General features: G+C 41.6%; 5 protein-coding genes across 11 annotated transcripts in view; 3 read left to right on the top strand and 2 right to left on the bottom strand.

The window, feature by feature from the left end:
- Positions 1 to 16477: 16477 nt before the first annotated feature.
- Positions 16478 to 16902, bottom strand: NHLH1 (nescient helix-loop-helix 1; the record flags this gene model as incomplete). The annotated part of the gene is made up of 1 exon (XM_081309025.1): positions 16478 to 16902. One exon carries the CDS (start codon positions 16900 to 16902, stop codon positions 16501 to 16503), a length of 402 nt encoding a protein of 133 aa, XP_081165151.1. The 3' UTR covers positions 16478 to 16500.
- Positions 16903 to 27802: 10900 nt separating this feature from the next.
- Positions 27803 to 43720, bottom strand: NCSTN (nicastrin). Its single transcript, XM_081306531.1, has 17 exons — positions 43503 to 43720; positions 42172 to 42276; positions 37877 to 38000; positions 37353 to 37474; positions 36790 to 36935; positions 35671 to 35821; positions 35242 to 35351; positions 34363 to 34515; positions 33663 to 33767; positions 33437 to 33514; positions 32269 to 32441; positions 30616 to 30718; positions 30404 to 30499; positions 30025 to 30112; positions 29615 to 29769; positions 29136 to 29348; positions 27803 to 28595 (listed from the first exon to the last, which is right to left on the bottom strand). Exons 1-17 carry the CDS (start codon positions 43585 to 43587, stop codon positions 28473 to 28475), a joined length of 2130 nt encoding a protein of 709 aa, XP_081162657.1. The 5' UTR covers positions 43588 to 43720; the 3' UTR covers positions 27803 to 28472.
- Positions 43669 to 89672, top strand: COPA (COPI coat complex subunit alpha). Its single transcript, XM_081306519.1, has 33 exons — positions 43669 to 43853; positions 47436 to 47549; positions 48951 to 49024; positions 52581 to 52661; positions 54666 to 54742; positions 55451 to 55560; positions 60746 to 60855; positions 62736 to 62835; positions 63747 to 63882; positions 65054 to 65136; positions 67606 to 67756; positions 69381 to 69447; positions 70841 to 70916; positions 72828 to 72910; positions 73708 to 73847; positions 74379 to 74464; positions 74580 to 74718; positions 78098 to 78260; positions 78363 to 78509; positions 79444 to 79633; positions 79735 to 79830; positions 82373 to 82461; positions 82639 to 82762; positions 83802 to 83891; positions 84255 to 84364; positions 84857 to 84934; positions 85344 to 85412; positions 86182 to 86318; positions 86595 to 86781; positions 86869 to 86979; positions 87286 to 87447; positions 88587 to 88781; positions 89039 to 89672. The coding sequence occupies exons 1-33, from the start codon at positions 43814 to 43816 to the stop codon at positions 89096 to 89098; spliced, it is 3675 nt and encodes a 1224-aa protein (XP_081162645.1). The 5' UTR covers positions 43669 to 43813; the 3' UTR covers positions 89099 to 89672.
- Positions 89673 to 93158: 3486 nt separating this feature from the next.
- PEX19 (peroxisomal biogenesis factor 19) lies at positions 93159 to 99786 on the top strand. Its single transcript, XM_081305002.1, has 8 exons — positions 93159 to 93286; positions 94674 to 94783; positions 95204 to 95369; positions 95801 to 95886; positions 96097 to 96258; positions 97287 to 97463; positions 97697 to 97741; positions 97895 to 99786. The coding sequence occupies exons 1-8, from the start codon at positions 93217 to 93219 to the stop codon at positions 97976 to 97978; spliced, it is 900 nt and encodes a 299-aa protein (XP_081161128.1). The 5' UTR covers positions 93159 to 93216; the 3' UTR covers positions 97979 to 99786.
- Positions 99787 to 110954: 11168 nt separating this feature from the next.
- DCAF8 (DDB1 and CUL4 associated factor 8) overlaps positions 110955 to 137329 on the top strand; it is a 48147-nt gene continuing 21772 nt past the window's right edge. The window contains exons 1-6 of one of the 7 annotated variants that reach the window (XM_081306537.1): positions 110983 to 111102; positions 112190 to 112263; positions 130732 to 130806; positions 133129 to 133799; positions 135299 to 135439; positions 137007 to 137101. In XM_081306537.1, the coding sequence (XP_081162663.1) occupies positions 130758 to 130806; positions 133129 to 133799; positions 135299 to 135439; positions 137007 to 137101 (956 nt within the window). In that variant the 5' untranslated portion in view covers positions 110983 to 111102; positions 112190 to 112263; positions 130732 to 130757. Of the gene's footprint in view, positions 111273 to 112189; positions 112264 to 118789; positions 118814 to 130731; positions 130807 to 133128; positions 133800 to 135298; positions 135440 to 137006; positions 137102 to 137329 lie in introns of those variants that run through there. The other 6 variants (XM_081306536.1, XM_081306534.1, XM_081306533.1 and 3 more) reach the window with 6 other exon arrangements.

Here is a 137329-nt window from a genome sequence, read left to right as displayed (position 1 = left end):
CTGCATGCATAAGGCATAAATTCTATGGGCCATTCACCTGTGCCCATCATGTGTCAGGCAACCGGCTGTATTCAGAGTGCATACCACAACCAGGTATACATAGAACATAAGGCAGGAACATTGAGGAAGAGTAAAGGGACACAGGAGAGTGTCCTCAGCCCTTCCCACAGCACACCTGCAGTGCTGGGCAATAAATGTGTAATTCCACACAGTCTTGGGGCTGTGGTGGTGCCATATGACTCTCTAGTAGATTTAGTGAGTGTGAATATTATTCGCATACTGATAGCCTATTTCTTTCTTTCTTTCTTTTTTTTTTTTTTCAGAGCTGAGGACCGAACTCAGGGCCTTGTACGTGCTAGGCAAGTGCTCTGCCACTGAGCTAAATCCCCTGGAAGCCTATTTCAAAGACATCAGAAGGGCCCACAGATTTTGAAAAGGTCTTCTAATATCAGAACTAGAGATAATTCTGTAGACCACCCCCAAACTTGATGGTGAGCATCTTGACTCAGGATGTCAAGAGATGAGACTTCAGGATTAACAGATATCAGGCATCAGACTGGAGAGCTTGGTCTTTTCCCGTCTCTTTTCTGAGAGTAAGATTGGAGGGCTTTTAGTTACATCTCTGCAGTGAGAACATTGGATCACAGAGAATATGTCCGACATTGAGTCTAATGGTTGTAGTGCGTCTTACGCAGCAATTCTTGGTTGGAACTACCCTCCACCCTCATCCTTAGGATGGAAACCTATCTAGATTTTACACATCCCCAATTCACAGAATGAGGAAACAAAAGTCACAAAGAGAAAGCCCATGTGCCCTGGGGTCCAAGTGACCTAGTTTAATCCTTTAGGAAGGAAGGGAACACTGAGGGAGGTGACATCCAACCAAGATTTTCCGGAGAAGACCAAGCCACTAATAACAGAAGAAGGTCAGAAACCCAGTGAAATAGATTGGACTTGGAATTCATAACCCTTAGCCTTGAAGATATAGGAAAATTTCTTTCTGTCTTTGAACCTTCATTCCATTTATATAAAAGGTATCAAAAGGAACCTCCTCTAGGTACCCATAGTGCCCCAGTCAATTCTCAGTCAAGGCCCCCCTCCCTATTATGTACCTTAGGGAATTCCTAGTTTTTTCAGGAGTCTTGCTCAGGGAAAAATTCTCTTAGCCAAAAGCCAGGACCCTCTGTCGAGTCGGAAGGGCCCCTGGCATTTTTCCAGAAGTAATAGTTGCGAGGGGAGCCATTAAGATGATGCTGGATTGATTCAATTGTATATTAGACCTTTACACCAGTAATAGGGAAGCTCTTGCTGCCTCAGGTGGCTGGTACTTTGGAGTTCCCGTTGAGTTCTCCGGGGTTCCGAGAGTGATGAATGGGCATGCAGCCCAGTGGAGGGAGTTCCGGTGGGTGTGTGGTGTTCCTGGGGGCCACGTGGGTGGCATTCGGGAGAGTTCCCGGGGAGTGTGCGTGGAGTGCTGGTGGAGTTCGGCAATAAAGAGTGGCTGTTTTGAACCTACAAGTGCTTCGTGGTGGCTCGGTTATTTGTGCCCAGCCAGACTGCGGCAACCCTCAGTTAAAACTCTTTCTACTCCTCAACTAGCTCATGGGCCTAAGGTAGCAGGAATGGGACCAGCAGACCAAAGGCCATTAAAATATATATATATATATATATATATATATATATATATATATATATATATATATATATATATATATATATATATCCCAGGCTACAGAGAAATGCCTGCTTCCTATATAGATAATGCTGTTCCTGGAGATCTGTCCCAGTCCACAGTGGCACAGATGGACTCTCCGACTCTGAGAAAGGGAATCCTTAGTACATAGAAACTTTAAAAAGTATTTCGGTGTGAGTGACTAGCAAGTTCAGTCTCCTCCCAGGTGCAAATGACCGCAGCCCACGTGCCAGGGCACACCCACCATCTTCTTGCAGCCCGGTGGATGAACTGGGGGGCACACTTCCATCCCCCATGATAATCAGAGCTCTTTCCTCAGAATCCACCTTACTAGAAGGACCATTCTCAAGGCTTTTGACAGTATTTCCAGACCCAGTCTAGACTGTTCCCTTGCTGGGGTGTTGTTGTTGGTTTGTTTTTTCTTTTTTCTTTTTATAAATTAAATATGTGGTTTTTAAAATAGAATTATACCCCAAAAACTGTTAAAATACAAAATAACTGGTGAGAGATGGATTCATTTTTGGTGTGATTTCTAAATCAATTTTTTTTATTATTTTTATTCTAATTCTACATATGAGAGCAGAATGCATTATAATTTATATTATACATATAGAGCACAATTTTTCATATCTCTGGTTGTATACAAAGTAGAGTCACATTGTTTGTTTGTTTGTTTTTCTTTTTTAGTGAAAAAGGAAGAAAAGTGTTAAGTAAACAAAAACTATCAACTGGTCAAGAACTCTGCTCTGTTGTAGAGATGTTGTAAAGTGCCTCTCTATCACACAAGATCATTTTTTTGTTGTTGTTTTTTGTTTTTTTCCTGGATGCTGGGGATTGAACCCAGGGGCGCTTTACCACTGATTTGTATCCCGCCCAGGATCCTGATCTCTTTGCGAATAAGAACTGAGCCTCATTCATTTCAGTATCTTTGACTCATGAAAGTCACTAAGTTGGTTAGTTCCCTTCACTTCTAACTTCTTCCTCTTTCTCCTCCTGGATCCCAAGTCTTTACTACTCTCTCTCCATCCAACCTTCGTTAAGTGAGTGTCCTTCAGTCCAATTACGTTATCACCAATCTGAAAACTTACCTACAAATTAAACCAGTGATTCCCAACCTAGATTGCACATTCTAATCCTTGAGAAGCTTGGAAAACCCACCCGTGCCCCAGACCCATCCCAAACTAATTAAACCGGAAACTTCTAGGTGTCTCCCGACAATTGGCTTATTTCTAAAATTTTCTTAGTTATTCTTAGGTTAAAATTTATGATTTCCTTCTGCCTTTCTGGGAAAAAATAAATGTCTCCCTCTTTTCCCTTGCCTAACACTAATCCTTCCAGGTGGGCATCCCATCTGTCCTCTCTCACTTCCACCCATCATCCCACCTTCTGTCTCTAACACTGACTGACCCCTTGGCTCAACCCTTGCCCAGCACACATTCGGAAATCAAATATCTCCCTCTTTCCGGCAGCCTCCTCTTGCTTCAACTCTTTTCTGTTTTTCTTCTCATCCCACCTTCTCTCTCTCTCTCTCTCTCTCTCTCTCTCTCTCTCTCTCACAGTGGATGGAATCCAAGAATGCTCTACCACTGAGCTACTGTTTTGGGGTTTTTTTGGGTTTTGTTTTTGTTTTCGTTTTTGAGACAGGATCTAATCTGTCTACGCTGGTCTTGAACTTACAGTCCTCCTGCCTCTGCTTCCCAAGTTGCTGAGGTGACAGGCATGTGCCACAGCATCCAACTCATCCCACTTTCTTACAGGAGAAGATTCATCACCATCATGCTTGCTCCTTTAACTTGACTATGCCTTGGGTGCCTTAAATGTAATAGATTCCAAAGGAACACGTTCTCTTTCCTGCACCCCCATCCCCTTGGCTAATTTAGACCTTTATCACTTGGGAACTTGTCTCATTCCCTTCCACACCATCCTCATTTCTGTTGCCAATGCAATTATTCCGAAGGAAGAATCAGCCTGTCACTTCCTTGCCTGAAGGAGGCCAAGGGCTGTCTACAGGATGAAGTAAAACCTGGCACTGTATGGAAGGACCTTGCCTCTCTGACTCACTGTTCCCCTACAGCTTGTTCTATTGCTGATGCTCTTTCATCCAAGAACCAAACATTCAACAGACATGCATTCAAACTACTCATCCACTCATTGTTCTATCAATATGGGGCTCTGTGACATCCCAGTCTTCCCACAGTGCTTCACTTGCCCAAAGGTGTGAAGACCTTTCTGCCTGGAAAGTTCTCTGCATCCTCCAAGACTCAGCTATGGCCTCCTCTGCAATTCCTCTCCAACTCCCCCAAGCAAAATTAGACACTCCATCACCCAGAGAGCCTCCTTTGAGCTCTGCATATCTCTGTCTCAGCATTTATGATACTGGAGTTTCCTATTTAAATATCTGTCTGCCCTGCTAGTCTACAAACTTCTAAAGTTGCACAAAACAATGCCTTATTTTATCTTTTTATACCCGAAACTTAACTCAGTGAAGGACCCACAATGGTGAACATTTGTCTAATGAAATGAAAGGCAAGAGAAGAGACTGAGAAAAGATGAATTGTGGAATATGTGATCTTATTTATTTTATTTTTATTATTTCATTAATTTATTTATTTGGTACCAGGGATTGAACCCAGGGAGCTTAAGCACTGATCCACAGCCCACAGCCCTTTTTGAACTTTATCTAGGGTCTTGCTGAGTTGCTTAGGGCTTCATCGTTGCTGAGGCTGGCTTTGAACTCACGATCTTCTTGCCTCAGCTTCCCAAGCGGCTGGCATTACAGGCATGCAACACCACACTTGACAGAATATGTGATTTTAAAGGAATCTGCTTGCAGATAATAGAAGTATGCCATTTGGAGGTTGGGAGAAATCTTTCTGTATTTTATAGATGAAAAAACGGGTACCCAGAATCATACAGCCAATTAGTGGCAATACCAGCACTAGAATGTAGGTCTCCTGACTTCTTGTCCAGTGTTCTATCAACTGCACTATATTTAACTAAACATCCATTGTTTGATTTGACATAAAGATATAGGGCAGGGGTCAGGTCTACACAGGGAAGTTTTAAGAACTATTCAAAGGTCAGCTGCAGAAGATCAGAGGAATGAGGAAGAGGGAGCAGGTTTAGGAAAACTAGGTATGTGGGTATGAATGTACTGAGGATTGAACCCAGAGACGCTTTACAACTGAGCTACATCCCCCGTCCTTTTTATGTTTTATTTTGAGACAAGGTCTCACTAAGTTACCCAGGCTGGCCTCGAACTTCTGATCCTCCTGCCTCAGTCTCTGGAGCCAGCAGGATTTCAGATTGCAGGAGTGCACCACCACACCCAGCTCTGTGCCTTCATTCCCACGCTATCTTTACCTGTACTTCACCTGAGCATGCCTGTGTGGTGTACTTCACCTGTCAGGGGCTTTTCTTTTTCTTTCCTTCTGGGCATGGAAACCAGAGGTGCTGAACTACTGAGTCACATCCCAAATCCTTTTTTCTTTTTTTTTTTTATTTTGAGACAGGGTCTCCCTGAGTTGCTGAGGCTGGCCTTGAGCTTGAGTCCTCCTGCCTCAGCCTCCTAGGTCACTGGGATGACAGGCATGTGCCACTGCACCTGGCTGTATCCAGATTATAAAAATAACTCTCAAAACTAACAAAGGATGGGGCTGGTGTTGTGGCTCAGTGATAGAGTGCTCGCTTAGCATATATGAGGCACCACATAAATGTAAAATGAAGATATTGTGTCCACCTAAAACTTAAGAATAAATTTTTTTTCTTTTTTTTTCTTCTTGGAGGAAAAAAAGAAGAAAAAAAAAGAAAGAAAGAAGGGGCTGGGGATGTGGCTCAAGCGGTAGCGCGCTCGCCTGGCATGCGTGCGGCCCGGGTTCGATCCTCAGCACCACATACCAACAAAGATGTTGTGTCTGCCGAGAACTAAAAAAAATTAAATATTAAAAAAAATAAAAAAAAGAAAGAAAGAAAAAAGAATAAATATTTTTTTAAAAAACTAACAAAGGAGTTAGTATATATATTGCAAAGGAAGAAATATAACTGTTTTTTCTATAAAGAAAAGATAGATTGTTCATTAAATGATATCAGGACAATCAGGTAGCCATTTGGAAATAATAAAATTGAATGCCTACCCCAATTTTATATCTAATGAAATACAGATATAGGGGATAGGGGGTATAGCTCAGTAGTTAAGTATGTACTCAGCCTGCAAGGGACCCAGGTTCAAACCCAGCACCAAAGAAATAAAATAGAGATAGAATAAAGAGGTAAAAAATAAAAACAACAACAGTAATAATATAATTATTAGAAGGAGTGATGGAAGTTTTTGTTTTTATTATTCATTACTGGGGATTGAACTCAGGACACTATCACTGACCTACTTACCCATCCCTTTTTATTTATTTATAAATAAAAACAAATGTGTACAGACCTGACCCCTGCTGTCACTCTTCAGAATTGCCCTTACCCTTTTATTTATTTAGAGACAGGATCTTAGGCTGACCTTCAACTTGTGATCTTCCTGTCTCAGCTTCCCAAGTCCCTGGGATTATACATGTATACCACCAAGTTAAGCTTTTTATTTTTAATTTTTTTTCTTTTAATGTCTTAGAGTAGAGGAAGGCAAGAGGGTAAGAAAAGGGAAAACTATATTGGCCAAATTATATTGTTATATTGTGTGCATGTACGGATATGTAACAACAAATCCCACCTTATGTACAACTATAACGTGCCAATAAAAATGTGGGGGAAAAAAAGATACAAAATAAAACACACAAGCAATAAATAAAACAGGCTGGGGATATAGCCCAGTGGTAGAATACCCCTGGGTTCAATCCACAGTACCAAAACAAAACAAACAAACAAACAAACAAAAAAAGCAAACAAAAAAAAAACACTCTACATACTTGAGTATTTATTTAGTAATTTTATTTAAAAAAAAATAAGTAGTCCTACAGCTTCCAGGGAATTGAAAGTGTAAGACACAGCTCTGGAGGAAATAGTCTACAGGAACCATGTCTGAAATGTCAAATGGATTGAAATAGATGAACAAATCCATATTCTCAAGGTGAATGCTAATAGGCAGATGTTGGAACTACTCAGCGATTTGAAGTAGCAGATAATAAAAGCATTAATTATCCTAACATAGCCACTGTTTATGGAGCTTTGTTATGCACTAGCGTTGGACTAAGGGCTTTGCGAATTATCTCTAATGAGGAAACAGATGCTCAAAGATTTTCAGTAACTCTCCAGTTCACACCGAAAATCATATGCTAATAAATAGGTGATTTCAGTCAAATTCAACATGGTAACTGCAATAGTAGAGCTATATCTACATACCTGTAGACAGATAGGGGAACAAAGTGAGAAGGAAGTGGACAAGCTTTGAGCCATAGGAGGGACACATCATATCAGAGGGGTTTTCCGGAAGTGAGGACAGCTGTATTGTCATGAAAGATGAGTGAGAGCTAGACAGGTGCAGTGTACAACACAGGAGGACTCAGGTGGAGTACAGGTGGAGATCCCCAGTACAGTCATACATACCTAGCTTTTCTAAACCTGCTCCCTTTTCCCCAGTCTCCTTACCTTGTGGCAGCTGACCTTTCAGTAGCTCCTGAACTGTTCCCTTTACAGACCTGACCCCTACTGTCTTTTTTCAGAATTGCCCATTAAATACCAAGTTTTCAATTCTGCAAATGTTTCAACGTAATTGACAAAGGTGCCTAAATAGGTTGGAATTTTTAGTCTAGACTTTATTTTTTAATTTTTAAGTTGTATCTGGACACAATACTTTTATTTTATTTATTTATGTGGTGCTGAGAATCAAACCCAGTGCCCCACGCATGCAAGGCAAGCAGGCTACCACTGAGCCACAACCCCAACCCTTAAATTAGACTTTAAATGTGTAATTATGTTAATTAAGATTTTGTGGTATTGGGGATAGAACCCAAGGGCATTCTATCACTGAACCACATCTCCAGCCCTTTTTCTGTTTTATTTTGAGACGGGGTCTCACTAAGTTGCTTAGGACTTCACTAAGCTGCTGAGGCTGGCTTTGAACTTGAAAACCTCCTTCCTGCCTCAGACTCCAGAGTCACTAGGATTACAGGCATGTATCACCATGCCCTGGCTAGGAAACGGATTCTTTAATTCTGACACTGCATGCAGGAGAATTCACTCAAGAGTGTCCTTAAGTGTGAGGGAAGTTGGATTAAGCAGAGAGAGAAACTGAAATGCAATTGCTGCAGAGGTCCTCAAACTGGGAGAGCCCTTCGAGGTTGTCCCTGCATTGGGACTTTGTAACCCATACCAACCAGTCATTGCATGCAGACTGCACCAGGGAGGGATCTCTGTTCCTCCAAAGACAAGGGGAGTCTCAGCAACACTTACTAGAATTCACTGGGAGCACTTTGCAGAACCTGGCAAACCCTACTTGGCCTCCAAAACCCAACTCGGGGGGCTCAGTTGGTAGAGTGCTTGCCTTGCATGCACAAGGCCCTGAGTTCAATCCCCAGCACCACAAAAAGAAAAAAGAAAAAGAAAAGAAATGGGCTGGGGCTCTAGCTCACTGGCAGAGTGCTTGTCTAGTGTGCATGAGGCACTGGGTTTGATCCTCAGCACCACATAAAATAAACAAATAAAATAAAGGCACTCTGTCCATCGACAACTACAAAAAAAAATTTTAAAAACCCAATTCATATTTTACTTGCTCCCTCCCTCATCAACACCATCTAAATTGGTCTCTGTCTTCCTTTTAGCCCCTTATTCCTTGCACGTTTTCATGGTAGGAAAAATGATGTGTTTACATGTCTATCACCCCACACTGCCTTCCCAAGTATATGGAGTAGAGGAGCCCGAGTCTGCATATCAGAATCCCGAACAGTGCCTGGTACACACTGGTTATTCAATAAATGTATTTTGCACTAAATAAAATTGAATCCACCAATGAAGGAGGAGGTGATAAGTTTACAAGAGGAAAGGCTGGACTTCAATGCCAGGAAGGATAAAAAGGAGGGAGGTGACAGACAGGTTGTGATCTCAGGGCTCTCCCTCTCCCCTCATCTCACTTGGGAAGCAGAAAGGTCAGAGAGGAGGAGCAAGTCTCTGAACTTGGCATTCCTAAAGTGGGGCAGAAAAACTACGGAACCGGTCTAGGTGTCCATCAGTGGCTGAATAGATAAAGAAAATGTAGTGTATATATATACACAGTGGGGTTTTATTCAATCATAAAGAATGAAATTATATGATTTGCAGGAAAATGGATGGATCTTAAGAACATTTCTTAAGCAAATAAGCCAAACTCAGAAAGTCAAGGATGATCTGTTTTCTTTCATGTGTAGAGGCTAGAGATGAAAATGGAAAAGAAAGGTGGAAAGATCTCATGAAAATCAAAGGGAGATCAGTAGGGCAGAGGAAAGGGACCTGGGGAAGGGGGCCGGGAGAGAAAGGAGAAATACTAGGGCACGATACTGACCAAATTATGTTGCTGTAGTGTGTGCATGTATGAATAGGTAACAACACATCCCACCACTATGTGTAATTATAATGCACCAATAAAATATGTTTCCAAATAAAGTGAAGCAGAAATTGGGAAGCAAAAACTACAATCTGTAAACAGTCATGCTGGGACTGAAAGGCAGACGTAAAAAAACCCAGAGGGAGGGGAAGGAAAGGTCCTCTAGGGAAATTAAACATCTTCCTGCCCTCCCTCCCTACTGACAGCTGTCACCCAGATTTTAAAAAGGCACAGAAAACAAGCTCACAGATGCAGGCATGAACAAAACCTCACACACACACATACACACGGGATTGCGTTCCAAGATACAGAACACAAAAACACAGTCACACAACGAAAGAAAAATGAAATAGGTTATTATATAAATGAAACACCTACAAATTCCTTTTTTCCTTTCTTTCTTTTTGCATGTGTGTGTGTGTGTGTGTGTGTGTGTGTGTGTGTTACTGAGATTGAACCCAGGGACACTCTACCACTGAGCTACATCCTCAGTCCTTTTAATTATTTTGAGACAGGGTCTTTCTAGGTTGCTGAGGCTCTCCATAAGTTGCTGAGGGGGACCTCGAGTTTTTGATTCTTCTGCCTCCTGATTTACTCAGATTACAGGAATGTGCCACCTGTGCCCAGCAATGCCTATGAATTTGAGTCTCTATCACTAGTCAGCAGTCAACCCTCTCCCACCTTCCAGATCCTATGCCTAGAAAATAAAACTGGATTTCAGGTCCCACAACATCCCCTTTGCTTTAGTCCCGGGTCTGGTGGTTTCTTTTCCGGTTTCTTAGCACCTTAACAGGGAAGAGTGAAAAAAAAAAAGCCTCTGCTAGTGGCCAGCAGGGGGCAGTGTTTAATAACCAATTGTTAGGACTTAGCGGGAAGGAATACAGATCAGAGAAATGTCCTTAGATCAACACCTCTCTTTGACCCTCCGGGACCAAATCTTGCTTCTGTTCTATTATTAAACCCCTCTCTCTTCTGAGCTGCAGTTTCTCCATCCTCAGTTTAGGTTTTCTAGCTTACCCATTCCCAACTTTCCAAAGACTGAACACGGGGGTCTCCCTCTCAGATGACCCCATATCCTCTTGTGCCTTCTCATTCTACCTTGCTTCCTAAGGTGGTCAGGGCTCCTGCCTTACGTTTGATCTGATGGAAGGGGCATTGGATGTCAGGCCCTTTCACTGCCCTGGACTGGTGTCTTGTACAGTGCACAAACTGTATAACAGTACATGTTGACCCTGCTACTAACTACCCTTGATGAATTATTTTAATGAGCACCTTCATGATGATCTCATTTAATTCTTATAACATGGCAGATCTTATTATTGTCCCATTTTGCAGATGAGGAAATTGACACACAGAAAGGGCATGTAGTTTGTTCATAGTGGCACAAAGATAAAGATGAATATGGAGCTGGGATGCAGATTCCCTGGCTGCCAGGTATGAGCTTTCTCTCCCTCGGCCACAGTCTTGCTGCCAGTGCCTCTGCCTCTTTCTGCCCCACTCCCTCTCAGCCTTACAGACAGATGGTTGTGATCCTGCTGAAGTAGGAGGATTGCAAGTTAGAGGCAAACCAGGGCAACTGTATGAGACTTTGTCTCAAAATAAAAAAAAAAAAAATTAAAAGATGGGTGGGGTGTAGCTCAGTGGCAGAGCACCCCTGGATTCAACCCCCAGAACTCAAAACAAAAGAAAACAAGACAGATGGCATCTCGGCTGGCCTCCTCCTTGTTTCCCTGCACTCACATCCCGGACTGTGACCCTCCTGTGAGTTCCTTTCTTCTGTCCACGGTCCTTACTGGGTCAGATTCAAGAACATAGCAAAGGATAGGAGAAAGAGGAGGAAGGATAAAGCACAGGGTGGTATGAGGAGCCCGGGGCATAAAAAAAGGAGAAGAGAAGGTGAATTAGGCAGGCGCTGCATTGGGGACGGAGGAGGAAGGGGGGTGGGTGAAGGGAGAGCAGCCCAGCCTGCACCATGCCCACCCTGGGAAGGGGGCACAGACAGGGCCTTCATTGTGTGGGCACAAAGGGGCCATATGCCTGGCAGCCTACACAGTGAGTGTGTGTGTGTGAAGGGAAGGAAGGAGTGGCTTAGAGACCCCCCACTCTCAAACCCCTGGGGCCCGGCCTTCTGCTCTGTCCCCGGGAATGAGGGTTGCTGAGATGGAGGGCAGAGGGGAGCCATTATGACAGGCAGGATTGGAAGGTCAGGGGCCTGTGGGTAACTGGGGCTGGGAGAGAGCCCGGACAGCTGGAAGGGGCCCTGTTGCAGATGGGATCCTTGGGAAGAAGACAAAGGAGGAAGGAAGGGGTGAGAGGTGCCAGAGTCTTGCTCACCTGGGCCCCCACGCTGCCCCCTCCACCCCCCCACCCCCCACCCCCCCACCCCGCCCACCACCTGGGTTTTGGAGGGAAGTGAAAGGAGGCCACGGAACTCTCTTCTTCTAGCAATCTCTTTCCTCCCTCCCCCTTGTCTGTTAGTCCAGAAGCTCTCACTCTCCCTTCAGCCCAGGGACTCCTGTCTCCCTGACCACCCTCTTCTACCACCCATTCCCTGTTCCCCCCTCCTCCTCCTTCTCCTCCTCCTCCTCCTCCTCCTCCTCCTCCTCCTCCTCCTTCCCCCATCCTGCCGAGTGGAGCGGCAGCCGAGGCCAATCGATTATCTGAAGAAATTCGGAGCTAGCAGTAGAACAGCTGCAGCTGCCCCCTCCTACCACCCCCAGGCCCTGAGGGACCCCTGAGGGGAGGGGCCCCTAACCCCTCTGCTCTCCAGCCTGGGAGGGAGGCAGGGAGCTCAGAGCACCGAGAGTGGCTGCTGAGCAAGGAGAGACCCAGAGCACTGGGGGGTGCCAGGAGCAGAAGAGTGGGGTTATAATCCCAGTCGGTCATCATGGATGAGTCACATCACCTTTCTGGACAGGGGTTTATCTACCTTTAAAGCAAAGGTGTTGAGCTGGGCATGGTCCTGCCTGCTCATGATCCCAGCTTCCCTGGAGGTTGAAGCAGGAGGATTACAAGTTCAAGGCCAGCCTCAGCAACTTGGTGAGAACCTGTCCCAAACGAAAAAATAAAAGGGCTGGGGGTATAGCTCAGTGGTAAAGTGCCCCTGGGTTCTTTAATCCCCAGTACCACAAGCAAAAAAAAAAAAAAAGGTGTTGGATTCAATGATTTCTATACTCCCTTCTAACTCTCATCCTTTGCTGCCCCCTCATCTCAGTCCAGCCCTCCCTCTTGCCAGTCTCTGGGGTTAGCTTCCTCCCACTGTTTGCCTACAGCATTCTCATGGACCTCCGATTTGGAAAGGATCTTCAAATGGACCTAACCAGGATTCCATCTGAGGGAGGAACGACAGTATCTCTGCATGTGATTGATTCTTCAGCCTCTCCACTTGGATTCCTCTTCCTTGAGGCAAGTGCTTTCCTTTCTGGAGGGCTCCAGGTTTTGCAAATCTTTTTTTTTTTTTTTTTTTTTTAAAGAGAGAGTGAGAGAGGAGAGAGAGAGAGAGAGAGAGAGAGAGAGAGAGAATTTTTAATATTTATTTTTTAGTTCTCGGCGGACACAACATCTTTGTTGGTATGTGGTGCTGAGGATCGAACCCGGGCCACACGCATGCCAGGCGAGCGCGCTACCACTTGAGCCACATCCCCAGCCCCTGCAAATCTTTTCTTGGAATTAAAATCTGCCCTCCTATAATCTCTACTCACCGGTCACTAATCTGGGTTCTGCCTCCTGGGGGCCACCAGAATGTGTTTTTGCAGTAGTGAAAATAAAACCCAGGGGCACTCTACCACTGAGCTACATCCCCAGACCTTCTTAATTTTTATTTTGAGACACAGTCTTGAGCTAGTTTGCCCAGGTTGGCCTCAAACTTTTGATCCTCCTGCCTCAGCCTCCTGAGTCACTGGAATTTGGGGGGTCCCACCTCTGTACCCACTTTAGATCTACTCTTATCAAGACACATAGCCTCCATTTTCTACCATCTCTTCCATGAAATATCTCTAGACCTTTTGCTTTCTTGACCACGCAACTCTGAATCTTCTCTAGTTTATCAATTTGGTGATAATGTGGAGTTCAAAAGAGCACCACCCATCTGTATGGATCATTTCAAGGAGGCAGAGGAGAGTTGACAGCAGAGGGCATCAAGAACATGGCTTTAGGGGCTGGAGGTGTGGCTCTGTGATAGAGCACTTATTTCACATGCTTGAGGCTCAGGGTTCAAATCTCAGCACTGAAGAAAAGAAAAATGTGAGTCTAGTCCTAGTTGTATGACCTTGGGCAAGTCCTGTACCCTCTGAAGACTTTAGTTTTGTTTTTTGTTGTTGTTGTTGTTGTTGTTGTTTTTATTTTTTTTTAGTTGTAGTTGGACAATACCTTTATTTATTTGTATGTGGCTCTGAGGATCAACTTCAGAGCCTGGCGCCTGCTAGGCGAGCACGCTACCACTGAGCCACAACTCCAGCCCAGGACTTTAGTATTTTTATTATTTTTGGATCACATCCAGGATAACTTTGATGTCTGATCACCACTCTTTTTTATCCCTTTCCTCATTTTTTTCTCAGTCCCAGGTCCTGCATCGTGTTCTCCCCAGTATCTTAAAGCTGAGGAACACAGATGGGCTGTGGTGCACGCCTGTAATCCCAGGATTGGGGAGGCTAAGGCAGGAGGATCACAAGTCTGAAGCTGGCCTCAGCAACTCAGCAAGGCTCTAAGCAACTTAGTGAGACCCTGGCTCAAAATTTTTAAAATTAAAAAGAAAGGGGGGGAGGCTGCGGATATATCTTAGTTGGCAGACTGCCTGCCTCGAATGCACAAATCCCTGGGTTCAATCTCCAGCACCACCACCACAAAAAAAAAAAAATTAATTAAAAAAGGGCTGGGGGTGTAGCTCAGTGGTTAAGCACCCATGGTTTCATGGTTTCAATACCCAGTACCAATAAATAAGTAAATAAAGCTGGGGAACACAAAATAGACCAAAAACTGAAACTTCAAGGAAGTTTGACCTAGTCTAGAGACAATAAAGGAGAAAGCAATGTCTGGATTCCATGCCATGGGTTTCCACAGGACATATGTTTAACTTGGATTTCACTGGGACACTCAGGCCCATAAGAAGTAGGAGCTAGAGCACATCAGAGATGTTAGCAAGTGCCACCTGATAAGCACCAATTTAGGAGTACATGGAGCTTAAGTGAGGAGATCTGGAAACTGTTAGACCCTCCCCTGACCTCTCTACCCTGTGGCCCCTTCTTTCCATTTTCATGCACCCACCACACTGAGCTTTCATGACCACCCACCTCCCAGAAGAACCTTCAAAGCCTAGGACCCTCAAGGAGTATTCATAGTTATTATTCATAACCTATGGGCCAATTTCCCAGCCCAATTGAATAAACCATAGCCATATATGGCGCTAGAACGAGGTCACTTTAATTTTTTTTTCTTTCTTTTTTTTTAATAATATTTCTTTTTAAGAGTGAGAGAGAGGAGAGAGAGAGAGAGAGAGAGAGAGAGAGAGAGAGAGAGAGAGAGGAGAGAGAGTATTTTAACATTTTATTTTTTAGTTTTTCGGCGGACACAACATCTTTGTTGGTATGTGGTGCTGAGGATTGAACCCGGGCCGCACGCATGCCAGGCGAGCGCGCTACCACTTGAGCCACATCCCCAGCCCTAATTTTTTTTTTTCTGTATGAAATTGGAAATGCAACAGGAAGGAATCGGACACAGGACGCACGACACAGACCCTGGGGGCCTGCTCTTGGTGGTATTAAGAAGAAGAGTGGGTCATGGGGAAGGCTGGAGAGAGGAAAGATGTGGCTGGGACTGGGTGGGATCGTCAGGGGATAGAGGGTGTTGACAAAGGACATCCAGGAACCCAGCAGTTGGGGAGGGGCACTGCCCCAGAGGACCAGGAGTTCAGGACAGGTGATCTGAGGAAGGGATATGGGTGTGGTGAGTAAGGGGGCAGGGTTCCCACACACACCTGGAGTTGGAGAAGGGGCAAGAAAAGGAGAGGAGTGACCAGGAAGGGAGCCAGAGAGACCCAGCTATTACAGCTGGGAGCCCCCCTCCATCTACCCCAAAGTGCACAACTCGGCAATAAATAGTAATATTTATAAATAAATAAATAAATAGATAAATAAATAAATACATAAATAAATATCCTTGTAGAGCTAGGAGTTTGGTATGAGGGTGGAGAGATCATAGAAATGCAATAAGTTCATTTCTTCTAGACGGGTTCTAAGGTCCTTCCTTCTGCTGGCCCGGGGCTGTGATGAGTGAGTGGGGCTCAGCACCATGGGGTGGGGGAGCCGTGAGGTGGGGTGGGGGTGTCTCTTCTTTTGCAATGGCAGCTTAAAGAAACAGGAAAAAAAAATGTAGTAAATAGGCCCTAAGACCAGGAGCAGCCCTGGAGGGCAATAATAGGGCATCCCCTAGCATCTAAATGAGGAGACAGCATGGGTTCTGTCCATCCTCAGGGTGGGCTGGGGATGAAGGAGAATGGCTGTCAGGGCTTCCCCACCCACCCATGGCCTGGGCCTTCTATAGGTACCTCATGCTATTTGGAGATGTCACCCCCATCCCAGGATTGAGGTTTTTCCTTTTTTTTTTTTTTTTCCTTCAGTGGCACATAGGGAGAAAATTGGAATAGTAGGGGTCAGGGAGACAGCCAAATAACTCAGCGAGGGCAAGGCACTCACTACTGAGCTGAGGTCTGTATGTGCTGAGCCTCAGGAATGAGATGGACAAAAGAAAAGCAAAAAAGTTTTCTATTATTCCTGGCTACTGAGATTTCCCCTTTCATGTGTTATTTCACTCACCTCCTATCTCCCAAGAGCCCTCCTCTCCCCCAAGCAAACTGAAGAAGCCCCTTCCTGACTCCAGCCCCAGCCGTACACCCTTCCAGTGCTGATGCGACATCCACACCATGGGCTAGAAGAGATGGAAGAGAGTCCGGGTCTGGAGCCTGAAAATCTGGTCATAGGGGTAGAAAAAGCAGCACCCAGAGACGGCTGGGTTTAGGAAATCCAACAGGGCCCTGTTCTGATCACTCTAGCGAATGATTCTGACCAGATTCTGACCCTAACAGCAACAGCAACTCCCTGAAGGGACCCATGAGAAAAGCCATCAGGGTGCCCAGGTCAGTAAAAGAAAGTGGCCTTCAGGACCAGCGGTGGGCACTGTCTGGGCCTGGTGCCTTTGGGATGGGGAGGAGAAGGCCACTCTAAGCAATGAGCAGTAGAAGGGACTCTAGAGAGGCCCCAGCAGGAGGGGAGAGTCCGGGGCTGGAGGCAGGCTGAGTTCAGACGTCCAGCACGTGGTTCAGGTAGGAGATGTAGCAGATGGCGAGGCGCAGGATCTCAATCTTGGAGAGCTTCTTGTCCGGAGGCAGCGTGGGCAGCAGCTTCCGCAGCTCAGCAAAGGCCAAGTTGAAGGCCTCCACGCGGATGCGCTCCCGCGTGGCATGCGCCGTGCGGTACTTGGCTGTGGCCCTGCGCCGACGCCTGCGCTCTTCGCGGCTGAGGTGCTGCAGGTCTTTCCGGCCAGGCTCTCCCGGCTCTGACCCCCGGGCCTGGCCCCCGCCCGGACAGCCCGGCCCAGCACTCTCGGGGCCTGCCCCACCCCCACAGTCGCTGAAGCCGGACTCGGCCTCAGAGTGAGTGGGAGGCAGGTCCAACTCCATGGTGTCTGAGTTGAGCATCATGATGGTAGCCCCCGGTCCCGTGAGATGGTGATCCCCTCCCCACCCCTCCCTCTTAGAGCTTGAAAGCTGGCGGTGGGAGGGGCAGGAAGGGCCTGGGGTGTTGGGGTCTGCCACTGAGCTCTGGAAATCAGAGCCACTTCAGGGTTCCATGGTCAGGGTTCCAGAATGGAGCCTGAAACAGAAAGGTCAGAGTCAGGGAAGTGGGGGTGGAGATGGCCGAGGGGCGAGAAGGAACTGTCCTGTGAGGGAAGAACCGCAGAACCCGGCAGGGCCAGAGAGAGACAGACGCGTGGACACGGTGGAAAGTGGCAGAGAAGGAAAATAGGAAGAAGGAAAGAGGATCCAATATGGAACTGGAAGAGAAAAGTCAAAATGACGGAAAGCAAACCTAAGGAGGGCTAAAAGTGAGCAAGAAGATTTAAGACCTAAAACTGCAGAACTGCTAGACGAAAATGTAAGAGTAAAGTTTCATGACATTGGACTTGACAATGATTTCTCGGATAGGATACCAAAAGCCTAGACAATCAGAGCACAAAAAGATAAATGGGATTACATCAAACTTAACCTGGTACATTAAAGTACACAGTCAACAGAGTGTAATCTGTGGAATGAGAGAAAATATTAGCACATCATACCGGTGACCAAGAGTTAAATCCAGAACATATGTCCTGCATCTCAACAACAAAACTATCAAATAACCTCATTAAAAAAATGGGCAAAGAGGGCTGGGATTGTAGCTCAGTGGTAGAGCGCTTGCCTTGCCTGTGTGAGGCACCGGGTTCAGTCCTCAGCACCACATAAAAATAAATAAATAAAATACAGATATTGGGTCCATCTACAATTAAAAAAGATTTTTTACCAAAAAAATAGGCAAAAAAAATAACTAGACAATTTCTCCAAAGATGATATATAAATAACCATGCATGTGAAAAGATACCGAACATCTTTAATTACTAGAAATGCAAATCAAAACCACCATGAGACATCAACTCACACCCACTAGGGATGGCTACTATATAAATAGAATAAAAAGGACTGGGGATGTGGCTCAGTCACAGTGCACTTGCCTAATATGCAGGAGGCCCTACAAAAAAAGAAAAAGAAAAAAAGAAAAGAAACCCAGGAAACAACTCTAAAACAAAATTGGTCTTGGCAAGAATGGGAAAAATGGGAAGCTTCCTGCCCTGTTGGTGAGACTGTAAAATGACACAACTGCTATGGCAAACAGAATGAATGTTCCTCAAAAAGTGAAAAATGAAACCACTGTATAATTCGTCACTTCCATTTCTGGGGATATATATATATGCCTATTATTCTTAGAAAGGAAGTAATTCCTGTCATATGCTATAACAGATGAACCTTGAAGACCTATTAAGTCAGTCAGTTGAAAGTGGACAAATTACTGTAAGTCCACTTACATAAAGTTATCTAAAGTGGTCTAATTCATAAAAACAGAAAGTAGAGTGGCGGCTGGCGTGTGGAGGAAGGAGTGGCCTAGTGAGTCCAGAGCTTCGTATTTGCAAGATGAAAAAGTTCTGGAGATTATTTCACTATACGTTGAATATACTTAATGCTACTGAGCTGAATACTTTTCTTTCATTCAGTATTGGGATCTGAACCCACTGCTACTAAGCAACACCCCTATCTCTTTTTATTTATTTTATTTTATTTAGGGTCTCACTAAGTGGCCGAGGCTGGCCTTGAACTTTCGGACCTCCTGCCTCACTATCCTGAGTAGCTATGATTACAGGCATGTGCCACCATGCCCAAATTAACTGTACACTTAAAAATGGTTTAGGTGGCAATTTTTGTTACTTTTTTACCATAATAATAAATAAAAGGTAAAAACTGAGCAAGACTGGAGCTATAGCTCCAAGAGAGGTTGGCTATGGCTCTAGACCTTTCCCAATTGTGGCAGGGGAGGGGGTGTGATTGAAAATCTTCGCCTTGTAATCTTTTTCCTCCCACCCCTTGCTTCTTGGGGTGGGGGTTAAAACACATGGATTGTCCATTGTATGGTAGGCTAGGACAAATGGAGCTTAGCACAGCTGCCCTAGCTTAGTCCCTCCAGTCCCCAAAACCTCCTTGACTTGACCACCGTGGACATTGGATCCTACCACCATTCGAACCAGGGGAAGATATCTCTTCTCATGACGATCCCCCTGCCCAGGACCACCTTTCTTCCATCTCTGTCCTCAGCACATTCAGCCCTTGCCATTCCCTGGCCCTTTTGGAGACTCCGCAAGGAAGTTTGGGGAAAGGGAACATAATCACTCTCCCATATTCCAAGGTAGTTCAGGCATGGCCTGAAGAGGAAGGCGTAGACATTTTCTTGGGGCTACCCTTGTGAAGCTTGGCTGAGATTTGCTTGTCTCAGGTCCAGAGGAGATCAGTGGATGACAGCAGGAACGTGGCAGGGGAAGGGGCTTTGGTTGGGAGGAGTGTTGGTAGAAACAGTGAGCTCAGCCTGACTTAAGTAAGAAACAAGTACTGAGGCTCCTTTACAGTCACCATCTCCCCTTCTTCTCAACCCTGGCTTTCTTGCCTGACAGACACTCTCCCAGGGGCCAGGATGCCCCACACCACAGAAGACAGGCTCAAGTCAAGTAGACAGTTAATAAGCTCTAGGGGATGCAAGGTTGTCCACATCTGATTGCGGGGAAGACAAGCACACACACACAACCATGACACAAAACAGATGAAGGTTCATGCTGAAAGTAAGAGCATGCTCCATATTCTAGGATCCGAAGGAAGGAGAGAGATGGCACTCATGGAGGATAGTGAAGGAGAATCACGGAGTGCATGATGAGTGCCCCAGCTCCTCACTGCCATACTTGGGTTGGAACTAGAAGATTGTTGTAGCATTCCCAGTACATCTATCATAACCAGATTCTGCCTTTGCTGGTCCCCTTGTCCCTTCCATCCTGATCACTATCACATGCCCTCTCTGTGCTCCTCATTTGGCCTCGGCCTGTCTCCATCTGTCGCCACTGTCCTCAGCTCCAGTCTGGGCAGCAGCTTCTATTTCCCTATTAAGTTCTCACCCCCAAATCCACATCTGGTCTCAAAGTTCCAGGATCCAAGGATCAGAGATGCTGCAATCCCAGACATCCAGGATAGGACTTTCCACCGTACTTCTGTCAACCGCAATTCGATTGAGGATAGACAGGCACAAAGAGTCAAAAAGAAGTGGGGGAAGAGGCAGAGATGGAGAGACACGAACCGGAAGGAGGCTCTGGGAAGGGGCTTAAGCCAGAGAATTGGAAGAACACACCCACCCCTTCCCAGCATCCTGTTTCCCTTTTTACCTAAGAGGACCCAAGGGATCCAAGCCGGCAGGACAGAGGGGCAGCGTTGAGAGCCCCAGTCTCCTCTGGCTGCTCGGGGTTCATCCGTCTGCAAAGTTAGTGACCAGCTTTCTAGAGCTCTCGGAGGGAGCTTGGCGTGGCTGTACAGGCTCCACAACAGATGAAAGGGGCACACATGGTGACGATACAGGGCTCAGGTGGAGGGAGTGGGCTTGGGCAGGTTCTGGGTCCACCCACACTCACAGACACAGACACACACCTGAGGTGGCCCAGCCCTATGTATATATATGGAGATACACATACACACCCCCAGCTCTCCATTGGCTTATCCATGCCCCCCCTCATCAATATTAACTAGCCAGGCCAGGCAGCCATTGGCAGAGGGATCTGGGAACCCCCCGGGATCTGGGGGCGGAGGCTGGCCCTGGGGGGGGGGGCGGGGAGTGGGGGAGCAGGGACATCTGTTCTCCATGCATATTTCATAAGCAAGAAATGGAGAGCTGGGGAAGGGGTGGGGCTGGGGCCAGAGCCAGGGCAGGACCACAGATGAACCCCTCAGCCTCCCATGCCAGAGGCAGTGGGGCAGAGGGCCCTAGCAAGCTAGATTTAAGTGCTATAGTTCCATTCGGAGTCCCAGCATGACTTTGAGGGCCCCTTCCCCATATCTCTTTTTTCCTAAGAAAAAGGATCTCCAAGGTACTAACAGGAAACTGAAAAGAGAGCAAGTGGACATCACTAAAATGGGACAAAAGGACCCGGGAGTCCTGGCTCTAACTATGTGCTCATTTTCATAAAGTTGGTATCCACCCCTCGCCAGACTGCTTCTGGCTACTGTGCAGGCCCTCACCCTTATCACCCTGAGAATTACTCACCCTGTCCCCTCTTATCCAGCCCCCATCTTCCTACCTACTCCATCACTGGGCCATGAGTGGGGTCAGAGTCTGGACACAGACCCCATAAGTAATTATTTGAAGCTGGTCAGCCCAACTGCACTCACTGGAAATTAGGGACTCTTAGGAGGAGAGAGGTAGGGGATAAAGGTGAGGAGGGAGGAGTGCCAAGAGAGGAAGAGCCAGGATTGGAGAGGACGCTGGGAGAGGAGGGCAGAGTTTGGAGTGTATGAGGCAGGAAATCAGCAACAAGAAAAGTGATACAAAACTATGTGCAAATGAGCACTGATTAAATTCACATGAATAGCTCAGTAGCCTCCATTGTGTGTGTGTGTGTGTGTGTGTGTGTATTGCAAGGTGATAGGAGTGGGGAGGGGCACCCAGTGAAGGGAAGCACTGAGACAGGGGCTGGGTTTCAGTATCCAAGTCTCTTTCCCTACCCAGCTGTTGAAAGTCTTCATTGAACCTTTGTGACTAAAAACCATGGATGGAGAGGACTCCAGAGACAGCTGTGTGACCTTGGACAAGTAACAACCTCCTGAACCTCAATGGCTTTTTTCTGCTTCTTGGGTCTCCATGGAGATTAAGGCTGACAGTGTTTGCTGTGGGCCTAGACTTTAGCAGGAGCACAGCCAGCCTTCAGACTAGGAGTTTGCCACTTCTCTGTGACTGATCAATCTTTTCTGGGCTTTCTCCAGTTGAGGCATTCCCTAAGGAGAGTTCCATAATTCCTCCCCAACTCCCCCTGCTCTCCCTACCCCCAGGTCTGGGAGGTGCCAACTCCCACCTGGGCAGGCCTCGACAGGTGCCCAGGCTCCAGCAGATGGGCTGAGCTAGAGGGGAAAGAAGGCTTGGGTGGGGGGGGGCAGGGGATCAGGTGGCATCTCAATTCTTGCATCATCATTGCCATGGTGCTGATTAAAAACCAATCTCCACCTAATGAGCCCCCAGCAACAACAGTTCTACCTCCCCCACCCTCCTGCCCTCCAACCCATCCAAGGAATTGGGAGACCAAACAACACGGGAGAGAGAGCCAGAGGGGAGAGGAGAAATAAATAAAGCGGGGGGGGGGGGGGGGGGTGCAGAGGGAAATGAAGAGGGAGACACAGGGAGAGAGAGAGAAAAAAGATGAGAAACCAGAGAGTTATTGGTAACAGACATGGGGGAGACAGAGAAATGGGGGAGGCAGAGAAAGGGGAGAGACAGATAACTGGGGAGACAGAGAAAGGGGGGAGACAGAGAAATGGGGTTACACAGTTGGGGAGAGACAGACACAGGGGAGACAAAGATAAAAAATGGGAGGGTGGGGCAGAATTGCAAGGTCTCCAAGGCTTCGTAGAAGACTCAGAGATGCAAGGTATGGTAGAGAGAGAGAGAGGTGGGGAGAGATCTGAAAATTGGAGGCGTTCAGGAGACCCAGGTGAATGCAAACATGGAGAAAACGTTGCTCTTCAACAATGGAGAGATGCTGATCCTGGGAGACAGTCTGAGGGAAACCTCAAGACAGAAAGGAGACATAGACATGGGGGAAGCAGAGAGCAGACAATTGAGAGGAAACAGGAAAAGTATAGGAGACAAGTTTGGAAGGCAGAGAAATAGGATGTAAGCGAGGGATTTTTGCTGAAATGAGGGCCTCAGAGCCTTACATGTAAGATGTTGAGGAAAACAGAATCAGAACTGGGAGAGACTCTTAGAGTGGAAAGGGGAGCTGGGGATGTGGCTCAGTGGTTAATTGCTCCTGGGTTCAATCCCTGGTACCAAATGAATAAAGAAATAGAGTCAAAGGATGGATGGAAAGGAAAGAAGGAGCCAACCCCCAGTGCCAGCCTCCCCCATTGTAGGATGTTTAGCTCAGATACTTCAGTCCCACAAACTCCATGTTTATAGCACCCGGCTGGAGCTATCTCTAGTGCAAGTGAGAACATGCTCTGGGGACCACTTCCTCCTCCTCTGCATCTGTCAAACTAGGATCCATGATTTTGGGGCCCCCAGCCCCAGGCTTCACTCAGGGATTCAGTCTTGGCTCCTTAGGGTAGTAGCTAAAAAGAACATTCATGTGTAATAAAGAGAAGCTAAAACATGGAATGGTGGAAAGGAACTGAACCTGGGGTCCAAGTCCTGGTGACCTTGGATAAGTCACTTAACCTTGAGCCTTATTTTGCCATCTGCGAAATGGGGATAATGTTACCTTTTCCATCGAACTGTGTGACATCCAGGTATAACGAGTGGAAAAGTGCTGGGTCAACTGTAAAGTGCCCAACCCCTTACATTCGCATGGTGATTTAAAGGCAGCAAGAAGTTTCATATGCACATGTATCTAAGGCATCATGATGCAAAAAAGCTGGAGAGAGCTGAGGTCAGCCCCACGCCCCAAGGGGCAAGGAGAACCCTTGGAGTTTTGTGGGGGCCTTTGCTCTAAGGAGGGCAGGAGGAGCAGGGCTTGGGGATGGGGAGGAGAGTTATGTCTTTGTGTTTTATTGTAGTTATTTTGCATTTTATAGACATTCACTTTTTCAGATGGTGATTCACAAATCTCTTTCTGTCCCCTGACAGCCTGTAGGTAGATTGTTGGGGGAGGGAGTTGGTGGGTAGGGAAGACACAGGGGCCTGGGCCCATCCTTGAGGGTGGGGGAGGGCCTGGAGGAGCTGAGAAGCAGTGGGTTTGGCAGGAGAGGGGGTGACATATGTGGGGAGCCCTAGGGACCCAACCAGGCAAGCGGCTGGCAGGGAGAGCAGACGGTGTTAACCCTTGCTGTGCCATACTGCCTGACCCTACCCCAGGAGTGGCCCATGGCAGGGTGTTATTTGGTAAGAGGCTGGTGGTGTTTGGGGGTCACAGGAGCAAAGCAGGCAGGAGGAGGAGCCTGGGCAGGAGCTGTTGCGTTTGTGGAGCAATCTTCATCTTCAGAGTTTCCTTGTCCATTTCCACATGGTCTCTGTCGGTCTGTCCTCCTCTGTCTCTACCTATCCGTGCCTCTAGAAGGTGACAGCGGGTCTCCACTCTGGCTAACTACACAATCTGTCACCCTCTCTGCTGCCAGCCCCTTGGAAGCCCCCCTTCTCAGGGCCCAGCCCAGAGCCCTCTCGCCCCTGGCCCCCTGGACCTTACTGCCTTTGTCTCCTAAGTCGGCCTCGCCTTTCTTCTTCCTCTCCACTCACCTCTCCTCAGCTCCAATCTCATTAGGGCCTCCAACCACTGCACCGCCCCCGCCCCCAGCCTCTTCTCTTCCCTCCCCCATCCATCTGTCTTCCCCGAAGCTCTCCTCTTTGTGTCCATCCATCTGTCACCACCAGTGCTGGGCCTACTCCCCTCCTGGCCACGCCCTCCTGGCCTTTCTCCCCCCAGGCTGGGTTCCCTCTCCAGCTATCCCTCCCCTTCCTCCTTCCGCCCAGCTGGGAATTCCACTTCCTCAGTTGCCTTTCTTATCTCAGGTTTTGCTCCTTCTCCCGAGGTTCTGTAACCCCTCCTCAGCTGAGAGTTGGGGGAGAGAGAAAGGGGGACTCCAGGGTCCTAGCCTCCAGCTCCTGAGCCAGAGGCTGGTAACATTTGCTAACAGTTGCATCATCTCAGAGGGATGGCTGCTCCGTAGGCCTCTTGAGATGACCTCCACTCCTGCCCGGTGTTTCTCCCGACTGGACATGGAGTCCTTCTCTACAGAGGGTGGAACTCCCGGACCTTCTGGGTTTGAATTCAGGAAAGGATAAAAACCTCTCTCGAAGCCTGCTGGAACCCCAACCTTTCAGGAACCTCTCTTTTCTTTCCTAGTTCAACTACAGCCAGCCCAGCCAAGCTTTCTTTTTCTTCCTAGCTTTTGGAGAATGGAATGCTGAAAGGACAGGGTTCCTGTTTAGTCTTCTGCCACAATTTCCCAAATTTCCTACTGTTCCTGGGTTAGGGGGCAACGGTGTCCCTGAGGCCTCTTCCTAGGATTGATCCTAGTGCCTAGTGCTGCCTTTCAGAATTCAAGAATTAATCAGCCTCTTGTTTGTGTTGTCGTTGTTGGAAGTACTGAGGACTTGGGGGATTGAACCCAGGAGCTTTACCTCTGATCTGCCGTCCCAGCCCTTTTTTTTTATTTTGAGACAGGGCCTCACTAACTTTCCCAAGCTGGCCTCCAACTTGTGATCTTTCTGCCTCCTGAGTCACTGGGATTACAGGCGTGCACTACTGCACCACAAAACTTGACCAACCTTTTAAATGGTCCCTGACCCAGGGACATAGATAAAAGGGAGGTGAGAGAGGAGGCTACACCTCCAGCTGTCCCTACACAGAACCAGACAGACAGACGGAGCTAGTGTGGACCTGAGAGAACAGTCCCTTGTCTAAATCCACACTTTACAGATGAGAACACAGGAGCCCAGGGAAGGGGAATGCCCCTCCCAAGGTCACACAGCATTGTGGCAGACCAGAAAATCTGGTTTAGAGCACTTCCCACAAGAGGCTCCTCCTTACTTGCCCTGTGCCCAAACCAAATCCTCCATCCTCGGAACTTATTTAGGGCACTAATCTTGCACGAAGCATACATAGCCACACCTGGTTATTTATCTGCCACCTAGACTCTGGATCCAGCATCTCAAAGGGAAGGCACTGTATCTCTTACCCTTTCACAATGCTGGGGAAGAGGGCTTTACCCATAGCCATGCTCAACAAAATGTTTATTACTGCTGTGGCTGCCAGTGTAGGTATAAAACATTCTAATCCTAACTTGCTCATTTACTGTGTGACCCTGGGCAAGCTACATCAGTCCTCTGGGCTAGTTTTGCCACATCTACCAAATGATTTCAAGTACACACACAATCTCCTGGGTCTTCTTAGGAATAAGTTCCCTCAAAGAAACCAAGTCCTACTGAATACAGTGGGATCGTGGTATAGAACATCAGCATTTAGATGAGAAAAAAATCAGCTGGGTGTGGTGGTGCACACCTGTAATTCCAGCTCTTCTGGAGGCTGAAACAGGATTGCAAATTCAAGGTTAGCACGGGCAATTTAGTGAGACTGTCTCAAAATAAAAAAAATAAAAAGGTGTGAGATGTATGTAGTTTAGTGGTAGAGCACCCCTGGGTTCAATCCCTAGCACTGAGAAAAAAAAAAAAACTCCTAAGATGTGCATTTGGAAGCAGTAACCCAGAAGCTGAAAAGAGAAGAGTAAACGCTTTTAATCAAAACAGGCTGAAGAAAACCTGGTGGGAAAGCCTTTGGTGTTAGCCCGAGGAACGAGGTATCACATAGGTAGAGAGGCTGGGTCCTGGGGAGGGCGCGTGTCATTTATTCAAACTTCCGCATGGGTCAGAAGTGGCAATGAGCAGGAGGAAAGCAAGCTCCCTGAGAAAGGAAAGAGGCTAGAAAATGAAGCATTGAAGAAGGCACAGGGTGAACAAGGCCTAGATGGAAGAGGGAGAAGGAGGCTAAGAAATCGAGAGGTGCATGGCGTCTAAGATGCTCCAGGCAGTCACACAGTCTTCAGGGCACAAGAGACATCTGGTAAGATTTCAGCATCATGACTGCAGAGAGAATGTGTCTGGGAGCCCCAGTAAGTCATCTGGGTGGCTGTGCTCCTCCCTCAGCCCGTGGGCAGAAGGGATCTTCACTGGTTAAAGAGTTAAGAAAGCATGGGGGATAGAAAACAAGCTTGTGTTCAGGGTTCTTTCTTAGGATCTGAGGAGACTGCGTATCAAAGATCCTGTATCTTATACCCTTCTTTCTTACCCACCCTGATTCCTCAATTCTGCTTGAGCCTCTGCTTCCCAGTTCAACCCCCTTCCTGGTACCCAGCCATGTCCCCGCTTCCCGAAGCTGCCAGCAGGATGAGGGAGTTTACTGCTCTGCCCACTGGGAGACCTGTTGGCCGAGGGAGGCATGGAGCCGGCCCAGGCGATGGTGGCAGCTGTGCTCGGCTCCCGCCAGCACCGCATACAGCCTCTCCAACTCCAACTAGGGGGAGCAGCAGGGCGTATTTCCTATCTCAGAACCCCAAACATGCCCCCAACTTGGAAAGAAACCCGGAGAAAAATCACCTCTTCTTAGCAAATTTGAAAAGGTAAATCGCCCAATCAAGGAACTTAAGGGTAATGCTTGGGACCTGTGCAAATGGCCAGTTTTCTATTGCTGTTGGTCTTCAGGCCTGAAGGTTGTCAGAAACCTCTTGGCCAGTGACAGGGAGAGAAGGTTGGGCCATGGCTCCCTCCCCCGCTGGTTCCCATTCCCCTCTGGCTGACTCAGTCACCAGCCACAAACACTTATCTACTCCAGAATTTTGCCTCCATGAAGACTCAGTGTGTCTCCACAGAGCTGTGGTCCTCTTTCTGAAATATCCCAAACAACTTGTTTTAGTCTACAAAAACCCCACCATCAGCTGTGCGTGGTGGTGCACACCTATCATCCCAGCAACCTGGGAGCTGAGGCAGGAAGGAGGATCCCAATTTCAAGACCAGCCCCAGCAACTACTTAACAAGACCCTGTCTCAAAATAAAAAATCAAAAGGGCTGGGGATATGGCTCAGTGGGTTCAATCCCCAGTACCCCCCTCCAAAAAAAGTGTCTATTACAAATTGAGAAGAAATTATGCTAACATTGTTCATACAAGAGGGTGCTCCAAGGCCTTCCTCCTTGGGTCTTCTGGAGACCAATGTGGTAGCATGCAGAGTCACTGACTTCCAGTTCAGGTGGTCTGGGAAGAATAACAGCTGATAGTACATGTTGTGTAGGATTATCTATTTTAATGAAACTATTTATATATTTACAAAAAAAAAAGGAAAAAACAAAAATAGATATTACAGCTTAATAAAAAGTACAGCTGAGCACTGTGGGCTGGAAGTGGGATACCCACCTGGCAGCAAGCCCACTCTAACGTGCCATCTGAGGACCTAGGAAGGGCAGTGGGAAGGAGACAGCAGGCTCAGCCCAGAAAACCCCATCCTCCTCCTTGGGGTTCACTGTAGTTTGATCCTGATGTTCAACCTTTCACGTTCCCCTTCCTGGTCCAGAAGGTGGTCAGGAGCAGTAGTTGGGAGTGGGGGGTCAGGGCAAGAGAGGGAACCAGGGAGGTACAGGGAAGGCTGGGAAGGGAAGAGTCATCCCGAGGAAGGGTAAATTAGAGTTGGTGACTCTGGAGTTAAACAGAAACAGGAAGGCTCTATTGTAATCCCAGAATCTTGCAGGGAAGGGAAGGAGGAGGTATTGGGGAAGGGGGAGATGAGGAGGGGAGGCTACTTGTTTATTTCTTCCTGTCTCTTCTGGACAGTTCTATTCCTTTGTTAATCCCAATCTGAGAAAGGCCCAGAGAGGTTCCAGTGACAAACTAGTGGTTTGTTCCCAGTGGGACAAATGATGTAGAAGTGAAATGCAGAGCTGGCAGGGTAAGCTGGAGTTCTCCTTAGTAAGACACAGATCCTGGCTCTCGGGGAACAATGAAAAGGACGTCAGCTTTGGCATTGATGCAGTAGGTGACGATGAGAGAGAAGAGGAGGATGCCGAATCCCACCATCAGGGTGATAAGCTGCAGGTGAGGGAAGGAGAAATGGTTTATCAGAACTCAGTGCAACTATGGAAAACTGGGAACACAGGCCGGCTGAATTCTAGTGCTGGTATCAAGCACCTACTATGGAACAAGCACGGGCAACATCTTACCAATCTGCACTTAACTTTCCTCATTTGAAGGAAGAAGTATCTCTGTTCTTGCTTCCATCTTGCATTACTTAGATTTTAAGTATCTGGAAGGCAGGACTCATGCCTTTGATTCTCTCCTGGTGCTTATATTAATGATTTACTAATGACACAGGCTCAATATGTTAGACTGACTCATCCCAGCTGTGCCAGATGGGGAACGCCAGGTGGGAGTGGGGGCTATGAGAGAACTTATGGGATACATGGGGCTTTCTCTAATGGTGAAGGAATAACCGCCTCTCAACAGGACAGATTTACAATAGGTATTTGCCACAAATCTAGGGTAAATGGGAGATGGAAGGGGGTACAAGACAAGAGACAACAGAAAGAAGTCAAATAGACCTCTGCCATTTCCCTTCTGGTCCCATCTCACCTCAAGCTCTTTGCTGGCAATGAGGAATATCCGAGCATGGATATCTTTCCAGCGGCTCTCAGTCCACGTGGAATATTCAGTGGAGCTCCACTGACTCAGTTCAAAGGCAGGAGACAAGGCCCTGGCCAGTCGAGCTGTGGAACGCACGCACCGGGGGAGCCGATCCGTCTCATTGGAATTCAAAGGGCCCTGAACCCATGAGTACTCATATAGCTGCACAGGAAGATGGGCCACGACACAGGGTGATCCTCCTACTCCCTCCCCATCAGCACCACTCAACCCACTAACTGGCTGCAGTCCCTTTCCCTTTAAGTAGTCCAATTTTATCCAGGCTACTGCCTCTTCAACACTTAAGTTCACAGGGCTGTGTCCCTCCACCCCTCCCTCCCAATCCCCTGGGTCCATCTGGGCTTAGGAGATCCTCCAACTTTCCCAAGGCAAGGAGTCCCGAGGCACCTCCGACACCCACCACCACTCACATCCTTGTTTTCATTTGGAACTTTACTTGGATCCTGGCACTGCTCTCGGGTGAGGCCGACCACCTTGCCGGTCAAATTTGCCAAGACGTACTGCACAACGTAAGTGGTGTTGGTGGGGCTGGAGACGGCGATGTAATGTTGGAGAGGCCCATCGCCTGATTGCAGGCCAAAGGGAAGGGAGGATTTGATGGGTGGAAGATGGGGTGAGGGTAGACAGAAATAAGAAGAGCCCCCAATTGGCAGAAGCCAGAAAAGAAAGTTAAGAGAAAAGGATCCAACAAACAACAGGTGAAAGAAAGAAACAGGGGGGAAAGAAAAAGAGAAAAAGAGTAAAAATTAAACCCAAATGATGCCTTTTTTTCTATACTTTTCCTCAGCTAAGGGTCCCCCTTCTCATATCAGATGCTTACCCAAGTAGGACCTGAGGTCCTGTCTGAGGACAGACTGGAACCATGAGTTGTTGGCTCTAACCAGGAACCCATACAGCAGGCGAGTGACCTAAGATTAGAACAGAGAAAAGGGAGGGGGACCCTATGACTTGGAGCAAGCCCAGGGAAAGAATTAAAGATCAATCAGGAGCAGGAACCAGACGGGAGCCGGGAGACAGCCGCAGGCCCGCAAGGTGACAGGTGAAACCCACCCAAGAGTTCTCTGGGGCATCACCCTTCCTGGCACCAACAGGCATGCTGAACTCGAAAACTTAGGAGGCTCTAGGCAAGGGACATAAGGATAAGTGTGGCCTGCTGTGTAAACAGAGACACAAAGAAGCGGGGGCCCATTTGCTCTCACCGTTTGGGGATCAGCCTGAATTGTGTCGCCAAAGTTGGTGCCCCCTGCAAGTTCGTACAGTGCACGTGCCAGCACCGTGGCCACATTCGCCAGGGCCTGCAGTGGGTGAGGGAAGTGGCTGAACGGCTTACCTCTTCTACCCTCAAGTGGCAACATTTAAACATATTCATTTGCTGTTTCCCATGTTTCCACCCAACTTGGGTAAGGGCTACCTTAGCAGTGTCTGTCACAAAGTTCAGGTCCTCTTCAGGGCTCTGCCAGTCAGGATAGCTCACGTTGATGTTCTCAGCAGTGTCATAAATGCTCTGGTAGTAGCTGTCAGAAGAGCCAGCATAAGCCTTGGCTATATCAACCAGGGCCTTGCCCCTTCCCTATTTCCTAGCGAGGCATTCACACTTTATCTTTCATTATTGAGGAAGGGAGAAAATTAGGATCCATGGTTAAAGAAGGCATGGAGAATGGGGAGGTAGGAGTGAAGGTGAGAGTGGTAAAATACAGCGACAAGGTAAAAAAGGTAAATAAACAGATCTTTTTTGGGGGGAGTGGGGTATCAGGGGCACTCAACTATTGAGCCACATCCCCAGCCCTATTTTTGTACTTTATTTAGAGACAGGGTCTCACTGAGTTGCTTAGTGCCTTGCTTTTGCTGAGGCTGGCTTTGAACTTGTGATCCTCTTGCCTCCACCTCCTGAGCCACTGGGATTACAGGCGTGCGCCCTGTTTAAACTGAGATCTTTAACCACAGGAGACTCCTAATATCATTTAGGCTAGAGACATAGGAGGATGGCTAAGAAGATTTCCAGATATTTCTGCCACACATCATCAGAGCAATTGTGTGATTTTCCAATAAACATTTCTATTGTCAGTGGCTGGAGTGGAGGGGGAATTAGCAGGTACTAGGATCAGGTATAGCCCAGATATGTATAAACACACTAATATATAACATGGCAAAATAAATAATCACCATGATGGTCCTTGGGAAGCTCCAAGGAATTAGCTTTTAAAAGAGGGCAAGAAGAAGAGAGCTCCCAGCCTTTACCACTAATAAATCCCTGCTCTAGTCAAGCCAGCCACATAACCAAATCCAAGATGTGTTCAAATGATGAACCATACTTTAATCCAAATTGATGCCAAGGAAAGACATGAAGAAGATAGCTGACAACAGAACTGTCACTCTCCTGATTAAATGTGAGAAGGGGCTACTTTGCTAGCTCGGAGAACCTGGGCCAAAGCGTTTTTACTGAGAAACTCATGTAGCCCCCCAAAAGGCTGGTAAGTTAGCAATCAGCCTATGAGAAGTTTCCTGTTATCCCTGGCCTCATGCTAGGGGCAGTTTGAGGATACCCGTAACCAAGAAATAGGAAACAAACAGCATCTCACTTCTTATCTCTGGAGCCCCCTCAGCACAAGGAATCATGTGCACCTACCAATCTGGCATGGACATGTTCTATTTCATAGAGTACAAGTACTATCTATGGTGCCCTTGGGCTGGCCCCACACAGGGACAGCTCTCTGTTCTCCACCGGAGGAACCCTCCTCCCATCCTTTCCATGCTCTTGTTAGAGATGATGCCCTCTGCTGGCTGCCCTGGGGAACTCAGGCCCCAGGAGAACCTGGAGAAGGAACCATAACAGGAGGATGGCTGCTAGGAAAGGGCAAGGTTGAGGTTGTTTATCTAAGACAGACATCAAGTCAATGAGGGTGCTAGGTCTGATGTGAACAGGACACTGAGCAAAGAACACAAACTGCCTGGAGGTTTGGGAGCAGGTGTTATGGGGGGAGAGAGGAGATGGTGCCCTTTCTCCCAGACTACAGAAGAGACTCCTATTCAGAAGGAAGAGGATGTGGGATCAGGTGACTCTTACTGGTTATGAAAGGAATGAGAGTGGTCAGCCAGAACAACACCAGAGATGTTTCGAGCTCGAAGAAATCGCTGCAGAGAAGAGGGTGGCAGGGCTTGGGATTGATTCAGCCTTCTGAGGATGATGTCAGGGACGCCAGTACCACTCTTCTCCAGTGTGGTCAGGAGGTCCTCCACCTGAGGAGCAAGGATTACTGATTGAGGGGACGAAGGGATGGGAAGTGGGAGGTCCCTCTCAGGTCTGGGGCATTCTACATTTTGGGTTTCTTGTGTAGGGAGCTGCTCCATGCTCTCCTAGATCCACAGCCCTTAAACCTTTTGGAACTAAGGGTCTCTGACTTTCTTACAGTTCTTAACTTTTTTTTTTTAATAGTACTAGGGATGGAACACAGGAACATTCTACCTCTGACCCACATTCCAGCTCTTTCTTTTCTTTTTGGAGACAGGGTCTCACTAAGTTGCCTGGGCTGGCCTTGAACTTGTGATCATCCTGCTCAGCCTCCCAAGTCACTGGGATTACAGGTGTGTGCCACCATGCCTAGGCTCTGCCAATTTTTTCTTACAGTTAGGAAACTGGGGAAGAAAGAAGGTACCTATATTTTCCCATATTTACAGGTAAACCTAGTGTCCTTAGGACTCTGCCTTATCCTCAGTGAATGTTTCACTTATTATTTGTTGTGCAGAATTGGAGGGGGCAAATCGTAAAAAAGTCTCCAAGTGCCACAGGAGGCCAGAGAAGGAATGATATCAAGCCTGGAGTGGCAGGAACAGGACTGCATGGTAAAAAGCAGGTTTAAAGCTGGACCTGCTAGAGAGAAGTGTCTAGAACAAGTAGGGAGGAAAGTGGAGGACAATCTGGGTGGGAATGTGACAGAAATAGGTGGCCTGGTCAACGGGATACACAAGGGGCAAAGAGAGAAGGAAGCTAGTGTTCTACTTGTCCTTAGTGGGCAGTGGTAGTTTGCTAGGCACCAAATGATCAGAGAACTACCCATTCCAAGAAGCCAACCAGATGTCACTGAGACTGCCATTTTTCCCAGCGAGCCGTACGAGCTGTGTTGTTCATCCTTTATACACATCCAGGCTAACTCTTTTTCTTAATTTGATTCACAGGCACCAGGGTTAATGGGGACAGAGCAGAGGCTGGGATGTAGGGTCCATATTTGGGTTACCTGGTTCCGCACAGACTCATTTTTCTGAGACATGGGGTCTGTGTGCATCCAGAGCTCTGCTGAAGTCCTTAAGGCCACCTGGAAGAAGGGTGAAGGAGCAACATTTACAGGCAGCCTCCAGTTTTGACCCCCGCCTGAGAGAAAGGAGTCAGAGGAAGGGGAGGGTAGTGTCTGTAGCAAGGACAAAAGAGGAGGAAGGACAGGAGTGAAAGAATGAGATGCACACCTGTCCCAGCTCCACGAATGAGTCAATGTTCTCTAAGTGCACAGGAAACTTGCCCTTCTCCATATCGTAGACCATTCTTGAGCTACCAATATAGTCAAACGTTTCCTGAGGGTTGGAGATGGGTGGAAAAGGAAAGAGAAATTTAAAAGGGTTAGGGTAGTCTCGAGAAAAGCTAGAATGTCAAAGCTATAGGCTGGAAGGCTCCTCCATCTCCCAGCTATGACCGTCCCTCCCATGTGTGTATCAGAGGACTTCTCAAGTCCAGAAGCGGGAAAACAGCCTTCCCAATGACTTTAAACAACAACAACAATAAAAACATTAGCTGTTAGGAGTCTGCTTCTTGACTCTACTTCTACTAACTCAGCCTCAGCTGCCATTCTCTTATGCCAAGGTCAGGCTGTGGTGCCAGAAGGGACCGGCAGGATGCCACAATGGGGTCCAGACAATAAGAGTAAAAGGAAGCCTCAAATAGATCCTATCAGTGGGAAACTAAAGGGGCTGGTAACACATCAAATTCAGGACACAGAGGCTTCCTAAAATAGAGATCCTCAAAGGAGAGACACAAAGAAACATTCAAAAGCTCTGGGCTGATTAACAGAAGGGTCAAATGCTGAGGCTCTTCTCCCCAACTAATAGTCACTCCCATCTTTGCCATCTACTTCCTTCCCTGCCACGCCACCCCAGGGAAAAAAAGCCTCACCCCTTGGAAGAAGACAAACATGACATTGCGGGGCAAGATGGTCACATCCGGAGCCTTTTGCAAAGCTTCAGCTGCAGCCAGCTGGGTGACGAAGGAGGCAACAGCACTTTCAGCCCCTGGAGCCACATTCCAGAAAAAGGAACGGCTGTCCAGCTGAGTTCAGAAGAAGACACAGGGAGGTACACTTTTAAACTGGAAATGAGGACCAGAGCCTATCCCTCTCCTGTCCAACCAAGAGAATATGCATGTGTGCATGTGTTGTGGCAATGGACAGAACCCAGTAGTCCCTCGACCCACATCGCTCTCCATTTGAGATTTCCCAATGTAGCAACTCAGAAGTTGGAAAATGCCCAATAAAGGCTCGAAGACTGACCCCAGGGGAACTCTACCACTGAGCTATATCCTCAGCGCCTCACCCCCGCTTTTTGTTAATTTTTTTTTAGTTTTAATTGGACACAGTACCTTTATTTATTTATTTTTAAAATATTGTTTTAGTTGTGGATGGTCCTTTATTTGCTTATTTATATGTGGTGCTGGGAATCAAACGCAGTACCTCACATGCACAAGCCAAGTGTTCCGCCACTGAGCTACAACTTCAGCCCCATAATACCTTTATTTTATTTATTTATAAGTGGTGCTGAGGATTAAACCCACTGCCTCACACATGCTAGGTGAGCATTCTACTGCTGAGCCACAACCCCAGCCCTCTTCTTTATTTATTTTGAGATAGGGTCTTGCTGAATTTCTGTGGCTGGCCTCAAATGATTCTTCTGCCTTAGCCTCCCATGTTGCTGGAATTACAGGTGTGCGTCACTACACCAGGCCCTGCCACTCTTTTTGTGCCAGCCCTGCTCGTGCTGATCAGAGGCCAACACTTACCCGGGTAGCAGCAACCACAACCCTGTCATCAGGATCTAAGGCCCCAGATGTATTTATAGGCTTAAGCATGCTCCAGACGTTGTAGTCAGACAGGGGGTCACAGACGATTTCTGAGCAAGACACAAACAACGTGAGATCAATTGGACTAAGGGAGACAGAAGCTATAAAGAAGATCTGCAAGACCTTTCTGACCAGAGCCCTGTGGACTCTGTGGATTATTATCTCTGCCTCCAACTATTCCAGGTTAGCTTCTTTGCTGTCTTCTCCTTTAGGTACAAGCTGCCTAAAATGTTCAAATTGTTGCTGCTTCTCCTACCCAGCACTTGCTGCCTGTGCCTACTCCTCCCTGCCGTGGTCTTGCCAACATTCCCAGGCCAGGCCCTTGTGCCTCCACTGCAGTACACCCAACAGAACGTGGACCTGCTTTACCTGGGTTGATACTGAAGGTGCTCTGGATGAAGCTGCGCCGCATGCAGGTGGCAGTGCTGATGACAGCGTGCATGTGTGAGAAGAGCTGCATGGCACACAGTGGGAAGGTTGGTGCCGAGCCATTCTGACCCAGGTTGTGATCCTGATAGCACTGGAAGGACAGATGGACCCAATTCAGCAGCTGTGGAATCCCTCCCTAACTTCCCAGCTTCATCCTTAAGTCACTCCCTTTTGGGAGACATCTGTCCCTGAGCTATAGGTGTCCTGGTACAACCAAAGGATCTATAGATAAAGAAAAAAAACTCCTTAATAGATGCAAAATGACACAGATTCAGTGACCTCAATAGAGCAGATGAACTTATCCCATCCTAAGTGGCCTGGCCCAATCTGGAGCTTCAGCCACTATTCTGTGTGTGGGGGTGTGTGTGCACGTGTCAGAGGGTACTGAGGTCTGAGTCTAGGGGCACTTTACCATTGAGTTATATCCCCAACCCTTTTTATTCTGAGATAGCATCTTACTAAGTTGCTGAGGGTCTTAATAAATTGCAGAGTCTGGTCTTAAACTTGTGATCCTCCTGCCTCAGCCTCCTAGAGTAGCTGGGATTACAGGCATACACTGCTGTGCCTGGCTATTCAGCTAGTTTGTTTTGTTTTGTTTTGGTAACAGGGATTGAACCTAGGGGGTTAACCACTGAGCCACATCCCCAGCCCTTTTTATATTTTATTTAGAGATAGGGTCTCACTAAATTGCTTAGGGCCTCATTCAATTGCTGAGACTGGCTTTAAACTCATGATCCTCCTGCCTCAGCCTCCCAAGTCACTGGGGTTACAAGTGTGAACCCAGCTCATCTGGTACTTAATTAGGGCCCCATATCATATTATTCTTTCAAATATTCTTTATATATATATTTTTAGTCTAAAAGTTGTTAATGCTGTGATATCAGAGAGGAGAGAAATAGAAGAGAAAAATATAAGGAAAATAAACTTCTTGGTTCTTGTTTGTAGCAACTGTTTTTCAAAGTGTATACCAATATTAAAATGAACCTCCATCTAAAGAGAAGAGCCTGAAAAATAATCCTCTTTCTCATTAGAATTGCTAGGAGCTGGTAGAGTCTTTACCTGCTTGATGACCTTCGTTTCATTTTCATCTTCAAGAAGAAAGATAGGAAAACTAAAGTCTTCATAAGCCAAGCCATTGCCCAGACTGTTCCATAGCACTTCTTTGCAATGGGCAAACTCTGACCCATAGGAGTTGGAGTAAATGCCTGAAGGGAGGAAGAGGGGTTGGGAGAAATGGGGGTTTAGAACCAGGTTAGGGAGGAGGGTTAGGACATCAGAGTTGAGATTAAGAGTTCAAAAAGAGGCAGCAACTCACAGAAACAACGAATCTATCACTGCCCACACTAAAATAGACACACTGGTATCAGGGGACCTTAGGCTGGCAGATGAGGGATCTAAGCATGTGACAAGAAAGGGTGATGGAAGGTAAGTGGAAGTAGGGGAAGGAGGAGAGGGAAGGGATGAGTGGCAAAGACAAAGAAACACTATTTTCCATTTGGGAGTCAGATGCTCATGACGCACACAGATGGAGACCAGATACCCTCTCCTGGTGCTGCCACAGACACTTGAGACTGAAGCAACAATGAGCCTTGGATGACAGTGGGCTCTCCTGAGGCTCTTACCAAACCCATCATTCGGGCACTGCACACTAGGAGAGAAGTCCGGGGTGGGACTGGGCTTGGCCAAGGTCACTGCAAGACCAGCAATTCGGCTGGTTCTCCCCTTTAGTTTCTCCATTACATCCCTGGAATAGAGAAGAAATGCCACGAGAGGAAACAGGAAGGTAGCAGACATTCTAGTACCCTAGTCCTTGGGATGGAAATGAATGGAGAACAAAGGAATCAAAACCCTTAACTGCTTCTTCCCTTTTTGGCCTTGAATTTCTCAGTCTAGACTGTGGCCCAATCTGACTTTCGGGACTAATCTCACCTACCTTGGGCAATTCTCTCTCTCTGAAATCCTTACCCACCAGAGTACTATTTTAAGGTCACCAGGATGATTCCCTTTGCTAGTATCTCTTCCCTTCTGAAGACCAACTCTGCCCCTTCCCCAACCAGGTCAGGGAAACCTCACAAATATGAGGACTGTTTACTGTTCTTTTTCTTTCTCTGAATCTATTTTCCCAGTAGTCAGATCCAGTTCTTACCTGGTAAAGAGCTTGCCCTCTAGCAGAACCATGTAAGGGGGGTTAGGGCCATCTGTCAACACCCACTGCAGGTCCTCTTCTTTCTCTACTACATGGATAACCCCTGTGTCTCCACTAATTGAAGCTGCCAGGAGAGAATGGATTGAATTAAAACTCACATATTTGACTATTCCGACTTTACCTTACTGATTTTGCAGATCTTTTAACCCTAAAGATATTAAAAACATGTTTGAGTGAATATAGCCACTTTTGGACTTCAATTGAAGAAATGAATTGCTCCAGGTTCATCTGAAGGAAGGAATGGAAGACAAAAAAACCCAAAAGGCCTCACTAGCAGTCTTATTTATTAAACAGAAAGACTCTGTGATCATTTTTTGCCTAATTCCAACAACTTAACTTAGCCATATACATAAGATTCTGGAACAGCAGACATTCAAGTTTTTACATGTGTCTCCAGGAAATGCCAGATTCTAGATCAGTAGCTCAGACTTCTGGTTTTGAAGGATTTTTTTTTTTTCCCCATTTGGACTGGGGACTGATCCCATGGTGTTTTAAAACTGAGCTACATCCTTAGTCTTAATTTTATTTTTAGACAGGGTCTCGATAATTGCTGAGAGTCTTGCTAAATTGCTGAGGCTGGCCTTGAACTTACAATTCTCTTCCCTCAACCTTCCAATTTGCTGACATTACAGGCGTAAACCACCACGTCTGGCTTTTTTCTTTTTCCTGGTGGTGCTGAGAATCAAACTCAGGCCTCATGCACAGTACACAAGCATTCTATCACTGAGCTGTACCCCCAGTACAGATCTCTAGCTCTGAATCTTTCTTTGTGAAAATGTGTAGATTTCGGCTGCAGGAGCCTTCCTGGATCACCATTTCCTTGCTACTATTTTGGAGATGACTTTTACTTGCTCCCGGCCAGTTTTAAGCAAGGTTTTTGTTTCTGGGTAGTGATTATTGAACCCAAGGGTGCTTGAACTCACTTCCCCACTGCTAGAGACAGGGTCTCACTGAGTTGCTTAGGGACTCCCTAAGTTGCTGAGGCTGGCTTTGAACTTTTGATCCTCCTGCCTCAGCCTCCCAAGCTGCTAGGATTATATTAGGTGAGATTCATTAAGAACTCTGAGGTCTCTAGAATAGAACTTCTCAATTAATAAGTCTTGAATGGATTAGAAATGTGCCGATATTGAGCTAGGTGTGGTGATGCGTGCCTGTAATCTTAGCAGGTTCAAACCCTGGTATCAAAAAAAATTTGTTTTAAATGTGCTGATATTGATTGGCTTCCTTCCTGGGAATCCAGGGTTTCCAAAGTCCCTAGGCTGGTCACCTATAGCCAAAAGCTAACTGTTTACTCCAGGATGTTCTACACATATAGACAAAAGAAGCCACACCAATAACATTTCTGTGCATCTCATGATGTGACAAATATTGGGAAGCACTGCGCCAGAGGAAGGATGGTCCACAGTCCAGAATGTAGAATTATGGAATTCTTCATAATTCAAGGCACTTGGAAATACCCTTCAAATCTCTAGGGATCCATGTAGAGACATCCTAGGGTCTCCTTGTCAGTCTTCTCCCCCACTGAAGTTGGATGTGTTATTCATAAATTATTTGCAGTAGTTCTTAGCTCTGACTGTATAACAAAATCATTTTGGAAGTTCTGTTTTTTCTTTTTTGTTTTGGCAGTGCTAGGGACTGATCCCAGGGCCTCATGCATGCTGAGTAAGCACACAATCTACCAATGAGCAATATAACTCAATACCTGGGGTTTTAAAAAATATAGATGCTTACCTCAGATCTTCTAAATTAAAATTGCTAATGGTAAGGCCCAGATACATGTATTTTTCAAAACATAACACATGTAGTTATTTATTATTCACAGCCCAGCACCAGAACTATGCTTCCAGACAAAGGTACAAAAATACTTACTAGCATCTGATAGGAGACAAAAACCTTAAGCACTTCCCCAATGCTACCAAAGTAGGATTTTTCTCCCATGAGATCTGACAAAATCTAAACATGAAGGCAGAGTCCCCAGAAATCAACTATGGCTTATATATAATACATATGTAACAAGTTCATGTTAATGGTGATAATAGTAAAATAGGGAGGAATATAAGAGTTTGGAACCACTTCAATTAGTATTCAGATACCAATGGAAGTTCTAAGTAAAACAAAACTAAAATCAAAACAAATAAACAAAAATAGTTCTTGCCATAGCACTTAAAACATGGGAGAAGGAAAATCTGGTATAAATTTAAAAATATGTAACTTCAGATCCAGGGAGGACAGGAATGAGAAGAGCCATAATACTGGACTAAAGAAACCTAGAGTCTAATCTGGGCTCCAGCTATGTAGTCTTAAGTAACTTGCTTACTCTCTCTGGACCTTCAGCAAGGAACAACTTTTCTACCCCTACTCATCTCACAAAGTGGGGATAGAGGAGGGGAGGGAAGGGAAAGAAACTTACACATAGCTTCCTTTGAGTGCTTTAAGGATCCAATAGAAGCAGGTCATAATAACCAGAAAATCAAATCTGGATCTCACTTTTTCTCCTTAGTTTTATTATGCTAGCAAAGCTAATTAAAGAAGGAATAGCCTGCTAAGAATGCACAGACACTGTGAAATAAGACTTAGAAATAACTAGGTTGAAAAGGAAACAAGATCTTAATGAGGAAGTGGCCAGAGTCCAGCCTCTCCCTTTGTTTCAGTGTCGGTGTCAGTCCTGGTTCTTACCTTTGCCTCTAGAGGCTACTGCTATGCTTCCCACAGAGCTGCTTGAAGAACATGCAGAACGACTCACTTCCAAAGGAGATTTCTTAGCATCCAACTCCAGGACAATGAGGTCCTGGCCCTTTGCACTTACAATGGAGGTTCTAGCAAGTTCATCAGTCTGATCCCAGCCCATTATGAACTTGACTGTCTTTCATCCACAAACTCAGTTTAGAAACTAGATCCAACAAAAACTTTATTTGGGACTCTTTGGAACCAATCAACCCATTCTCAGAATTTCCTGTAGCAGGGTCATGGTACAATTAACTGTGTTAAGTTTAGCTCAGGGAAAGACAGGTAGAAAAATATAACTGCCTCCCTGAACAAGTCCCTTTCTTCCTAGTACTGTTTCCTTTTACCAAATTGGAAGGTTTCAGGCAATCACACAGCACTGTTGAGAACATGCTATTTATTAAGCATCATCAATAAGCATCTACAAGACTGCTTGACTTTCAGTTTTGTGCAAGACAGAAATAAACTGAAATTCAGAGGTAAGCAATTTGATGTTGAAGAAACAAAGATCAGACCATAAGCTTCTTGCCAACCTGCTAAACTATATTGTTTTAAAAAAATTTTTAGTTGTAGATGGACACAATACCTATATTTATTTATTTTTTCTATGGTACTGAGAATTGAACCCAGTGCATCACACGTGCTGGGAGAGTACTCCACCACTGAGCCACAATCCAGCCCCTGTAAAATTACATTCCAACAGAGCTACTGAAAGACCAAAATCTATAGTGGCTCAAGCAGCAGATAAAGGGATTCAGCCTTTGGAACATAACTTTGTTTCCATGTGATTTTTATAGCTTTTAGAACTATGGTGTCATAATTTAGAACACATTTACAAGGAAGAAAGATAAATCTGAATGCTAGGGCTGGGAATGTAGCTCAGTGGTAGAACACTTGCCTAGCACACATGAGGTGCTGGGTTTAATTCCAGAAACACCAACAACAAAAACTCCAAATGCTTCACTAATTCCACTTACAACTATTTGGCATTTTCAGTGCTTTCTCTTCAGCTAGTTCACTGAATTTCAGCAGCCCATTTTGGTTTCAAAATGATCATTCAAAGTACATATAATGAATGAACGCCATACAATATGAAATATCTTTCTCCTTAGAAAACAGTACAATGTACCATGTGAGGGGGCACATGTCTATAATGCCAGTAACTCAGGAGGCTGAGACAGGAGGACTATAAATCTGAGGCAACTTAGCAAGACCTTGTCTAATTATTCAATTTCTCTAAATCTCAGTTTTATCATTTGTAAAATGGCAATAACAGAGTTTTTGGAGGTTAAATGAGATGCATGTGTAAAATGCTTGGCATGTAGCACTTACTGAATTTTAGCTCTTATTAACCATCTCGACTGGTTTGACAGATGGCTCTCTATCACCTTCTACTCACATAATCTAATCCGAGTACCAAGACTCTTAAGCATGACATGGATCTTTCTTAGTATCCAGGGCACAAACTGGAATATCAGTGACCACAAACACAAATCCCAATCTCAACTCACATTGGCAGCCAATCTGATGAGTGGCATTGAGCAGACGGACACAGGGAGCTGTTTTATTTAAGGGGATGTAGATCTTCCTTTCCACTGAATTTCCCTTGCATAAACCTAATCAAAAGATAAAAAGATTTTTAAAAAGTGTTAGAAGAAATCAAGAGACACAAGAACTACACTCTATCATGTCATTAGCTTGATTTGTGACTTGGATAAATCATTCAATATCATACTTTCAAAAAATGGGACTAATGCCCATTCTTTTCAATACTTAGGAACATTGATGGGACAGATAAATGCTCAGTCAAGTAGCTGCTATGTACCTTAGAAGATTATTATGAACTTTGTAAAGAAAAACTGACAGTGAAGGCTAAAGAAATTTGATTTGTCAAAGGAAAGGTGTTTGACATTAGACGTGTCAGATTCTGGTTTCATGGGTGACTTCTTTACTGCTTTTCTATACTGTATTTATATTACTAGCTAGTGAGTAAAAGAGTGCTGGTCTAAGAATGCAAATTATGAACAACAAGAAAACAAAAACACCTTTCTGAGATTTTTTCCAGGAGTCTGAACAAAACTGGGAGAAATCTTATGCTACACACCTGTTCAGTTAATCTAACACCAGTAGGTCATTTGTGTATTCCTACAGTGTGGGGCAGCTACAGTTTCTTCTTTGGGAATCTTTAAATCTACGTGAATTTCTGAAAAGGCACAATCATGATTTTACACAGACAGGTCTATATTTGGGGGCTCAACCAAGTTGAAAGTCATATTCCAGAAAATAAATGCATGTACGTTAACATTTATGCAAATTATAAAACATAAATGTCCTTAAATCATTACTTCACGGTCCTAACAGAAGAGTATCCATCACCTTCCTTAGTTTCTCTTTACTGATGAGAGGAAACTGAGGCAAGACACAGGGACACAAGTTTATGGTGGAATCCAGAGAGGAAGAAATGAGAGCTGCACCTTTTAAGAAGGCTCTTTTGGTCTCACAAAGTCTAAAGGCTGGGAAGGAAACTGAACTTTCAAACCTGTCCCTTTGGCTGGAGCTGTGGAGGAAATAAGGCATCGGGACGAAGTGAGAGACAAGTAGGCTGAAAACCCAGGAAGAGGCCTGGAAAAGGGACTGAAGCGACACAACGTGCCTCAAGGGACAGGGATAAAGGTCCTAGTAAAGGGGGAACTTCTGTTGCGGGAACGAAAGAGAAAGAGGATTTACAGAGTGGGGGGACAGAGGGGCAGCCGGGACCAAAAGGGAAACCCCGGCACTTGTAGTTGGGCGGAACCGGAGGGTTACCCTTAGAAAGCCAAGTTCACGGGCGGGGACACCTCACCTGGCAGTAGGACGGAGAAAGACAGAAGGCGAAAAAGAGTCAGGCTTCTCAGGTCAACCCCAGAGTGGCCCCCAGCCGTGGCCATCTTGTTTATCAGCTGAGCGGAAGCCTCGGCGTCCCTTCAATCGAGTAGCGGCCTGTCTAGGCAGCCACTGGCACCGTCTCTGTGGTCCGGAGTTCTAGAGACCGGAAGTTCGTGTCTTGTGGGGCTTCCGGGAGCTGAGGAGGAGGGAGCTGACGTGGAGCGGTCCGAAGGGCAGCAGGGAGTGGAGGGTCCCAGTAATCCGGCGTAGTGGCCGGAGGCCTGAAGGATGCTAACCAAATTCGAAACCAAGAGCGCGCGGGTCAAAGGTAGTAGAAAAGTAAAGGGGGAACAAAGAGGCGGGATGTCGGGGGCGTCGCCGCCACGGGAAAAAGAGAAAAATGGGTGGACTTGCAGGCCGAATTAGGCCTACCGGGCGAACCCCGGAGAGGTTGGGAGAAGTTGGTTCTGGCGGGCGGCTTTGCAGTCTTCTCTACTTTGTGCGTTCGGGGCTCTGATTTACCTATGAATGCTTCCCTCACCGCAGCGGATTTCTTATTACCCACTCTCTATTCTTTGTCTTCCCCTTCTCTCCTGAGGGCTGTGCTCCCTACTTGTTCTGCTCCCAAGGCTCTGTGACCCGAAGGCCCTTTGATGACCGAATTATACAGGGAGGCCCAGGGAACTGACCTCTGTCACAGTAGCTTTTTCGAAGATGAGTACTGAGTTACTTCACGTCGGAGGCTTGTCTGCACCATCCCAACATCTTGTACTTCCATTGAACTTCTTTGCCTAGTTGGAAATAGGGCATTAAGGCCCGTAAGCCCCAATAAAGTCTTCGATTAAGAGAGTTGCTAGATAAAAGACATTAGATTGGAATTTCAGATAAATAGCCCCCCCCCCCAAATCTCTTTGGAGGGCAAATGATTGAGATCACAGTTGTGTCTTAGACTGTCAAAATGAGAAAAGAAGAGAGTAAGGTCTAATGAGAACTGGGAATGTATATCTGGAATATTTAGAAAGATGCAGCATAGCAGAGTGGTTAGGAACTTGTTCTTTGGAGTCAAGTGGGCTTACTCTGAAATAGTGAAACATCCACTAACAAGCCATATGACCTTAGGCCACTTGTTTAACACCTCTAATCCCTTGTTTTCTCATCTTTAAAACGAGGGTAATTAATATTCTCTTCTAGAGAAAACTAAAATGAGAAGAATATGGAAAATTTTTTATTGTAGTGCCTGGCTACACTCAGAGGCTAAAAAAAGATAATTAATATGAAAATATATTTTGATCAGTTTCTGGGTTTCATGAGAATCTTGATCTTGAAGGGTACCATTAAGAATTTCTAGGAGGGCGGGGATGTGGCTCAAGCGGTAGCACTCGCCTGGCATGCGTGCTGCCCAGGTTCGATCCTCAGCACCACATACAAACAAAGGTGTTGTGTCCGCCAAAAACTAAAAAATAAATATTAAATAAAAAATTCTCTCTCTCTCTCTCTCTCTCTCTCTCTCTCTCTCTCTTAAAAAAAAAAAAAAAGAATTTCTAGGAGGCTGGGGATATGGCTCCTGAAGCAGGAGGATCATAAGTTGGAGGTCAGCCTCAACAACTTAGCAAGTCCCTTTCTCAAAAAGGGCTGGGGATGGAGCTCAATGGTAAAGTGCCTTTGGGTTCAATCCTGAGTATTAAAAAACAAACAAACAAGTAGAGGAAAAACAAAAAAGGATTTTTGAGACCACCTGAGGCAGGAGGATCACAAATTGCAGGCCAGTCTGGAAAACTTGGTGAAACTGTCTCAAAATAAATAATAAGTAATAATAAAGAGCAGCAAATGTATCTCAGTGATGGAGCAACCTCAGATTTAGTCCCTACTGCTGTCACCTGTCCCCAAATGAGTGAATTCTGGGGTCTGAATGGTTGAAATGGGTCTTTATTGTCTTTTAAAAAACTCTCTTAATTTCTTGTTAGGCAGTAAAAATGAAAAAAGATGTCAAAGAATTTGAGGGTTCATACCCATTTAGAATGTTACCATATATCATAAAGACAAAATAATGAACAATCTACTCTAAAAAGAGATGATTTTGAAGAAGAAATAAAAAATATTCCATAATTAATGAAAATAGCTTGACCTCATTTAGTAATTAAAGAAATGCAAAAAAAAAAAAAAACAATCAAAAGGTGAGATAACATTTAGGGATGTACCTTAGATTTGTAAAACAACAAAAAATTGATAATATCCTGTGTTAGCCAACATGTGCAAAATGGGTGCCTTTGTATTCTTGATGAGACTGTACATTAATAGTGTCTTTGTAATTAAACAGTGTCTACCAAAATGTCAGGTGCACATGCTATCTTCCTGAGCCATCCCAGTTTCAGGTCTTTAGCCTAAAGTAGTACTAATGCAAATAGCCTAAATTATGTGTAGAAGTATTTAAAATTTTTTTTTTTGTGGTTGTGTGAATATAATACCTTTATTTTATTTGTTTATTTATATGTGGTGCTGAGGATTAAACCCAGTACCTAACACGTGCTAGGCAAGTGCTCTGCCACTGAGCTATACCATAGCCCTAGAAGTATTTTTAATAGGCCCTTCTGAGAGCCAAACATTGGGGGAATTTTTTTTTTTTTTTTTTTTTTTTTTTTTTGGTAATACAGGGAGATTGAGTTAAGGGCCTTACACATGCTAGATAAGCACTCTACAATTGAACTACATTCCCACCCCTTTTTTTATTTTTATTTTGAGACAGGGTCTTGCCAAGTTGCCAAAGCTGGCCTCATACTTGTGATCCTCCTGCCTCAGCCTCCCCATTGTTGTGGGGGCACATTTTAAATATCTTCTCAGAATAATTTAAAAATGTGGTTTATATGTACTTAAATGTAAATGGATCTGTATCATAATAAGTGAGAAGAAGCTTGCAAAACACTATTATAATATGATCCTTGTTTTCATTAAAAATAATAAAGCTTATGTTTATACATAACTACATTAAAAATCTGAAAGGATGTACTCAAAACTATTAACACTTGTGACCTCTGAGGACTTCCATTTATAGTCACAATGGAATTGCAAAGACCAGATTTATCTTCGTACTTAAATATGCACAACTGAACAAAATGTATGAAACAAAGGTTTTTAGATTCTGTACAACAGGCAATGCAAGAAAGTGGTTCTTGAGAGAAGGGAAGTAATCAAGGTGAATTCTGGATTGTTTCAGTTTATGCCTAGAGTTTCCAGGCTGCAGAGAAAGGAGGAGGAAGAACACTGTGAAACTCCCTGAGGAGACAGTTTAAAATATGAGGAAGCAAATATGGCTAAAATTTGCTGGGCAGAATATTAGAGGGAGCTGCACAGAGAGAACACTAGAGATCTGCAAGTGGTTCCCTTAGGCCTTTTTCTGAGTACTGATCTGCACTTGTAAATGAGAGAACTATCCAAAACTTAGAAAAGAACCGTTGAAATGAAGGTAGAGCAACCCCTGGAGCTCACACAGGGCTGGGAATAGTTTGTGTTCCTTTGAGCCCAGAATGCAAAGGCTTCCTGATATTACAGAGTATTTATTATATAGAGACATCAGATGGGTATTACCTTAATGTGTTTCCAAATTAGAGCCTAGATTAAAGACTGCTATGGACTTACTGTAATGAAACTTAAAGTCAAATCTCAAAGCAATTGAATAATCCAAGTAACTTAACAGAATCCTAGAAAAAAGTTGCCCAACAATATTTAAAGGAATATAACAAAAGTCCAGCACCTGACAACATAAGATTTGAAGCCTTTGTCATCTAGTATGTCATCAAGGATGTGGAATGAATGAATGAACCTATGATTAATCCAACTGTTCCTTTTTCTTATCAGAATTGTCAGGAAATGGCATTGTGGGCCTTACTTAGCTCGTTCCATTATTTCCCCACAGGCCTCAGTTTTCATCCCAAAAGACCCTGGATCCTGACCAGTTTGCACAATGGGGTCATTCAGTTATGGGACTATCGGATGTGTACCCTTATTGACAAGTTTGATGAGCATGATGGTAAGTCAGTTTCTAGAGGGAAATTAAAAAGATAAGGTATTTATTGCCTCCTGGAGTAGTTTGTCTATTTATTTATTTACTTTTTTCTAAATTTATATATGACAGCAGAATGCATTACAATTCTTATTACACATATAGAGCACAACATTTCATATCTCTGGTTGTATATAAAATATATTCACACCAATTTGTGTCTTCATGCATGTACTTTGGATAATAATGATCATCACATTCCACCATCATTCATAACCCCATGCCCCTTCCCTTCCCTTCCAACCCCTCTGCCCTATCTGGAGTTCGTCTATTCCTTCCATGCTCCCTCTCCCTATCCCCTGGAGTAGTTTAAGCCTTGATTGATATAGTTCCTTTAGAATTAAAGGATGTGGAATAGATAGAACTGAAAAATTCCAAATAGGAATCATTATAGAGATTTGAAAGAGCAGCTCTCTAAAATGAGATATTTAACATCTCTAGCAATTAGTTAAATGGAAATTAAAACTACACTTAGATTCCATCTCACTCCAGTCAGAATGGCAATAATCAATAAGACAAGTAACAGTAAATGTGGGTGAGGATGCAGGGAAAAGGGTACACTCATACATTGTCGTTAGAACAGCAAACTGGTACAACCACTCTGGAAAGGAGTATGGAGATGCCTCAAAAAACTAGGAAAGGAACCACCATTTGACCCAGTTTTCCCATTCCTTGTTATATATCCAAAGGATTTAAAATCAGCATACTACAGTGACACAGCCTTACCAATGTTTGTAACAGCACAATTCATAATAGTTAAGCTATGGAACCAACCTAGGTGCCCTTTGACAGATGAAAGGATAAAGAAATTGTGGTATATGTACATGATGGCATATTACTCAGCCATAAAGAAGATGAGATTATGGCATTTGCTGGTAAGTGGATGGATCTGGAGACTATCATGCTAAGTGAAATAAGCCAATCCTAAAAAACCAAAGGTCAAATGTTTTCTCCAATATTTGGAAGCTCATCCACAATGGGGGTGGGGGGCAGGGAAGAATAGAAGTTCCTTGTATTAGACAAAGGGGAATGAAGGAAAGATGAGGTATTAGGAAAAGGAAGGACAGTGGAATGAATCTGACATAACTTTCCTGTGTACATAGATGAATGTACCATAATGAATCTCATCATGTACATCCACAAGAAATTAATTTTAATAAATAATAACTATGGCTAAATGGCAGAAAGATGGATAGAGGAAAGGGAGCAGGAGGAGGGGAAAGGAGAAGTACTGGGGTCTAAATTAGAATAAGATATATTCCATGCTTGTATAATTATGTCAAAATGGATTCTACTATTACATATAACTAAAAAGAACCAATAAAAAAAGAACAACTCTCTAACATTGTTGCCTGCCTTCTTCCCCAGGTCCAGTACGAGGCATTGACTTCCATAAGCAGCAGCCACTGTTTGTCTCTGGCGGAGATGATTATAAGATTAAGGTACCAAGGATCTGTCATGACTGGGAATAATAGACAGAAGGATGTGGGAATGTTTGAGAATTTCTGAAAGTCAGAACAACTCACTTATGCAGAATTAGGCTTTTAACAACATCCAGAGCATTTATCCAGTAAATGCTTATTGAATCCTTACTGTGTACCAGATATATTTCTTTTTTGGGAATTCAGAACTGGCTTCTGTTCTCAAGGAACATCTATTCTTTTTTTTCTTTCTTTCTTTCTTTCTTTTTTTTTTTTTTTTTTTTTTTTGATACCAGAGATTGAATCCAGCCGCTCAGCCACTGAGCCACATCCCCATCCCTTTTTATTTTTTATTTTGAGACATGTTCTTGCTAAATTGCTGAGGCTGGTTTGAACCCACAGTCCTTCTGCTTAGCCTCCTAAGTCACTGGGATTACAAGCATGTGCCACCACATCCAGCTCGGGACCAGTCTTGATACTCAGTGTTCATCACTATAAATAACACAGTTAGAAATAATATAAGTAAATTTTTACTATTTCAGCAATTTAGAATACCCTGTCTCAAAATAAAAAAGGACTGGGGATATAACTGAGTGGTAAAGTACCCCTGAACTGCATTCAATCCCCAGTACAAAACCAATCAATCAATCAAAATTGTCTTTATTTACCTCCATAAGTCATTTTCATTACATCTAATTATATCCAACCATGTGAGTGAAATTTACTTCATAAAAAAAGTGTTTTTCATAAGCTACTTCAGGAAGTTATACATTGTAGATTATATAGCAGAACTTAGGTGATGAAATGACAGATACCCATGGAGAAAAGTGGTATTAGAATTATGGGAAACACTGTTCTTTCCGTTTCTATATTTAGGCACGAAATCCTGGGGTTAGTTAGTGGAAGTTCATTCCAGCTGATAGCTCCAAAGACCCTTAAGAATATTACCTCATTATAACATTTCTAAATAAAGTATTTGTTATTTATAGTGATGAACACTGAGTATCATGATTGATCCTGAGCTGGATGTGGTGGTGCATGCCTGTAATCCCAGGGGCTCTGGAGGTTAAGGCAGGAGGATTGCAAGTTTGAGCCAGCCTCAGCAACTTAGTGAGGCCCTAAACAACTTAGTGAGACCCTATCTCAAAATAAAAAGGGCTGGGGATGTAGCTTAGTGGTTAAGTAACCCCAGTGGGCAGCACCAGTACCAAAAAAAGGAAAATTTCTTAACTTGGGGAACTACAGGTATAGCTCAATAGTAAAGTGCTTGCCTAGCACTTTACTATTTTTGGGTTCAGGGGCTGGGGTTATAGCTTAGAGCTTGAGTGCCCACCTAGCATGGGCGAGGCTCTGGGTTCAATCCTCAGCACCATATAAAAATAAGCAAATAAAATAAAGGCATGTGTCCATCTACACCTAAAAAATAAATATTTGAAGGGACTGGGGATGTGGCCCAAGCGGTAGCGCGGCTTGCCTGGCATGTGTGCGGCCCGGGTTCGATCCTCAGCACCACATACAAACAAAGATGTTGCGTCCACCGAAAACTAAAAAATAAATATTAAAAAAAAAATATTTGAAGAAAAAAAGACTTTGGGTTCAATTCAAGCAATGCAAAAAATTAGATCTGGGCACAGTGCATATGCCTATAATTTTAGCTACTAAGGAGGTTGAACAGGAATTTTGCAAGTTCAAGGCCAACCTGGGTGACCTGATGAGACTCTGTCTCAAAATGAATCAAAAATGGTAGTTGGAGGGGTGGATCTGTAATAGAGTACTTGCCTAGCATGTGTGAGGTCCTGGGTTCAATACTAAGTACTACCAAAAAAAAATGGTTAACTTGGTTTCTTATAATTTAAGAAAGAAAAGACTGTCATTTAAGAAAACAGTTTTTTTCCTAAAATGAGTTGGTTGGTTGGTTGGTTGGTTGGCAGTACTGGGGGCTTCAGCCTCACTGAGCCATGTAGTATTTTCATATTAATGAGTTTGAGTTTATAAATATGATAGGTGAGTACAGATTCCAAATGTATGGGCATCATTTGCCCTCAAATTAGGAGTCAAGGTGATGCTGTGTATCATATTACTCTTTCCTTTGGAATCATAAATCTACTTTTTGAAAGTGATAGGTGAAGTACCAAGGGGCTGTAGTTAAGATGAGAACATAATTATACCTGTAAAAAGAAGAAGTGTTAAGTTAACTGAATGAGTAGTTTCCTATTATTAAAATGATTTCTCAAGCCAGGCACAGTTGTGCATGCCATGGGCTAGTCCCAGCTCATTCCTCTCACTCACATCCCACATGTGTGAGGGAATGGGTACTCATCGGAGGGATGGGCTGGCTGTGAAATAAAAGCTATGAAAGTAATATATCAGAAAATAAAGACAAAAAGGCAAGAATATTTTTAAAGCAGGGGTATGACCAGTTGAGCTGACCAGAAGGGTCTGATTTCTAACAAAGAAAAAGCCGTTGCTTGCTTTATCAAGGTATAAGGTGTCAGTGTAGCAGGGGATCTTGTTTCTTGGGGCGGCTATTTGATCCTAAGGCTGTAAGCTAAGATGGGCCAGCATGATCCAGGCATTCTCGAACCTGGGGATTTTCACCCAGGATCCTGAAAGAATGGGTTCCCTGCCTTAATGGCTCCAACAAACTATAATTTATATAAATGGCCTCTACAGGTTCTAGCTACTGGGGAGGCTAAGGCAAAAGGATCATTTGCACCTAGGAGTTTGAGGCCAGGGCAACATAGCAAGACATTGTCTCAAAAAAAAAAAAAAGAAAAGAACAAGTTTCTCCCCAAAGAAAGGAAGACATTTCTGTAGCTTGTTTTTTCAGTGCTAGGGGATTGAACCCAGAGCCTTGTGCAAACTAGGCAAAACATTCTACCACTGAGCTATATTCCTAGTCCCCTTTTCATAATTTTACTTTTAGCTTTCCCTAACCCAGCACTCCTACACATACCTTCCTCCCTCACATTGTTTAGCTGACCTATATTTTCATCCTCTGATTTAAAACAGGACTCCCTGTCAAGTTTCCTACCTATTTAGAAATGCCAACTCAAGATCCTCACTCCTCAATTGCTAGGAATATCTTTTTTTTTTTTTTTTTTTTGGTGTGTGGTACTGGGGATCAAACACTGGACCTTGACATGCTAGGCCGGCGCTCTACCACTGAGCTATATCCCTGGCCTGTTTTTTTATTTTATCTTGAAACAAGGTCTTGTTAAGTTGTCCAGGCTGGCCTCAAAAATTGAGATCCTCGGGCTGGGAATGTGGCTCAGGCGGTAGCGCGCTCGTCTGGCATGCGTGTGGCCCGGGTTCGATCCTCAGCACCACATACCAACAAAGATGTTGTGTCCGCCAAGAACTAAAAATAAATATTAAAAATTCTCTCTCTCTCTCTCTCTCTCTCTCTCTCTCTCTCTCGCTCTCGCTCTCCTCTCTCACTCTCTCTTAAAAAAAAAAAAATTGAGATCCTCCTGCCTAAGCCTCTTGAGTAGCTAGGATTACAGGTGTGCATGTCTGTATCTGGCTTCAAGACCCTTACATCCTTTTCCTTAGGTAGATATATTTGTCTTTGCAGGTTTGGAATTACAAACTTCGGCGCTGTCTCTTCACATTGCTTGGACACTTGGATTATATTCGCACCACGTTTTTTCATCATGTAAGTAGCCATGATGCCTCTAGTTATGGAGCATTCTATAGTTTACCCATACTCTTCTACTGGATTCTAAGAACGTGTGCTTTGATAAAAGAATTATATTATTTGTGTGGTTCTTCTAGGATCTTTGGGTGTTTTTTCTGCGTTGTTTCCTACTGTAAAAGAAATCACTTGTGTTTATTTCTGAATTTAATTGGATTTGATGGATTCTTTGAGGAAGTCATTGGTTTTTTTTAATTTTTATGTGGTGCTGAGAATCGAACCCAGTACTTCACACGTGCTAGGCAAGCGCTTTACCACTGAGTGACATCCCCAGCCCCTCGTTATTTCTTTGTAGGGAAAAATAGGGATTATATTTCAAGTTTGCTGTGCTAGCAAACCAAAGTTTGCAGATTAATCTCATGTGGGGTAGTCTTAGTAAGTAATAGGTATTCATGGAAAGAAGGTCAGGCAAAGATGGCACTTTGAGAGCTAATAAACATTTTGAAGTATTAACAATCAATAGGCTTCTCTTTTTTACCTATTCACTTAACCAGGTTTACTGCCTTCTTTGAACTGTTAGGTATCGTAGTAGATTTAAACAGGGGATTATAGATTAGAGACTTCGAGCCTCTTAATCTACTCTCAGCCTGGCTGGGTCATCCTATAACTCTCTGCTACTAGAATTACCTTTTTCTGTTTTTTTTTTTTTTGTTGTTGTTGTTTGTTTGTTTTTAATTTATACATGGGCACAGTCTTTATTTTTTTAATGTAGTGCAGAGGATTGAACACAGTTCCTCACATGCTCGAGGCAAGCGCTCTGCCCCTGAGTCACAATCCCACCCCACTGTTTCTATTTTTTGACTCCAGTAAACTAAATCTCTTAAATTATTTAGGATATAATGAAATAAACAAGTATTTACAGATTGAGTACACTTTATTTCCTTTTTAAAAATATTTATTTATTTTATGTGGTGCTGAGCTTCAAACCTAGTGCCTCATGCATGTAAGGCAAGTGATCTACGAGTTACAGCCCCAGTCATTACTTTATTTCCTTTTTAAAAACTTAAAACTTAGGGTAGAATAGGAGAGAATGAGAAAATTGCACCGGGAACATCTGGGAATGATAATTACTCAATAAGATAATTTATAGGTAGAAGTTACTTGTCATTACCATAAAGCACTTTCTCAAGACCCTTGCCTGGAATGTGTTATGAAAAACCTTGTTTTGTTTTTTCTTTAGTTCAATAGATGTTTATGTAATTTGTTAAGTCCTGTGCTAAACTCTGGAGATATAACTGTGAATAAGAAATACTTCTTATTCTCAACAATTTTAAAGACTCAAAAAAAGCCAAATTGTCTTTTTCTTTTTCTCTTTTTTGTATTGGGGGTTTAACCCAGGGGAACTTAACCACTGAGCACATCTCCTCTTCTTTTTTGAGACAGGGTCTCAAAAATTGCTTAGGGCTTCACTAAGTTGCTTAAGCTGGCTTTGAACTTATGATCCTCCTGCCTTAGTCTTCCAAGTAGCTGGGATTATAGGTGTGCACCATTGTATCCAGTGCCAGATTGTCTTTATATATTACTTGCTGTTTTGCTTACTGAGACTTGGCAATTTTGGGGAAACTGGGTACTCTAACCAGGAGATTTCAGATTATAAAACAGTATTCTCATTCTAGAGTAAGGAGAAGGCTCTTTCACTGGATCTTAATTTGCAAAATCAGCTACCTAAATATAAATATACACTTGTAAATGTAAATATGTATTATGCCATGTGCCTCTGAAAGTTTATTATGCCTCTATCTGGCATCCAATTTTAACCCTTCTAGGTGAAAATGTCCAAGTTAGGAAAAATTGGTAGATTGGTGGGAGAACATAGCTGGCCTGAAACCAGAAACAGCAATTCCTTTGCTAATATAGCTGAAGTGATAGGTAACAGTATGCTCCCCAAAAAGAGAAAAATAGTTACAGGAGCCTGACAGAACCAAGTTTGTTTAATGTTGAGAGCCTTTGTCTGAAATCTTTCAGGAATATCCTTGGATTCTGAGTGCCTCAGATGATCAGACCATCCGAGTGTGGAACTGGCAATCTAGAACCTGTGTCTGGTAAAGCAAGAGGCAAAAGCCTCCAACAGAGTCTTAATTCTTCCCAGTTTTTCATAATCAGCTTATTTTCAGAACAATATTTGTCCTTTGCAAGTGTACCACATTTGCTGGTTAATTACTGATGGTTTACAGGATGCTTTTAAGTATAGTATAAATAAATATGGAGATAGTCTCATTAGTAATGTGTAAATCTGGATTTACTGATAATTTCTTCACAGGGAGAACAAGAATATTATTTGCTTTTCAATTCTGTTTCCATAAAACTCAAGTTAGGGTCTAGACAATAAGTTTTACTTTGTATTTGAAGATAAAGCTTTCATAGAATTCTATGTGAAGAAATAAGGAGTGTTTAAAATGATGTATTTTAAGGCAATCCTACTAAAATATATCAGATAATTCCTAGTATGAGTTACTGAAATTTCATTTATTTTCATATCTTAATGTGTCTTTAGTCTGAGAGGAAAGCTATGTAATCTCAGTTCTTTTGACATTAGTGATATTTAAAAGTGTTAAGAGTCAAGAAGAAAGCTGTTAAAACACATGACCTTGCTTATTCTTTTTAGTTCAGAATTGTTACAGTTACTTGCCTTTTCCTCCATTAAAGTATAATTGGATGAGTATTTATTGAATATGGGAAAAGATATTTAGCTTAGGAATCTATTGATTTCCACCTCTAACTTAGTATTGTCTTTTTTCTTTCCCTTGCAGTGTGTTAACGGGGCACAACCATTATGTAATGTGTGCTCAGTTCCATCCCTCAGAAGACCTGGTTGTATCAGCCAGCCTGGACCAGACTGTGCGCGTTTGGGATATTTCTGGTGAGCTACCCAATTCAGGGGACAACCTTATTGTGTCTGGCGCAAAACTGCAATTGCTTAAAGTAGGGTAGTTGGCTTAGAAAAGGAAAAGTTAGAATATTTTGGTCCCATATGATAGAACCTTTGTTTCTGAGGTTGTTGATTGTTTCTCTTTGATGCATCTATCTATGAAAAGTGGCTACTCTGGAAGATTCATTTGATTTGAGTAAATTTTAACTTTTATTATTTATTTATTTTGGTACTAGGGATTTAACCTAGGGGCACTTTACCACTGAGCTATATCTCCAGCCCTTTTTTATTATTTTTTTAAATTTTTCTAATATCTTTATTTTGTTTATTTATTTTTTTTAATGTGGTACTGAGGATTGAACCCAGTGCTTCACATGTGCTAGGCAAGTGCTCTGCCACTGAGCTACAATCCCAGCCCCCTTTTTTATTTTGAGACAGAGTTTTGCTTACTTGCTTAGAATCTTGCTAGGTTGCTGAAGCTGGCCTCCTGTTTCAGCCTCCTGAGTTGCTGGGATTACAAGTGCATGCCACTGTATCTGGCTTAACTTTTGTTATATCCATTTTTAGTTAAAATTTATGTTCCTTTGGGGTATTTGATTAAGAATCAGTCTTTCTACTCCAATAAGAAAGAATACAGGCTGGGGATGTTGGTAGCTCAGTTGGTAGAGTGCTTGCCTCACATGTACAAGGCCCTGGGTTTAATCCCCAGCACCCCCTTCCCACCACCAAAAAAAGAAAGAAAGAAAGAATACATCTTTGATAAAAAGAAATTTGAAAGCAGATTAATGCAGGGGAACAGGACTCTTGGATCCTGTTGCCTTATTCGGAAAAAGGAAGATTCCTCTATTAGATTTCTTTTAGTGGAAAGAACATGGGACAGAGGGAGTTGGTGACTTAGGTCCAGAATACCTGTTAGTAGGCTTAGGTCCAGAATACCTGTTAGTAGGTAGACTTCTAGGATGTGAAATTAAATAATTAGTAGATTTTGGATATTTGGAATAATTCCTCCTTTCATAGATTACATATCATTATTTTGAGATAAGGATTTAAATGTTTAGTGCAGCATAGAGGAAATCTAAGAAGTTGCTAACCAGAGAATTCAAATTCACAGAAAGGACCATACCTGTGATATAGATGGAAGAAGAGCTTTGTGTTGGAATCGGAAAATGAGACTAAATTTGAGGTTCTCTTCCCATTTGTATTTCATTATCGCTTGCTCTATTTACTCATTGCCTTAAAAATTCTTGAGATTGAGTTCTTTGAAAAGTCAGTGGCTGGACTGCAAAATAGTGTTTCAATCTATGAAAAGGAGGCCCCTATATAGATTTTTGCCTGATTCTTTATAGTAATAAAGGAGTTATCCTTCTGCATTGAACAGCTGAGGTGATAACTTTATCCAACTTCCTTGTGGCATGATGGGCTGGGGCAAAATGGTACTTGCTGTTTTACAAGCCAGTGATGAACAGCAAGTTGAATATTTGAATTCCTGGATATAATATTTAGAATGTTGCTGTAGCAGTTGTTTAAGATTCATGCATCATTCAAACAAGCCAACAGAAGAGGGGAACAATTGGAGAGCAGACCCTCTAGGTCTTGACAATCTTCAAAGGCTTAGAATTAGAAGAGATTTGTATAGACAAGATTGTATTGGAGAGAGGGAGTTGTACTCCTTCCTCTAGGGCTTTGCCATTGCAGTTTTTCGTCAGACCGATAAGGCTTTATGAAGTACACCCAGATGTGACCAGCCATGCCAGCAGGAGGAGCTAGGTACAGGCATCTAAGCCCGTGCCCACTCCTCACTGCCAATACCAGGGAACTTAGCATCTATTTTTCCAGTAACTTAGCTATGGTTTTTCACTGTGCACACATTCAAAGTACCCTCTCTATCTCAAGATATAGGGTCCTGCTGGGGTTAGATCTAAGGTCACACTATTCCACCTGATCAGAGACATTTATTTAGAATAGTTTTTCCCAACCCAAATTCTTTGAGAAAATTAAGTGCTATAGAAAGTACTTTGATTATGTTCTCAATTCTCCTAGGAATGGTATACAGCTAATACCATTCTGGATCATGAAGAAATTAATTTGTTACATGCTTGAACTTATGCTTTTAAGCAGTAAGGCTTCTTTCACAGAACACTGAGTTAAGAAGGGCCTTACACTGCTCCACTCTAGAGTACTGTTTATGCTATCTGATACTAGGATAGCATGTTCCCTGTGGTCTACCTAAAGCAATTTGGGGCAATCAGGTAATTGGATTCTCATTAGTAATCATTGAAAGCCCTAGGCAAGAAATGCTTTTCTTAACTTTTTGCAAGCAGAAAGCATGTTTGCATCAAAATTAAGGGCCCTGGATCAGAGGAGAGAGGGAGAGTATGACCCCAGTGGGGTTTATACTTGCTTTTGAATGTGTGAATCGCATGCATTACTATGTAATAACATTGTAATTGCTGTATTTTTTGTCTGTTAATGAGAATTTTGTGCTAACTTTACATACTAATGTTAATGTTCTCTTTACCATTTCTAAGTGTTTTTTCTGTACTCATTATTCTCTTCAATAACCCGTTAACCAAAGTAGAAAGAGGTGCTTTGGTATTTAACCAAGTAGAAGGAGCTTTGGGGTTAGACTTTTACACTTTTTTTTTTTCTCTAGAAACCAGCATGCTCTTTTCAGTAGAACTCTTTTTTGCTTTGGTTCAAATAATTCTGAACACAGGAAGAGAAATTAGCTTTCAGACCTTTCACAAAAGGAAAAGTTAGTTCTGAATCAGAGAACAAATATCCCCAAATTTTAGAGAATTGGTGAAAATTCTGATGATTTTAAATGTCTCTTTTTGAAAGGGACACTCTCTGAGCTAGTAGGTAAGCACCGAGAGAATGTAAAAATCTTCAAAGGAGAAGCTGTCTCTTGATAATGTTTCCCATAAGAATTGAGCTTAGCATAGTCCGAATCATTTGTGTTAACCTGGCAAAAATCGTTTGTTTAAAAGGTAATGTATTTACAGCCTAGTGTGAAGACAGGTTACTTTTTAGCTTTGAGCTTCCAAGTAAACTGACTGTTAAATTCTTTTAATATGCTTACACCTTTGCATGTCAAGCTCATGTAATTCAGGCTCAATTTTTGAAAAGACTACTAAAAAAGTATTAATATGCTGCCAAATCCTGTCCTCACACTTCTCTCCTTACTGCTTCCCCTGGTCCCTGTTGGGAGGCGTGCATAAACTGGTCCATTTTGAGAGTGTTCTCTTCTCCCTCTGGATTTGGGTAGCTGCTGTAGAAATTTTCCATCTGTCGTTCAGTCCTAGTGAGGGACATGTCGAAGGCTTAAATATTTCTTTTCTAAGTATCTTTTCACTGCTTGTCACTATTCATCTGTCTGTTTTGCCCTTCCCCTTTTTCTGGATCATTATACACAAGTGCAACAAAGGTTTCCATTCTGTCATACAGCTTTCCTTTTAATGTGTTTGTTGAAGTTTATTGGAGGTGAAGTTCCTCACAGCTGTCTGTCTTGTATCTATCTTTGAATCTTTCCCATATACCAGATTCATTAGAAAAAGTTGACAGATCCTATTAAAGGGATAAGTGAAATAAGTGAAAGGAGGCATCTTTGTGATGATGTATTTATGAAGCTTTGGGAGAGTGGTTTTTTTGGTTTTGTTTTTTAGCATCATATTTATGACTATGTCTGTTGGCTCAGTGCTCATCTTGAGGATGGGGGACAAGATAATTAAAACTCCATGAGCTCTTGCTTCTCCAGTGCTGAAGTTTAGGTGCACTAGTATAGAAGAGAGATGGTTTTAAACCAATGAACATAATTAAGCTTAAATTTTCATATTTTCCAACTGATACCAAGTTTTTAGGCTTGAAATTACTCAAGGTTTTATATTTTGCGAGTGCTAAGTAATTTCATCTTCCATTCCCTGCACCCCAAATACTTTAGACGATGAGATTTTTATCCTGCTTTCTCATCTACAGACTGATATCTGCTTGTCTGTCTCAAAGGGTTGGTATGAGAATCAAATCATGTAATATAAGAGTGTGTTGAAAATCAAAAGTGCTTTTCAAGTGTAAGAGAGTATTATTGTTATTTTGATTTTGATATAGCACAAATGGCTTTTAAGGATGGGTGTAGATGAGCACAAATGCCTCTACAAATAAGATGTATCTTATCCTAGTGTCTTTTGCCTATTGTTTTCAAATTTTGGGCTAATTTCTCCCAGTGAGGCCAGCCTCCAAAAGTTTTAATAGCAAAATACATATATTCAAATCTATAACCAGCCTTTTAAGTAAGAACTTAAAAGTGATGGGAAAGTTTTGATTACCTTGTGCCCTGTTCCAGGGTCAAGTAGAAGGTACAAGTATACTTTTTGCATAGTACTTTTTCTTCAAGACAGTACCTTTTTGATCATATTTTTAGTCTCTTTCAGATCAGATAGCTGTTTTATGCTTAATAGGTCTAGTTTGTTTCTATAACTCATTTGGGACTTCCTTATGAATTACCTCCAAGCTTCCAGTTTGAGAAACACTGAACTGTGGCCTCCCCAAATGACTTTTCTTTACAATATTTTGAGATGATGAAAAAACAGTGTTATATATTTCATGTAATTTAAAAAAAGTGAATATTGAATGTTTACCATTTGAGGCCACATTTTGAGAACATTGAAGAATGAAAGCTAGGTATGGTGGCCTACACCTATAATCCCAGTGGTTTGGGAGGCTGAGGCAGGAGGATCTCAAGTTCGAAGGAAGCCTCAGCAATACCATAGACCCTGTCTCAAAATAAAAATAAAAAGGGTTTGGGATGTGGCTCAGTGGTTAAGCACCCCTGGGTTCAATCCTTGGTACCAAAAAATTGGAAAGTGGGTATTATCTGAAGTGACAGCTCTTTAGGTGAGATTTGTTGAAGTTAGCTGTGTCTGAAATTTGGGTTAGTTTCCTTTAGAAAGAAAAACCAGTAGTGGGCCTTTTGAATGTTGAAGGAAGAGAAGAGGAGATAGTGAATAAACTTCAGAATTTTGAACAAAATATTTAGAAATAGGAGCTCTCTTTGTCTTTTTAACTTTCTTTTTCCTTTCTCTTATGTTAGTCTGTTGCTGTACCTTTCTGCTTCTGGTACTGTGCTCTTTTTGATAATGTTATGTTTGCATCTTTCATCCCGATCCTTACCCCATCAAAGGTCTAAGGAAAAAAAACTTGTCCCCTGGTGCGGTGGAGTCAGATGTGAGAGGAATAACTGGGGTTGATCTTTTTGGAACTACGGATGCAGTGGTGAAGCATGTCCTAGAGGTACTTATCTCTGCTGCCAGTGGCTGGGTGTGGACTCTCCTCTGGGGAAGGTCACAGCATCTCATTCATTATTTATTACTTGAACAAATACTTATTTGTTTTTTGGTACAAGTGTCAGGTGCTGTTTAAGGCATGGGAAGTAGAATTGTGAGTAAACTGAGAAGGAAATGAAACTTCATGTAGCCTTATAAATCCAGTGGGGAGAGCGGAAGAAAGCTGAGCATAGCTCCATCACTGTCCTGTCCCAAAGCAGGTCTATGCTGAAGCTTCTTGGAAGCAGGTGGCAGAAATAAATGTAATCAATATTACTATAAACCACGTGTAAGTAATTTCTATTCATTGTGGGAAAAGAGAAAAGCATAAGGGAAGTAAATTAGCTCTTTTAAGATAAAAAATATCTGATTTAACCCCCCAGTTGTTCACTAAGCTAGGTATCATTAACCTCATTTTACAAAATGAAAAAAATTGATATTTGAGAAATGAGTTTACTGAAGTTCACATGTATCTAGTAAATGAAAGAAAAAATAGGATTTTAACTTGGATATTTCTGAGTTCAAAATCCAGCTGCTTTTAACCATACCATGGTATGTCTCAAAAGTTCTTTTGAATCAAAACTACCTTATCCATGTTTCTATCACGCATGGAGTACAACTATATAAATAGGGTATAGAATATCTTAAGATTAGCAGTTCTTAAATTTTTTAGTCTTGAGAATCTCTGTACTCTTAAAATTTATTGAGAACCTGAATTTTTGTTTATGTAGATTGTATCTGTCAGTTTTAACCATATTTGAAATTGAAACTGGAGATTAAAACCAGGGCCTTGTTCATGCTCACCATGTGCTCTACCATGAGCTATGACCCAAGCCTAAAACCAAGAACTTTTTAAAACATGAACAAAGTCAGGCATGGTGACACATTCCTGTAATGCCAGCTACTTAGGAGATTGAGACATGAGGATCACAAGTTTGAGCTCAGCTTGAGCAATTTAGGGAGACCTTATCTCAAAATTTTAAAAAGGGCTGGGCTGTATACTCAGAGGTAGAGTGCTTGCCTAGTGTGTATGAGGTCCTAGATTCAATCTTCAGTACTGCAGAAAATTAAACAAAACATGAACTATGTCAGCACACATTCATTTGCTGGTAGAGTGATATTATCGCCTGTCATGTAGCCTCCCAAAAACTCAGTTTTATACTCATTCTTACACAATAAGAATGAAAAGAAAGTGAAGTCTTAGTATTTATTATGAAAATAGTTTTGATCTTACAGGCTTTCTAAAGAAATCCTGGGAATAATCCAAAAGTTTTTGGACTACATGTTGAGAATTTCTGCATTAAGTTATAAAATAGCTTTTAGTTTTGGCAGTGCCACTTGCCTAATACCACTGTGCTTCATCCCCAGTCTTGTTTTTTTTCTTCCCCATTTGATTTTGAGACAGGGTCTTGCTAAGTTGCCCTGGTTGGATGCAAACCTGCAATCCTGCTACCTCAGCCTTCCCAGCAGCTGGGATCACAGGCGTGTGCCTCTATACCCACCTAAAACAGGTTTTTATACTTGAGGTTAATAATTAGAGAAATAAGATATAGTAGAAAAAAAAAAGAAAAGAAAAAAAAAACAAGGCAAAAATATCCTAAATGAAACTGAATTTAGGGGTAGAAATATCTGGAAATTCCCATGAGGATTAGAATAATATTGGGTAGGTTGACATGGTTGGTAATTCTAACGTTCAAAACCTTACATAGTGGCATGGTCCCTTGAGTTTTGACATAAAGAGTAAATTAGAGACATCTTTTACAACTACCAGCATGGTTCATTGATTTGCTTTGTCTGATAGTTATAAAGCTGTTTTGAAAAAAACTATTATTATTTTTTTTTAAATAGGGTCATGATCGTGGAGTAAACTGGGCTGCCTTCCACCCCACTATGCCCCTTATTGTATCTGGGGCAGATGACCGTCAAGTGAAGATTTGGCGCATGAATGGTGAGTGAACCACAATGAAGAGTATCACCGTGTCTTAAGAAATTGACTGCTGGGAACTGGGGCTATAGCTTAGTGGTAGACCACTAGTCTAGCATGCACAAGGCCCTGCATTCAATCTCTAGTACTGAAAAAAGGGGGGGAAGGGGTAGAAATTGACAGTTAGCCCTAAGTAGCTAATCTGCTATATTTTGACCTGCCTTCCTACCTTAGGTTATTATCTTATGCTAATTCTGGGAACATTGGCATTGCCTTTTTTCTTCCATCTTTTTTTGTATGGTCAATGGTAGAAGGCTTGCTTGGCATGCACATGGCCGTGGTTTCAAACCCCAGCACCACAAAAAATAAATAAAGCTTCTGTCATGGAGTTTACATTTGTTCTAAAATGGCAACTAGTGACAAATGCTATCAGGACAAATAAAACAGGATAAAAAACCTGAAGAATGATGGAACAGAGGTTTTATAATTGCTGGGAGGGTTGGTATGAAAGGACAGAGACATAAAGATTAAAAGACTCAAATGAAGAAAATTCCTATATTTTCAGGCTGGTTGTATAGCTCAGATTATGCCAAACATGTGCAAAACCTGGGGTTTGATTCTCAGCACCAAAGGGATTTTAAAAAGGTAGAAAGGTCCTGGGTTGTAGCTCAGTGGTAGAGTGCTTGCCTTGCATGCATGAGGCCCTGGGTTTGATCCGCAGTACCACATAAAAAATAAATAAATAAAAAGATACTGTGTCCATCTACAACTAAAAAAAAATATTTTAAGAAACAAAGGAAAAGGAAGAAGAGAGAAAAAAAATGCCCCGTTAGAAGTTAATTTTAGTATTTTGTAGTGGTACCTAGAACTTGGTTAAGAAGATTGTTGTATAGTAATAGGGAATTGCAATAACCTAATTCTCTTTCATCCTTCAGAATCAAAGGCATGGGAGGTTGACACCTGTCGGGGCCATTACAACAATGTGTCTTGTGCTGTCTTCCACCCTCGCCAAGAGTTGATCCTCAGCAATTCAGAAGACAAGAGTATTCGAGTCTGGGATATGTCTAAGCGGTAAGGGATTTACTGATGTTGTGTGACCAAACCAATGAGAATAGCCCCCTTTCTCTTTCTTACTTTCTCCCTGTAAAAATCAGATTAGAACTTGGGTGTAGTGGTGCACACCTATAACTCCAACAACTCAGGAGGCTGAAGCAGGAGGATTGCAAGTTCAAGGCCAGCCTGGGCAACTTTTTGAAATCCTGTCCCCAAACAAATTTTAAAAAGGACTGGGGATGGGGATGGCGCTATAGCTTAGTGGTAGTACTGGGTTCGATCCTCAGCACCACATCAAAATAAACAAACAAAATGAAGGCATTCTGTCCATCTACAACTACAGAAAATAAAATTTAAAAAAAGGACTGGGGATGTAGCTCAGTGGTAAATCACCCCTGAGTTTAATTTCCATACCAAAAGAAAGTGAAAATTAGATTATAATGTTCCTTTTTTTCTCTCATCATCTTTAACATGTGTAGAAATCAAATAATAAATTATAAAAACTTGAAGAGACCTAGAGATCGACATTTATTAATTTTCTATCAAATAGAAATCTCTGTGTATATTATTTTCCTCCTCTGAATTTGAGCATTTTTCTCTCTCCTTTCTCCCCAGTTCTTTAGCAACAGAAATAAGAAATATGAAATGAAACAATACAGCAGGGGCTGGGGATGTGGCTCAAGCGGTAGCGCGCTCGCCTGGCATGCGTGCGGCCCGGGTTCGATCCTCAGCACCACATACCAACAAAGATGTTGTGTCCGCCGAGAACTAAAATAAACAAATAAAAAAATTCCCTCTTTCTCTCTCTCTCTCTCTCTCTCCCCCTCTCCTCTCTCTTTAAAAAAAAAAAAAAAAAGAAACAATACAGTAAAATACTTAGGATGAATAGGGAGAATTGAAGTATCAAAATAATAGGGTGGTGGGGGCTGGGGATAGAGCTCAGTTGGACTGAACCTGGGTTCAATCCCCAGAACCCCCAATAATAATAATAATGATGATAATAGGATCAGTTTGAAGTTTCCTCTTCTGTTCGTTCATAGACTTTGATATGATATATGCCTTTACTTATCATACACACCTGATTGACTTTTTAAATCGCCTTGCAGGTTCACCATTCACTATTCTTGCATGTGGTCAGCTGAAGATTCCTAGGAAATTAATGTTCTTTGTCTACCGTTTGCTTTCCTAGGACTGGGGTTCAGACCTTCCGGAGGGACCATGATCGTTTCTGGGTCTTAGCTGCCCACCCCAACCTTAACCTCTTTGCAGCAGGTAAGGGCCATTATTATTACTACTACTACTACCACCACCACTTCCTCCTCCTCCTCCTTCTTTGTTGTTGCTTTAGTTCAAATTACTTGAAAGTAATTCTTCATTAGCTTTGTCTCTAGTAAACACACAGTAGAATTCAGAGTCACTAAATACTATTATTCCTTTTCTTGGAGTGGTAGTATTTAGTGCTCTTTCTCTACCAAGATTCCTTTAATGGTAAAGCTCATTCTCTTTGAGTAGCTCCTAGGAGCTCATAGGAGGCTAATACAGGACACTTAGAATCTCAGGCTGAGAAGCTTATTCATTTGTTTGACAAATACATATTAAGTGGTAGGCCCTGTTCCGGGTTCTAGTGTTAAAGCAGTATTTAAAATAAAGCCTTTGTCTTTACGTAGCTTTTATTGGTAGTTAGGGGAGATAGACCATAAATAATAAATATATAAAGTGATGCATGGTTTAAAAAAAATGCTTTGAAGAAAAATATCAAAATTAAGGAGAGGATGATAAATAGGAACAAATGTGGGAACCACTACTGTATATTTAGTGTTTAGAAAAGTGAAAAGGAATGAGACAATGGAAGAGCAAATGCAAAGAACATATAGTAGGATAATAAAGAGAAGTGCTTAGCATGTTAAGAGAATATCAGAGATCAGTAGAATTATGATGAGCCAAGGGGAGACACACCAGAGTGTGCATCATCATCATCATTATTATTATTCTTATTCTTGGTACGGGGATTGAAATCAGGGGAATATAACCACTGAGCCACATCCCAGCCCTTTTTATATTTTATTTAGAGACAGGGTCTTACTAAGTTGCTGAGGGTGGCCTTGAACTCGAAATCCTTCTGCGTCATCCTCCCAGGCTGCTAGAATTACAGGCATGTTCCACCACGCCCAGCCTGAGTGTGCATTATCTTATTTTTTTTTTTTTTATTGGTTGTTCACAACATTACAAAGCTCTTGACATATCATACTTCATACATTAGATTGAAGTGGGTTATGAACCCCCAATTTTACCCCAAATTGTGCATTATCTTATAAATCATGATTGGAACTTGGTGATTTTTATCCTGAGTGAGTGGAAAACCATTGAAAGATTTTGGACAGGGAAGTGACACTGGTTTATGTCACTTAAGAGTATAAGAATAGAGTATTTCTTTAAGGGATGGACAATGCTAATATAGTAAGAGCAAAACATTTTAAAAAACAGAACCATAAAGGCCTTTAACACTAGCATTCATTTTTTTAACAAATACCTTTGCTCTTTTTATTTACTAGGGACTGATAAAGGATAGAAATTATTGCAATTTTTTTTTGCCTTCAGTGAACTAATGGTATAATGGAAGTGAGAGATTTAACAGTATAGAGATAAGATAATGAAGTCTATAAAAGTTTTAGGGACTTACAGAGAAGGATGTGTCTAAATGTGGCAGTGTGATTTAGTATTAAGAAAGTATTCACAGAGAATTATTTAGAGAGAGAGAATTTTTTAATATTTATTTTTTAGTTCTCGGCAGACACAACATCTTTGTATGTGATGCTGAGGATCGAACCCGGGCCGCACGCATGCCAGGCGAGCGCACTACCGCTTGAGCCACATCCCCAGCCCTCACAGAGAATTATTTAAATAAAGATTTCAAGGCTGGGAGTGGTGGTGTATGCCTATAATATCAGCATCTTGGGAGGCTAAGGCTGGAGGATCATAAGTTCAAAGCCAGCCTTAGCAACTTAGCAATACCCTGTCTCAAAATAAAAAATAAAAAGGGCTGGTATGTAGCTCAGTGTTTAAGTGACCCTGGGTTCAATCCCCAGTAGCCCCCCACAACCAAAAAATAGATTTCAAGAATTGTGAGAATTCAGGCAAATAAGGGATGCATTTAGGTATTGTATTAATGTTTTTTCTGTTGCTGTAACAAAACCCCTAACACTGGATATTTTATTTTATTTTTAAAAAGACGTTTATTTATCTCAAGAGTTTTGGAGGTCTAAAGTCCAAGATTAGGCAGCCACAACTCTTTGTCCTCTTGTGATGACTTCTTGGCTGTGTCACAGCATGGCTGACACCATCCTGGCAGTAGTGTGGGCAAGGAGAGATCCCATTGCCAGAAAGAAGCCAGAGAAGATTTAGGGACCAGGCTTACTCTCTTAGTGTAACAACCTACTCTCAAGGGAACTGATCACTGTACTGAGACAACTACATTAATCCCTTCTGAGGGTTCACCTTCTAATGACCTAGTCACATTCTATTAAGCTCTGTTCTTTAAAATTCTAGCACTTCAGCACTGCCACAATAAGATCATATTTCCCGCACATGAATCCTTGAGGGACAGACCACATCCAAACCATAGCAGGTGTCTTGTCTTAATTTTTGCTTACATATATAATCATCCTTGTGCATCTCCTGGTGCCAGCTTTTTTTTTTTTCCCCCTATAGTTAATTCTTTTCTCACTGTTTCCTATCCCCCAGGTCACGATGGTGGCATGATTGTGTTTAAGCTAGAACGGGAACGGCCAGCTTATGCTGTGCATGGCAACATGCTGCATTATGTCAAGGACCGATTCTTACGTCAGCTGGATTTCAACAGTTCTAAGGATGTAGCTGTAATGCAGTTGAGGAGGTAAATCTGACTTGTTTCTATTTTTACAAACCTTTTCATCAGTCACTGTGATATATTGCCCCAAAACGGGGCTCTTTCTTTTAAATGACCTTTGGATCTCACCTCCTATCACAGATGAAATCCCCAAACGATAACCCTGCTCAGCTTAAACCCTAGCATGGCAAATAAGGAGGTGACCAGAAGTAAAATGGGAATTTCTCTGTTGAGAGTGCTAGTGATTGACCCTGCGTGGGGAGGAAATTGTACTGTTATAGTTTGTAAACCAGAAAAACGTTCATGATAAAGAGAGTATCCCAAATTGGAGACATGCCTTTTTTGGTGGGTGCAGGTACTAGGGATTGAACCTAGGGGTGCTTCCTCACTGAGCCACATCCTAGTCCTTTTTTATATTTTATTTAGAGACAGGGTCTCATTGAGTGGCTTAGCGCCTCACTGTTGCTGAGGCTGGCTTTGAACTAGTAATCCTGCCTCAGCCTCTTGAGCTGCTGGCATTACAGGTATCCACCGCCACGCCCGAACGGAGATGGGCCTTTTAACCTTTATTTAGCATATCTGCCTTGAGAGATCTCATAACATAGTGGTTTAATAGACCTAAATGATTATAGTACAGGGTAAGTACCATAATGGAGGTTTATAAAAGAGTTTTAGTTTTCCATAACTCTTTCTTTGCTTTCCAGCAAAATGTACACAACTCTAAACGAGAATATATGTCTCCGGAAACTCTTAATTGTGAAGATATGATAACCTCTGGGATGCCTGGCAAAAGGAACTGTCCTTTTGGAAAGCCAGCTGTATCAGCATGCTGAAACATTCATAGTGGCAAACATTGGCATGCGAGTTTGATAACCACCCTCTAGCATCACTACAATAAAAAGATGGGTTTATGAGAACAATCCAAGGGACAGGAGAAACCAGCCAGAGACATCACATCAAGTTACTCTGTGGTGTCCATTGCAATTATGTGTAGGAATTTGTACCCAAGCAGAACCAATCCCACTCACTATAGTGATTGCTGACCCTACCTTTTATTGAATAATTTGACTTGTATTAGGGCTTGCAATGAGCTCCCAAGCCCTACAAAAAGGAGGAGAAAATAATTCAATTTTTAATTATATTTATAAAAGTGATGAGTTTGTATATAAAGATAGTAGAATGAAACAGACATTATTATTGCCATGTGTATACATGTGACTGCACGACCAATATGATTCTGCAACCTGTACACTCAGAAATATGAGAAATTATATCCCTTCTGATTCAAATGTATGATATATCAATGTCATTGTACTATCATGTATAACTAATTAAATTAAAACAAAAAAATTTTTAAAAATATAAGAAGTGCTGGGTGTGGTGGCACATGCCTATAATCCTAATGACCTTAGAGACTGAGGTAGAAGGATGGCAAGTTTGGGGTCAGCCTCTGCAACTTAGCAAGACCCTCAGTAAGTTAGCAAGACCCTGTCCCAAAATAAAAAGGACTGGGGTTGTAGCTCAATGGTAAAGCATCCCTGGGTTCAATTCCCAGAACCAAATAAATGAATAAATTAAAAATGAAAGGATAATTGCTTTCTTCTATTCTTATACCTATTCTGTTTTCTCCTTTTTCTATATATATCTCTAGTGGGTCCAAGTTTCCAGTTTTTAATATGTCATACAATCCAGCAGAAAATGCAGTCCTGTTGTGTACAGTAAGTAACCTATGGATTCCTCCTAAATTCTCCTTAGTTATCTTTCTGATCCCCAGAGTGAAACTGTAATGACTTTTTAAAAGCTATTTAATGGTCATTTTGCAAGTGAACACAAACTAAGCATAAACTAGAAAGGCTTCAGTTGTCATAAGGAAATTGAAGGTTTGTGAACATGAATCTTTCATAAGGCTAATATAATATCTAAACTTAATGAAGCCTCAAGATGAATAACCCAGATTACTGCAAGTGATTGAAGAGACAGTTTACAACTGTATCCCATGCAAAGGAGATGCTTATATTGATCTCTCCCTTTGGGGGAAAATAGATTTTGGAAGGGGGTTCTTTTCAATGAAGTTGCCTTCAGAGTCATCAAAGCCTTTTTTTTTTTTTTTTTTTTTAAGAATATTTTTAGGGCTGGGGTTGTGGCTCAGCGGTAGCCTAGCATGTGCGAGCCCTGGGTTCGATCCTCATCACCACATAAAAATAAAATAAAGATACTGTCCATCTACAATTAAAAAATAAAATATTATTTTTTAAAAATAATATTTTTAGCTGTAGATGAACACAATAACTTCATTTTGTTTATTTTTTATGTGGTGCCAAGGATCGAACCTAGTGCCTTACATGTGCGAGGCAAGTGCTCTACCACTGAGCCACAACCCCAGCCCCATCAAAGCCTTTCTTGTCATACAATTTTCAAAAAGAAAAAAAGGGGGAAAAAAAAAAGACCATTTTAATTTCAGTGCCCAGGTGGCCAAATTTAAAAGAATTAAAACATCTTTTCCCATATAACCTCTAGTGTCCAATCTTGGTCATTCTCTTAATATCTAGCAGTCCCATATTCTTATGGCAATTCCCATATTCCCCTGGCATTTTTTTTTTCCTCTCTCAAGCAAACTTTTTTTTTTTTTAGAGAGAGAGAGAGAGAGAATTTTTTAATATTTATTTTTTAGTTTTCAGCGGACATAACATCTTTGTTTGTATGTAGTGCTGAGGATTGAACTCAGGCCGCACGCATGCCAGGCGAGCACACTACTGCTTGAGCCACATCCCCAGCCCTCAAGCAAACTTTTTTATGTTGATAAGCATAATTCAGGTGGGACTCTGGAATGTCAGGGATCTTAGGCTTTTGATTTGTGGAAAAGGGCAATCCTGGTTTTCATTCAGATAAAATCTGCCTCTTTAAAGGATAAAGAAAATATCATTGCTGAGTTGTTTAGCTAAGAGCTTTATAATTCTTAGATGTGGCAACATTTGAATACTGTCTGGGTGAAGGGGGATGAAAGTATAGTTTCATATTGTTGTCTGTGTAATGGAACTGTTTTCTCTGTTAGAATAAACTGGTATCTTGGGTGCTCCTCACTAACATTTTAATTTCCCTTTTCTCCTACAGAGAGCCAGCAATTTAGAGAATAGTACCTATGATCTATACACCATCCCCAAAGATGCTGATTCGCAGAATCCTGATGGTAAGCATGCTCTTTGTCTACCTAAGCCTGCTTCCAGCTCTCCTTACCCACATCATTATTCTTTTTCAAGGTTTTCACATCCCATCCCCAGGCTGTGGTCACATCACTCATGTCTGTTGGCAGGTGCTGCTGACAGTTACATCAGAGGCGACCATGGTGTGAAATATTCATGTTTCCCCTCCATTTTATTACCCCAGCTAGATATATATATTTTATAATTTGGTTATTAGAAACTCTCCATTTTCTCTTTCAGCACAGCATGTTATCCTAGTTTATTGTCAGCTGATATGACTTTCACCCTGGTAGTTTCATTTATTTAAAAATGTGGTTCCAATCTTGCAATGTCTCATCCTGGGACTAGGGATTTATACTCTTCTATCCACATCCAGATCCGATTTGCTTCCTTTTGCACGTCAAAAAGATGAGGCTGCTAACAGCCCAGGGCCCCACCTGGGATCCCAGGATCCAGCTGAGACCCTTGCCTACCTCTTTCATCACCACTATCCCTTGTTGATGTTCTTACTATTAGAACTTGCTGACAAAACATTCTCAGAATGGATTTCACTCTGGCTTCTGCTCCTATCAGTGATCTTCCTCCAGGGGGTTTATAGACTTTAGCATATCAGAGATTTATTCTACAGGTCCCCACTTTCACTAGCAGACTTTGATCATATTTTAGACCCCATCAACACATTCTCAAGAAATGTTTTGCTAGCTCTGTCCCTTTTGTGGGTGCCTCAGGTCATTATTGTTAATCCTATTCACCTTCTTTTAAATGTGCTCATACTGACAGAGAAAAATCTCTATATATTTGGTGTCCGTAAGTCAAAATCCCCCTTACAAATTAGTCATTTAAGCCAGTTCTGACTAAATCTTGTGATTTGGTTCTTCCCAACCTACTCCCTTGCTTTTGTCCCCCCAGATCTGTTTACAATTATTAGTTTAAAATATTTTGTTTAGTTATTATTATTGTATATATTATTATATCTTGTTATTATTATTATTATTATTATCATTATCACTTTTCTGTTCTCCATCCTTTGAGGGAGATAATAATTTATAAGGTTTGACTCTTTGTTGGGAAACAGAGGAAGAAAAAGCAAAAGCTGGAGTAGTGTTGTTCCCTGACCCCTAAAACAGGGAATGTTGGTTATGATAATTAGTTTTTCAAATTGTCTGCCACTCCAGGTGCCAGAGAAATATAAGGCAAGGCTGACCAGCATGTTTTGTCCAGATTTCTGCTGTTATAATATACGAAAGAATATTTCAATGCATCTTTCACAAGTTTCTCAGAGGGTAGAGAGGGGTGTCCATTGGAAAATTCTAATCAACCACCAGAAAATGAGGAACTCTCTTTGGGGTAATAAGTCTTTAACACTTAACAGAGCAACAGCTTAGTGCATAGAATTCGCTTGTCAAGATTTGGTTGGGAGTGCTCTGCCCCACTGTGCCTTACTAGGAGGTCTACATTTGCATGTTAAAAGCAGCGAGCAGCTGCAACCTGGGGAGGGGGCTGCCTCTACTCCAGTATGTTCTGATAGGAGGTCCTGGGACATTGACAGGCTGCTTGCTGTGCCACAGCTTGGCCAGGGAGGCCCTGCTCGTTAGCTTGATGGAGTGTGCTGTCTCTCAAGATGGGCAGCCCTTCTGCCAGTATATGGTGTTGGCTGAAGTGCAGCCACTTGGCCAAGAGGAAAGAGGCTTGGCAGGGGTGGGGGTTGGAGTTTGGAGGGGACTGGTAGGGAAAAGTCACTTGACAATAGCCTCAGGTTATGGCTGAATTAGTTAGGAAGCAGCTGAACTGGCAAAGCCAAGATGGCAGCCAGCAAGACTGGCAGCTCTGTGGCATCTGACTCTGTCACCTGCTAGTAGTCACCACATGCTCCTACCCTTTGATTTTGTTCTCTTCAGCCCCTGAAGGGAAGCGATCGTCAGGCCTGACAGCCGTTTGGGTTGCTCGAAATAGGTTTGCTGTCCTAGATCGAATGCATTCGGTAAGTTAAGACTAAAAGCTGAAACCAGTTTGGGGAGTGTGGTGGCAATGGCCTGTGTATTGCAAAATAAAAAGTACTGTTTTTTCCTTATCCCCCACTGACAGCTGTGGTTCTCATCTATTGGCTCTACCTTTATTCCTAGCCCTGAGCTAACCCCCTGGGGGACAGATTTAAAGCTTATTGATTTGAGTTGATATTACTGTAGCTTTGGGCTTAAGAAGCAAGATAAAGTCACTCTTGACCATTTGAGCAAAGCCAAAATCAGAATCAAATTTGAAATGGGTGGGCTGGACGATAAGTAGATCTCTCTACTTGACCTATCGCCATTGGAACTTGAAATGTAATAGATTCAGCACAAGATAAACAAAAATTTTACCCCCTCTGGGGCTGGGGATGTGGCTCAAGCGGTAGCGGTAGCGCTCACCTGGCACGCGGTGCGGCTGCCGCCGGTTCGATTCTCAGCACCACAAACAAACAAAGATGTTGTGTCCGCCAAAAACTAAAAAATAAATAATAGAAAAAAAAAATTAACCCTCTAAGTACTGTTTTCTCTCTCTGGTTGTCTGAGAATCTCAAGTTTCATTGGACTTCAGAATTTTTTTCTTTCTTTTTTTAATGATATTAAGACCCTTAGAAAGGCTTTTGGAATGATCTGTCTACCTGATGTGTGATTAACTTGGACAGAGGAGAAATATACTTAGTTTATTGAAGCTAAGGAATAATTGCTGAGGGATGTCATTAGCTGTCATCATTTTATATAGTCACTTTTTCTCCTAATACTTTAACATTCCTTTTAGCTTCTGATCAAGAATTTGAAAAATGAGATCACCAAAAAGGTACAGGTGCCCAACTGTGATGAGATCTTCTATGCTGGCACAGGCAATCTTCTACTTCGAGATGCAGATTCCATCACACTCTTTGATGTACAGCAGAAACGGTAACATGATAGGTGCCTGTAAAAAAACAAGCATATAGTGGGGGAGAGTGGACAACTTTAGTGGGATCTTTTCTCTCCCAAGGAAAAAAGAGGGATACCAAGGTTAATGGCACAGTTCTTGTGCTTAAAGGGGTTTACAATCCAGTGATGAAGTATGTAAATATCCCTAATAATATGAGAAAATGAGAGGCAAGGGCTTGAAAAGAGGAGAAGTATAATGCAAGCCAAATTTTTAAGTTACAGAGCTACTATGCAGAAAATGTTTATTTGGTATTACATTGAGAAATTGAGGTTTATGTGTGAGGATAAAAGGACCTAGATCTTAGGCTGGGGTTATAACTCAGTGGTGGAGAGTTTGCCTCTCACGTGTGAGACACTAGGTTTGATCCCTAGCACCACATAAAAATAAATAAACAAAGATATTTTATCCATCTATAACTTAAAAAAAAAAATTTAACAAAAAGGACATAGGTTTTAACCCTAGACCCAGGAGTCAGATCTATACATGTTTGACCTTCTCTCTCATTTCAGGACTCTGGCATCTGTGAAAATTTCTAAGGTGAAATATGTTATCTGGTCAGCAGACATGTCTCATGTAGCACTACTGGCCAAACATGGTAAGTTTTCATATATCCACCCTGATTTAGAGCCCACTCCCTCCCTCCCCCATCCCTGCCAGTCTGCTGCACTCATTCTGTCCAACAGAGCACTCATGCCCTTTGCCTCTTACAGCCATTGTGATCTGTAACCGCAAACTGGATGCTCTATGTAACATTCATGAGAATATTCGTGTCAAGAGTGGGGCCTGGGATGAAAGTGGGGTGTTTATCTATACCACAAGCAACCACATCAAATATGCTGTCACCACTGGGTAAGTTAATTATCTGGAATACAGAGCAGGAGAAGGTAGCTTCTTAAAACTCCCTGTCCTATCTCAAGATGTCACTGAAGTCCTCTATGAGCTTCCTTCATGGAAAAGCCTTGTCTGGCACATATGTACTAGAGACATCAGTATATTCTTTTTTCTATCTCTTTTAAAATTGTGAGGCCAGGACTGGGTGCCTCGTATGTATACCAGAGTAGAATTGCTGCACCATAGAGTATACATACCTTCTCATTTACCAGGTATATGACGCTTTTATTTTTGTGCATATGATAGATGCACAAAATAAGAGTATCTCATATTTATGAGTTCAGAGCACCTGCCTAGCACATATGAGGCACTCAGTTTGATCCTCAGCACCACATAAAAATAAAGGTATTGTGTCCACCTACAACTAAAAATTATTTTAAAAAGAAAGAGGATTAAATTTTTTTTTTTTTTAAATTGTGATACCAGAAAATCATGACATATACCTGCAATCCCAACTACTTGGGAGGCTAAGGCAGGAGGATCAAGAGTTCGAGGCCAGCTTGGGCAACTTAATGAGACCCTGTCTCAGAAAAACAAGATTTAAAAAAAAAAAAGGTAGAAATAAAATTGTGGGGCTGGAGTTGTGGCTCAGTGGTAGAGCACTTGCCTGGCATGTCTGAGGCCCTGGGTTTGATCCTCAGCACCACATACAAATAAATAAATAAAAATTTTAAAAAAAGAAATAAAATTGTGAACTATAACCCAAATGTAGAAAATTTTATAACTTTTAAATATATAGAATGGCAAACAATTTGTATAGTGAACATGAGTGAAATTATACTGAATATATTATTTTTATCTTGCTCAATATTTTCTTTATAAGATTTTTTCATCCCGTACCTCTAATTTATTTATTTCATTATTATATAATGTCTCATCATATGATTATACCATGTGTGAGTTGCTATTCTTAAGGGATATTTAAGTGAATTCTAGTTTTTGACTATTACAACAATTCTCTTTTAAACATCCTTTTACATATTTTCTGGTACACACATACATCCATTTCTCTGGAATGTATACCAGAGTAGAATTGCTGCACCATAGAGTATACATACCTTCTCATTTACCAGGTATATGACACTTTTATTTTTGTGCATATGATAGATGTGTAAGGGTATCTCATTTTTATGATTTTGTTGTTGTTGGGGTTTTTTTTTTTTTTTTTTTTTTTTTGGTATTCCCCAATATTGGGGATCAAACCCTGGGCCTCGTGCTTGTTAGGCATGTACTCCACCACTGAGCTATATTCCCATTCCTTTCTAAGGTGATCTTGTTTGCCCAGGCCAGCCTCCAATTTGTAATCCTGTTCCCACTGCCTCTCCCGTAGCTGGGATTACAGGTGTGTACCACGGCACCTGGCTTTACTCTATTTTTCCATTGAGTTATCTATTCTTTCCCAGTTACCTAATCTTTCCCATTTTATTTTGTTGTTAATTTGTGTGAGTTCTTAATATATTTGGATATCAATCCTTTGTCAGGGCTGTTACAAATATTAAAATCTCCTATAGCATGTTTTCTGATTCTATTTTTGTTATCCCTTAATAAAGCAATAGAAATTAATTTTAGTGTAAATTTATGAAATCTTATCCTTTATGGATAGTTGGGCTTTGTATCCTATATATTAAAAGAAATTACTGACCTCTATAGGCATTCTTAAAGGCATTCTTCTATATTTTTTTACAAAAAGTTTATAGTTTTGCCTTTTATATTTGTAATCTACCTGAAGTTGATTTTTGCACATGGTATGAGATGTAAGGTGATCAGTTCTGTACTTTTCCATAAGATCAAGCAGCTGCCCAGCATCATTTATTAAAAGTTTACCCTTTCCCCATTGTTCTACAGTGCCATTTTTGTCACATGTAAGTCATGTTTTCAAAAATGCAAGGATTTTGGTGGTCTGGGGTTGTGGCTCAGTGGTAGAGTGTTCACCTAGATGGGAGAGGCCTTGGGTTCAATCCTCAGCACCACATAAAAATAAATAAATAAATAAAGGTATTGTGTCCAACTACAACTAAAAAAATTTTTAAAAAATGCAAGAATTTTTTTCTGTGATCTGTCTCTGCTCTGATTTCACATTTTCTTATATTGTAGCTTTATGATAAATCTTCACATGTAATAAAACAGGTCCACTAATCTTTTCTAGGTTTTTTTGTTTTTGTTTTTTTTCCAAACATGAAATCAACTGAAGTTTGGGTTGCATCCAATATGTCAATTTGAAGTTAATTATCATCTTTACAATATTGATTTTCTGATCTGTAAACATGGTATAGTAGCTTCTCATTTAGGTCATTTGAAGTGTCTTTGAATTAAGGGTTTTTTTTGTTTTTTTTTTTTTTTTTGATGATTCACAGGAATTATCACATTTATTTATAAAAATCCTATTAAGTAGTTATTAATATATTTCTCCACTTAATATAAGAGGGAAGGCACCAAAAAAAATTTTTTTGAACCCAAGGGTGCGTCTTTTAGTCTTTTTCATTTTTTAAATTTTGAGACAGCATCTCATTAAGTTGCATAGGGTTTTGCTAAATTACTAAGGCTAGCTCAAATTTAAAATCTGTGCTCAGCTTAAGGCACTGAATTCTTGAGAGCTTCTCAACTCACCTAATTTCTAAGAGAATTATAAAAATGAATTCTTGTTGCTTTAATTTGTATCTTTTTTTGTGAATTTGTGCATTTGTTTCCATATATATAGTGGTCTTTTTTCCCCCTAATAAATAACTTCTTATACTACTTCTAGATTAAACATTAGGATTTTATTTATTTATTTATTTATTTATTTATTTATGGGGGGGGTAGTGGAATACATTTCAATTAAGTTTTATAGTTTATCTATAGATATTTTGTGTTTCTTTGGTTAGATTGATATCAATTTTATTTTGAAGACCTTGTTACACTCCTGTTAATTTCTAATTTATATTTTATTTTCTTGAATACTCAGCATCTGTGGGCAGTGACAGTTTTGTTTCTTCTTTCAAATGCTTTTTACATTGATAAAGCTTTCTAAGGGTGCATTTTTATTGTTTTGTTGTTGTTTGTTTATTTTGAGGTGGTACTGTGGGTTGAACTCAGGGCCTTGCACATGCTAGGCAAGTACTCTGCCAACTGAGTTGCTTCATCAGCCCCCTAAGGATGAACTTGTAGTGTACAGACATTATATAAGCATAAATATATACAAAGAGCTGGGGATTTGTGTCTGAAGTTAAGCTCCCCTGGATTCAATCCCCAATGCCCCCCACCCCCAAAAGGATGTGCCCTTGGCTTGTTCATTTTTTCACAGGCTAGATTTTTCCCTCACTTACTCATAGTTGCAATCTCTACTCCCTATTCTTAGGGACCACGGAATCATCCGAACTCTGGATTTACCCATCTATGTCACACGAGTAAAGGGCAACAATGTATATTGCCTAGATAGAGAGTGTCGTCCTCGGGTACTCACCATTGATCCCACTGAATTCAAATTCAAACTGGCCCTGATCAACAGAAAATATGATGAGGTATGGAGTGAGGAAGCATACTAGAGGTATCAAGAGGGGCAACATTCCTTTTTTGTTGTAAGTAATCTCTACTTCCTACTCTACCCAACCCCAAATGTCTAGGTACTACATATGGTGAGGAATGCCAAACTAGTTGGCCAGTCTATCATTGCTTATCTTCAGAAGAAGGGCTATCCTGAAGTGGCACTGCATTTCGTCAAGGATGAGAAAACTCGCTTTAGTTTGGCACTGGAGTGTGGAAACATTGAGGTGAGAGGAATATAGTCATTCGGCCCCAAGATCACTTTTAGAGAAGGTGAAAGGGTTGGGGGCAGGGGGTGGGGTATTATTCCGAACTTGCATCTTAAACTACAATGATAGAATTTTTTAGTTATTAGATTAAACCATCTTCCTGTTGCTGTTTGCCTATTTCTACTTTTATTTACCATATTTTTATTCTTAGTCTGAATTCACTAATTTCTAGGATAAAAGCAAGATTACATGAAATTTCATATATCTCATTATTTCCTTGACACTTGATCTTGTTTAGACAATAGAGTGCTTATTACTTATTGAGGTACAGAGGGTACAGGTATTATTTGCAAAGGAGAAGAGAGCTTAGGAGACTTGTTTTTCCAGTTCTGTACTTCCTTCTTTTATTATATCTTCTGCCTTTCTTGAAGCTCTGTGGCTCTTCAAATCTGGCAGATAGAAAATAAGATAGCTAAGCAAGAACTGGCCCTGTGGAATCAGCAGCTGCTAAGTGATTCTGTTGTAAAGGCTAATTTCTTTTTTCTTTTTTTTTTTTTTTTTCCATGTGTGTATGGGGTGGGGTGTTGGGGTTTGAACTCAAAGGCACTTAACCACTGAGCCACATCCCCAGCCCTTTTTTTATATATATTTTATTTTGAGACAGAATCTTGCTGAGGCTGACTTTAAACTCGTGGTCCACCTGGCATAAAAGCAAATTTCTGCAGATGAGAATAATATACTGTGATTTCTTCTGTTCATGAATCCAAAGATCCTATTTGTAGATAGGATTCTCAATTAAAAAAAAAAATACAGTGAAAGCTAGGAGTACTTAAAAGTAAAGGAAGTTCCTTAGGAAATTTATTTCAGCAAATGCTTTGATTGCTAAGTCCTTGGTTTTGAGTCATAGCATCCTTTGCAGTACCCTGTTAACACTGATCCTGGGTGTCTTTAGATTGCTCTGGAAGCAGCCAAAGCACTGGATGACAAAAACTGCTGGGAAAAGCTAGGAGAAGTGGCCCTGCTACAAGGGAACCACCAGATTGTGGAAATGTGCTATCAGCGCACCAAAAACTTTGATAAACTTTCCTTCCTATACCTTATCACTGGCAACCTGGAGAAACTTCGCAAGATGATGAAGATTGGTGAGGGCCTAAAAATGAAAGATGGGAAGGGGGGTACAGTGGAGGGCAAATAGACAAGAGAGAGAAGATCTAACTTGGTGTCTCTTATTGACTTGGTGCAGCTGAAATTCGGAAGGACATGAGTGGTCATTATCAGAATGCTCTATACCTGGGTGATGTGTCAGAGCGAGTGCGAATCCTAAAGAACTGTGGGCAGAGTAAGTATCTATCCAAGACTCCCAGGTTTCTTTGGGGCCTTAGGAGTGTTTTCTGTTCAAGTTGAGTTATTCATGTGTAGGGGTGAGGAATTGCCCTCTATTGTTATTTTATCTTTTTTTCAATAGAAACATGTATACCATGCTCAGAAGATTTTCTCAAAGCCAAATTTGAAGTGTGTCCAGAATATTCAGTCTGGCTGACATCCTTGGGAAAATGGTCATGGGAAAGGAGTGGTTTTATTTATTTATTTTAATTTTTGTTTCTTTGGTACCAGGGATTTAACCCAGAGGCATTCAACCACTGAGTCACATCCCCAACCCTTTTTTATATTTTATTTAGAAACAGGGTATCACTGAGTTGCATAGGGTATCACTGAGTTGCTTAGAGCCTCACTAAGTTTCTGAGGCTGGCTTTGAACTCGTGATCCTCCTGCCTCAGCCTCCTAAGCCACTGGGATTACAGGAGTATACAACCATACCCAGTGAAAGAGGTGGTTTTAAAGTCCCACCACTGGACTGGGAATATAGCTTAGTTGGTAGAATGCCTGCCTCACAAGCACAAGGCCCCAGGGTTCAGTCCGCAGCACCACAGAAAAAAAAAAAAAGAAGAAGGAGGAGGAGGAGGAGGAGGCAAACAATTGACATTAGAGATGTCAAGAGTACAATTTATTGCTTTCTCATTTAAATACCTTAAAGTCTCAGAGCAGACACCCTAGAAAATGCAATTGGTTGGATGTTATTAGAATTCCTTTGTTTCCAGTGTAGAGATTTCACTCATTATTTATTCATGTGTGCATTTAAGGCTTCTTTGTTGTTGTTGTTTAAATTCACTGTTTGAGATATATTAGGGAAGAAAAAAAGTGAAAATTATGGTTTGATCAATATACTAACTAGTGGAGGAATAAGCAATGGTCAGATTCAGGATTTTGGTTTTTCTGGTTTTGTTTTGTTTTTGGTAACAGGTATTGAACCCTGGGACACTTAACCACTGAGCCACATCCTTAGCCCTTTTTATTTTTTATTTTGAGGCAAGGTCTCAGTAAATTGCATAGGGCCTTGCTAAGTTGCTGAGGCTGCCTTTGAACACCCAATCTTTCTGCCTCAGCCTCCCCAGTCTTGGGGATTACAGGGCTGTACCACCGTGCCCAGCTTGGGATTTATTTTGAAAATAGAACCAATATGACTTGTTAAAGTGCCAGATGTAGGACATGATAGGACCCAAGGTTGTCATGAACACTAATGATTTATCTTAAAAATAAGTAACTATATTCATTACCAATTAATCAATGTGCAATAATAGATCTACCTAAAACCTGGTACAGACTGAGCATTCCTAATCCAAAATGTTCCAAAATCCAAAACATCTTGGTACCAACATGGTAGTCAAAAATTTTTAGATTTTGAAACATTTTATGTTTCAGATTTCTGGATTAGGGATAATTAACCAGTAAAGTCTGCAATATTCCAAAATCTGAAAAGAGGAAAATCTTTGAAACACTTCTGGTCTCAAGCATTTAATTTGTAGTTTAAAACAACAAAGATTCATTACCTCACTGTTTGGAGAATGGCTTAGCTCTTGCTCATTGTCTATCCGAAGTCTATATTCAAGATTGAATTCTCCTAATTCCACTTCTACTCATGGGTGTTGGTATTCCTCAGGTCCTTTCTCTGCTGTCCGGGAGACATCATTTCCTTGCCACATTGGCTTCTTTTTTTTTTTTTTTTTTTTTTTAAGAGAGAATTTTTTAATTTTTATTTTTCAGTTTTCGGTGGACACAACATCTTTGTTTTATTTTTATGTGGTGCTGAGGATCGAACCCAGTGCCCCATGCATGCCAGTTGTGCGCGTTACCGCTTGAGCCACATTCCCAGCCCCCATATTGGCTTCTTTTTTTTTTTTTTTTTTAAAGGGAGAGAGAGAGAGAGAGAGAGAGAGAGAGAGAATTTTTTTTAAATATTTATTTTTTAGTTATCGGTGGACACAACATCTTTGTTTGTATGTGGTGCTGAGGATCGAACCCGGGCTGCACGCATGCCAGGCGAGCGCACTACCGCTTGAGCCACATCCCCAGCCCCATATTGGCTTCTTAATAGGGCAGTTCACAACATGGCAACTGGTTTCTTTCAGAGTAAGTGAGCAAGAAGTACTCTAGATAGAAGCCACAGCCAAGAACAGTGGCACAGGCCTGTAATCCCAATGACTCAAATCTGAGGCAGGATGATTGAAAGTTCAAGGCCTGGACAACTTAGTAAGACCATGTCTCAAAGTAAAAATGTACTGGTGTCATAACTTAGTGGTAGAGCACCCCTGGATTTAATCCCCAGTTCTCGGGGGAGGGGGGAATCATAAGCTAATCTTGGAAATGATATCCCATCACTTCTGCCATATTCTGTCTTTTAGTAGCTAGTAGCTTTCAATTAAATGGGGGAGGGTATTATGCAAGCACTTGAATACCAGAAGATAGGGATCACTGGAAGGTCATCTCAGTATACCACATTCACTTGGAAATGTGCCTAGAACACAAACTGTTTTTTTCTACAGAGTCCCTGGCCTATCTCACAGCTGCTACCCATGGCTTAGATGAAGAAGCTGAGAGCCTGAAAGAGACGTTTGACCCAGAGAAGGAGACAGTGAGTCTTTATTTTCATGAGTGTCTCTGAATATAGGATTAACTCAGATCTAGGAACAATTTAAAACTATAAATTTTATTCTTCCCACCTGGTTACAGATGAGCTCAAATAACCTTTTCTACAAGATTCCTGAGAGCTGTTCTTGTGTTTAACCTCTTTTCTTCTTTCACCTCTCAGATCCCAGACATTGACCCTAATGCCAAGCTGCTCCAGCCACCTGCACCTATCATGCCATTGGATACCAATTGGCCATTATTGACTGTGTCAAAAGGCTTCTTTGAAGGCTCCATTGCCAGCAAGGGTCAGTGCCCATTTCTTCCATGGCACTTCTGTTGTTTTGTAAGAACTGTCCTAGAGAGTACCATTAACACTTAGTTTCATCTGTCCTTTGTATGTATGAAGCCTCGTGGAGCACTGAAATGTCAGAGCTATGGTCTTAAAAAACTGAACAAAGGCTTTTTTTTTTTTTTTGCCGGGCAGGTGTTTCGGGGGGGGCTTGGGATATGGGAATTGAACCCAGGACCTGACACGTGCTAGGCAAGTGTTCAATCACTGAACTACACACCCAGCCCCATGAACAAAGGCTTTTTGAGATCAGTAAAAATAAAAAGGAGTTGAGAAGAGAAAGAAGGGATGCCTCTACTACCACTAGTAACCTTTATAAATATTTTGGTATATTCACTAGGTTTTACCATATATATATATATATGTTATATATATATATGTTATATATATATATGTTATATATATATATATATATATATATATATATATATATGTCTGTTTATATTTTATCATTTATGACATGCAGTCCTAAAGTACAAATTCAGCTACCTCTAATTATGTCCAGTGGGTATATGTATACTACCATTCTCTACTTCTACCACTGCCTCCCTTACCTCCTCCTATTTTCTTGGATACACATACTAGTCATTTCTAATAAGATCCTAAAAAGCCTGTGTGCATTTTTTGCACAGCCCTGATCTTTTTTCTATCTCTCCACCTACCCTGTGACCTCCCTCATGCTTTGCATACACTACATTGATAACTTAGCAAAGATCTCAAGAAGAAATTCCAAGAGTTGGCAGCCAAAGACTGGTAAGCAGGAAGAGCCAGTTTGTGGTAGCAGTAAGTCTGGTTATCTCTTTTGTTCCCTCTCTGTGAAACCTATTACAAATTAGCACAACATATATACCACAAAAATAAACAGTATATGAAAATAATAAGCAGACAAGACCTAGGCAACTATTTTTGAAAGGATGCAACTTGCCTACAGAGAAGACCGTATTTCAGACTTTGCTGGGCTCTAACCAGCTTATTTCTATTCCTTCCCTTGGTAGGGAAGGGAGGAGCACTGGCAGCTGACATTGACATTGACACTGTTGGTACAGAGGGCTGGGGAGAGGATGCTGAACTGCAGCTGGATGAAGGTATGTATGGGGAGATGGACTCCCTGCATTGGGACTAGTTGTGGAGCACTTCTTTAGGCTTCCAAACCATGGAGCCTGCTAGGATCCCATCATGTTGCTTTTTTTTTTTTTTTTTTTTTGGTACCAGGGATTGAACTCGGCCACTGAGCCATATCCTCATCCATATTTTGTATTTTATTTAGAGACAGGGTCTCACTGATTTGCTAAGTGCTTCGCCATTGCTGAGACTGGCTTTGAACTTGCAATCCTCCTGCCTCAGCTTCCCAAGCCTCTAGGTTCACAGGCGCCCGGCCACATGTTGCTTTCTTTTGGCTAAGATTATACCAATACCCAAATCTATTTTGATCTGGATTTTCCTTACAGATGGGTTTGTGGAGGCTACAGAAGGTTTGGGGGATGATGCTCTTGGCAAAGGACAGGAAGAAGGAGGTGGCTGGGATGTAGAAGAAGATCTGGAGCTCCCCCCTGAACTGGTATGTGGAATTCTTACCCTCTGCATTTCTCCCTGTGGCAGCCAGTGGCCTTACCACACCCCCCCCTACACACACCTGCCCTGAGGTCTCCAAAAGGTAGGGGTCTAGATGGGCCTCCTAATCTGATGCTTATCTTCCATTTGAAAGAAGGAAGAATGAGAGTCTTTGAGTTAGTGGCCTTATCACTTTCATTTGTCCTCAAAGAGGAAGGGCCTATCTCTAATTTGATACTTATCTCCCATTTAAGAGAAAGAATAATCAGGGTTGTGCCAGCAGCAGCTTATGAAAAGGGCAGCAAGTTTTCAAAATCTAAATTGGGACTTCTGGTAGGTATGTCATTTCATTCCTGGTGATATGACTCCTATTATGGGGGTCTCCTCCCACAAATGCCACTCCCTCTCACCAATAGAGGTAGGAAATAAGTGTTTTAGATTCACAGAATGAAGTGCTTGAATGGCTTAAAAATGACTTAACATTTTGTTTTTCCTTTAGGATGTACCCCCTGGAGCAAGTGGTGGGGCTGAAGATGGGTTCTTTGTGCCCCCAACTAAGGGAACAAGCCCAACTCAAGTAAGAAGGAAAGCACAGCCCCATGGGATGAGTGTTTCTGTGATGGTTAATAATGGATTAGTGTGGGGAAAGTATTGGATACTTTTTTTTTTTTTTTTTTTTTTTTTTTTTTTTTGTACCAGGGATTGAACCCAGGGGGCTTAACTACTGAGCCACATCCACAGCCCTTTTTATATTTTATTTAGAGACAGGGCCTAACTGATTTGCCTAGGGCCTTGCTTAGTTGCTGAGGCTGGCTTTGAACTCATGATCCTCCTGCCTCAGCCTCCTGAGTCACTGGGATTATAGGCACGTGCCACTGCACCCAGCTAAATACTTTTCTTTTAATACATATGGAGGAGGATAATTTGCGGAAAAAAAAAAAAAAAGGCAAAATTTCACTTGGATTGGCTTTTCTGCTTCTTGTTAGATCTGGTGCAATAACTCTCAACTTCCAGTTGATCACATCCTGGCAGGCTCTTTTGAAACAGCCATGCGGGTAAGTCTTCTTAAAGTAACCTTGGCCTTTTCTCTTGAGTATACTTTAGCCCAGGGGCTCAGGGAGAAGGTTGACTCATTTTTTTTTAACCAGACGGCAATGATCTGACTCACAAAGACAGAGGTGTGTATTTATCATGAATGCTCTTGATCTTGCTTAAGGAACTTGCCTTTTAAGACCTTCCTCTTACCTGCTTTCCTCCTGGCCTAGTAATCTTATAAGGTTGATCCTTCTAGCCATTTCCACTCCTTTATACCTTGTTTTCTGGCTCACATTAGTGAGATCAGCATCCCTTCCTGAACAGGTGTATGTTTTGAACACTAAGCCGTGTGTTATAACAGTAATAATAACTGCAACAATCACTAACATTTTTTCACTGTACACTGGGCAAAGCACTATGCTAAATGATAGATATTATTGATAGATATTATTAAATAAGTAGATCCTTACAATTAAGTATATTTTACTGAAAACGAGTATAGACAAGTTAATTACTTAGGGAATAGGGGTGGGAGGGAATGGGAAGGAGAAGGGGAATAGCATGGAGAGTGAAAGGAGACCCTCATCACTATACACAATATATGTATGAAGATGTGAATTTGGTGTCAACATACCTTATATATAATCAGAGATAGATAAATTATGATATAATGATGTATAAGAATTGTAATGCATAAATAAATAAATAGTTAATTACCTTGCCCAAGGTCAATTAGTTTTTAAGGGTAAGGCCTTAAATTGTGATTCTTTCCCTTTCTCTGTGTTCTAGCTCCTTCATGATCAGGTAGGAGTAATTCAATTTGGTCCCTACAAGCAACTGTTCCTACAGACCTATGCCCGAGGTCGTACCACCTATCAGGCTCTGCCCTGCTTGCCCTCCATGTATGGCTACCCTAATCGCAATTGGTAAGGCTTCCTGCTCCTTGCTTCTATCTTCCAAGCTGGGGTAGAGGTTTCAGATTGTAGCCTCAGTGACATAGTCAGAATTGTCCCCGAACTAGGTTTTTGTAGTAGGAAAAGATCATTGGCTTTTTACTCTGAGGAGTTAGATTTACACCTGCTGCCATCCAGTTCCCTAGCTACTTTCACAGTAGGGTAGCTGTGATTGTTTGCCAGAAAAAGAAGTTGAATCCTAGTTGGCTGCTGACTCTCCTTTTTTTCCCCCTACTTTTCCTTTCCCAGGAAGGATGCCGGGCTGAAGAATGGCGTGCCAGCTGTGGGCCTAAAGCTTAATGACCTCATCCAACGTTTGCAGCTGTGCTACCAGCTCACCACAGTTGGCAAGTTTGAGGAGGCTGTGGAAAAATTCCGTTCCATCCTTCTCAGTGTGCCACTTCTTGTTGTGGACAATAAACAAGAAATTGCAGAGGTAGGAGGCCTCTAACCCCTTGTCCCAGACTTAGGCACTGCCATATTCTTGTTTCTGTATCATGACCTTCTTCTGCAACCTCACCAGGCCCAGCAGCTCATCACCATTTGTCGTGAGTACATCGTGGGCTTGTCCATGGAGATAGAAAGGAAAAAGCTGCCCAAAGAAAGTCTAGACCAGCAGAAACGCATCTGTGAGGTGAGATCTGTAGAACTCTGTTTTCTGCAGGGGAGTCCTCCCCTTCACCCTCCATTAGGCTAAATTCTTCTGTTCCAAAGGCAGATCTGGCTCTGGGGAGGAAGAGTAATTGGGGTCCATTTTGTGGGAATAGTCTCCATTTCTCTACTGTACTTTCTCATCTCATAAGTCTTCCATTTCTAGTAGAGAAAAGGCCTCTTTGTTTTATAGCCAGTTCTGTTGGCTTCTGGGTTTTTTTATGCCTGCATATCACTTTATAAATGACCTACCCCAACTGTAGCCATCTTTCCTCTTTCTGTCCACCAGATGGCAGCCTATTTCACCCACTCAAACCTGCAGCCTGTGCACATGATCCTAGTGCTGCGTACAGCCCTCAACCTTTTCTTCAAGCTCAAGAACTTCAAAACTGCTGCCACTTTTGCTCGCCGTCTCCTAGAACTTGGTCCCAAGCCTGAGGTGGCTCAACAGGTAAATGGGAATTCCTTCAGTAATCACAGGGAGGCAGATCTGCTCTTATATGGAGAAAACAGAAGGCCCTTGCCTCTGAAATAGAATATTTAACAACATTCAATTAAAAAGGGCCAACAGGCCAGGTACAGTGGCACATGCCTGTAATTCCAACAACTCAGGAGGCTGAGGCAGGAGGATCACAAGTTCAAAACCAGCTTCAGCAGCTTAGTGAAGCCCTAAGCCACTTAATGAGACCCTGTCTCAAAAGAAAAAAGAAAAAGTGCTGGGGATATGACTCAGTGGTTAAGTGCCCCTGAGTTCAATCCTTGATACCAAAAAAAAAAAAAAAAAAAAAGCGGGGGTGGGGGGAGCCAATAGACTATATCATTCTTTGTTTATTCTTACTGACTGGTGCTTTTTGTTGTTGTTGTTCCTGGAAATTGAAGTAATAATTTGCAGCCGGGCTGGGGTTGTGGCTCAGTGGTAGATTGCTCATCTAGCATGTATGAGGCACTGGGTTTGATCCTCAGCACCACATAAATGTGAAATAAAGATATTGTATCTACCTAAAACTAAAAAATAAATATTAAAAAAAAAAAGAACACAGAATTTATTCAGACTTGGCACTGGTTTGAGAGTGACCTGTAACTTAGAATAGCTGCACTGCCCTCAACCCCAGTCTTAAGCTCCAGGTGTCCCATCTCAACCACTAGTTCTTCACATACGCATTTTATTATTTGTACCCTCCAAAAAGAATTCTTCTTGGGAAATGAAAGCCAGTTTTAATTCCTTTCTAGGGCCTAACCCCGATAATCCCCAGACTTGGTGGAAGATTTTGGGTTTAGATCCATGGGGATACTTTGGTATTGAGAAGAAATCTTTTTTTTTTTTTTTTAATGTGCTAAGGATCAAACCCAGCACTTCTCAGTTGCTAGGCAAGCGCTCTACTGCTGAGCCACAACCCCATCCCCAGAGAAGAGGAAATCTTGATCAAACATGATGTGTGATTGTTAACTCTTTATATACATCCTACACAGAGGATGGGACCTGTATTCATGTAGTACAGTTAGTTGTACAAAATCATGATAATATCATTTGATTTATTATGTGCTGTTTTCTGTGCTCTTAAATAAAATAATCCTTCTGAACTCTCCTAGACCCGAAAAATCCTGTCTGCCTGTGAAAAGAACCCCACAGATGCCTACCAGCTCAATTATGACATGCACAATCCCTTTGACATTTGTGCCGCATCTTACCGACCCATTTACCGTGGAAAGCCAGTGGAGAAGTGTCCACTCAGTGGGGCCTGCTATTCCCCTGAGTTCAAGGGTCAAATATGCAGGGTTACTACAGTAAGTGCTGCTTCAAATATGCATCTAGGATATTGAGGGGAGGGGAAAGAGAAAGAAACATGGAGGTTCTTTTCTCCTCTTGTATTTGCGTCAGCTCCTTGAAGCAATGCTACTAGAGAAAACTAGTTTCTCCCCACTGCTCCATCTCTCAGAAACAAACACCCATCTACTGTGTTTATTGCGGAGTATAGGGAATAAGTACTAGGTTCTCAACCTCACAGATCTCTTAACTTGGTCTTCTGTTTCCTCATTTACAGGTGACAGAGATTGGCAAAGATGTGATTGGTATAAGGATCAGTCCTCTTCAGTTTCGCTAAGGCCCCATTTGTGTGGGAAGCAGAGGAGTCAATAACATATTCTTCCTTCAAAGAATTAGTCTTTGAAGTCTCTGTACCCTTCTCCTACAGCCACCCTTCAGATTATTGATATCTCCTTTTCTCTTCTATCAAAGAATATCAAAACTTGACTTCATTGTTCATGAGGACCTCTCCTTTCCTCAAGGTGGTCATAGTTGTCATCACAGTTGGCCTTGCCTTTCCAGCTTAGATCTTTTAAAGAACAAATGAAAACCTGTGACGGATATTTTTTTAGTAAATTCTTTCAATATTTATTCCTCTCCTCCCCACCACCTTTGTTTCCTTTCTGCTATAAAGGAGCAAGATGTAATGAATAAGATACCAGTTTTTCTCAGCCACACCAAACTCTTAGATATTTCCCCATTTTCCTTGGGCATTATATTCCTAGGCAGGCACCCTCTGTGCTCAGAAACGTGAAGTCTAAGAAGAAATCATTTGGCTTTCAGAAATGCACACCACTTTCCATTGATTTGTCCTTTACAACCATTGTATTCATTTTTTTTGTTTTCTCACACTAAATAAATTTCTACAATAGCTTCTTGGATTGCCATTTATTTCTTGAACATTTTCGTGCTCCTGTTCATATCCTGTAGCTGTCCCACCAAACTCTGAGAACTTTTACCACTGAGCTACATTCCAGCCCTTTTTCTTTTCCATTTTGAGACAGGTCTTGCTAAATTGCTGAGGCTGAATTCAAATTTGTGATCCTCTTGCCTCAGTCTTCCAAGTCACTGAGATTTCACACATGCACCACCACATCAAAGCAGATGTATTTTCTTCTAATATTTTTTTTTAATTACCAAAGTAATAAATACCACTATTATGGGAAAACATTTTTCATAGGGTATGTGTGAGGCATAGACCTAAACTGCTGTGAGAGTGGTAGAAAGCAAGTAGCTTCCTATTCCTTATTTATTTTGTTTTTTGATGTCAGAAGTTGAACCCAGGATCACTTAACCACTTTAATATGGTTAATCACTTAACCATATTCCCAGACCTTTTTATTTTTTATTTTGACACATCATCTAGGCTAAATTGAACTTGGGATCCTCCTGGGTCATCCTCCTGAGTCACTGGAATTACAGGCATGTGCCACTGGGCCTAGCCCCTATTTCATTTCTGTCATCTTCCATCTACTGCTAATTATAGCCAATATTTGTTGGGCACCCACCACATATCTTAGCACCATTCTAAATATTTTCCTGCAATATACACTTATGATTAATTAGTATGTAGTACACTGTATATTACAATGATTATATTGGCAGTATAATGTTTTGCTTGTAGAAATTAGATAGAATGATGTACCAGGCCTTTAATATATATATATATATTGCATTTGAAATTCATGCTTTTAGTAAAAACAATATATTCATATAGTTAAAAATGTCAGTGAATCCTGTGACAAGTCTTACTCATATGCTTTCCCTGTGCCACCCAGGTCCTAACACCTTTCCCAAAACAGGTAACCATTATTTTTTTTTGTTTCTTTTAAATGTTTTTAGATGTAGATAGACACAATATCTTTATTTTATTTATTTTTATGTGGTACTTAGGATTGAACCCAGTGCCTCACACATGCGATATAAGTGCTCCACCACTAAGCTACAACTCCAGCCTCAGGTAACCACTGTTATTAGCTATTTATGTCCTTTCAGAAGCTTTTTTTATTTTTATGTGGTGCTGAGGCTTGAACCCAAGGCCTTGTACATGGTAGGTGAACACTCTACCACTGAGCCACAGCCCTAGTACCCCCAAGCTTTTTTTAAAAAAAATACTAAGTATTTGGGGCTGGGGTTGTGGCTCAGAGGTAGAGTGCCATGCATGAGGTACTGTGTTTGATCCTCAGTACCACATAAAAATATACTGTGTCCACCTATAATCAGAAAATAAATTATTAATAAAAAACACTAAGGGCTTAACCCATAGGCATTTTACTACTAACATACATCACTGTTCTTTTTTTTATTTATTTGAGACAAGGTCAAATAAATTGTTGAGGCTGGCCTCAAACTTGTGAGAAACTGGGATGTGTTCAGAAACTTTTTGTGTATATATAAACAGTTTTGAATATGTCTCAAAAATAAAAAGGGCTGGAGATGTAGCTCAGTGTACGTGCCTCTATGTTCAATCCCCAATACACCAAAAACAAAAACCCAGAAAAGCAGCCAGAAGGTGAATACTGAGAGGAGATGTTAGGAGTATCAATAGTAAACATAGAAAAAGCAGAATCAATTTTAAAAAATAGTGCAAAGAAAGAATCATACTAGTATATTTCCAATTGCCCTTTGCTCAGTCCAAGGTCCCAGATTCACTTTTTCTTACATTGAGTTCTAAGCTCCTGGCGTTATGACCTATAGTTTAACAGTTCTGATAGAGAATAGGAAATGAGAGATATCCAGCAGATTCGGCAGAGAAATGTGCCTGACAGGAGCCTGTGAGAAAAGAGTAACCAATGAGTGCCTACCAACTTTTAAGCCCTAGCCTAGGAGCTGGAGATACACAGCAACTATGGTAACGGCTAAAATCCTTTATTTGGCCATGTTTAAAATTCCACTGGGGGCTGGGAGGCAGAGAAGGAGAATAATAAACAAGGTAAATAAATCTAAAGTGTGTCAGATAGTGTTCAGTGTTAGAAAAAGAAGTGAAGATGGAAAATGTGAGTTGGGGAGGGACAGAGGTTGCAATTTTATTCAGCTTTTATTTTTTACTTTGAGACAAGGTCTCACTAAATTGCTTAGGGCTTCCCTAAACTGTTGAGGCTGGCTTTTAATTTGTGATCCTCTGGCCTCAGCCTCCCAGCCAGTTGCTGGGATTAACAGGCATGCACCACCACGGTGGGCTGTTTTTCATTTGTTCGTTTTGAGACAGGGTCTCGCTAAATTGGAATTTGTGATTCTTTTGTCTCAGCTTCCAGAGTCGCTGGGATTACAGGGGTGCACCACCATTCCCTGTTCAAAGTCCGAGATAACATTTGAATGAAATACTGAAGAAAATAAGTGGGATGAGAGGACATGGCCGAACTGATATTGCACACTTATAATCCCAGCGACTCCGGAGGCTGAGACAAGAGAATCCAAGTTCGAGTTCGGCCTCAGCAATTTTGTGAGGCCCTAAACAAGTTAGCAAGACCCTGTCTCAAAATAAGCAATCAAAAAAATTAACAATTATGGGCTGGGGTTGTGGCTCAGGGGTAGAGCGCTCGACTAGCACGTGTGAAGCCCTGGGTTTGATTTTCAGCGTTACATAAAAATAAACAAATAAAATAAAGCTATTGTGTCCATGTACAACTAAAAAATAAATATTAAAAAAAACTAACAAGGGCTGGGGATGTGGCTCAAGCGGTAGCGCGCCCGCCTGGCATACGTGCCCCCCGGGTTCGATCCTCAGCACCACATACAAAGATGTTGTGTCCGCCGAAAACTAAGAGATAAATATTTTTAAAAAAAAAAAAATTCTCTCTCTCTCTCTCTCTCTCTCCCTCTCTCTTTAAAAAAATAAAATAAAATAAAACCTAACAAATTAAAAATTAAAAGTACAGGGGATGTTGCTCAGTGTTAAAGCATTCCTGGGTTTGATCCCCAACATCAACTAAAGGGGGGAGTGGCTGGGGCATAGCTCAGTGGTAAAGGGCTTGCTTGGCACCTTCTTCAAGGCCCTGGGTTTAATCCCTGGCACCCAAAATGTCGGGGTGGGGGGAATAGTATGATATGCACCATCATTACCTTCTCAGTTATATATGAATAGATCTGGGGTTTTGTAGGCAATTTGTCTCAATGTGGGCTATCCAAAGCTCAGGAAGGAATAATGAAAGAGCTTCTCTAGGTAAAGTGAGAAGTTAAGTGAAAAGAGTACAAGCCAGGAAAAAAACGGTTAGAAGATAACAGGAAGATCTCCAGGCGAAACAGACACACAAACCAAAAACAAAATCACACCTCTCCCCGTCCCTTTAAAAATGGCGGTTCCCCCAAAGACCAATGATCCCATTGGCTGTATGAGGCAGAGTGGGCGGGAGCTAGGGGGCGGGCACGCTATAGCTGCCGGAGTCCAGCCTCCTACGGCAAGTCAGAGGCAAAAAGATGGCGGCCGCTCCGGAAGACTGTGGTGTTGGGGCCGAAGCGGACCGGGAATTGGAGGAGCTTCTGGAAAGTAAGAGCCTGTGATGGGAAAGGCCCAAAGGAGGCAGTTTTGAGGACCCATTCAGGGGAGTGACCCAGAGATATTTGGGGTGGAGCAGGAAAGTATCTTACGTGATTGGCGGGGGCGAAGGTCTGGCTGCGACCCTTAAGAACATCTCTGGGTCACCCTGTCCCTCCTCCGCGGTGGGAGCTGGGGAGTTCACCTTGGGCCCCTCAGCTGCCCAGATCATTGATCTCCCTGCCGGGAGAAACGGTGCCCTGTAAAACCGTATTTGCGAGCCCCCTTCAAACCCCCTTGCATCAGGTTAGTAAATTCTTGAAGTGTAACTCCCGTAGGCCAGTAGCAGCTTTTGGTCCTCGGTGGGCAGCGAACCGGAGACTCACGGTTTACATACATTAACTCTTAAGCCCATAGGGCGTCCTTCTGTGCCTCCTCTTAACATAAGACACATCTTTTTTTCCTTCCCAGTCCTTTCCCCTGTCTTTTACAAGCTCCCATAATTCTTTCATCTTGCAGTTCAAGTAAACTCCTTTTCCATTATTTCGAGAAAATGAAGATGGACTGTTCATCCTCCTGAAAGACAGTGGATGTTCTTTTCTTTCTTAGCTTTTCCTCCACTCCTCTGTTGGTTTTCTGCCCAGAGTGGGGCTAGTGCCCTTTCCCTAGGCCTGGCAAACAGAGTGGTGGTGACAACACAGGCTCTTTAGGACAGAGGTGAATTTTTTTTTTAATCTCTTGCTCAGTCACAGAGATGTGAGCAGGCAGAAAAACGAACAGAAACAGTGAGGAGTGCCAAGTGACTCTGAATTGGCAGAGTTATCTGGAGAGATGAGACCAAAGGGAACTCTAGGAGCTTGTTGTGGGAGAACTATATTGAAGAATAACATAAGAGAGTTTAATGCCCTCCCATAAAGTGCATGGAGTCCCTCAATTTGTACCAGCATCAGGACCAATGGAAATCTGGGTGGGACATCTTGTGCAGTCTTGCCAAAGATTATTCCCACTTTAAGGCTCCAAAGTGAGTTCAGGAGGATAAGGACATTTGTGTCCTCTGCTTTTGTTGGATATTTATATGTAATTTCTAGAAAATTATTAGTGTGTAGGGGTGGAAGTATTGCTGCAGAACTTCTTTTAACTTTCTCCTCCCAGTTCTGAGATGGACACTTGTTCCACCATAGGAATTTCTTTCCATTTGATTACAATAAATTTGGTAATACTGAGAGAATTGGAAGGCTTATTGATCAGTGGGCTAGAAAGGAGAGACTCCAAAAAAGGAGAAAACTTGAAGAAAGTTCACACTTTAGAACATCATTTTCCCAATGCTTTGCCCATAAAACACCCAGCCTTGCATCTTCATCCATCCCCAACACACACACCATGTCTCTTGTCTCTGAAGGTGCTCTTGATGATTTCGATAAAGCCAAACCCTCCCCAGCACCCCCTCCTACCACCACGGCCCCCGATGCTTCAGGGCCCCAGAAGAGATCGCCAGGAGACACTGCCAAAGTATAAATTCCACCCCCTTAAGGGAGAGGGAGGGGATGGGCATGCAGCTCTGAGCAGAGGTGGGGCAGGCCCCTGTGGGCCAGAGGGGAGGGTGGAAGGGTGCTTTGGCCTCACACTGCTGAGTGCTCTTGCAGGCCTTGGTCCTTGTAAAACAGGGACCCAAGGTTGAGTGGAAGTATCTCAAGGATGTTCCTTGAGAAAAGAGTTTAAGTGGTTGGATTGATTGATGCCACTTTATACCTTTCCCTCAATGGCCAGAAGCCTTTCTTGCTGTACTAATGAGGAGAGGTAGATAGAATGTCCAGTGGAGGTTGGTAGGAGGGAGGTCCTACATTTCCTGGAGCTACTACTTGTCTTCTATTGGTAGAGTGCCGGTAGTGCTTGCCACAAAGGATGCATTTTGACCACCCTCCCCTGCAGGATGCCCTCTTCGCCTCCCAAGAGAAGTTTTTCCAGGAACTATTCGACAGCGAGCTGGCTTCCCAAGCCACTGCAGAGTTCGAGAAGGCAATGAAGGAGTTGGCTGAGGAAGAGCCCCACCTGGTGGAGCAGTTCCAAAAGCTCTCAGAGGCTGCTGGAAGAGTGGGTAAGGAGGAGATCTAAGACAAAGGGAAATATCTAGACAGACCTAGTAAGTCTTTATTGCTTGAGAACACCAGGATTCTCAGTAAAATTGAATCAATCATAATGTTACAGCCATGGAATGGAGCGAGGCATTAGGAGGAAATATGAGAACCAAGTTTAAGGAAAGGAATGAGATGTTATAAAATAATAAAAAATATTATCCAAAACTGACCATTGTAAAGGATGCAGTGTTATTGTAGATGTTACTGTGGAGAATAAACTGATATACAATCCATGTAGATTTAAGAAATGGCTATGAAGATAATAGAGTATTCAGAGATTTGAAGCAATAGTTATTTACATGCTTCATCATATCCAAGCTGGAAACAAAGTAATATAGTCAAGCAGTCAATTAAAATCTTAAATGATCCTGGTTGTTTTGATCTCTTCTAGGCAGTGATGCAACTTCCCAACAAGAATTTACTTCTTGTCTAAAGGAGACATTAAGTGGCCTAGCCAAAAATGCCACTGATCTTCAGGTTAGTGGGGAATGGGTAGGAGATCACAAGGGGCCCACTTTCAAACCCTTCACTAGCAGGCTGTAAAGACATGCTCCTGGATATCTTCCAAGTCTATCCTTGCCTCACTATTTTGTTACAGGCAAGTTTAGATTGTTCTTTCCCACCTGAAAGAGTGGTAGCATCCCAGAAAGGCAGTATACCTGTTCACTTCTCTCTTGTCCTGACTAGAACTCGGGCATGTCAGAAGAGGAGCTGACCAAGGCCATGGAGGGTCTGGGCATGGATGAAGGGGATGGGGAAGGGAACATCCTCCCCATCATGCAGAGTATTATGCAAAACCTACTATCCAAGGATGTGTTGTACCCGTCACTGAAGGAGATCACAGAAAAGGTTTGTGCCACTTGATCCTTTTCTTCTCACTCTCCATCTTATCAACTCATATGGATTGCTTTGCTCCAAACCTACCGTGACAATAATGAGTGTACAAGTCCATCTTTTTGTTCATTCTTTGCTTATTTTGTGGTGGTGGGAAGAGTTGGGGGGTGTAATATCTCTGAGCAATAAACCCACTACACTGAGAATCTCTGTGGTAGAAGGAGAAGTCCTTCAGCTATCATTTTCCATAAACGCTTCAAGACTTTGGGATTGTCTGATCAAACCCTTCTTGTATTTCTTACTTCATTTATCCAACAAGTATTCACTGGCTTTCTATTATGAACAATTTAACAAGAGTTCAAATGATGATCCCTTCCATCAAAGAGCTTATAATTTTACCCAGAGAGATGACATGAGCAACATGTGGCTAAATACGAAATGAATAGTATAGCAGTCAAGAGACAAGGGTTTGTTTGGCCTAAGTCCAATAGTCAAGCTAAGCATGGCTTTTACACTTTTTTTTTAATATTTATTTTTTAGTTATAGGTGGACACAATGCTTTATTTTAGATTTATGTGGTGCCAAGGATCTAACCCAGTGCCTCACACATGCTAGGCAAGCGCTGTACCTCTGAGCCACAATCACAGCCCCGGTTTTTACACTTTTAAAATTTTTGTTTTTGTTTTTGTTTTTTTGTGGTGCTGGGGACCTTGTGCAAGTGAGGCAAGCACTCTACCAACTGAGCTATATCCCCAGCCCTTAAAGGTTGTTAAAACAACAATAAAGAAGAATATACAATAGAGACCATATAGGACCCTCTAGACCTAAATATTTATTACCTAGCCCTTTACAGAAAGTTTGCTAACATCTATGATAATAAATGTTAGTACAGCCAGATGATCTGATTGGAGTCAGTGCTATTTCTCATGATGAACTTGTTTATTTAGTTTTTCTTTCTCCTTTCCTTCACATTTTAAGTATTCTCATTCCCCTTCCCCACCCATTGTGCATTTAATTCTTCCCTATCCATTCTCTTTCCTTAGTATCCAGAGTGGTTGCAGAGTCACCGGGAATCTCTGCCTCCTGAGCAGTTTGAAAAATATCAGGAACAGCACAGTGTCATGGGAAAAATATGTGAACAATTTGAGGCAGAGACACCTACAGACAGTGAGACCACTCAAAAGGCCCGTTTTGAGACGGTGCTAGATCTTATGCAGCAGGTAAGGCTTTCTCTTGCCATCTGCTCACTCATACTATCTGCTTGGGTGTTTAGTGAAGAAGTTACCTAGGAAGGATATACTATACTGCCAAACCTGGGTGGAGGAGGGAGCACAAGAGAGTCCATATTGCATGGTCAGAAGAAATCAGAGAGATTACTAACCAGATTCCTTGTCAAGCTCCTCTGTTATTTTCTGGGATTTTTTTTTTTTATCTTATATTTTCTATTTTCTAGCTACAGGATTTGGGTCATCCTCCAAAAGAACTGGCTGGGGAGATGGTGAGTATATCTTCTAGATTTTAATCTGAGTCCCCATTTCAACAACTCTGGTGATTCTACCTAAAGTAATAATTACAGCTGCTGGAGATGGACCTTCAGAAACTCCAGCCTGAAAAGTGAGCAATTATCTGAGTTCCTTCATCTCTTCTCCAGCCTCCTGGCCTCAACTTTGACTTGGATGCCCTCAATCTCTCAGGCCCACCAGGTGCCAGTGGTGAACAGTGTCTGATCATGTGAGACAAACATGTTTTCCTCCCTGAGTCCCAGCCATGGGAAACATCTGGAGTCAACAGAACCATTGGGAACCGAGAGAGACAGGAGTGTCATCTGCAGGAGCGGTTTGCCCACAGCCCTCCATAGTCCCATTCAAGATTGTGCCATACTGGCTGAGGCTTTTCCTCTGACTTTCTAGGAGTAGGATCTGTTTCACAGGCCATTTCTGTGAGCCCTGCTCGTGGTTTCTGCTGCTAGTAAAGACCCATCTACAAGCCAGGTGAAGGAAGGTATCCCTTTGGGGGAAGCACCTTCTTCCCTCTCCCAAAATAACGTTATACATGTCCACATTGATGTTCACTTTTACTTCCAGGGTCTTCGTGCCTTGTCTCTACTCCCTCTCTTGGATCTGGGGAGTAGGGGCAGAGTCCTGGGACTCTATTTCTATACTTCTCTTGTACAGGGACTTTGGGAATGGGGAGAAACTTAGCCTCAGCCAGAACTGTAGATCTGTCCCTTGCTCTCTTGCCTTTAGACAGACCATTCTGAATTCTCTGAAGGGAAAGGGCCTTAGTATCTATTACAGTAGGGTTGGAAGAGAAACCTTTTCCTCCCTCTAGGTGCTGAGTCCTCAACTTCCTGTTCTAGCCCGAGAACTTCAGTTGCTATCCTGGTTCTTTCTACAATGCTGTATGATCCGGATAAACCCAGCCCCTGACTTAACTTTGCCTCCTGCCTATCCTCTTATCTCCTTTTTAAAATACCCTTCATTCCAACCCTTCTTAGCCCACACTAAGAAAAAGAAGGGCCCTTCCCATTCCCCCTCATTTGGTTCATCCACCACTTTGACTGATTCCTTCCCTCTCTGGCAAACACATAGTAGTAATGTCAGGTGTGGCAAATGAATGGCTATTCTACCCAGATATATTCTGGCTTATTTGAATCATCTGATTCCTTTAGAATCCTTGGTTCACGAAGGTGCTTAGGAAAGGAGAAGGGGTGCAGTCTAGGTCCTTTTCCTACAACCTCATGGGGCAGTGTCTAATAAATATTCTGAGTGAGGAGTGTGGCCTGTTTTTCATCCAGGTCTTTTTCTGCTTCCTTAGCTTCTATAAGCTGCAGTGTAGGGAATGTGATTAGTTTTATGTAACATCATGCTGGCCTTCACCACCGCCCCCTTCCCCAGCTCAGTCTGCACCTCAGTTGGCAAAGGAGAATAGTTCTCTTTCCTCATTTTTCTTCTGGGTATTTCAATTTGAAAAGTGTTGCAATTGGTATTATATTTTTACTTTTCATTTTCATACTATGATTAATGTTAGTAATATATTGTTAATATGTTTTCTCAATTATTTATCTTTGAGCTGACATTGCCCTTCTCAGTGGATCTAGGGATCTTGGCTGCCATATGTTTGGTGGATACCCTGGTCAGCCTAGCTGGCTGTCCTTGTTCACTGGAAAATAATTCTTGCCAGAACAAATTCACATTCATCATCTGAGTCACTTTGAGCTACTGACATGTCACTTTCCCCTGGTTTAAAATTTTTCACTATTTAAAAGTCCCATACATTCTCTGGCCTTGGAAAGGAAGGAAATGTTCTTGAGGCCTTAGGCTATTTGGAAAAGTCCAGTACCATACCTAATCAGAGCTTAGAAGAACCCAGGTCTGAATGTGAGACTTCTACTTTGTGACACGTAGAAAAAGTACAAGGGGACTTGTGATGACGGTTATGTGGCCTGAATGCCAAAATTCTCTCCTTAAAATTCCAGCCCAAAACTGGAAAAGAATAGAGAACAGGAAGGATGAATAAAAGGGCTCTGCTCTTTGAACTGTGTATATACTGTTCTGCCAGTTTTCTTTTCTGGTAGCCCGACCAAGGCTTTTAATCCATGGATTTAAAAGATGCCCTAGTCTACTTTAGCTCTGTTCCCAAGACACTCTTTTTCATTTTCATTTATTTTGATTGAACATGAGAAAATTGACTTCTGATTACTCTCTGATTCAAAGTACTATTTGAATTATTCTAGGACTTGTGGAGGGATAGAGCTGTGTACCCTACGGCAGTCTTTCTTAACCATGTATGGTGTAGAACCAGGTTTTTTTGTTTTTGTTTTAATACAGGGGATTGAAGCCAGAGGTACTTAACAACTGAGCCACTTCCCCAGTCCTTTGCCCAGGGCCTGGCTGAGTTGTTGAGGCTAGCTTTGAACTTGAGATCCTCCTGCCTCAGTCTCCTGAGCCATTGGGTTTATAGGCATGCACCACTATGCAAGTTTGACAACATCCAAACTGTCGAGACCCTGTTCAACAGGTTGAATCCATTGGTCATGTTCTTGGATATCACAACAATGTAAAATATTTAAAACTTTCTTAACACTCTCAATTTCTAATTCCTCATGCCACAAATTGGAGGTTGGAGCCTCTTCACAGACTAACACAAGTCTTCAAACCACCTTTGAGAAGCATTGCTCTGGGCCCTCTTTAGTCTTTTCATAGATCCTAGTCAAACATACATTTCTATGCTTGTGGAGTTCGCTCCCATGTGAGAGTTGCCCTTAGAGAACTTGTTCTACAGCAAGAATATGTCACTGGAAGAACATCTCACATTTTTCTAGTCTGCCTTTTCTTCTGCTTAAAAATAACTATTGCAAAGCTTAGGTTTGATGAAATATTTATGCTGCTCTCAAATTTTATAGAAAATGCTTCTTTGTTCCAAAATTCTATATCTTAGATAATAAATTTGTGATTGTATGGATGGCTTCATGAATTAAGGATCAAATCCATACAGAATTTGTAATATTAAGGATATGTTCCTATGACATCTCTTTAAAGCCTCATGAAGTAGTTATACTGTTGAGATGGCTTTTGGGAGCTTGGAGAAAACAGTGGTCCACATTAAAAAAGACTAGAAGGCTTAAAGGAAGTGGGCATGTTGTACAACAATGAAAAACCTAACCAGCTGACCATATTCCTCAGAAAGGCCTGGGGCTTTTTTTTTTTTAAATAAAGACAATAGGAATAGGAAAGGCACTGAGGAAGGGTTACCAGCAACTTGAGAACTTTAGAAGTGGCTATCTGTAAATTGTTATAGAACTGTTTTTCTTTGTCATGATGGGATGATAGGATTTAAATTTTTTTTTAGTTGTAGATGAACACAGTACCTTTATTTTATTTATTTATTTTTATATGCTGCTGAGGATCGAACCCAATGCCTAGCATGTGCTAGGCAAACACTCTACCACTGAGCCACAACCCCCCACCTCCAGGATACCATCTTGACATAGCAAAGGATAGTTGGCAACATTTAATTTTAGAAGCAAGGTGGGTGAATTTCTGTAAGGGAAGCAAGTTCAAACTAATATTAACAGATGACTAATAGAACATAAGTGGTCTAGGAGTAAGGTGGACAGCCATGAGAATTTTAAACAAGAGAGGTGAAGAGCTTGAACCAAATACTATAATGAAAAGTCAAAATTCTTTGCTAGTTTCTAAGCCCATGACAGTCTATAGATTCACAAACTAACAATTGAAAGAGTTGTTTAGTTAACTACAAGTTAAGGTGGCTGGGGATGTAACTCAGTGGTAGAGCCCTTATCTAGCATGCATGAGAGGAAAGAATATCCAGAAGAGTTTGAAAACAGGGATACAGGGTCTGAGTGGACACAGACACCTGGGAACCCAAAGCACCACACACTGCCTCCCCTCATAGTAGTAGTAGACCCACTCCCATTATATTAGGAAAATGTGCAGTCAGGACATAAATGAAATGTTGGCCCAAATCTGCCTTACAGTGGGTCCAAAGACCCACTTTAAGCCAGGCACAGTGGTGCACACCTGTAATCTCAGTACATTTGGAAACTGGAGAAATGCCCATTTTTGTTTTGAGACAGGGTCTCATAAAGTTACTTAGGGCCTCACTAAATCGCTGAGGCTGGCTTTGAACTCTTATTCCTTCTGCCTCAGCCTCTTGAGTCGCTATGAATATATTCTTTCAATAACCTTCAGGAAGGAAATTTAGAAGTTGTTTGCATTATGAAGTATAGGCAGCAGTCTATATGTACTCACTGTCTTAACCTAGAGTTATGTTAATATAGTCAAAAAGGACTTGAGTGCAGAAGGCTGAGGCAGGAGAATTGCAGGTTTAAACCTAGCCTCAGCAGCTTAGTGATGTCCTAAGCAACTTAGCGAGACCGTATCCTTGGTACCAAAAAAAAAAAAGGGGGGGTGAGTTGGACCTGGAAATTCTGAAGAATGTATGTTTGTTTGCTATACCAGGGTTATGGCAATCAGGTATTTGAGGGTATGTTAGTCAAACCTAATGATCAAGTACTTTTCAGTTTCTTGCTGAGATTATATATATATTGTATATTGAGTGTGTGTGTATATATATACATACACTCAAGATGGGAAATAAGGGTCTGAGGTTGTAGTAGAGCGCTTGCCTAGCATGTGTGAGGCACTGGGTTCGATTCCGGGCACCACATTAAAAATAAAAAAGGTATTGTGTCCATCTACAACTAAAAAAAAAAAAAAAAAGATGGGAAATAAGTCCTGGAAAGGTGCACGTGTCTGCCACATTTTAGTCTATTTTGGTCTGAAGCATTCTGGAATATTCCCTCAAGTAATGGACAGGTTATCACAGAGCTCTTACAGTTTTGGAGGCAGCATATTCTTATCCTAAGGCAGCTTAGGAATGCAAGAAAGGGTTCAGCAACAGGTATTGGAGGGGCATGTCTCCTGGAAAATTCCACAGTACTAGAGGTATATGTGATAGGAAATGATCCTATGTGGATTCCTTGGCAATCCAGACTTCAAGGATTCTGGAGTAAGATGGTGACATCTTCAGCAAAGAAAGTTTTGAGAAGTGTCTTCTGGCAGGCTGTTAAGCTCCAGTAGAGACTCAGTTCCTGGCTATGAGATATTAAGTGACTGACTGTATGATCAATTACCCATATAACTAGCTGGTTCTTCTCAGACCAAGTTGTAAGGTTAGGTGGATACAGCAACAATCCATTTTACAACAGAAAAATATATTCAGGAAGAGGCCCAAGCAAACTTGGTGGCACAAGTAAATTAAATTGAACAAAGGGTCTCAGCCACCTTTCTGTGCTAGTTACTTTAGTTGCATTGAAATCTTTGCCTTAGCTCATACCTATGGCCACATGAAAATTCCTTCAGCTGTCTGACAGGAAGGAAAAATTGAGGTCTAGACAAGTTGGCTTTTTGCCTTGGGGTAAGCCAAATAGAGCCTACAGCCTCTCAGTAGCCCCACTCAGTAGTAGCTCTAAAGAAAGATGATGAGGACAAGTCCTTTCAAAGTGTAGGGTATCAGGTGCAGTGGTAATCCCAGAGGTTCAGAAGGCTGAAGCAGGAGGATTGCAAGTTCAAAGCCAGCCTCAGCAATTTAGCAAGGCCATAAGCAATTTGGTGGGCCCCTATCTCAAAATAAAAAGGGCTGGGCATATGGCTTAGTGGTTGGGAGCCCCTGGGTTCAATCCCTGGTACAAAAAGGGGAAAAAAAAAAAGGCTGGAGATATTGCTCAGTCGTAGGGTGCCTCAAGATCAATTTCCAGCACCCACCCCACACACAAATCAGTTGTATTTCTTTTTTGTTTTGTTTTGTTTATTCTAATCAGTTACACATGCCAGCAGACTGTGTTTCGATTCATTGTATACAAATGGAGCACAATTTTTCACTTCTCTGATTGTACACAAAGTTGAGCCACACCATTCATGCAATTATACATGTACCTAGGGTAATGATGTCCGGCTCATTCCACAAATCAGTTGTATTTCTATACATTTATAATGAACAATCTGAAAATGAAATCCAGAAAGTAAATCCACTCAGCATCAAAAGGAAAAAACAAAAACAGATGAAGTGAAAATGTTTTGCCATGAGAACTACAAAGCATTAGATCAAAGAAGATCTGAATAAATGGGAAAATATCCATGGTCATGGGTCAGAAGACTTAACTGTTATTAAGTCTGTAACAACCAGGCATGGTGGCTCATGCCTGTAATCCCAGATGCTTGGGACACTGAGGCAGGAGGATTGTGAATTCAAAGCCAGCCTTGGCAATTTATTGAGGCCCTAAGCAATTTAGTGAGACCCTGTCTCAAAATAAAACATAAATAGGGTTGGGGATGTGGCTTAATGGTTAAACATTCCTGGGTTCAATCCCTGGTACCAAAAAAAAGTATAATACTCCCCAATTAGTCTCCAGATTCAATGCAATATCCATCAGACAAGTGGATTCTAAAATTCATGTGGGCCAGGCACAGTGGCACACACCTGTAATCCCAGAGGCTCAGAAGGCTGAGACTGGAGGATCACAAATTCAAAGCCAGCCTCAGCAAAAGTGAGACATTAAGCAACTCAGTGAGACTCTGTCTCTAAATAAAACAAAACAGGGCTGGAGATGTGGCTCAGTGGTTGAGTGTCCCTGAGCTCAAAACCTGGTACTCTAAAAAATTTTAAAAAAAAAGTAAAATTCATGTGGAATTTCAATGGACATGGAAGGACCAAAACGTCTAATAGAGAATAAAGTAGGCGGGCTCATTTTTCACTTTCAAAACAGTACAAAGCAATGATTAAACTGTGTGGTACTGGCACAAGAACAGACACTTGAGATCAATGGAATAGAATTGAGTCCAGAAGTAAAACTTTATCTGCAGTCAAATGATTTTTGTCAAGGGTGCCAAGACCATTCAGTGGAAAAAGAATGACTTTCTCACAAATGGTGCTGAGTAAATAGTCATATGTAAAAAACAAAGTTTTGTCCTTACACCATTTACAAAAATTAACTCAAAATGTATCAAATACCTAAAAATAAGAACTAAAACTAAAGCTGCTAGAAGAAAACACAAGGATAAAACCTTATGACTTTGGGTTTGGCAAAACATTCTTAGATAGGATACCAAAAGCACAAGCAACAACAACAAGAGATAAATTGTATATCACCAAAATTAAAAAGTTTTTTGCTTCAAAAGACTGTCAAGAAATTGAAGAGAGGACTAGAGTTGTGGCTTAGCGGTAGAGTGCTCACCTAACACATGTTTGATCCACAGCACCATATAAAAATAAATAAATAAAGATACTGAGTCCAACTACAACTAAAAAAATATTTAAAAAAAAAAAGAAAAGAAAAAAATTGAAAAGACAATCCACAGAAAGGGAGAGAATACTGGCAAACTACATATCTGATAAGGGAATTGTGTCTAGAATGTACACTCTCAATAATGAAAGACAACCCATTTTTTAAAGTGCACAAAGACTTTGAATACTCATTCCTCCAAAGAAGGCATAAAATTAACCAAAAAGCACATGAAAAATTTGCTTGACATCATTAGTCTTCAGATAATTGCAATGAAAGCCACACTGAGATCCCACTTCACAACCTCCTAGGATGACTACAATCAACATAATGAGATTACAAGTATTACAAAGGATGAGGGGAAATCAGAATCTTCATACTTTGCTGCTGTGAATGTAAAATAGTGTGACTGCTTTGGAAAACAGTGGGAATTCCTCAGATATGTAAGCAGAATTAAACATGATCCACCAATTTCATTCCTTGGTACATATCAAAGATGAAAATGGATCCACACAGAAACTTGCTCGTGAATGTTCATATTAGGATTATTCATATTATCCAAAAATTTAGCCAGGTATGGTGGTCCATTGCCTTTTAATCCCAGCGACTCTAGAAACTGAGGCAGGAGGATGGAAAGTTCAAGGCCAACCTCAGCAATTTATCAAGGCTTTAAGTAACTTAGCAAGACCCTGTCTCAAAATAAAAAGTAGAAAGGGCTAGAGTGTAGCTCAGTGGTAGAGCACTCCTAGATTCAGTCACCAGCAAGAAAAGTAAAAAATAATAATAGCCAAAAAGTGAAAATCCAATGTCAATCAGCAGAATGTTGTTTGTCCATAAGAAATGAAGTATTTGTTAGGTGCAGGACAGGCTGAATAAGTTGTCTGCAGGGCATGCCAAACAAAGTTAGCTGCAGGGTAACCTGGCCACTCAAACCCTCTGTCTGGTTCTTTATCACCTGTTTGCTTCAAGCCCAAACGCCCAAGCCCCCGCTCAAGACTGAACACTCAACCCCGCCCCCCAAGGCTGAACACTTAACCCCCCTTGTGCCAACAAGGCAGCTTGCAGACCCAGAGACCCCATTAGAATTTGGCTATAAAAACTCCCTCCTGTAGGGCCCCTCTCTCTTGCTCTGTCTCTCTTGCGCGTGCTCTCTTCCTCTCCATCTCTCTCTTCTCTTTCCTCCCCTCCCTCTTTTTCTTTCTCTCTCTCTTTCTCCTCTTTTGCACTGCTGCAATAAAGCTCTCTTGGTTGCTCCGAGTGTTGTGGTCACTTTCCTTTCAGTACTCATACATGCTACAACAAGAATGAAACTTGAAAAACTGCTAAGGGAAAGAAGCCATGTCATAAAAGAACACATACTATACAATTCAATTCATATGAAAGTTCAGAATAAAGCCAGATTTAATGCACACCTGTAATCTCAGCAACCCTGGAGTCTGAGGCAAGAGAATTCCAAGCCAGTCTCAGCAACTTATTAAGGCCGTGTTTCAAAATAAAAAGGCTGGGTATGTGATTCAGTGGTAGAGTACCCCTGTTTCAATCACTGATACCATTGCAAAGGGGACAAATATTAAGTTCAGAATATGGAAATTTATAGAGACAGAAAATAATAGTTTCTTAGGAATGGTGACAGCATGGGAAATTGGGGGCAGGTGATAGCTAAAGTATTGGGTCTCTTTCTTCTCCTTCTCCTCCTTATATACTACCAAAATTAAAAAGTAGGATTTATTCATTTAAGAAGAAAAGAGAGAGAACTCTCACAGGTCAAGAAGGGACCCCCTTAGAGCTGCCCTAGGTTTCTATTTGAGGTGATGAAAAGGTTCTAAAATTGGCTGTGGGGATGGTTGCACTTATCTGTGAGTGGTGCACTTTGAGTGAATTGTACATAAATTATATCTTAATAAAGCTGTTTTTTAAAAAAAGTGTCATCCATCAAGTCTGTGAGTCTACATCTTAAAAGAGAAGCCTGGGTTTCCAAGTAAAGACTTGAAAGTCAAAGTATGTGGATGGTAGTTTAAACTGTAAAAACAGATACAATCACTTTGGAAGAACGTGTAGACTAAAAGGGAAGAGAGGCTAATGAAATAAATGATCAATGGGATGATATAAATTCAGCCATGGAAAATAGTGTCACTGAAATTAGTATGATTGAGTATCTTGAAGACATAATTATCACAACCTCAAATTTAACAGGACAGCCCAAATGAGAAATGGGAAAATTTAATGCTAATGGCAGTTGGTTGGGTGGGAATAGTAATGGTATTCACCAAGGGATGGATACAAAAAACCAGATCATGGAGGATGAGGCTTTTGGTCCCCTAACCTTCACTAAAACCACCCTTGCCAAAATCTTAAATCTCCATTTTTTTTAAAGTCTGTTGGTCAGTTTTTAATTATCTTCGGTCTTTTGAGTGGGAGAGATGCAGCTTATCCAGCACATCATGGAACATTTTTGGGAATGTGTTTTGTAAGACCTTTCACTCCTGATTTTCTTAGCTTTCTTTCCTGACTACTCCTTTTTGATAACTTTTGCTGAATGCTCCTCTTCTCTGATCCTTCTAGTTGGAATGCCTCACAATTAAAGGTCTCAGTCATTAGCTTTTTTCTCTTCCACATTAACTGAGCCCTCCCCATCCCACTGCTATCTATACCATTTATAATTTAATGACTCCCCAATTTACCCCTACAGTTTTCCCTTCTGTGAGCTCCACATACATATTTCTAATTGTTTATTCAGTAGCTCCATTTAGAAATTTAATAGGCATCTCCAGTTTAACACCTCTAAAATAGAACTAAATATTTTCCCCAAAAAACTGTTTCTATTCCTCCATATGCTCTCAGTAAAAAGCATTGCTATTTATTCAGTTACTCAAGTCAATCTGAGATATCCTTGACTCTTTCTTACATCTAACATTCAATCTATTAACAAGGCATTTCTATGCCACTTTCAAAGTATATTCTGAGTCCAACCACTTCTGAGTCCAAAGTATATTCTGAGTCCATTTTAACACTAGTCTTGCAGGTCTGCAATAGTTTCCTCACTGGTTTTTCAGCTTGTATTTTGCCTCCTTGCAGGCAGTTAAAAAAAATCAATCAGGCTGGGCACAGTGGTGAACACCTATAATTCCAGCAACTCAGAAGGCTGGGACAGGAGGATCACAAATTCCAAGCCAGCCTCAGCAACTTAGTGAGGCCCTCAAAATTAAAAATAAGACAGAATCACAGACTCTGGGACAGGAGTCATCTTTGTTTTCCGTGTGCTAGCAAAGGAATAACACTTTTTCCTTTTCCTCAAAAATAAATAAATAAAAAGGGCTGGGGGATGTGGCTCAGTGGTTAAGTGCCCTTAGTTTTAATCCCTGATGCCCCAAACCACAAAATCAACAAGAATGAACCTCTTCAGCCAAGTGTAGTGGCACACACCTTTAATCCCAGCAACTCTGGAGCCTGAGCCAGGAAGATTGTAACAACTTCAAGACCAGCCTCATGGGCTGGGATTGTAGCTCAGTGGTCGAGGGCTTATCCAGCATGCATGAGGCACTGGATATAAATGAATAAATAAAAAAATAAAGGTCCATCAACAACTAGGAAAATACTTAAAAAAAAAAAAAAAAAAAAAAAAGACCAGCCTCAGCAACTTAGTGAGGCAATTCAGCAAGACCCTGTCTCAAAAAATAAAAAGGAGGGGCTGGGGATGTGGCTCAAGCGGTATCGCGCTTACCTTGCATGCGTGCGGCCGGGTTCGATCCTCAGCACCACATACAAACAAAGATGTTGTGTCTGCCGAGAACTAAGAAATAAAAATATTAAAAATTCTCTCTCTCTCTCTCTCTCCTCTCTCACTCTCTCTAAAAAATAAATAAATAAATAAAAGAAAGAAAAGTTGGTTTTTAAAAAAAAAAAAGAAGACGACCTAGGGAGCAAAGAGAAGAAAAAAAATAAATAAAAAAAATAAAAAGGATTGGGGCTGGGGTTATGGCTCAGCGATAGAGCGCTCATCTGGCATGTTTAAGGCCCTGGGTTCGATTCTCAACACCACATAAAACTAAATAAATAAATAAAAGTTATTGTGCACAACTACAAAAAAATAAATATAATAAAAATAAAAAGGATTGGGAATGTGGTTCAGTGGTTAAGTGCCCCTAGGCTGAATCCCCCATTCCAAAAATATTAAAAAAAAAGAAACTTCAGTTATAACTCAGATGATGTGACTTTTACTCAAAATCCTGTGTGGCTTCATAGGATAAAATTCAGTCTCTCCTTAGTCTATAAGTCTGTAAGTGACCTGGCTCATCCTCCAACTAATTTCTTCACCTGCTCTTTTGCTCACTGGCTTTCTAATTAAGCACACTCAAGCTTCAGAGTCTTTAGCTTGCTTTTCCCTCTGACTGGAATGCTCTTTCCCAAGTATGCATGGGTCACTCTCATAGTTCAGGTCTTTATGCATATGTCACCTCAATAAAGGGGCCTTCCCCAAACTCCCAAAGTAAAAGAGCACCCCCCATAACCCACTTTTATTTTCCTTTACAGTACTTCTCAGAATTTTGTGCTACTCTTTGTCTCTTCTCATACTACATTCCCATCTACTCCAGTAGTCAGTTCCATGAATGTTAAAATCTTGGTTTTATTTACTGCTGTAACCCCAGCACCTAGAACAAACCCTCCCAAATAAGTAGTACAGTAAGTAGTTGACTAGCAGAAAGAATAAATTATAATGGTCGTCATAAAATAGCTACTTTGCACTCCAGCCCTGTTTTACATGTTAAATTACAAAGATGTTTTTTAGACACAGTTCCTGCCTCCAGGAGCTTATATTCTATAGGATAGTTAGATTAAAAATACATAATTATATATTAAATATTATAGGCAAAAATTTGTGAAAAACGCAATACAAGCTGGTGTACTAGACCTGATTTAAGTGGAAAAATCCAGTCTAATAAAGATTTAATAGATGCGCAGTCCAAGAAAAGGGAGCAAGCCTTGGGGCTGGAATCTGCTTTGGTCTGAGTGACAGCCAAAAAGGTCAGAGCAGAGCTAGGCAGTGTGGGAGGAGATAAAATCAAAGAAATAAGTGCCAGATCATGTAGAGCCTCGCGTGGAGGTCATTGCTAATTTTGATTTTTATTATGTAGTCAGACACTATTGAAGGTTTCGAGCAGGGGGCTATGACCCGACTTCCATTTTAAAAAGTCACTCCAGCTGTCCTGATTAATTGCAGCAGGGCAGTGATGGAAGCAGAGCGCCTATTGCACCAAGTAGTGAAGTAATGTAAGACTTGGAATAGGATGATAAGGGTAGAAAGGTCCAATTCTTGCACCCTGACCTTTTGGTTAAAAGGGGCGGGGAGATAAAGAAATAAAAACCGACCGATCGATGGATCCCCAGCCTGGCAGCTGGGAGTAATCCTCCACAGGGTTCCTTTAGGTGTCAGAGCGAAGCAGAGTGTACAAAAATCACGCTTCGTCACCGACCCATTCTTGGGAACCTTCACATCACCCCTCTTCGAAGAAAGCCTCCTGAATAGCTTAATTGCACCTCAAACTTGAGCCCCTTTTACAAAGACGGATAAATAAGGACTGTCGGGAACGTGCGCCTCCTTAAGCCGCTGACGGAAAAAGAAAGTCGTCAAAGGAAAGGGTTTTTTTTTTCTGAAGAAATCTGTCGATAATTGCTCGTTCCGGGTGTGTAAGAATGGTGGTCACCCAGGAATTTGCGTACCAGACCCTTGGAAATGAAGTTTATTTCCGTCACAACTCTGGGAAGCCCCTAAATCGCACGTGTTTTGAGTTATCACGAGAGACGCCAGCCCTTCGCAACATTACGAAAACAACTTTTGCCTCCTCCGTAATGCGCACGCGCCCCACACAGTTTTCCGTTGACTTTAAGCCCCGCCCCTTACGCGTCCTCCGTGGAGGGTTGGGAGCCGTGAGCTCGCGCGACCACTCTTTCCTCAGTCTTCTCGAGCACATCGTCGCAAACGAGGCCGGAAAGCGTGGCGGCGCAAGCGCAGGCGCAGAGAGCGGAGGCGGTGGTGGTGGCGGCCGCTGGCCAGTGTAAGATGGCGGCGGCGTTGGTGGCGGCAGTGGACGGGGCGGCTGGGCCTGGAACAGTCGGAGCAGCCGCTGGCAGAAGGATGACCCAAGACGGGAAGCGGGCTGCTGAGCCTCGTCGGCTCCCGTGCTTGTAACTGCCCCAGCCGGACACCCCCCCCTTGACCTACCCGGTCCGTGTCTCGTTCCGGCTCGGCCTGCCCCCCTCTCCCTTGCCGGTACCCCACAGGGTAGTCCTGATCCCTTTCCCAAGATCCTGGGGCTCAGGTCTTCTCCTTCCCTTGACCCGAGTCACTGTAAGGAGGACCGGTTGTCCTATCCACAGGTCTGCCCTGGGGTTGCCCCCAAGAGCTACCCCCATAATTCACAGGGACTTCTTGCTTCGTCGGGTGACCCATTTGTGTGCTCTTATTTCTCCCTTTAGATTGGGGGATGCGAGTCGCCCTGCGTCTCCCCGTCACCTCGGGGCCACCGCGCAATGTGTCCCCCTCCCCCATCCCAAGTTCTCAGGCCCAGCACCTTGTACGGAATGCCGAGGTCCAAGGAACCGGGAGTCGGTTGTTGCTGTCTGGTCTTGTCCTCTTTAGGATAGGATTCTCTCAGTTTACCAACTCCCACCTCCAAATCGCTTAGGACACCTTAGAACGGTCCTGTTTGGTCCCTGTTAGTTGGAAACCATCTGGCGGCTTGAATTTCTGACTCATATGATTGTTGCTGGAGTCTCTGTAAACAAACCGGCACTAGCGCTATCACATTCTCTCCGAGATTCCCACCCCGACTCCCTGCCCTGTGCGTTCTTGTTGAGAGGTTGTTTGGTTGTGGTTTAATGTTGAAAAGACTCAGGTTTTCCTTCTAAATGACTTCTGGTTTTAGTGGAGCTAGGATATCTTAGCTTGCCTGGCTTCTAATCCTTGGATTTGTTCATTTTATTTCCCTGTGTGTGGGGATTATTGTTGAGCTGTCAGATAAGTTATTCTGGTTTTAAATAGTTCAGAGGAGGTCTAAAAAAATACTAAAATGTACTCATAAATATTTTTATTATGTTTAGTAGAATAGACACCTTTGCCATGTAAACTTTAACTTTTCTCAGTCCTTCAGTGAATCTGCAGACCTATTTTCTCAGGAGTTCAGCCTGGCCTTACTTCAGTGATAAAAGGAGGAAAGGTGAGTGGGAGTTGGAGGCATTTAAATTCGTAAGTTCTAGAAAGACCCTGCCCTAATGCTTAAGTGTTGACCACTTAAGTCAAAATTCCTATCACAATTTCCAAAAGAGTTTGGGTATTGTTCTTGGCTGCATTCCAGCTTTGGTTAAATTACTTTTCCAAGTTTAATTTGCTGTGTTTTGACTTTCTGTCCTAGACTATGGCTGTCTGTCTTCAAATGACTTAAGCCTAGAAGTGAATATGTGTCCCCCATCCCATGTCTCCCTCTTTTTCTTGTTCATTTGTCTTGTGTTTTGCCTTTGTGTGGATCATGTTTTTTAAACTGTAAAAAACTAAGAATTATTTTGCCTGAATTCTGTTCAGCCTTTTGTCAAATCAGGTTTCTTCCCCTCTCAGAGGGCTCTGGGTTGTCATATTTGCCATTTAGAAAATAATCACTTGTAACTAACTAAAAGCTGAGGGATGGTGAATGATGCTGCATTTATTTGGTGTCTCAGACCTGTCTCTGAATTCCAACTTTTCAGAATATAGTGGGGAATTTTTTTTTTTATTTTAGTTGGACACAATACATTTATTTTTATTTATTTTTATGTGGTGCTGAGGATCGAACCCAAGGCCTTGCACATGCAAGGCGAGCGCTCTACCGCTGAGCCATAACTTCAGCCCCGTGGGGAAATTTTTGGTTAAAAAATACAGTAGGGCTGGGGATATAGCTCAGTTGGTAGAGTGCTTGCCTCGAATACACAAGACCTTGGGTTCAGTCCCAGCACCACATACAAACACACACACACACACACACACACACACACACACACGGTGGTTGTACCTGGTCTGAAGAATACTTAGTAGAATTATCCAGTGCATTCAACAGCATGAGAGAAGAGTGCTAAGGTTGAGGCTCATAAGGTATGACAGAAAAGCTGACTGGCTCTGGAAGGTAGGCTTAGCCAATTCATAGTATTTATGATTCTTTTTATATTTTCAGTACTGGGGATTGAACCCAGGGATGCTCTGCCACTGAGCTTTATCTCCAGCCCTTCTTATTTTTGTTTTGAGTCAGGTTCTCATTAAGTTGTTGAGGCTGGCCTCAAACATGTGATCCTCTCACCTGAACCCCCTGAGTAAGATTACAGGTGTGCACCACTGCACCTGCCTTTTTTATGATTTGTAGTAGGAAACAGTTAATAGAGTGATACTGGTAAGGTTTTTTCCCACATGGTGTCCAGATTAGAATGTGCTCATTACGGACTGGATTATAACATTTTTAATGATGGTGTATATGTAAGTTAGTATGTAAATCTGTCATAGACCTGGGTTTAATTTTAGTGAATTAAGATTCATTAGTTGTGTGACCTTAGGTGAGTTATTTAAACTTCTTTCTTAATTTCCACATCTTTAAAAGTGGAATAATACCACTTAACTTTCATAGTCATTGTTAGTATTATATGGGAGAACCTATATAAAGCTCTTAGATTATGCCTAGCATATGGTACACACTCAAAAAAAATATTTTGTTTTCTCTGCAGGTCATTGAAACAGCTTTGAGGGGTTGGGGTTGTGGCTCAGTGGCAGAGTGCTTACCTAGCACATGTGAGGCACTGGGTTCAATCCCCAACACCACATTAAAAAAATAAATAAATACAATAAAGAAATAAAAAATATTTTAAAAAAGAAAAGAAACAGCTTTGAATAAGTTATAAATTCATTTATACTTATTTGCATTTTGTTTTAGAACACATTTTTCTGGTTAAATTTTTAAGTTATTTTTTTCCCCTTTGGACTACTGGAGATTGAACCCAGGGCCAGCAACTTTTATATCTGAAAAAATAAGAATAAAAAACTGGTTGGTGGGGCTGGGGATGTGGCTCAAGCGGTAGCACGCTCGCCTGGCATGCGTGTGGCCCGGATTCAATCCTCAGCACCACATACAAACAAAGATGTTGTGTCTGCCGATAATTAAAAAATAAATATTAAAAAAAAACAAAACTGGTTGGCCATGGGGGCACACACCTGTAATCCCAAAGACTCAAGAGGCTGAGATAAGAGGATCACAAGTTTGAGGCCAGTCCAGGGAACTTAATAATAAGTGCTAAGAAAGTCCTCTACTGCTGAGCTCCCCATCCCCTCATTCATTTTTAATTGTTCACCTTAGATATGTACTTTGCAAATGCCCACCCAGGGTTGCCTTCTGAACCCCTTTCAGGACAAAATGATTAGGGTTCAAGACCAGAGGATAGAAGGAATACTAGATGTTGGTGTATGTATATTTCCAAATGTATTCTTAAAGTCAACATCAGTCATTTCCTTTGTTCGTTGCTTCCTTCCTCTTGTTCTCAGCACACCTGATCCGAGTTGTCAGTGATGTAAAAGAAAGAGCCCTTCTGTTGTAATGTTGCCCACCTGTACTGCAGCTACCTCTTATGCCTTTCATTTTAGCCATGGAGAAAATACATTTTCTCCAAGATATTAACCTTATCAATGGAGTATAAAAGATTATTAAAGATCTCTTTATTTAGACAATGAATCGGTACTAAGAGGTTATGAATACAGAGTTGTTTTTTATTTTTTATTTTACAACTGGACTTTTTTATTTTATTTTATTTTTATTTTTGATACTGGGGCTTGAGCCCAGGGACACTTAACCACTGAGCCACATCCTACCCTTTTTATTTTTTATTGTGATACAAGGTCTTGCTAAGTTGCTTAAGGCCTCACTAAATTGCTGAGGCTGGCTTTGAACTTCTGATCCTCCTGCCTTGGCTTCCTGAGTCACTGGGATTACAGGCATGTGCCACCCCCTCTACCCTCAGCTTGGACCATTTTAGTAATAAAACAGCACTGTAAAGAATTTAAACCTCTCAGCAAAAGCGAAGTGCTAAGCAACTCAGTGAGGCTTTGTCTCTAAATAAAATACAAAATGGGGCTGGGGATGTGGCTCAGTGGTCGAGTGTCCCTGAGTTTCATCCCCAGTACCAAAAAAAAAAAAAAAAAAAAAAAAAAGAAACCTCCTTTTGTGGGCTTCCACATATTTTTGGAAGAGCCAAGGTTACATGAAATTGCAATAAACTGATGACATTGCACTGAAGGCAACTTTATTGGTTCAGACCAGTTGTCGTTTCAGAGTTTATCAACTTTCATTACCACCATTGAGCTTCTGAATTGTCTATTCTAAGGTAAAGACTCTTGGGGGTATTGATGAGGTGAGCAATTATATTTTTTTGAGATCTGGAGATTTGTGTTGTATGGAAAGAAAGGTCAGAGGAGAAAAGGAAATAGGTTGATAGAGGAATAACTGTTCTTTAGTGCCACATGTGCTAATTAAGAATCCCACCCGCCAACCTTCAGGAGGAATTCATATTTTATGGTCCAGGTAACATCAGTGTATACAATATTCTTATCCAGGGAATCATAGCTGTAAAATTATTATCTTTCTGTAAATACTTTTATATTTTATTTATTACATAAGAATTATGAAATCTTATTAGAAAGTATTTCCTAGTATGACTGGGGTAGGAGATTAGGTATGCCTGTGACTTCTTCATTCCTACCACCAATCTGATAGAGCATTTTGTAATACAGTCTATTAAAAAATGTGTAAGAAATCAGTCTATGTGCCATTGTCCTTAGTGTTACTAAAATCGCCCTAAAGTTAGAAGCTTCTCTTCAGAAAGAGCTAAAAGAAACCAGCCTTTTTGTTGCCATTTTAAAACAATCCTGGCATTTCAAAAGCAAACAGACTCTAATATGGTACATTTTATAGAGGTCACTCTGTTGTGGAAGTCAGATATTCAGTTTTATGCCCTAAGTCCTGGATCCTATCATGTGAATTAATAGGCTTTTAAAGTCATGAAGTGACTAGTTACACAGTTTTCAGATTTATTACTGGATTGTTTGTACTGTAGAAATGTTACTCTAAACATGTATAGGAAATGTCCAGATTATAAAAGAGTAGGAAGTATCCTAATACAGGTTTCTTATTGTGTAACACTGGTGTTAGAGTTATTTTTAAATTTATGTTAATTTGGCGGAGGCTGGAGATATAGCTCAGTTGGTAGAGTTTGTGCCTCACATGCACAAGGCTCTGGGTTCAATCCCCAGCACCGTCAATAATAATAATAATAATAATAAAGAATAAATTTATGTTAGTTTTATATTTCTGGAATATAGCATTGGGTGTTTTGTTTTTGTTTCTGTTAGGGTTTTTTTTTTTTTTTTTTTTTAGTAGGTTATCAATGAGCCCAAATGATCTGGTTTTTCTCCTCACCTATTTAGAATATAAGCATATGAATTAATTAAATTAGTATCAGGCATGGAGGTAGTGACCATGTGTACAATAGCCCCCTGCTTTCTCTGGTCAGCCACAATACAGAAATATTAAATGGGAAAAGACCAGAAATAAACAATTCATAAGTTTTAAATTGCTTGCTATTCTGCATAATTTGGTGAAACCTTGCCTTGACCTGCCTGGGTATGAATTGTCTTCTTGTATGGTATCCCTACGCTGTATACCCACTTATGCCTTGCTTGGCAGTCATCTGGGTTATCAAATGACTGCCAATTAGAAAAATTGAAAAATTAGATATTTTCCTTAATAATGGACCCAAAGTGCAAGTGTGATGATGCTGACAATTCAAATATGCCAAGTGTTTCTTTTTTATGTATGTGGTGCTGAGGATTGAACCCAGTGCCTCATGTATGTGAGGCAAGCACTCTACCACTGAGCTACAATACAACCCCAGCCCTCAGATAACTTTTATTATAACATAATGATATAATTATTCCATTTTGTTGGTTATTGTCTCATTTATAAGCTAAACTTTATCATAGTGTATGTATGTAGGAAAAAACATAGTATACATAAGAGTTCAGTACTATGTACAGTTTCTGGCATCCTGTGGAGCCTTGGAACAAATCCCCCTTAGGTAAGTGGGACTACTGTGTCTTGATTTGAATGCCAAAAACCAATGCATTTTAGATTAGCTTTATGGTAATAAAGAAAATTTCATCTTTCATTTTCATAAATGTACCCAAGAAACTTCAGTGCTGCTAAAATCTGTCAGGAAAAGGGATTACCTACTCTTGTTTACTGAATTTGTCATTCTACTCTTAGAGTGAAAAGAAAGTCCTGAAAGCTCTTCTGAAATTGGCCTGTTATAGGTTTGGGGTTTAGAGACATCATCTTATCTCTACAGGTTATAGTTTCTGTGTCAGAAGTCCAATCTCTTAGGTACTACCTTACCCTAGGAATGTATTATAATGTAGATTAAATAATGAACTGAACTTGCTCTGAGTTGGCCAAGGGTATTGGGGAGTGATTAATATAACAAAGCTAGCATTTTATTAATGAATTGTGGTATGTCTAATGGATTGGATCATTGCATAGGTTTTCATCATTTTATCTGAAAAATTAGGTATTTCCTCTTATCCTCTGAAGATCATGTTTAAGGCAGTCTGGCCAAGTTCTAATATGAAGCATTTGTACTTGCCTCTTTTTGTTCTTTCTGGTTTTTCCTAGCCATTTGTAAAACTAATATAAGATTTACCTCTTGTGGTAACCAAGACACTATTCCTTTGGTGTACTTTGGTCATTGCCACATTATCAGGTATGTGTTGTTGAACTTACTTGGTACTCAGCATTAGACCTGCCCTGTAAACTGAAATGGGTAGGAGAGTACATTGTCCTTTTTTTTTTTTTTTTTTTTTGTACCAGGGATTGAATCCCAGGGGTGCTTAACCACTGAGCCACATCCTCGGCCCTTTTTGTTTATTTTAAGACAGAGTCTCATTAAGTTACTTAGGGCCTCACTAAGTTGCTGAGGCTGGATTTGAACTTGCAATCTTCCTGCTTCAGCCTCCCAAGCCACTAGGATTAAAGCATATACCACCATGCCAGGCAAGAAGGTACTTCTTGATGTTTTTAGCCTTTTTTTTTTTTTTTTAGTAGTATATTTGAAGTATCAAATTTTATATATATATAAAATTATATATATATAAATTATATATTTGGTATAGTGGCTTTTCCAATGATTTAAGAAAAATTTGAATTGTGAATGATAGAAACTGAAATAAAATGGGGACTGAATTCTGATGGTAAAGATAAGTCATGTTGGAAACCCAATGAAAAAATAGATAACCCTTAGGACTATTTAAATTGAGATAAATGGGCTTGTATGTTATTACAAAGAGTAGCAACTTTGCTGCTGGAAAACAGCACTTAAGGATTAGAGTGCATTCCTAACATACTCTAAAAAGCTATTACTAGAATTAAAACCAGTAAACTATAAACTCTGCATTTGATGTTACCAACATGGAGAGAAATCATTAATCCAAAAAAGTAATGAAGTTTCTTATTCATAGAATACTAGAAAGAACTTCCTCATCTTCCTCTTTGCTTTGCAGTCTTCCATCTTGGGTATCCTTGGAACTTGAGAGGGAGGCTTATGTTGTGAATTCCTGGATGGATTGCTTTGCCCCAGTACACAAAACATGACTGTGCTCAAAAGAAGTTATTAACAGAGTTCTCTGAATTCTTTAAAAGGCCAGTGAGAGTGGTAAGCAAAGTTCATAGACTTGGAACTGTGTCCTAAATTACAGTGTATGCAGGATCTTTTCTGAGTAACAGAGAAGCCCAGACCTCTCTAAGTAATGCCATCTGGCACCAGAGTTGGAAAACTACTATGTACAGCAGCTTATTTGCATATATTATCTTTAATCCTCTAAATCAACTCCTGCAGAATTGTGATATTATCCTGTTTTACAAAGGAAACAAATATAAAAATACATAGAATAGAATTCATACTGTTATTACTGGTCTTTTTATATAAATATACATATATATAAATATATGTAGATGGATATAGATTTATGCACACACACATATATGCAATTTGAATCTTTGGAAACTTTAGCTGTGCTATCAACTTTGGAAATAGTATCCCAGTTTACTGTGTTGAGTTGGCATTGTACAGAAATTAACAGCCATATTTCATCTAGAAACGTTAATCTTTTTCCATTTGTACAGGGGTATGTACTGTATTAAATATGTAAGGTCTTATCTACATGGGCTTGATTACAAAACTAATAAAGTATTATCTAAACAAACATAAAAAAGTAGAATTCAAACCCAGGTCTGACATGAAAGCCCTTTTCTTTCTGTTTTACGGTGTTGTCTTTAAGAACAGGGCTCTTCACTGCCAAGTGATGAGCAAATGAGCTGAAAGGTAGAATTAAATATTTCTTATAAAAGTGTATGTAAAATATAAAAAGTATTCAGATGACAGTATGAATAAAAATGTTTATTTGGGGCTGGGGTTGTAGCTTAGTGGTAGAGCACCTGCCTAACACGAGTGAGGCACTGGGTTAGATCCTCTGCACCACATAAAAATAAATAAAATTAAGATATTGTGCCCATCTACAACTAAAAAAAAAAGTTTATTTGTGTAGACATGGTCACCAGTTATAAATTGATAGGCTAATGAGTTGGGTTTTTTTTTTTTTGTTTTGTTTTTTGCTTTTGTACCAGGTATTGAACTCAGGGGCACTTGACCACTGAGCCACATCCTCAGCCTTTTTTGTATTTTATTTATTTAGAGACCGGGTCTCACTGAGTTGCTTATTAGCACCTTGCTTTTTGCTGAGACTAGCTTTGAACTCATGATTCTCCCATCTCAGCCTCCACAGCTGCTGGGATTACAGGTGTGAACCTAGTTTATCTGGTTCTTAACTAGGGCCCTATATAAAGAAAAAGAAAGGAAAATAATAAGTAAAAAAATACATTTTTCCACTGTGCCAGTGCAGCTAATTAGTTTCTTAAGGAAAGAATTTTTATTTGGGCATTGTGGTACATGCTTGCAGTTCCAGTGACTTAAAAATTATTTCTATTTTATAGAATTAAATGAAGAGATAGCTAAATCCTGGTGGGTTTTTTGTTTTGTTTTGTTTTGTTTGTTTTTTGGTGGTGCTGGGGATTGAACCCAGGGCCTTGTGCATGCAAGGCAAGCACTCTACCAATTGAGCTATATCCCCAGCACCCCCTGGTGTTTGTGATGCTTAAATAGGGAAGAAAATAATTCAGATCCTGTGGCAATTTCTTGGGAAAAGCTATTATGACTCTTAGAGCCTTTTCTTAGTATATCTCCCCCGCTGTCCCCGCCCGTAGCATTGGAAATAGGGGAAACATGGACATTTCCCACCTGCCTGAAACCTTTTTATCCTTGACGTCCAAGGCATTTAACTTATTATTTTTCCTATTTCTCTTGACCATTTATCTGTCTCCATTCTTGCTTTTATCTGAGGATATGTATTTCTTAAGATTCTTTCTGTAGACCTCCTTTCTCAGAGCTTGCGTTTTTTGTTTTTAAGGAATGTTTCATTATTTTTTTGTTGTTGTTTAATATATACCTTTATTCTATTTATATTTATGTGGTGCTGAGGATCGAACCCAGGGCCTTGCACGTGCTAAGCGAGCACTCTACCGCTGAGCCACAATCCCAGCCCCTCAGAGCTTGCTTTTGTACTTCTTTTTGTTTGTTTTTAGTAAAGTATAATTTATAAGATATCTGATATTGAAATTTCTTTGTACAGACAACTCACAAATCTATATGTCTGGTCCTAATTTATTTCTTCTTCTTTTTTTTTTTTTTTTGTACCAGGGAGTTAACGCAAGGGTACTTAACCACTGAGCTACATCCCAACCCTTTTTATTTTGAGATAAGGTATCACTAAGTTACTTACAGCTTGCTGAATTGCTAAAGCTGGCTTTGAGCTTACGATCCTCCTGCCTCAGCCTCTCAAGAGCCTCAGATTATAGGTGTGTACCACCACCATACCCAGCCTTAATTTATTTATTAATGTTCTTACCTACATTGGTTTCTCATTACCTTCCTAGCATGTCAATTTGGATTTAAAACACATTCAAAATCAAAATTCATCTCTTCCCTCTCATGTCAGCTTCTCATTTGTGGCATTTGATTTTCAGGCTCAAAACTTGTGTTGACTTTCAGCTTTATAACTACTTAAAGAGCTAAATATTATCTACCTCTACAGTATTTCTCATGTCAATCCCCTTTTATTTTCATCTGCTGCTACCAACCTAAGTCATGCCTTCTTTACTGCTTTTCTTGGCAACTACCATAGCTTTTTAACTTGTTTCCCCTTTCTTTTTTGTTAATTTCAGTTTATCCTATGTTTGACAAAGTAATCTCCCTGATGCATAACACGCACCTGTCAACTTACTGTATGGGTGTTTTTTGTTTTGTGATGCTGGTATGCACATTCTATGCTGCTACTCTACCACTGAAGTATACCCCCATCCCTCCACTTACTACACTTCATTTTGTTTTTTGGTGCTACTGGAGATTGAACCCAGCAGCCCTCTACCACTGAGCTACATCCCCAGTACCCTCTTCCCTTTTTTCATTTCCTTCCTTCCTTCCCTTCCCTCCCTTCCCTCCCTTCCCTCCCTTCCCTCCCTTCCCTCCCTTCCCTTCCCTTCCCTCCCTCCCTCCCTTCCCTTCCCTTCCCTTCCCTCCCTTCCCTTCCCTTCCCTCCCTCCCTCCCTCCCTCTCTTCCCTTCCCTCCCTTCCTCCCTCCCTTCCCTTCCCTCCCTCCCTCCCTCCCTCCCCTTCCCTTCCCTTCCCTTCCCTCCCTCCCTCCCTCCCTCCCCTTCCCTCCCCTCCCTCCCTCCCTCCCTTCCTTCCCTTCCCTCCCCTCCCTCCCTCCCTCCCTCCCTCCCTTCCTTCCCTTCCCTCCCTCCCTCCCTCCCTTCCTTCCCTTCCCTCCCTCTCTCCCTCCCTCCCTTCCTTCCCTTCCCTCCCTTCCTTCCCTTCCCTCCCTCCCTCCCCTCCCCCCTCCCTTCCTTCCCTTCCCTCCCCCCTCCCTTCCTTCCCTTCCCTCCCCCCCTCCCTTCCTTCCCTTCCCTCCCTCCCTCCCTCCCTTCCTTCCTTCCCTTCCCTCCCTCCCTTCCTTCCTTCCCTTCCCTCCCTCCCTCCCTCCCTTCCTTCCTTCCCTTCCCTCCCTTCCCTCCTTTCCCTCCTTCCCTCCCCCCCTCCCTCCCTTCCCTTACCCTCCCTCCCCCCCTCCCTCCCTTCCCTTACCCTCCCCCCTCCCTTCTCCCCTCCCCTCCCCTCCCCTCTCCTCTCCTCTCCTCTCTCTTTTTTTCTGTTTGTTTGAGACAGGGTCTCATGAAGTGCCCAGGCTGGCCTGGAACTTTCAGTCCTACCTCAGCCTCCCATTTAGCTAGGGTTATAGGCATGCAGCAATATTGCCTCCAGCTATTGATTATACTTTTTAATTAAATCAACTCTGCCTGTCATCTACTTCTCATATGTTCTTGAACCTGTCACCTTAACTTACATGTTGTTGCTCATTCTGCACCTTCAGAATATCTTTTTTTCTCAACTCTACCCATTTAAATCCTATCCTTTCTTTAAAGCTCATCTTGAAAGTTAATTTCTGGTGGAAGCTTCTTCTCCTTGAAACTAATATAATCTTTTCCTCTGTTCAACTGTAACATTTTTATTTTTTTAAAAGTGATATACTTGTATTATAATTCTATACTCATTTTAAAAAATTGATTATGGCTGCAAAAGGGATTGTGGACACATTGTTTATTTTTATAACTTCTATATTGCATACCAGCATGTTTGTCTACAGATAGGCCACTGGGTGGTGCCAGAGGCCTATAATTTGAATAAAAATGGGTACTATGATGAGCCTGTATACAATTGGATTTCCTTCTGTTGTCAAATCTTGCACAGTAGGAACGGAAATTAATTTCCCTGATCCAGCAACATCCAGCTTGTCAGAGGAGACTATGTTGATTATTCAACCCCTCCAAGTGTTTACTAGAAAGTAACCTAAAGTTCTGTCTCCCCTTAAACATGTTTTATACAGCATGAGTTCAAGCTCCTTTGGGGTCGTCCTTTGAATTTACATGCCAGAGATTCTCTGTCTGATTAATAAACATTATATTGTTAGAATGTAGCTAGCAGCAGAGTAAAAAATTGGCTTGGAGAAGTATTTGTTATGAAGCAGAAAAATATTAAGGAAAGGAAAATGAATTTAAAATGAGCCATTGCATTTTGAAAACAAAAATTTGGGGTAAGGAAAGTAGGACTAGTTGATACCAGATGGACTGTGGAGCCTAGATAAGCAAATTTGTACTTTGGATGGAGATCAGCCCTGAACATCTGTTTAGCTATAAGTGATAGGGGACATCTGTCCTCTCAAGAGGAACCAGGGACTGTATGACTCTCAGTATTTTTGTACCATCATCTTTCAGTTTCAGAGGAAGTTCTAAAACCTTGCCTCATTGAAATATGGATGTTTCTGTAGGAAAGTTGGGCAGTTGAATTGCAGAATGAGTCAGGGACTGGACTGAGAATAATGGGATTATGTAAGTTATAAGAATTGACTGAGTTCAAGTCTTAGTAAAGGGACTAATGGCAGTCCAGTAGTATTAAATATGTTGATGTTTCCATTAGGGTCCAGGTCATATAAAGTTATCAGACCAGTTTTTATAAGGCCTTAGATGCCAAAGGACTTAAAATGAACTAGAAGTAAATTTTAAAAAATAAAAAGCACAAATATACAGGTGCTGGGGATATAGCTTAGTGATAGAACATGTGCTTAGCACACAAAAGGGCTGGTTTTGATCTCTAGCACCAATAAATAAACAAACATACAAGTCAGTAGTACAATTGCTTAGAAAAAACTTTGATCTACTTTTAGCCTCTGATATTTTTAGTTATCACCACAACAATAGGGTTGGAGATTTTTTTTATGTAATTCAGATTCATCTTACAATTCACATGCTTGCTGATAAATCACAAAGTGGCTTTGGTTGCAGCAAAAAGTCCTTCTGGCACTTTTCAAGTGAGAAGACCTGACATTTTGTTCTCATGTACTGTGATGTATTCACTACTTTAGTCAACTTACGTTAATAATCACAGCCTTGAGAATTTTCTTTCTTTTCTTTCTTTTTTTTTTTTAAAGAGAGAGTGATAGAGGGGGAGACAGAGAGAGAGAGAGAATTTTTTAATATTTATTTTTCAGTTCTCGGCGGACACAACATCTTTGTTGGTATGTGGTGCTGAGGATCGAACCCGGGCCGCATGCATGCCAGACGAGCGCGCTACCGCTTGAGCCACATCCCCAGCCCAATTTTCTGTTTTTAATTGTTGAATATTATCTGTTATATAACAAGATCATGACTTTTTTTTTTTTTTTTTTTTAATCTTCACCACTCTCCTCCCATTTTCACTTTCTTTTTTTTGTACCAGGGATTGAACTCAGGGGCACTCAACCACTGACACATCCCCATCCCTATTTTGTATTTTATTTACAGACAGGTTCTCGTGCTTTGTACCTTGCTATTGCTGAGGCTGGCTTTGAACTCCAGATTCTCCTGTCTCAGCCTCCCCAGCTGCTGCACTCCGTATCAATGTACTCTGTATCCCTACAGTTTTATCTTTCCCAGAAAGTACCATAAATGGAATTGTATATTACATAACTGAGTCTGATTTTTTGCACTTATTATAATGTGATATTCATGTTGCTGCTTGTATTAATAGTTCATTATTTTTTGTTGCTCAATAGTATTCCATTGTATGGTTGTGCCACTGTATGTTTATCTATGACCCAGCTGAAGAACTTTTGATTATTTCCAGTTTTTAAAATCAATCTAAATAAAACAAAAACATTTATCTATAGGTTTTTAAAAGTTTGTGGACATTTTCTTTCTTGGGGTGGGAAGGTTACCTGGAGTGGGATTCCTGGTTTGTATGGTATGTTTTCCTTAATAAGAAATTTCCAAAACGTTTTTCAAATTACTGTTTTGTGTTTCAATAAGCATTGTATGAAAGTTCCAGTTGTTAAACTTATTGTTAGTACTTGATATAAATTTTCCTCATTATTTAAAAGTTTTTAATCATTCTGATAGGTGTTTAGTGGATTCTCGTCGTGGGTTTTTTTGGGGGGTGTGGGGAGTGTTTGTTTTTTTCTAGTACTGGGATTGAACCCAGAAGCTTTTTACCACTGAGCTACATCCCCAGATGTTTTTTATTTTTTATTTTAAGACATGGTGTCACTAAATTGCTTAGAGCCTTGCTAAATTGCTGTGGCCTTGAACTTGTGATACTCCTTCCTCAGTCTCCCAAGCCACTGGGATTACAGGCGTGCACCACTGTGCCCGGCCTCATTGTGGTTTTAATTTATATTTCTCTAATAATGTTAAGAATTAACTCCTTCTCAAGTGACTACTATTTAGTTATAAGAGTTTAAAAATGCATTATGGTTATCATTCTTTATCAGTCATGTTTTCCGGATATTATCATCTAAAACTTGGCTTTTTTGTGGATGGGGTGGGGGGGCACCAGGGATTGAACATTGAGCCACATCCCCAGCCAGGTTTGGTTTGGATTGGTTTTGAGACAGGGTCTCACTAAGTTGCTTAGGGCTTTGCTAAGTTCTGAGAAGGGCTTTGAACTTGAAGTTGCCTCAGCCTTCTGAGTGGCTGGGATTACAGATGGGTACCACCAGCTTTGAAGAGATTTTAATTTTGATATGTCCAATTTATTAATTTTTCTTTTATGCTTGTATTCTGTTCTAAGAAACAGTTGCCTAACTGAGGGCCACAAGGTAATCATCTTTGTCTTGTTCTGGAAATTGTATTGTTTTAACTTCTACATTTAGGTCTGTGATTTCTTTAATGTGTGTGTGTTTTGGATGCTTGGGCTTGAACCCAGGGCCTTTTGCATGCCAAGCGCATGGTCTACCATTGAACTACACCCCAGCCTAGAATCCATTTTGAGTTAGTTTTTGCATATTGTCCAGTGTATGGGTTAAGGAGTTTTTGTTTGTTCCTTTTTTTTTTTTTTTTTTTTTTCCCTTCTCTTTCTTTTTTGCTTTGGATATCCATGGTTCTATCATACATAGACTCTTGTGCGAGGGAAAGTAGCCCCAGAGACGTTTGGGGCTTCTATAAAGTCCTCTTATCCAATATATAAACTCCTCTTCTGCATGGTTTTTAGTTAATATTTTATATCGTTGGCTAAAAATGTAAGGCCTTATTAAGGCATAAAAAACTAGGCCACTGGAGTTTCTTAGTGAAATTAAAATGATACCTGGGTCTTTTTTCTCCATCCTCCACTAGTTTACTCTTTAACCTTCAGTTTGGTAGGGGTTATGGCTATTTTTAGAGTACAGGCAGGAGAGCTAATCTAATTAAACTCCTCCAGCTACCTGGGGCAGTGAACTCATCAGCTTTTCTAAGCCCAGCATGGTTTGCTCTGGACTGGACATACGTGGATATTGATGAAAGTAGAAACAGTGGATTTTGGGGGTGGGGTATGTAATGCATTGAAGAATGAAGAAGGGTCAGACCGGTGATGCACACCTGTAACCCCACTGGGGGCGGGGCTGAGATAGGAGAACTGCAATTTCAAGGAAAATCTGGGCATTTTAGTGAAACCTTGTCTCAAAATAAAAAAGGATTCAGGGTATAGCTCAGTGGTAGCATACTCCTGAGTTCAATCCCCAGTACTGGGGGAGGGAGGCGTGAAGGTAGTGTGAGTTTGGGTCAAATGTCCCAAACTTCAGATTATAAGGTTGTATTTGTTGGTGAGTGCAAAAAATTCTAGAGTGACTCCTATACTTGAGTCTAGGGCACAGACACAGTATCTCTACCTGCTTTAATTTTGATAGCATTTTAAATAGCTCATAACAAAATACTTTAGACTGGTGCCTTAAACAACATAAATTCATTTTTTCAGTTCTGAAGGCTCAAAATCAAAAGATTGAAGTGCCAACATGATTGGTATCTGCTGAAGGCTTTCTTCCTCTCTCGTACATGTAAACCTTATCTCTGTGTCCTAACATGGCAGTGGGGAGACAGAACTCTCTGGTGTCTCTTATAAAGACATCTTGTTGTGTGGGCCTCAGCTGTGACTTCATCTAAACCTAATTATATTCCATAGTCTCCTTATCTAAATACTGCCATGTTGGGAGTTATTCCTTCCACATATGAATGGGGGGGGGATAGATAGAATTCAATTGTAGTTACTCTACTTTCTGCTCTAGAGTTGAACTGGTTTTGTTTTTTCATTTTGATAGATTACAGGGTCTCTAAATTGCTGAGGCTGGCCTTGAAATCACAGTCTTCCTTTCTCAACCTCCCCAGCCTGTAGGATTACAGGCATGTGCCATCACATGGGGCTTTTGATTAAAATTCATATTCTAAGAATAACAACTCATTCCAAAAGTGGTTGTGTTTTATTATTGTCATCGTATCTTGACTTTCTAGAGAAGTGGCCCCATGAAATTGGAATTAATGCACTTAAGAGATGAAAAATGACCCAGTGATATACAGGAAAAGAATGTTGAAATATCTATTAGGTATTTATCCTAGAAAAGTTATCTGAATATTTAGTGAAAATTGACAGTATATCAACACATATTGGGCGTTTATGCTCAAATTTTTCACTGAGAGAGATTCATGAAGTTTGGAGACCACTGCTCCAGAGTACCCTTTTGCAGAAGTTATAAAATAAAATTCGACTCATCTATACCATCTCTGGAATTACTACAGGTAGAGTGTCCCTTATATGAAATGCTTGAGACCAGAAGTGTTTCACATTTCAGAGTTTTTCAAATTTTGGAATATTTGTATAGACTTTAATGGTTGAGCATCTCTAATAGGATGAAAATCTGAAGTGCTCTGAAATCTGAAACTTTTTGATTGTAATGTCAGAGCTCAAAAAATTTTAAATTTTGGACACCCCCCCCCCCAGGGATTGAACCCAGGAACGCTTAACCACTGAGCCACGTTTCCAGTCCTTTTTTTTTTTTAATAGCTAGAGAAAATAAAGTTCAAAGAAGGTTCAATAGCTCATGTGAGGGCATGAAGTATGCTAAATGGCTTGGCTCACATACTGAAATCCTGGACTTCTGGTTTTTTTTTTAGTCTAGGAATGATTTTACTAAACTTTGTGGCTTCTGTCTGTTAACTCAGTGATTAAACAGGGTTGACCTAAGTTTTTTTTGTTTTTTTTTTTTTTTCTTGGATACTGAGAATTGAACTCAGGGGCACTCAACCACTGAGCCACATCCCCAGCCCTATTTTGCATTTTATTTACAGACAGGGTCTCACTGAGTTGCTTAGTGCCTCGCTAAGTTGCTGAGGCTGGCTTTGAAAGCTATCCTTGAGTCAGCCTCCCTAGCTGCTGGGATTACAGGCATGCACCACTGCACCCAGCTTGACCTAAGTATTCACAGGGTTTTTGCTTTTTGAATTTAGCAATAAATTCTAACAGCTATTTTCCTCTAAGAGAAGATTTGTTCTTGAAAGAACCTTAAGCCAGGTCCCCCCAAAACTACTCCATAACCTCTTAGTATAAGTTGAACTTCCTGGCTCCCTCTTTCCCACATCTCAGAGCTGGGTATGAATATAGTCTCTGCCTGTTCCTGACCATGGAGTTGGAAAAGCAAATATGTGTTTTAGAGCAGATATGACTCTAAAGTTCAGGCAGTTTGGACTATTGTAGAAGTTGATTAGTTTTGAGAAAGATTCTCTGGAGCTGTCTTTCTAGATTCTTATCTGGGAGTGGATAATAGTAGGGTGAGAAGTATGATACGGTAAGCAGTTTTAATTCTGGGGTAGAAAAATATCATATCCATTCCCAGTTGACCACGAGACTGTATTGCTCATACCTTTAGTTTTTAATCTTCGTAAAGTAGTACAATTATTTTCCCCATGTCATAGGACTTTTGCAATTAATATAATCAGTTTTACACCAATTATGGGGGAGAAGATACTGCTGAGATGCTAAAGAATATAAACAGAGACTATTGAGAAGGAAAAGCAAGTGCTGTGTTAGGAATGCTGTACAGAAATATACACTTCAAAGTTAGAGGAGGAAAACAGCCTGCTTACAAATGGCTCTTCACTGTATTCTTTATGTGGCTTCACATGTTCTTTTAGTTGGCATTGTCTTTTACCATCTCCCATCCAGGTGTCTTTTCCTTATATTTAACTTCAGCCCTGTTCTTGCAGTATTTCTACTCCCCAACCCTGTCCTACAGTGAGCAGTCTTTGTGCAGCTGTCTCTTGGCAGAGGATACTTTTTATGAAGCAGCATGGGTTTCTGTAGAGGAGAGTAGGGGATAAAGATAAATAAGGATGGGAGCCCGGCACAGAGGCGCACCCTGTAATCCCAGCAGCTTGGAAGGCTGAGACAGGAGAATCGTGAGTTCAAAGCCAATCTCGTCAACTTCAGGGCACTAAGCAACTCCATGAGACCCTGTCTCTAAATAAAATATAAAATAGGGCTAGAGTTGTGGCACAGTGGTCAAGTACCCCTGGGTTCAATTCTTGGTATCAAAAAAAAAAAAAAAAGATAATTGTTATGGGAATGAAAGGGCTGTTGAAAGATTAGAGGCCAGTGTGCCTGGGCCCGAAGACTGGGGTCATAATCATACTTTGTCTTTTACCAGTGCCTTTTGTCCAAGGCCCTGAAAGGGCTTAACAAAATTCTGGTCTGAATAACATTATTCTTTACTCTATGAAATTTGCTAGAGGTGGCAGTAAGGCCCTGGGGTGCGGGTGGGAATGATCGTGCTATAGTGGCACAAAGGAAATAAGCTAGATAGCCTGGTTCCTATTTAGAATTTTGCCAGAATGACAAGTCTGATGAAAGTTGTTGGTATTAGGTGAAAGTTTGCCATTGTTTAAAATGAACTGAGGTGGTTTAATGGAAATGCCCTTTTCTTTCCCACCTTTGTACATGGTGACTGTTAGTCCTAAAAGGGGGAAATTTTTAAGAGATTTTTCTTAGGAGTCTTAAATGCTCTTGAGTTCAAGTATAAGAAGCTGTGCTTCTTATATTCCTAAGTATCTATGTTTGTACTAAGCTTGAAACTAGGAGTCTGAGTGAACATAAAGCCCAAGTTCAGTAATTAACAAGAGCTTGATTTCTACTGTTTATTTCTGTATAAAATGATATTCAGAATCTGACTCACCTTTTCATGTTATGAAAATAAGAGTTTTACAGAGTTTATAGATACATATGAATGTTGCTTAAAACAGAATACCCTTGTCTACAGGATAAAGTGCTGAAGCTAGCTTTCTGTGTTGAGTTGAGGCTCTTTGCCTGCAGTACCCTGTCATTTGATTTGTGCCTGCTGTTTCAGGTTTTTGGTTCCTTCTTGTCCATCCGAAAAAAAACTGCCAGTTATTCAGTGAGTAAGGTTAAAGAGATGGCAGGTGACTTCCCCAAATATGTTCCTTTTTGGAGGGGAAAAAATCCTGACATGCTTTTCTGTAGCTGAGAAGCCCTGTTAAGCACACATAACAAAAATCATTTTTATAAAACTGACAAAGTCTACACATTGTTAAATCTCTTTGCCCCTTTTGTAGTCTTTCTGAGGTTAATTGTTTTCTAATTATTTCATTTTCTTCCTCTCCCTAATCCAGGCTGGCTATAGCAAACATCATTCAAGATGTCCAGCAAAGGAAGCAGCACAGATGGCAAAACAGACTTAGCTAATGGTAAGGGGCCAAAATGAAGGTGAAGCTATTTTTATTATGAACTGATGTGGTCCTCCCTGCAAGACATGGGAGGATTTTTGTGGGGGAAGAAACCCTTCTTGGGTTGTTTTCAATATAGGGAAACATATTATCTGGTACTTTTTTCCCTTCAAATTTTTATTTTCAGAAAATCAATAACATGTCAAGAGGTTTAGAATTCTGAAAGGCTGTACAGGTAGGCTGAACCTAGGAAATGCTATTAATGAAGGAGAAAAACAAGACCTAATTGATGATGGGAACAGGGGGATTTGGGGGAAGATGAGGTTCTTCAGTTATATTGAGAGGTCTCTTTCCATGGTAAATAAGAGTTTCTTCATTAGAGGTATTGGATAAGAGATGAAGTTACCAGGCTGGGGATATAGCTCAGTGATAAAGTGCATGCCTAGCATGTGTAAAGCCCTGAGTTCAGTCCCAGGTGCCAAAATAAAATAAAAAAATGAAGTTACAACCCTAACCAACTAGGATTGGGCCTGCCTTCCTTTATTTCCCTCCCCTCCTTTTTCACTAGGATTAGTTGAAAGGCACAGAGTTCCAGAGGGATTTAAGTTAAACTATTGATTTGGAGCTTGGTCATTAGTTTAGATCAGGGATTGGCAAATTATAACCTACAAGCCAAAGCCAGCCTGCCACTTATTTTTGTAAAAGTTTTATATCCATTCATTTATGTGGTGTCCATGGATTGTTTTTGTTCTAATGGAGTTGAATAGCTGCGAGAGTGCCATACGATCTGCAGATACTAACATTTTTGCTGTCTGGCCCTTTACAGAAGAAATTTGCCAACTCCCGAACTAGATCATGATCATTGACAGTTGTGGCCTTGTTGCTGAGTGTGTAATACATTCTGGCCCTTGTATTAATGTGGTAGGACTTTCAGAGTCTGAATTTGTTAATATTAATAATTTCTAAGAGTTTTGGTGTTTTATTTTTTCCTCTCCCCACATACTTGTTAGGTGTGGTGTTTTTAATCCCTTCTTAGCCCTTCCCAGCTCAAGTTCCAATTGCATTTCAAACTATATCTCTCTAACTTTTGAAGGATTGGAGGGTAGTGGGAATTGAACCCAGGGGTTCTTTACCACTGAGGCACATGCCCAGCCCTTTTAATTTTTTTTATTTTGAGACAGGGTCTTGCTCAATTGTTTAGGGCCTTGCTGAGTTGCTGAAGCATATGTAACAGTCTCAGCAAATGTGGTTCTGTTATTTTTCCCTTTTCGCTCCAACTTCTATCCCAGTTGGTTTTCACACTGTGCTCTCAGTTGAGGTGCTTCTATGTCACCCATCCTTCCATCAAAACAAAGCACTTGTATTGTTATGTGTTTTATATACTGGATTTTATCTAGAAGTTCCATTTCTTCAAGGATCTTCACAAATTACTGCCCTAAGCCAGATGGCTAGTCAGTAAGGTGCTCCAGTTTTAAATCCCTAAACATCAATATTGGAATATTAAACATCATATTGGAGTCAACAGCTGATCTGTCTTCCCCTAACAAGTTTTAGGTCTGGCAAGATAAAATTTGTAGTCATCTGAGGAAATATTTCTTTTTTAGTTGTAGTTGGACACAATACCTTTATTTTATTTATTTTTATGTGGTGCTCAGGATCCAACCCAGGGCCTTGCACGTGCTAGGCAAGCGCTCTACTGCTGACCCATACTCCCAACCCTCTCAACAACTTTTTTTTGTTTCAGGGATACTGGGAATTAAACCCAGGGCCTCATGCATGTTAAGCAAACACTCTGCCACTGAGCTACATCCCCAGCCCTTTTTTATTGTTTTATTTTAAGACATGTCTTACTAGTGTTACCCAGACTAGCCTCCAGTTTGGAATTCTTCTGCCTCCGTCTCCTAAGTCCCTGGGATTACAGGTGTGTGCCACTGTACCCAGCTGGAGATTTTCTTATAGACAGTCTAATTATTTGCTGCAACTAATGGATGTCTGTCCAACAGGACAGTGCCTAAGTGGTTGCATCAGGCACACTTTTGTATAATATGCCAATGCTTAGCCTCTCAAGAACTTATTATAGATTGTCCTGTAGTTCTTTGCTTTTATTGAAGTTCATGTATGTGTGTGTTGCTTTGATCTTAATTTTTTCAATTTCTGTTCTTAATAAGATTTCCTCTCAGAAGTACTCTTTATAAGCAATTATAATGGAAACACTTCGACTGAAGTTTGTTTCTTAGTCTTTTGATGTAATGGTTTCTTACAGTGGGAAATCCCTCTGATAACTATGCTAATCATGTTTCCTTATTTTTGCCTCTCACCTATTGATTCTTCATCAATGTGCAGGAAGCCTGTCTAGCAGTCCAGAGGAGATGTCTGGAGCTGAAGAGGGAAGAGAGACATCCTCAGGCATTGAAGTAGAGGCCTCAGACCTGAGTTTAAGCTTGACTGGGGATGATGGTGGCCCCAATCGCACCAGTACAGAAAGTCGGGGCACAGACACAGAAAGCTCAGGTGAAGAAAAGGACTCTGACAGCATGGAGGACACTGGCCATTACTCCATCAATGATGAAAACCGAGTTCATGACCCCTCAGAGGAAGAGGAAGAGGAAGAAGAGGAGGAAGAAGAACAACCTCGGCGCCGTGTACAACGCAAGCGAGCTAACCGTGACCAGGACTCATCAGATGATGAGCGGGCCTTGGAGGACTGGGTGTCCTCAGAGACAACAGCCCTGCCTCGACCTCGATGGCAGGCCCTCCCTGCCCTTCGGGAACGGGAGCTGGGTTCAAGTGCCCGCTTTGTGTATGAAGCCTGTGGGGCAAGAGTCTTTGTACAGAGGTTCCGCCTGCAGCATGGGCTTGAGGGCCATACTGGTTGTGTCAATACCCTGCACTTTAACCAGCGCGGCACCTGGCTGGCCAGTGGCAGCGATGACCTGAAGGTGGTAGTGTGGGATTGGGTACGGCGGCAGCCAGTACTGGACTTCGAGAGTGGCCACAAAAGTAATGTCTTTCAGGTGAGGCAAGGATTCATAATAGCAATTGAGAGAATCAGACATGAATCAGACAAATCTGAGTTGCTGCTTAGAGTGGAAGCTGAAAGTGAGTTTTGGTAGGAATTAGACATCAGGACCCTACATTGGTTCCCTTAATGACACTGAAGGCCCATGATAACTTTTTATTTCCTTGCATGTAAGCATCAGAAGCTTCATTATAGGTTCTTGAAACTCATCAGGAAGATATTATAGATGCTATGGTAGAAGGTAATGTAGTATTAAGAGCATGGGCTCTTGAACCAAACTGCCTAGATTCAAATTCTGGCCCTAACATGTAATAACTATGAAGCTGAGCAAGTTATTTAACTTGTAAGAATTCTTTCTTGCAGAAAGAATTATGAGGATTAAATAACAGTTGATAGGCTAGGAGTGTAGTTTGGTGGTAGAGTTCTTGGCTAGAATGTGTGAGGCTCTGGGTTCTAGCCCCAGCACTACAAAAAAAAAAAAAAAGGGTAGCAAAAACAATGGAAGCTAAGCACTTAGAACCATGGCTAATACTTAATAACATTTGCTAGAAACCAGCTAAGATTGTTATTATTCCTTGGAGATTTTACTCCTTTGCCCTATCCTCCATATTAATATTAGCTCTTCATCCATAAATTTGTTCTTTTTCTTTTTCCCTGTATTTCATAATTTCCTTTTCCTTTGTGGCAAAATTTGTTTGCTTTCTGAATATTTCTTACTTTCTTTTATTAGGTACATTCTAATTCACATGAGCTTTTTTTTTTTTTTGAGAGAGAGAGAGAGAGAGAATTTTAATGTTTATTTTTTAGTTTTCGGTGGACACAACATCTTTGTTGGTATGTGGTGCTGAGGATCGAACCCGGGCCGCACGCATGCCAGGCGAGCCCGCTACCGCTTGAGCCACATCCCTAGCCCCTCACATGAGCTTTTAATCATGTACTACCTCACCCTTACAGAGTCAGCTGAAATTTCCCTTTACATCAGAGGAGGTTTTTTCTATCACTCTTCTTTAACTCCTAGATGAAATTAGGTTTATTCAGCTGTATGAATAGAAAAGCACCAGGCACAGTGGTGCACGTCTGTAATCCCAGCCACTTGAAGCAAGATCGCCCAAGTTCAAGGCCAGCATGGGCAACTTAGTGAAACCCTCAGCAACTTAACAAGACCCTGTCTCAAAATTTTTTTTAAAAAGGGGGTGGCAGGGTCTGAGATGCTTGCATAGCATACACAAAGTCCTGGATTCAATCCCCAGCATTTCAAAAGAAAAAAAAATGTTAAAAAAGGCTAGGAGCAAAATTCAGTGGTAAAGCACACCTGGCTTTAATCTCTAGTATCCCCCCCAAAAAAAGGGGGAAAGCTACATCTAGCTTTCATGCAAGAAGAAAGTGTGAACTTGGGTCATCATCTCATTTTTTTCCTCTTACATTCGTCTTTTCAAATTTCTTCTTATGTATCTTTTTTTTTTTTTTTTTTTTTTTTAATTCTTAATATTCCAGGCCAAATTCCTTCCCAATAGTGGTGATTCCACCCTGGCGATGTGTGCCCGGGATGGTCAGGTTCGGGTAGCAGAACTGTCTGCCACACAGTGCTGCAAGAATACAAAGCGTGTGGCCCAGCACAAGGGAGCATCCCATAAGGTAAGAACGTCCTTACTCCAAAGTTTGTGAGTGTAAGCTAGATATGATATGGTAGCACATGCCTGTGATTCCAGCTACTTGGGAAGCTGAGGCAAGAGGATCGCAAGTTCAAGTCCAACCTAGTCAACTTAGCAAGACCCTTTTTCAAAATAAAAAGGGTTATCAATGCAACTTGGTGATAGGGCACCCTGGGTTAACTCCCGAGAACTGCACAGAATAGTGAAAAAAAAAATTTTTTTTTTTTTGAGTCCAAATCCTTTATGGATATCAGCCATTATCACCCTTTTCTCTACCCATTGTGTTCCTTTTGTTATGGTCATCTGCCTCACCTTTTTCAGTGCTAAGATTGGTTAAGAAGGGAGCAAAAAAAAAACAACCCAAGCGAAGTATATCATCCGTCAGATCACATACTTATAGCATTCTGTTGATTATATCTGCTCCTAAGCTGAGCTATGGTTGGTTTGGAGATCCTTGAAGTCTTGTGCTTTCCAAACCCCTTAAGGTTATTCTGATTGTTTTTAGAACATTTCTAACAGTCCCAGAGTGCTAGTAGTTGGTTCCTCAAATGTTAGAGCTCCAGTTTCTCTGCTTACAACTCAAACTCACAAGTTGCACTATTTCTGGAAGCCACATTTAGAGCTGTGAATATAGGCCAAATGGTCACGGTGGTAGCTAGTAAGGAACTAAGAGCTGTCCAGTCTCAGGGTAGGTATTGTGTTTTTCTATGTCATCAAAAGAGGATGGTTTAAAAAAAAAAAAAAAGATTGTACTCTCTTCTTTCAAACCCTAATATGTAGCATCCTTTTCCAATTCAGATGCTTCAGGAAACGTGAAAATCACCTATTTCTTAAACCTTTCCCCGACCCACTAGATAACTACTTTTTAGAACTAGGATGTAGGGAATGAAGCTTGGAAAAAGAAGAGAACTTGATTGCCATGTTTCTCCATATCTGAAGGCATAGAATTGATTTTTTTAAAAAATATTTTTTTAGTTATAGATGGCAATACCTTTATTTATTTACTTTTACATGGTGCTGAGGATTGAACCCAGTACCTCATATGTGCTAGGCAAGTGCTCTACCACTGAGCTACAACCCCAGCCCATGAAATTGATTTTTGAGAATGAACTTTTAAAAAAGACTGATATTCTCTTTTGGTATCTCTATTTAGATCCTTTGGGACTTAGTTAAAATTGCAAATCATCTGTCTTTTTTGAGTTGTATAGAATAAGCAGACTATGAATAGTTCACAGAATAAGAGTGAGTAGGGGGCTAGGGTTGAGGGCTCAGCAGTAGAGTGCTTGCCTAGCACGTTCAAGGCCCTGGGTTCGATCCTCAGCACCACATAAAAAATTAAAATATTGTGTCCAACTAAAAAATAAATATTAAAAAAAAAGAGTGGGGCTTAAGTTATCTCCCTTCCTAGGATTTTACAATAGAAAAAGGTAGACATTTCTCTTGCTGAGACATTTTATATGCAGCTCTTCCTAAAAGTAAAGGAGTGGGAACTAGCCTGACTATAATTCTGAGCTTTAGAAACCTTATCCCTTTTCCTTTGTCTCCTTTAGTTGGCCCTGGAACCAGACTCTCCCTGTACGTTCCTGTCTGCAGGTGAAGATGCAGTTGTCTTCACTATTGACCTGAGACAAGATCGGCCAGCTTCGTGAGTATAGCAATAATATTTATAAAATTCCATTCCTTGGCCTTGAAAATATTTCTTTTTTAAAAAATATTTTTAGTTGTAAGATGGACACAATGCTTTTATTTAATTTATTTATATGTGGTGCTAAGTATCGAACCCAGTGTCTCACACATGCTAGACAAGCGCTCTACCACTGAGCCATAGGCCCAGCCTGGACTTGAGAATATTTCATGTGTCCCAATAATGCTC

The sequence above is a fragment of the Spermophilus citellus genome (genome assembly GCF_964194105.1).
Source record: "Spermophilus citellus genome assembly, chromosome: 9".
NCBI classification, from domain to species: domain Eukaryota; kingdom Metazoa; phylum Chordata; class Mammalia; order Rodentia; family Sciuridae; genus Spermophilus; species Spermophilus citellus.
This window is presented reverse-complemented; position numbering and strand designations above follow the sequence as displayed.

What these genes read in the sequence shown, in the direction of transcription:
- NCSTN (XM_081306531.1), bottom strand. Translation starts at nt 43,587, where the DNA reads ATGGCCACGGCTGGGGGCCACTCTGGGGTTGACCTGAGAAGCCTGACT. An exon ending in TTCCAAATGAAAACAAGGAT is followed by an intron (nt 29,349 to 29,614) that starts GTGAGTGGTGGT and finishes CTTCCTGTGCAG; the next exon opens with CTATATGAGTACTCATGGGT. An exon ending in TTGCCAGCAAAGAGCTTGAG is followed by an intron (nt 28,596 to 29,135) that starts GTGAGATGGGAC and finishes CCTCACCTGCAG; the next exon opens with CTTATCACCCTGATGGTGGG.
- COPA (XM_081306519.1), top strand. Translation starts at nt 43,814, where the DNA reads ATGCTAACCAAATTCGAAACCAAGAGCGCGCGGGTCAAAG. An exon ending in CAAGAGCGCGCGGGTCAAAG is followed by an intron (nt 43,854 to 47,435) that starts GTAGTAGAAAAG and finishes ATTTCCCCACAG; the next exon opens with GCCTCAGTTTTCATCCCAAA. An exon ending in TGGAGCTCCCCCCTGAACTG is followed by an intron (nt 84,365 to 84,856) that starts GTATGTGGAATT and finishes TTTTTCCTTTAG; the next exon opens with GATGTACCCCCTGGAGCAAG.
- PEX19 (XM_081305002.1), top strand. Translation starts at nt 93,217, where the DNA reads ATGGCGGCCGCTCCGGAAGACTGTGGTGTTGGGGCCGAAGCGGACCGG. An exon ending in CGCCAGGAGACACTGCCAAA is followed by an intron (nt 94,784 to 95,203) that starts GTATAAATTCCA and finishes CCTCCCCTGCAG; the next exon opens with GATGCCCTCTTCGCCTCCCA. An exon ending in AAAATGCCACTGATCTTCAG is followed by an intron (nt 95,887 to 96,096) that starts GTTAGTGGGGAA and finishes TGTCCTGACTAG; the next exon opens with AACTCGGGCATGTCAGAAGA.